Source organism: Furipterus horrens, unplaced genomic scaffold, assembly GCF_987537825.1.
Source record: "Furipterus horrens unplaced genomic scaffold, mFurHor1.1.pri manual_scaffold_5, whole genome shotgun sequence".
Classification (NCBI taxonomy): domain Eukaryota; kingdom Metazoa; phylum Chordata; class Mammalia; order Chiroptera; family Furipteridae; genus Furipterus; species Furipterus horrens.
In genome coordinates, this window is record NW_028327175.1 from 179,448,132 (window position 1) to 179,552,293 (window position 104,162).

Genomic DNA, 104,162 nt, shown 5'->3' on the forward strand with positions numbered 1-104,162 from the left:
ATGCTTTAATCAAAAGACATATGGTGGCTGAATGGATAAGAAAATAAGATTCTTACATATACTGTTTACATGAACTCACTTCAGATGGAAAGATTCTGTTTGAAAGTAAAAGGATGGAAAAAGATATTTAATGACAATGGAAACAAACCTAAAAGCTGAGGTAGCGATACTTGTAGCAGACAACATAGATTCTAAAACAAAGGCTGTATAACAAAAGACGAGGAGGAACCCAGTAATTCCACCTTCGGGTATTTATCCCAGCAATTCTCTTCTGGGTTTTACTCAAAGAAAGTTCATTGCATATTATTTACCATAGCCAAGATATGGGAGCGACCTGTGTGTCCATTAATAGATGACTGGATAAAGAAGAGTGGTGCATATATACAGAGGAATATGACTCAGCCATAAAAAAAGAATGAAATCTTGCCATCTGCAACAACATGGATGAACTTAGAAGGTATTTGCTCAGTTAAATGTCAGACAGACAAAGGCAAGTGTCATATTATTTAACTTATATATGGAAACTAAAAAACAAAATAGATGAACAAACAGACCAGAATCAGACTCTTAGATACAGAGAACATTTTCACAGTTGCCAGATGGAAGGGAGTGTTAGGAGGATGGGTAGAAAATGTGAAGGGAATAAGAGGTACAAATTGGTAGTTAGAAAATAGTCATGTGGATTTAAATGACAACGCAGGGACTAGATTCAACAATATTGCAACAACTATGTATGATGTAAGGTGGGTACTAGATTTATCAGGGTGATTACTTGTTAGTTATATCAATGGGTTGTACATCTGAAACTAATATATATTGTACATCAACTAATTGAAAAATAAAATATTAAAATGAAAAACAAAAAACTAAGTATTTCTTTTTTTAATATGCTTTATTGATTATGCTGTTAGTTGTCCCAACTTCTTTTCCCTTTGTTCCCCTCCACCAAGTGACCCCCCTCCCTCCAGTTGTGCGCCCCCCCTTAGTCGATCCCCTTTGGTTGTGCATATAGTTCTTCTCAATGTCTTCCTATCTACTCCACTCCCTCCTACTGTGCTTTTTAATTCCTGTACCATCTCCCTCTCTTTCCCTCCTTTCCCCACTCTGCTGACCTCCCCCCAAAATGTTCCCCATACCTAAAATTATTTTCCCACTCTCATTGCCTACTTAGTTTGCCTTTGTTTCGATTCCCTAGCTTCTGTTGTTGGTTGTTGTGATACAGTTTTCATTTTAATGTTCATAGTTTTGATCCTCTTTCTCCTAAACAAGTCTCTTTAACATTTCATATATCAGTGGTTTGGATCTGATGAACTCCTTTTACTTTTTCCTGGAAGCACTTTCTCTGCCCTTCTATTCTGAATGACAGCTTCGCTGGATAGAGTAATCGTGGTTGTAGGTTTTTGCTTTTCATCACTTTGAATATTTCTTGCCAGTCCCTTCTTGCCTGCAGAGTTTCTTTCGAGAAATCAGCTGATAGTCTTATTGGGACCCTGTCGTAGCTCTCTTCTTCTCTCTTGCTGCTTTTAGGATTCTCTCTTTATCCTTAATTTTTGACATTTTGATTATAATGTGTCTTGGTGTGGTTCTCCCTGCATCCAATTTATTTGGAGCTCTCTGTGCTTCCTGGACCTATAAGTCTATTTTTTCCCCCAAGTTAGGGAAGTTCTGCTTCATTATTTTTTTACGGAATTTTTCAATTTTTAGTTGTTCTTCTTCACCTTCTGTCAAGCCTATGATTTGGATGTTGGCCCACTTATAGCTGTCCCATAGGTTTCTGAGCCTCTCCTCATTTTCCTCACTTTTCGTTTCCTCTTTCTGCACTGGTTGACTGTTTGTTCCTTCCCTATGTTCCGATTTGTTGATTTGATCCCTGGTTTTCTTTCCCTCACCACTTGTTTCGTATGTGTTTTTGTTCATTTCATCAGGACTAGCCTTCATTCCTTCCCCGTCTTGTTTAAGATCTGCTGTTAGGTCAGTAAGCATTCTTACAACCAAAGCTCTGAACTGTGCTTCAGAAAGATTTCCTATCTGCTGATCCATTAGATCAAATATTTGCTGGCTGGTCAACTGTGTCACTGGGATCTGTATCATGATCTCTGCCATCCTGACTGTTTTGTGTTTGTTTACCTTTGTTTCCTGGGTGGGGCTATCACACCTCCTACACTATAGGGGCAGAGCCCCTTGCACTCATCAATTCCAGGCGACCCTTCTCAGCATGCTGTGGCGTTCTATGTGGGTATGGGGGTCCAAGATGGATTCTTGACTTTTGCTCTCTGCTGAGAGACTTGGAGCTTCTTCCTCCATCCCCACCCCTCTGTCCTTCACAGTCCGAGGCAATAGGGGTCTGCCTTCCCCGGCCTTGGAATCGCGAGCTGATGGGTCTGGTTTGCAGCCGGGGTGCTCCCCTGGTGTTTCTTGCCTCTTTTTAAATACGGGTGTCTGTGCGTACCACCATCCCGCCACCATCGCCATAGCTGCCGCTGCCAGCAAAACTTGACCTCTCCGCCTGACTTCACCCCTCCTACCTGACCGGATGAGCACCACTTCTTTATAACTTTATACATTGGACTTCCATGTAGCTTTACTTTCTGGAACTTCTGGTTATTTCTGGTTTTGTGGTAGTTGTATTCCTTCTTAGTTGTGGAGGGAGATGCAGCGTGTCAGTCTAGGCCTCCATCTTGGCTGGAAGTCTAAATCAATATTTCTTATAGACACAAAAATTCTCAAAAATGCTAACAAACCAAATCTAGCAACACACAGGTGTGGGCAAAAGTAGGCTTACAGTTATAGATATGTGAAACAATTATTCTTGTATTATTTATTAATTATTATATTGTTTATTATATTAACTTCTGTCTACCCCTGTATATAAAGGATTATTCACCATATAAAATGGAATTTATCCTAGGAATACAATGTTTGTTCAGCATCAATATGATATACCTTATTAATAGAATAAGAGACAAAATCGAAATGATCATCTCAACAGACTCTGGAAAGAAAAGCATTTGTCAAAATCCATACCCCTTGTGGTTAAACAAACAAACACCTAAGCACTTGATAAAGGTTATATATGAAAACCCCATAGCTAAAAATCATACCTTATGATGAAGGACTAAATAAATGATTTTGCTCAATCAGGAAGAATATAAGAATGCTCTCACCATTTATTTTCAGCTTTATATTGGAGATTCTTGGCAATTAGGTAAGAAAAGGAAATCAAGTGCCTCCATATTAGAAAGGAAGAAGTAAAAATCTCTATTTGTAGATCACATGATCTTGTTTGTAGAAAGTCATAATGAATCCACTAATAAATGAAATAAATGTTTTCAGCAAGGTTGCAGTGTATGTTTTCAATATATTAAAACAATTTTATTTTTATACACTAGCAATGAACAATTTGAATGTGAAACCAAAACACTTTTACTTAAATAGCTTCAGAAAGAATAAAATCCTTAGGGATACATTTTTTTCAACTTAAAACTCACACTCTAAAAACATACAACATTGTTGAAAGCTTTGAAGAAGTTATGAATAGACCTCACATGTTCATGGATCAGAATAGAAGACATAATATTGTCAAAATGGTAATATTCTACAAGTTAACCTGAAAACTTAACATAATTCTTGTCAAAATCCCAAGTGGTATTTTTGCTACCACTTGGAATAGCAACTTTCTACAAAGTGAAAAATATAATGGTACTGGCATAAGTATAGGCATATAGATCAATGAAATAAAATTAAGGGACCAGAAGTAAATGTTTACATTTATGGTTAATTAGTTTAACAGGGGGCCAAGACAATTCACTCGAGATAGAATAGTCTCTCCAACAAATGTTGCTGGGACAAGTGGTTATTTACTTGCAAAAGAATAAAGCTGGATCCTATTTGACACCATCCACAAAAATAAATTCAAAATAAACTATAGACAGTAAATATAAGGGCTAAAACTATACAATGCTTAGAAAAATATATATAAGTACATTTGATTTCTTCAACAATGTGGGGAATAGGTGTGCCAACCTCCCCTCCATCCCTGCAAAGTTGAAAATTCATGTGTAACTTTTGACTACCAAAAAATTGTTGACTGAAGCCTTACCAATAACATAAGCAGTTGATTAACACCTATTTTGCTTGCAATGTGTATTATATACTGTATTCTTACAATAATCTAAATAAATGAAAATGTTAAGAAAATCACAAAGAAGAGAAAATACTGCAATGTATTTATCAATACTGTAAGTTTATGTCACCTGTTTTTAAGATAAATTATCTGTCAGTACCTACATCAACATTGTCTTATATGATACAAAACACTATAGATGTTATGCGTATTACTAACACCAGACATCAAAAACGAAAAGATGTGAAAAATTCATATTAATTTACAGATATAAAGATTTATGCTTTGGTAACAAAGATGCAGCAATATGATTGCTTTATGGTTGCCTTGTGTGGTAGATACAATTGCTTCACAACAGCCTAGCCTATACCCTAATAAAGGGAAAGGGAGGGAGAGAGGCACATACTGTATGGTAATGACATTCTTTGAAAGCAGAATTATAAAACAGTAAGAAAACTAGCACATTAATTTTATATTAAATATCATTCACCTAAGCCTATGTAAGGATAGGCTATCCACTTCCATACAAGTCTGGCACAAGTGTTTTACATGATAAAATACTTAGTAACTATGATGATGACACAAAATGACTTGTATAGTTGTTGCCATACTGTCATTAGATTTTTCACACAAACACATGCATACACAGCAGATAAGCTCATTAACTGTACAACATGATGATTATTTACTATTCATTAAGTGGAAGTAGATTATTTTTATCTCCACTGTCTTCACATTGAGTAGGCTAAGGAGAAAGAAGAAGAGAAGGCATTGGTTTTGCTGTCTCAAGGGCAGCAGAGGCGGAAGAGGTGAAGGAGATTGAAGGGAAGGTAGGAGAATCAGGCACACTAATCTAACTATGAAAACACATCGTAATCTCTGTATGACTTTTTTGCCTTTCCATTTCTCTAAAAATGTTTCTATATACTTCCAATCCTTTTATTGTTTTTTTTTTTGTTGTTGTTTGTTTGTTTTGTAGTATTGGTGCCTGTATAATAGATGGGTGCATGTCAAAAACAGTCTTGAATAATCAGAACTTTTCTGCTAAATCACCTAACATCCGTTTCTTTTCTGGCATAGCTTTTTCTACATGTTCTTCCTCATCATCTGGCACTGTTTCAGAAGCACTTATCTCCATCAAGTTATTTTCTGTTAATTTATCTTGTGCGGTGCCTATTAGTTCTTGAGAAAATACATTTTAAGTACTGCAGTGTATTTATCAATACTGTAAGTTTATGTCAACTGTTTTATGTCACATCTTGAACTTCTCTAAGATCTGTATCTTGAAACCTTTCACCAGTGCCCTGCCTTTTTATTTTTATTTTTTAACCATATCCACACACTCTTTCATGGTTTCCTTGATTGTCTGTAATAAATCCTGTGAAGTCATGCACAAAATCTGGACAGTTTTCTCCAGCCGGAATTTATTATTTTGGGCTTGGTGGGTTTGACGGCTTCCTCTGTAACAATGATGGTGTCTTCAATGGTGTCATCCTTCCAGACTTTCATGATCTTGTGTCAGGCTTCTCTTTCATAGTGTTCACAATCCTTTCCATGGGTACTGTGTGTGACGGGCCTCAAAGGTCCTTATGACCCTCTGTTTGAGAGACTGAATTTGAGACATTGTGTTTGGGATCAGGCAGACCACTTTGATGCCTTTGATGTTGAACTCATGGGATTCTGGGTGGCCAGAGTCACTGTCCGATATAAAAAAAAAAAAAACTTAAAAATGGCAGTATCTTACTGGCGGGACACTTTCTTCAGGGAAAGCATCAGTGGAACCAATCCAGAAAAAAGTTCTTATCCAGGCATGTTTGGGCCTTATTTATTTATGTTATTATTGACACTATTACAGATGTACCCTTTGCTCTTCCCCTCCACTCAGTCACCACCCTCCCCTGGCCTTCAGCACGTTGTTATCTGTGTCCATGGGCTATGCATATATGCATATATGCCCTTTGGCTAATCTCTTCCAGTGCCCCCACTCCCCTCCCCACTGAGATTTGTCAGTCTGTTCCATGTATCCATGCCTCTGGTTTTATTTTGTTCCTCAGTTTATTTTGCCCATTATCTTTTCCCTTCAAGGCTTGGTAGTTAGCAGCTTTATAGGTGAGAGCTGTCCTGATCATAAACCTTACTGCATTTGCACAAAACAGAGTTAGCTTATCCCTTTCTGTCTTAAATCCTGCTGTTTGGGTTTGGTTTTCTTCCTTACTAATGAATGTCTTTTTTTGATATCCCCCGGGCTTCCTGAAAAGGGCATGTTTGCATTAAAGACCTGTGAGGTAGGTACCTTTTCTCTTCAATGATTTCCTTTTTCTTTTTGAGAGAGAGAGAGAGAGAGAGAGAGAGAGACATTGATGAAAGAGAAACATTGATCAGTTGCCTCCCATATGCATCCCAAATGGGGATCAAAGCAGCAACCTAGGTATGTGTCCTGACCAGGAATTGAACCCACAATCTTTTGGTACATGGGATGAAGCTGCAACCAACCGAGCCACCCAGCCAGGGCTCAGTGATTTTTCTTAATAGCATCTGGGAACTCCTCTGCTGCTTCTTGGTCAGCAGAAGCTCCTTCTCCTGTTATCTTGACATTTTTTTAAGTCAAACCTCTTTCTAAAATTATCAAACCATCCTCTCCTGTGAGCTTCCTCTTGCTTTGTCATATAATGACTTCACTTTTTCTCAACTCATACTAGAGTCTAGAGGTACTCCTTTCTTACAGCTATCTTGCACCCACATTACAGCTGCATTTTCAATACAAGATAAGCTATTTTGCAAAAAGTGCAAGGTTTTTGAGCTTGCTGATACAGCTGCAGCAATGGGTTCACCAATTTAATTTTTTTTTCTTTCTCTCTCTGTCTCTCTCTCTCTCTCTCTGTCTCTCTCTCTCCCTCTCTCTCTCTCTCTCTCTCTCTCTCTCTCTCTTCTTTCTTTCATCATGGTCCTTATGCTGGATTCATACATCTTGAAATTCTTGAAATGGTAGACAACTGCAACTGCAGCTGCAGACCTCAATCTACAATATCAAACAATTCAAGTTTTTATTGTAGTGTAACTTTTCTCTACTTCTTGGGAACACTTCCAGCATCACTAGTGGCACTTGGTATGGGTCTTATGGTGTTATTCAGGGTTTATGGTATTACACTAACCATGATGAAAAATATGCGAGAACCTTAAAAGATCACTTTTTATTACAATACGCAATTTACTGGAGAGAGGAACTGCTTACATGAAGATGATTAGCATCACATGGTGTTTTAAGTGGATTCTTACAAGACTTGAGCTCACTGCTAATAGAAATAGGAGGTAACTACAAAATTATTATAGTAGTACAGTATCGTCGGCAGCCGTCCGTCTCGAGAGACGATGGTGTAGCTTCTTAAGAGTCTATCTGCACCGCCAAGAATGGCTGTGCAGTCCGACTCGGGAGTGACACGGTATCTGTCTCCTCCCGTGTTGAATTGACATCTTGCGATGACGCTGGAGTGTCCTCTCCAGTGAAGCTGAAGCTACAGAGCCTGGGCAGGGTGATATGGAGGGTCTGCTGTTGCCCATGCAGCAGACCCCCCCTCTCTTCGCAGCTGAAGGATCCAAGGGAAAGACGGAGTCAATACAGCTTGGCTTCAGGTGCGCCGCAGGAGTTGCCGGTGTTGACTACAACGTCAAACCGCCTTAGGGACTCCGGCTCCTGATTTTCTGTCGGGGTTTACTCCCCTAGCCTTTCCCCTGAAGAGGTATGCCGCAAGGCAGCGGAGGTTTTTTGGAGTCAGAGTTTTCCTTCTCTGATGTACCCTGACTGGAAGATCGAACCAGCGACACTTAGCTCGCAGGCCGACGCTCAATCCACTGAGCCAAACCAGCCAGGGACATTAGTACAGTATATACTACAGTTAATTTTATACAATTATGATTTAACATATGTTTCCATTTGTTTACACTTCTCTCAGCTGAATGGTGTCGTGTATGGTTTGTGTGTGTTTACGTTTTGATAAATTTTAACTTCATATAATAGATTTGTATATATTTTGTGGTAGTAAATGGTAAAATAAACTGTTATCTACATATTTTTTTGCATTCATGACATATCAAACATTTTCTTAATTTTTAAAATATTTCAAGGTTACATGGTTCATCTGTGGGTTTTGTCAAATTGTCACAAATTTCCAAAATTTTTTCAATATATTTATTGAAAAATATCTAAGTATAAGTGGACCTGTGCAGTTCAATCCTGTGTTGTTCAAGGGTTCGCTCTTAGGTAAAACTTTATTACCTTGGATTAGCCAGCCACAAAAGATTATGTATACAGGATTCTATTTATGTGAAATGTCCAGAATAGGCAGAATTCTAGAGACAAAAAATAAATTAGTGTTTCCCTAGAGCCAAGAGGAAAAGGAGAATTTGGGAGCGGTGTCTAAGAGTACAGGAGTCCTTTCTGAGGTGATGAAAATGTTCTAAAAATGATTGCAGTGATGGTTGTACAATTCTGTGAACACACTAAAAACCAGTGAGTTTTAGACTTTAAGTGGGTGAATTCTATGGTATGTAAATTATATCTTGGTAAAGCTATTAAAAAGATTTAACTACCTCTCCAGGAAGATGTATAGTATCTGTCCTTTAGTTTAAGTTCAAGACCCTGCCCTTTACTAAGTTTTTGCTGATTAATAGCAATTTATCTATTTGATTATTCCTATTCTAATTATACACTTGTTATTTAGTACTTCTGTTGATCATGTTTGCCTCTTGTATTTATTAGCCAAGGTTTGTTTGTGTGTAGAGATTATGCCTAAAGTCCATTACCAATATTAACCATCTCAATGCTATACTGATAGATAACCTCCAGAAACCCAGATTTTCACTGATTATTTAGTGGTTCCTATTTTTAAGGTAACTATTAAGATGATTGCTAAAAATAAAGATGATTGCTATTCCCTTTCTTCAGAGTGATTCAAATGTATATTGGCTATAAAGTTATGCTTTGTATGAATTAGAAAACTTAATTTACATGTTTTAGAAAAGGTTATGCAAACATTTTTTTAAGTCTTGCAAATATATACGTATGTGTTGAGTTTGTTGGTTTAAATATTATTAATGAAACATTTATTGAGCATGTACTATATATAAGTAACTGTGCTGAGCTGTAGTAAGATACAGAAAATTATTGCAAATATACCCGTTTAAAAATTTTTTTAAAATTCTCACCTAAGGATATGTTTTTGTTGATTTTAGAGAGATGGGGGGTGGGCAGTTAAGACAGACAGAGAGAGAGAGAAAGAGAGGGAGAGACATATCAATGTGAGAAACACTGACTGGTTGCTGCATGCATGCACCCTGACCAGGAGTCAAACCTGCAACCCTCTGGTGCACGGGATGATGCTTCAACCAACTGAGCCACCCAGCCAGGGCAAACATACCTGAGTGAGAGTATGGGGAGAGTAAGTTCAGAGACAAACCTGAGAAGTTTAGTATCAGACAATTAAGCTCCAAAAAATTTTGGGGGCTGTCTGGAAGATAGATATGGGTCAGAATTGTTCAGAAAAATTTTTGAAGGAATGAGACTTTCAGGTAGACTTGTTAAAAAATTATTCTTGTTTTTTAGGTAATAAACTCAAAACATGAAGAGTGATACATGCTACCAATGTTCAAGGCTGATTTGGCTTGAACTGGATATAGTTGCCTGTTACATATTCCAGAGGATTTAGCAAAGTCAAAGTAATGGATAATAGAAAAGATCCTCCATTCTTCAATAAAGATAACATGGAACCACTTTACTACAAAGTTCCTTTCTATGATACCATGGAGCTCTTCATTGAAACATTGACTGGAACATGTTTTGAACTGAGAGTTTCACCCTTGGAAGCTATTATTTCTGTCAAAACAAAAATCCAAAGATTGGAAGGTACTCATCTTTCTTTATTTTTATGAGGATTAAATCTGTTCATCAGGCATGTATAATAACTTTAAGTTTTCTTCCGGAGAAACTTTCAAACATACATGGGATTAGAAAATATAAGATAATGAACCACCTTATAGCCCTTACTCAGCTTCAACAGTTATCAATTAATGAGCTATCTTGTTACCATTTCTGCATTCCCCCTACTTCATTCCCCTTCTACCAGATATTTTGGAAGCAAATCCGTGATATCATGTTAATGGTGTGAAATAATATTTTAAAATAGTTTTTCAACAGGTTATGATGACATGCAAATTCTGCCATAACTACTTTACAGTTACTTTTAATGGCAACTGGTAATTGAATTTCCTTTGAGAATACTTTTTCGTTTTTAATGTAGAGATTTTCTGAGAAGAGTTTTTGGCTTACATTTACATATATTTAAAGTTTCTTCAGTATAGCAGGGATACTGAATATTGTACAACATCTCTTTTGTGGTTTGTTTATTTGTGTAAAGTGTCATAAACTATTGTGTGTAAAATTAGAATCTTTTTCTTTGCATTTTTCAGATTTCTGAAATAAATAATGTGGGAGACTGCTCCTCCTGGTTTAGGAAATTGTAGCCCTGGCCTGAGCATGACTGCTACCGGCATTCTGGTTGTGCTTGTCTTTAAGTCTCAACATAAGGCTGTGTGTGAAACATAACCAAAAGCCACTCAGAGGGTTGCCATGGGAATTAGATTTGAAAAATGTTTATTATGCTTTTATGCTTTAGAACTTGCTCTGCCTTCATTATCTGTAGTATAACATAAACAGTCTCTAGATAGGAATGTATGAAACCTTGCACCTAATGCCAGTGTGGCGTCAAGATGTTTGATAGACCATGATGCAGACTGGTCACTGTGCCCACTGTACTCGTACATGTAATCTGTTATTGTCAACTGTAACCCTAATGCCTCCAAACTATTGATTATTCATGAATCTTGACCTTGTATCTCTCATGTGTATCCTCCTCAATAAAAGGCATGAGGGAAGAAGGTCTAATCACTGTTCTCCACTAGAGAGGCAGCCACCTTCCTTCCCCCAGACATAACAAAGTGTCCTGGATAAAAGTTTGTTCCGCCATGGTCACGAAGCCTCTACTGGACAGAGCAACTTCCAACTGAGCGTAGGTTGTGTGTGGAACCTCCGCCATAAATAATATTTGCCTTTATAGTTGTTAAAACCCAGTACTGACTAGAAAATTAAATTGCTCCATATAACACTAAATGGATCTTTGCTTTTCAAGTCAGCTGGAATTTGCTTGTAAAGGTGGTAACTAGCATTGCTTTCCAGGCAAGTTTAAGTTCAAAATTGTAGAAGGATGGGGAAGGTTGGGATTTTTTGTTTCTAAAATCAAGATTCCTGGTATCTGAGCTTCTGAGTATTTGCTGTTTCACTGGTAACTAGCTTCTTGTCCTCTGTAGGAGGAAGCATTAGCAGGGTAAATCCAGTGGCTTTGAAAGTTATTAGTTGAATCGTAGGTTATACAATTACAAATATAGTTATTGGAAAATTAAATGAGGTAAAATGTAAAATGCCTATTGTCTTAATCTGCTTGGGCTGTCACAACAAAATACCATAGACCAGGTGACTTAAAGAACAGAAATTTATTTTCTCACATTTCTAGAGGCTGAAAGTCTAAGATCAGAATACCAGCATGGTCAGGTTCTGGTGAGGGCTTTCCTGACTTGTAAATGGCTACCTTCTCACTGTGCCCTGACATGGGAGGCAGGCGGAGGGAGAGAAGAGGGAGAAAAATAAAGAGAGAAAGAGGTGGGGATGAAGGGGGCGTGGGGAGGTGAGAAGGAGAGAGAGAGAGAGAGAGAGTCTTCTTACAAGGGCATTGATTCCACCATGAGATCCTCACCTTCATGACTTCATCTAAACCTAATTATCTCCCAAAGGCCCTACCCCCAGATACTGTCACATTGGAAGTTTCAATATATAAGTTTTGGGGAGACATAGTTCAGTCTGTAGCACCTACCACTAGTGGTCAGTGGATGATAATTCCTATTCCCATTCCTTATCCTCATACCTCTCACACCTTCCTTTCCTCTTATTTATTATACTTTCTTGTAACCTCTTGCAGACCATGGTCAGTGACAGTCTTTCTGTTCTTCAGGAGGCTTTAAGAGGGCATCCTTCATAAAAAACCAATTTTAATCCTTTTCTGGGTGATCTTTCCATTTCTATGCAGGAAGATATTTGGGGCTAACATGGTGGATAAGACTCTCCAAGACAGAGGGACACTGGTTTAATCCTTTGGGGAAATGGGTGCTCTGCCAGATGCTTTTTTCCTTTTGGACAGCTTGTGGTATGTTTAGAACTAGAGCCTACCTATTAAGAGATAGGAGGATAAATGCAGGGCGGGGAGCATTGTGGAGAAAGGGTTGAAGAAGTGTAGTGGCTTAGGAATGATGAGGTTGTAGCAAGAAGGAAGCAGTACCCACAGGGAACTTTAAATGGGCCTTGAAGAGATAGAAGCACCGAAGCCAAACTGCCTTTCGAGTCTGCATTTTTTTCACTTATGCATAATACATAATGCATTTGAGATGTAACCCTATCATTACACATATCAATACCTCATTCTATTTATAGTTGAGAAGTGTACCATTGTACAGAAACAGATACATGACACTCATTTTTAAGTCAAGGTTTATTTGGATTATCGGTTTTTGGTGATTATGAATTAAACCCATTATAAATATTCATGTACACTATTTTTATGGGAACATATGTTTTTTATTTCACTTGGGTAAATACCTAGGAGTGAAGTTGCTGAGTGGTGTAGTAAGTGTATATTTAATTTAGTAAGAAACCACCAAACCATTTTTCAGAATGGCTGTATTATATTGTATTCCTATGAGAAATGTCTAGATGCTCTAGTTCAGTGGTTCTCAACCTTCCTAATACAGTGACCCTTTAACACAGTTCCTCATGTTGTGATGACCCCCAACCATAACTAAAGCATAGTGACTAATCACAAAAACAATATGTAATTATATATGTGTTTTCCAATGGTCTTAGGCGACCCCTGTGAAAGAGTCGTTTGACCCCCAAAGGGGTCACAACCCACAGGTTGAGAACTGCTGCTCTAGTTGCTTTGCATCCTTATAGGCATGTGGTGTTATTGTATGGGATACTTATCTTGTTTCTTTGTTGCCTTTATAACAGATACCTGTGGTATCTCTTTGTGGTTTTAATATCTCCCTAATGACTAAATATTGAGCATCTTGAAAAAATATATATTATTTTATTGTTAAATTACAGTTGCCCCAAGTTTTCCCCCATTGCTCTCCTATGCCTTGTCTATCCCCGCTCCCACTTTCACAGTCAATCCCCACCCTGTTGTCCATGTCCATGGGTCCTTTATACTTGTTCCTTGACTAGACCCTTCCCCTTCTCTGTCCCATTATCCCCATGACTTCTCCCTTCTGGTCACTGTCAGTTTGTTCCTTATTTCCATGTCTCTGGTTCTGTTTTGCTCATTTGTTTGTTTTTTCATTAGGTTCCACTTATAGGTGTGATTGCATGGTGTTTATCTTTCACTGCCTGGCTTATTTCACTTAACATAATTTCTCCATTTCCATGCATGCTTTTGTGAAGGGTAGGAGTTCCTTCTTTCTTTCTACTGCACAGTATTCCACTGTGTAAATGTATCTCAGTGTTTTGATCTATTCATTTACTGATGGGCACTTAGTCTGTTTCCAAATCTTGGCTATTATAAATAACACTGCTGTTAACATTGGGGTGCATAGGTTCTTTTGAATTGTGTTTCAGGATTCTTTGGGTATAATTCCAGCAGTGGAATCACTGGATCAAATGGTGGTTCCCTTTATAGTTTCATAAGGAAATTCTATACTGTTTTCCAGAGTGGCTGCACCAGCCTGCATACCCACCAACAGTGCAGTAGGGTTCCCTTTTCTCCACATCCTCGCCAGCATTTACTGTTTGTTGATTTGTTAATGAAATATTGGCAAAAATATTGCTACATGGGATATCTGAAATTTGCCTGCCTATGTTTTCCTCTAAAACTTCTATGGTGTCACGACTTATATTTAAGTCTTTTGTTTATTTTGGTGTGTATTATAAATTGGTGTTCTAGTTTTTTTGCATGTACCTGTCCAGATCTCCGAATACCATTTATTGAAGAGACTATTTTTACTCCATTTTATGCTCCTGCCCCCTTTGTTAAATGGTAATTGACCATAGAGACACGGGTTTATTTTTGGGCTCTCTAATTGTTCCATTCATGTATGTGTCTGTTCTTATGCCAGTACTAGACTGTTTTGATTACAGTGACCTTGTAATACAGTTTGATATCAGGTATTGTGATCCCTCCTATTTTGTTCTTCTTTCTCAAAATTGCTTAGGTTATTCAAGGTTGTTAATGGTTTCATATAAATTTTTGAAATATTTGTTCTATAACTGTAAAATAGGTCATTGGTATTTTAATAGGGATTGCATTGAATCTGTAGATTGCTTTGGGTAGCATGGACATCTTAATGATGTTAATTCTTCCAATTCATGAACATGGTATATGCTTCCATTTATTTGTATCTTCCTTAATTTCTTTCTTCAGTGTTCTGTAGTTTTCTGAAAACAGGTCTTTCACCTCCTTGGTGAAGTTTATTTCTAGGTACTTTATTTTTCTTGTTGTTATAATAAATGGGATTTTCCTCTAGTTTATGTTTCTGATATTTCATGTTGGTGTACAAAAACACCTTCGATTTCTGAATGTTGACTTTGTATCCTGCTGTTTAACCATATTAGGTTGGATAGTTTTTTGGTGGAGCCTATAGAGTTTTCTGTACACAGTATCATGTCATCTGCAAACAATGACTGTTTCACTTCCTTCTTTCCAATTTCGATGCCTTTTATTTAGTTCTCTTGTCCAATCACTGTGGCTAGAACTTCTAATAATATGTTGAATAGGAATGGTGAAAGCGGACACCCTTCTCTTGTACCTGATCTTAGGGGGAATGCTTTCAGTTTGCAGGTTTCTTGTATATGGCCTTTGTTATATTGGAGTATGCTCCTTCTATTCCCATTTCGCTGAATGTTTTCATCATAAATGGGTGTTTTACTTTATTAAATGCTTTTTCAGCATCTATTGATATGATCACGTGATTTTTGTCTTTCATTTGTTTATGTGGTGTGTTACATTTATTGATTTGAGAATATTAAGCCATACTTGCATCCCTGGGATGAATCCCACTTGATCGTGGTGTATGATATTTTTAATGTGTTGCTGGATCCGGTTTGTCAATATTTTGTCGAGGATTTTAGCATCTATATTCCTTAGCGATATTGGCCTGTAGTTTTCTTTTCTTGTTGTGTCTTGACCTGGTTTTGGAATTAGGGTAATACTGGTTTCATAGAAAGAGTTTCGGAGTCTTCCCTCTTCTTGGAGTTTTTGGAATAGTTTGAGAAGGATAGGAGTTAGTTCTTTCCTAAATGTTTTTTAAAATTTGCCTGTGAAGCCATCTGGTCCAGAGCTTTTGTGTGCTGGGAGACTTTTTATTACTGCTTCAATTTCACTAGTAGTTACCCATCTATTCTGGCCTTCTGCTTCTGCTGGATTTAATTTTGGAGGTCTGTGTTTTCAGAAATTTGTCCATTTCATCCAGGTTGTCAAATTTTTTTGTCATACAGTTGTTCATAGTAATTTTTTACAATCCTTTGTATTTCTGTGGTATCAGTTGCTATTTATCCTTTTTCATTTCTAATTTTGTCTATTTGGGTCCTCTCTCTTTTTTTCTTGATGAGCCTGGCTAAAGGCTTGTCAATTTTGTTTATCTTTTCAAAGAACCACCTTCTACTTTTGTTGATCTTTTGAACTGTTTGTTTAGTCTCTATGTCATTTAATTCTGCTCTGATCTTGACGATTTCCTTCCTTCTACTCGCTCTGGGCTTTGGTTTTTGTTTTTCCTCTAGTTCTTGTAAATTCAGGATTAGACTTTTTATTTGAGAGTCTTCTGTCCTTTTTAGGTAGGCCTGTATTGCTATGAACTTCCCTCTCAGGACTGCTTTTACTGTGTCCCGTAGGTTTTGGGTTGTTGTGTGTTCATTATCATGTGTTACCAGGAATTTTTGATGTCTTCTTTGATGTCATTGTTAACCTATTCATTATTACTTTTTAAGTATATTTTATTGATTATATTGTTACAATAGTTCCAACCTTCTCCCCTTTGCTTTCCTCTGCCCAGCACCCCCCCTACCCCAGCAATCCCATCCCCCCCAGTTCATGCCCATGGGTCGTGCATACAAGTTCTCTGGCTTTTCTGTTTCCTACATTATTATTATTTTTTTAAATTAATTAATTAATTAATTTTTTATAACCATAAAAAATAATTCCCCCCTCTCAGTCTTAAGACCCTTTATAATCTTATAGAGGACAATGGGCGATGGTCTCATGCTCCTCTAGCTGCTTCAAGCTGGGCATGGTCGTTGTCCTACCTACCCTTGGGTCTGGAAAACCCATTCATTATTTAATAGAATGTTATTTATTCTCCATGAGTTTGAATGTTTTTGAGTTTTTTCCTTGAGGTTGATTTCCAGTGTCAAGCCATTATGATCTGAGAAGATGTTTGATATAATTTCAATTTCCTTGAATTTGTTGAGGCTTGTTTTGTGTCCTACCATGTGGTCTCTCTTTGAAACTGTTCCACGTGCACTTGAAAAGAATGTATATATTTGCCTCTTTGGAGTGAAAATTCTGTATAAATCAATTAAGGCCATTTGATCTAGAGTGTTGTTCAATGCCACAATATTCTTGTTGTTTCTGTCCATTGTTGACTATGGGTGTTAAGCTCTTCTACTATGGGTATTTTGCTGTCAATATTTTTTTTGAAATCCTCCAAGATTTTTCTTATATATTTGGTTGCTCCTATGTTTGGTGCATGTATGTTTATAAGGGATATATCTTCTTGATGGAAAGTTCCCTTAAGTATTATGAAATGACCTTCTTTGTCTCCACTTATGGCCTTTGTTTTGAAATCTATTTTGTCTGATACAAGTATTTCTACTTCTGCTTTTTTTAATGTTCATTTGCTTGAAATACTTTTTCCATCCCTTCACTTTCAGTCTCTGTAGATCTTTTGTTCTGAGGTAGGTCTCTTGTAGACCTACTTCATATATATGGGTCATGTTTTCTCATCCATTCAGCTACCCTGTGTCTTTGATTGGAGCATTTAATCCATATACCTTTAAGGTTATTATTTTTTTAAGAATAAAAAATATTTTTAATGACATCATGAAGGTAATTTCAACATCTGTAAATTAAGGATAACTCTAAATTAGTCACTTATTCTAGGGCTTCTAGACTGTTCCTGTTTTTCAGTAAGAATTAAATCACTTTAACTGACTCCATTTTGAGAATCACAAATATTATCTAGGGGCAGATAATTTTATTTTTACTTTCCTAATGATTGATAGTGTCTAACTGACTAGCTGTTATGTATCTTTTTTTTTTAATGGATCATTGGCCTTTATTGATACCTGAGGATTTTATATTGATTATTTCTTGGATTAAAGCCTATTTAAATTTAAGAATGTTTTATTCTAATCATATCTTTTTTAAAAAAATGTGCTTTATTGTTTATGCTATTACAGTTGTCCCAATTTCTTTTTCCTTTGCTTCCCTCTACCCAGTGACCCCCCTCCCTCCAGTTGTGCCACCCCCTTAGTCCATGCCCATTGGTTGTGCATATAGTTCTTCTCAGCATCTTCCTGTCTACTCCACTCCTTCCTACTATGCTTCTTAATTCCTGTACCATCTCCCTCCCTTTCCACCCTTCCCCCTCCCCGCTGACCTCCCCGCAAAATGTTCCCCATACCTACAATTCTTTTCCCACTCTTGTTGCCTACTTAGTCTGCCTTTGTTTCAATTCCCTAGCTTCTGTTGTCGGGTATTGTGATACAGTTTTAATTTAATGTTCATAGTTTTGATCCTCTTTCTCCTAAAGAAGTCCCTTTAACATTTCATATAACAGTGGTTTGGACATGATGAACTCTTTCAGTTTTACTTTGTCCTTGAAGCACTTTCTCTGCCCTTCTATTCTGAATGACAGCTTCGTTGGGTAGAGTAATAGTGGTCGTAGGTCTTTGCTTTTTATTCCTTTGAATATTTCTTGCCAGTCCCTTCTTCCGTGCAGAGTTTCTTTTGAGAAATCAGCTCTTAGTCTTATTGGGACCCCTTTGTATGTAATTCTCTTCTTCTCTCTTGCTTTTAAGATTCTCTCTTTATCCTTAATTTTTGACATTTTGATTATAATGTGTCTTGATGTGGTTTTCCCTGGGTCCAGTTGTTTTGGAACTCTCTGTGCTTCCTGGACGTATAAGTCTATTTTTCCCCCCAAGTTAGGGAAGTTCTGCTTCATAAATTTTTACGTAATTTTTCCATTTCTAGTTCTTCTTCTTCACCTTTTGGTAGCCCTATGATTTGGATGTTGACCCACTTATAGCTGTCCAATAAGTGTCTGAGCCTCTCCTCATTTTCCTCACTTCTCGTTTCCTCCTTCTGCACTGGTTGACTGTTTGTTCCTTCCCTATGTTCCGATTTGTTGATTTGATCCCTGGTTTTCTTTCCCTCACCATTATTTTCATAAGTGTTTTGTTCGTTTCAGCAGGACTAACCTTCACTTCTTCCCCATCTTGTTTAAGATCTGCTGTTAGGTCTATAAGCATTTTTATAACCAAGCTTTGAACTGAGCCTCAGAAAGATTTCCTATCTACTGCTTCATTAGATTAGATATTTGCTGTCTGGTCAGCTGCATCACTGGGATCTCTATCATGATCTGTGCCATCCTGACTGTTTTGTGTTTACCTTTGCTTCCTGGGCAGGGCTGTCACACCTCCTATGCTATACGGGGCAGAGCCCCGTGCACTCATCACAACTGGGCAACCCTTATCACCACGCTGTGGCGTTTTCTGTGGGGGGTGGAGGTCCAAGATGGATTCCTGCCATTCACTCTTTGCTGAGAGACTGGGAGCCTCCTCCTCCTTCCTTACCCCCTCCAGGCCTCACAGTCCAAGGCAATGGAGGTCTGCCTTCCCCGGCTTTGGAATTGCAAGCTGACGGGTCTGGTCTGCAGCTGGGTGTGCTCCCCATGCACTTCTTGCCTCCCCTTAAATACGGGTGTCTGTGCTTACCGCTGTCCTGCTTCCATCACTGCTGTTGCCATGGACAGCACAACTTGAATTCTCCTCCCTGTCTTCACCCGTTCTGCCTGTCCGAATGAGCACCACTCCTTTATAACTTCATATGTAGGACTTCCATTTATTTTCTGGTACCTCTGGTTATTTCTGGTTTTGCGGTAGTTGTATTCCTTCTTATTTGTGGAGAGAGACAGTGCGTGTCACTCTAGGCCTCCATCTTGGCCAGAAGTCTCCTGTGTTTGTTTGCTTCCATGTCTCAGGGAGAGCTGTCGCTCCTACTATGTTGTAAGGGGCAGAGCCTTATGTATTCGTCAGTAATGGGCAACCTGTTTCACCACATTGTGGCACTGTATGCAGGGAAGGGGTCCAAGAGGGAACAATAATGCTTGCCCAGCACTTGCCCCTTTTCCAGGCACTTCTCCCACTTCTGGAACAGACTAGCGCCCTCTAGCTGCTGTCAAAAACAATGAGGCTTGATTTTCCCCGGTGCTGGGACACTGAGCTCTGCAGTCTGGTGTGGAACTGGGAACGCTCCCCAGGTGTCCCTCCTGACTTTAAAACGTGTAACTGTGCTTTCTGCTGGCCTGTTGCTGTTGCTGTTGCTGCTGCTGTCACCACCATACCATGTCCTCTCTGCCCTGGCTCCACTCCTCCTACCTGTCTAGATGAGTATTTCTTCTTTATATCTTTCTTTGCTGGACTTCCATGCAGTTTGATTTTCTGGAACTTCTGGTTGTTTTTAGTTTGGAGGTAGTTGTATTCCTTCCTTGTTGTGGAGGGAGATGCAGCGTGTTGGTCTATGCCTTCTTCTTGGCCAGAAGTCCCTGAAGTTATTATTGATAGGTTCTTATTCATTGTCACTTTCCCCTTTTGTACCTGTCTTCCTCCTCTTTTTCTTCACCTTCTTAAAGCAGTCCCTTTAACATGTCTTGCAATGCTGCCTTGGTTGAAATGTATTCTTTTAGCCTTCTTTTTTCTGGGAAACTCCTTATTTCACCTTCCATTGTGAATGGAAGCCTTGCCGGGTAAAGTAGTCTTGTTGTAGACCTTTGCTTTTCATTGCTTGGCTTATTTTTTGCCATTCTTTTCTGGCTTGTAGTGTTTCTGTTGAGAATTCTGATGATAGCCTTATCGGAGCTCCCTTGTATGTTATTAGCTGTTTCTCTCTTGCTGATTTTAGGATTCTCTCTTTGTCTTTGAGTTTTGCCATTTTAATTATGATGTGTCTTGGAGTGGGTCTGTTTGGGTTCATCTTCACTTGGACCCTCTGTGCTTCCTGGACTTACGTGACTTTTTCTCTCATCAAGTTAGGGAAGTTTTCTGCCATTACTTTTTCAAACAGCTTTTCTATCTCTTGCTCCTTTTCTTGTTCTTCTGGATGCTATCTGGTTTCCTCTCAGTTCTGATGTTGTAGGCTTAGCCCTGCTTGGGGTTTAGATCTCACATTTCTCAAGGGGAACCGTCAGTCCACTAAAATATTTCTCTGTACCTTCAGCTGCCGCCTGTGGGAGCCCAGCCAGCCTTCTCATACCTCATCTGCACTCTGTACCAGACACATTGTGATGAAAAGGTTTCTTCTGTTTTCCCATGGTTATAAGGCTTCTCTCCAGCTAGTGTTCTGTTGGTTTTATGAGATGATTTCTCCACAATTAAGTTGTAATTCCAGATTAGTCCTGGGAGTAGGTTAGTATGGCTTCCACGTACTGCTCTGCTATCTTGGATCCCTGACTCTGAATGAGTTTACTATTAGTATTATTATCTGTCTTAAGTAAAATCTAAGCTTCAGCAACATAGGGTCTTTTTTTCTTATTCACTAGTATAATTTAAGCTCTGAATAATGCCTGATATAGAATAGGCATTGAGAGCCGTCCACTGTAAGTAAACACGGTGCTTGCCTCCTTCTACAACCAGATAAAAATAAAACTAAACTACAGAACTATCATCATTCAGAACTGCCAGAAACCAAGCTGAATGGATTTTCTACAACTACAGAATTAAAGAAAACACATCGAGACTGGTAGGAGCAGCAGCGATGTGGAAAGGGCTGGTCTCACACCCATTGGTGGATAAAAATTGGAAGTGATATCTTGACTTTGGAGGATCCCCTGAGGAACAAGGAGTTTCAGCCCCACACCAGGCCCCCCAGCCCTGGGTTCCAATGCCAGGAAGAGAAGTTCCCATAACTTCTGGTTGTAAAAACCAGCAGGGATTGAGTCTGAGAAAGACAAAAACTTCTGGCGTCCCAGGAATTCCCTCTTAAAGGACCTGAACACAGACTTACTTGAAATCACTCCCTTTGAGCTCCAGCACAAGGACATCTCCTTGAAAAACACCAGAGATATACAGGGAGGAACTGAATTGTTTGGCATAAGGGCAAGAGGTGGATGGTGTCTTTCTCTTCCAATGGTGGAGGCCATAGTTTCCATTGCTGAGCCCTCCTCCCACAGAGCCAGCAGATGGGCACCATATCTGAGACTCCGTCAACCTGTCTCACATTGTTTGCCCCACCCTGGTGATTCCCTCAGGCCCCATTCCACCCAACTTTCAGGGCCACTCAAGCTGTTTCCAGTGGCTTTTCCGTATAAATGACTTTTCTTGGCTCGTGCTTCAAATTTTCCTAAATTATCTTAAATGAGCAGCATCTGGCCTCATTGAGCCTCATACTTCTCACTAAGTGGCACCTGGCTCGGCACTAGCAACAGCTGTGTTTGGTTCACGCTTGACCTCTCCTGGTCACCTCCAAGCACAGCATAAGTAGCAGCTTTGGGCAGATCACTTTATAGACTATGGAAGGTGTCCCTGGGTAAAATAAGTGGTGGCTGACCTTGGTCTGCACCTTCTAGGAGGCCCTAGAGCCAGCGTACCCAGTGAGAAGCTGCAGGCCACATGAAACACTACCACCCAATCACCTCCACAAGTGACACACTTGTCAAAGGGCTGACTTATCAGGCACCAGAATCCTGCTTAAGTTACTCCTGCTCGGTGGAAGAAGAACTGGTAGAGCTGATCCTCCACAGTGGTTGGTTGTCAGTGCTCTGTGATTGCAGCCAGTCCTTGCAGCTGATTTATCTAGGTAGATCCCTCCCACTGATGTGCCAACAGCAATCAAAGCTTGACTGCAGGAAGAGGGTGTACAGTCCACATGGGGACACACCTCATGTGCTCAGCTTGGGTGATTGGAGAGGCTGTGCCACTGGACCCTACAGGACACCTACTAATTAAGTCACTCTACCATTCCTGGGATACATAGAAGTTTTACATAAAACATAGAAACAAACACAGGGAGGCTGCCAAAATGAGGAGACAAAGACACGTGGTCAAAATGAAAGAACAGGACAATTCCAGAAAAAGAACTAAATAAAATGGAGATAAGCAATCTATCAGATACAGAATTCAAAACACTTCTTAAAAGGATGCTCAGTGAACTTAGTGAGAACCTCAACAACATAAAAAAGAACCAGTCAGAAATGATGGCTACACTAATTGAAATAAAGAATAGTTACAAGGAATCTTCAGTAGAGGGGATGAAACCAAGAATCAAATCAGCAATTTGGAATATAAGGAAGCAAAAAGAAAACAAAATCAAAAAGAAAAATAAGGATAGTGTAAGGAGCCTCAGGGACAACTTTAAGCATACCAACGTTTGCATCATAGGGGTACCAGAAGGAGAAGAGAAAGAGCAAGAAATGGAAAACCTATTTGAAAAAATAATGAGAGAATACTTCCCTAACTTGGTGAAGAAAATAAACATACAGGTCCAGGAAGCACACAGAGTTCCAAACAAGATGAACCCAAAGAGTCCCACACCAAGACACATCATAATTAAAATGCCAAAGGTTAAAAACAAAGAGAGAATCTTAAAAGCATCAAGAGAAAAGCAGTTAGTTACCTACAAGGGAGCTCCCTTAAGACTGTCAAGCTGATTTCTCAAAATAAATTTTGCTGGCCAGAAAGGATTGGCCAGGAATATTTAAAATGATGAACAACAAGGGCCTACAACCAAGATTAATCTATCCAGGAAAGTTATCATTTAGAGTTAAAGGACAGATAGCTTCCCAGATAGGAAAAGGAGTTCATTATTACCAAACCAGTATTATATGAAATTTTAAAGAGTCTTCTTTAAAAAGATAAACAACAAAAATATGAACAATAAAATGGCCATGAATACTATCTATCAACAGTTGAATCTAAAAGACAAAATAAGCAAGTAAGCAGAATAGGAAAGTAAAGATACAGAGAACATTTTGATGGTTGCCAGATGGGAGGGTGTCTGGGGGATGGGCTAAAAAAGATGAAGGGATTGATAAATTCAAATTGGTTGTTACAGATTAATCATGGGGATGTAAAGGATAGCATGGGAAATATAGTCAATAATAGTCTAATAACTATGTACAGTGTCAGATGGGTATGAGATTTATCAGGATGATCACTTAAGTTATGTGACATCAAACCACTGGGGTGTACGCTGAAACTAATATAATAATGTATGTCAACTGTAATTGAAAATAAAAAATTTTTAAAAGATAGTTATTGAAATATTTGATGAATGAATGATGAAGGAAATCAGAATGATGTTTAATAGTTCTTTATTACCTATACCTAATTGAAAGATGGTCTTCTGGTGTAGATTATTTCTCTACTTGTAAGTTTAAAATAGGTCATCTTCTTTATGTATATACCATGTCTTCTCTAGTTCATTCTTATAACCCTTTTTTTTACAATCACTTTTTTTCTTTTTGTTTTTTCCTGAAGTGACTGTATTCCTACAGCATTATCAGAAGTACTTTCAAGGTCTTTGTTTTAAAATTTTGTATGCAATATGTGTAGTTTTCACATAACGTAACCTTAATAATTAAAGTTATAATTGGCATTGTTAAGTAGAAACATGCACATTCAGTATAACAAGAGACCAGGAATGGAAATGATTTTCAGTACATTGATTTTCTCAATTTGTTTTTTATTCCATTTGTTTTTTTAAATATGCTCTTAATAAACTTTATATGTTAGAGCAATTTTAGTTTCACAGAAAAATTGAGCAAAAAGTAGTTTTTCCATTATTCCATATACCATGCTTCTTCACCCACAACCTCCCCCACTATCAACATCCCACACCAGAGTGATTCATTTGTTACAATTGATCAACCTGTTGACACATCATTTTCACCTAAAACCTGCAGATTGTTTAGGCTTCACTGTTGATGTTGTACATTCAATGGATTTTTCACAAATGTATAATGACATATATCCATCATTATAATAATATACAAAATAGTTTCATTGCCGCCCAAATCTTCTCTACTCTGTCTTCCTTCCTCCCTGCAACCCCTGGCAACCAGTCTTTTTGCCATCTATTTTAAAGATTTTTCTTTTCCAGAATGTCATATAGTTGGAATTATACAATATATGACCTTTTCAGATTAGCTTCTTTCCCCCCAAAATGTTTATTTACATTTCTTCCATGTCCTTTCAAGGCTTGATAGTTTATTTCTTTATAGCTCTGAATATTCTGTCTTTATAGACCATAGTTTAGTTATTCATTAACTTACTGATGGACTTCTTGGTTGCAATCAAGTTTTGGTCATTATGAATAAGGATGCTAGTAGCATCTGTGTGCAGGTTTTTGTGTGGGTATAAGGTTTTTAAAAAAACTCATTTGGGCAAATACCAAGGGTCATGATTGCTGGGTCATATAGTAAGATCATCTTTAGTTTTATAAGAACTTCCAAATTGGCTGTACCATTTTGCATTCCCACCAGCAGATAATGAAGTTTCCTGTTGTTCCACATCCTCATTCACATTTGATAATGTTGAAGTTTTGGATTTTGGCCATTCCAATAGGTGTTGAATGGTATCTCACTGATGTTTTAATTTCCATTTCCCTAATGATATGTGATGTTGAACATCTTTTCAAATGCTTACTTGCTATCTGTGCATCTTTTTTGGTGAAGTTTCTGTTTAGGTCTTTACCCCATTTTTTAATTGGTTTGTTTGCTTATTGTGGAATTTAAAACGTCCTTTATATATTTTGGACAATAATCCTTTGTCAGATATGTCCCTGAAAATATTTTCTCCCAGTCTGTTCCTTGTCTTCTCATTCTCTTGACATTGTCTTTCACAGAGCAGAAATCCTTAATTTTAACCAAGTCTACTTTATCAGTTATTTCTTTCAAAGATCATAGTTTTGGTAACATATCTAAAAAGTCATCACCATACCCAAGGTCATCTAGGTTTTATTGCATGTTATCATCTAGGAGTTTTTAGTTTGCAGTTTTCATTTAGGTTTATGATCCACTTTGAGTTAATTTTTGTGAAGGGTATAAAATCTGTGTGGAGATTCTTTTTTTTTTTTTTAAATGTGGGTGTTCAGTTGTTCCAGCACCATTTATTGAAGAGACATTGTATTGTGAGTATGTTGAATAGGCTGCATATGCTTACCTAGGGTTCAAGTAAGATATCTAGGCCAGGGAGAACAATTTGAAAATCTGATATTAAGCTGGTATGATGAGCTCTAGAAGAAATTAGGTCTACATTGAGAAAGAGAAGCGATCCAATGGTACTGCAAAAATTAAGAAATTAGGGAGTTGAGGCTGAGCAACCAAGGAGATTAAGATGGACTGGCCAAGAAGTAATAATAAAACCAAGAGAATATGATATCTTGGAAATAAAATGTTTCCAGGAAAAGGGAGTGATTAGCTCTTTTGATAGGCCCAATTGGAAGAAAGTTGAGAATTCAACTTTGGATTTAGCAAATAGAATTTAGTTGCTAAGTTTGATTGCATGACTAAGTTGTTATTGGCCAGATTTCTACACTGTAAGGTTACTATTTTTATCTTTGTAATTAATAAATATCTTGGGAAGTGTTACCTTGATATCATGTTGGTCAATAATTTTAGTATTATTGATAGCTTTGGCAGAAACAGTTGTTACTGTAGTATTTGCCTGGTGATGATTTTTCTATTTCCTTTACTGTTTCTGCATTTATTGGCATTCTACTCTAAGAAAATGCTGTCCCTTAGCCCTTATTATTTATTTATCCAATTATTTACATCAGCTTGTACTCATAGATATTTATTTTATTCTATAGGCTATAAGCTATTACTGTTGTTATTTTATTGCTGAAATTGTTCCAAATTTAACTATAAGGAGTACCTTCAAATTTATTCATATGTTCTTTTGAAACGTCCCTATCACTTTTTAGGCAAATTCTTGCTTTGCATGGTACCACAACATATTTCAGGTCTATTTTATATTTCACCTGCCTCAGTCCTGGCTCAGTTATTCCTCTGTGGTTACTTTTATTGTAATTCTAAGGTTACTGTATTGGAAAAAACATATTTAGAAACCAAGATCCAATACTAAGTGTGCTCATTGCTATTCGTGTGCCATTGCTTTGGAAAGAGATAAGAAATAATGTATATTTACTGCACACATATACTCATACATCTGTATGTATCCAAATTTTATATAATAGTAAAAACCAGGATTTTATATAGACCTGTTTGTTCATTCTAGCCTTTTCTCTTTCTTCATTTATAACCTCTTTTACAGTGAGAAATTTGGTTCACATTACCCACAATGTATCTCCTAATTTGCTCAAGCTTACTCTACACATACAGAGAAGGAAAACTCTGACTCCAAAAAACCTCCGCTGCCTTGCGGCATACCTCTTCAGGGGAAAGGCTAAGGGAGTAAACCCCGACAGAAAATCCGGAGCCGGAGTCCCTAAGGCGGTTTGACGTTGTAGTCAACACCGGCAACTCCTGCGGCGCACCTGAAGCCAAGCTGTATTGACTCCGTCTTTCCCTTGGATCCTTCAGCTGCGAAGAGAGGGGGGGTCTGCTGCATGGGCAACAGCAGACCCTCCATATCACCCTGCCCAGGCTCTGTAGCTTCAGCTTCACTGGAGAGGACACTCCAGCGTCATCGCAAGATGTCGATTCAGCACGGGAGGAGACAGATACCGTGTCACTCCCGAGTCGGACTGCACAGCCATTCTCGGCGGTGCAGATAGACTCTTAAGAAGCTACACCATCGTCTCTCGAGACGGACGGCTGCCGACGACTCTACACATAAATTAGTTTAGAATCACCAACTCCTGTGTCTGTAAGAAACAAATTTACTAACTAGAGTATTATATTTGTGTCCAGTACTTAGCCTGCATTATACAGTTAAAACACCACATTTTCTTTATTCATTTATTTGTCAATAAGCATTTAGGTTGCTTCTATTGCTTGACTCTTATGGATAATGCTGCAGTGAACATGGGTATGCAAGTATGTCTTCCAGATCCTGTTTTTGTTTTTTTTTGATATATATTCAGAAGTGGAATTGCTGGAGCATATGGTAATTCTAATTTTAATGTTTTGAAGAGCCTTCCTACCGTTTTTCACTGTGGCTGCATAACTTTTATATTCCCACTGATAGTGTACAAGGATTCTGATTTCTTCACATTTTTGCCAACATTTGTGATTTTTTGAGGGTTTTTTTTTTTGGCTAGTGGACATCCCAATGGATGTGATATTTTATAGTGGCTTTAATTTGCATTTCCCTGATGATTAGTGATGTTGACTATCTTTTCATATGTATAATACATTGGCCATCTGTATGTCTTCTTCTTCAGAGAAATGTTTACTCAAATTCTTTGCTCATTTTAAAATTATATTTTTTGTTGTTGTTGAGTCCTGTGTAATTCGTTTGCCTTATAAGTTATTGTGTGTGTGCCCATACATGCATGTATGTAACTGTTGAGGATTTTATCTTTATCACCAAAATCAAATAGTTCTGGGTGAATTTTCCCAGGTATGTAGTAGGCACTTCCAATTTGTAAATTCAGGTCTTTTGGTCTCTTTCTATTTCTGGATGTTTTCTAGGATTAGAGTTTTAAATATTCATTCTATTTCACTGTTTTCTTTTTCAAAGACTTTGATACTATGAATATAATTCCTTCTTGGCCTATCTTTTATTGCCACTACTTTATCTCTACCCTCTTTCTTTATGTAATTTTCATTCTCTTGGTTGTTTCTTGGCTTGTCCCTTACTAAATATATATTTGACTGTTATCTCTTTGCATCTTGTAATTTATTTTTTATTTTGAAGGTAATTTTGTCTTTTCCTTCATTTCTTTTCTGAGTTTAGGTAGCTCTCTTTTTCATTTATCCCTTTAAAAGATATTTTCTGTTCTTAATTTTTGAATTTCTAATTCAAGACATTAAAAAAAAATCTTCAAGTGCTTGAGTAAGTTTGGGGTGTGGCTCTATAGTTTTCTTCTTCATAGTTATTTTTCTGTGTAAAATTTATCATGGTTGATAGGTATGGAATTTTATTTGCTAGTTTTTACTATTAACTCTATGTGGATTTGTTAATTTTTATCTTGTTGATTTTTTTGTGGTATAGGGGTGCTTTACAGATTTTGTTTAATGGTGTTCTCCCTATAATTACAGCTGTGTGAAGATATTTTAGTATATGTTTTATGTTTTGTGGTGATGGGAAGAGTTGTGAGTCCTCCAGTTTGTGGTTCTCTTTTGTCTTTTAGAACTCTTGAGTTTTCACCCCTTGTTCTTTTTCCCATGGACTACTGGATTATTAAAGGATGCTCTTCCTCTTTTGTTTTTTTCCCTCCCTCCACATCCCCTCCTCCAAGCTTCTTCAAATTGCTTGGCTTTAAAATCCTTTTCTTATAGTCAGTGCTCTAATCTACCTGAGTCTTTTTTGTAGACTTTTCAGACTTATAATAGCCTTCTTCTCCCTTGTGGTGGTTTTATGTTGAACTTATATACTGTCACTTGCTTCCCTCTGTATTCTCCAATTTTTTTTTTCAGTGAGCCCTGTGGGGGCAGGAGCATAGGACTTCCCACACTGGGAATGGGTGAGTGCCCTTTTTATTCCCAGTTATTTTAGAAGTTTGGACATTCTCTTACTTCAAGACATGAGGGCTAAGGGCATGGTTTCTTTGTATTCTTTTTCCTTATTTTTATTCTGTATTGATTTGAGAGGAAATATTGGGAGATGAGAAGTGTTTCAGCATTGTCTTTAATTATTCATAAGTCCTACTGGTTCTGATTTAATTTCTGAATGCAGATATGAACATGTTCTCAACATAAACATATCTGCATAAAAACTTTAAAAAAGACAAAGCAAACATGATTGAGTCATTATTAAGATTAGATGAGGTCATGAGGGTGGGACGCTCTTATGGGATTAGTGCCCTTTTAAGAAGAGACACCAGAAAACTCCCTTTCTCTATGTGTACACTTGGAAAGAAGTCATGTGAACACACAGGAAAATGTCAGATGACTATAAGTGAAGAGAAGAGGCCTCACAATGAAACCTACTTTGCTAGAACTTTGATCTTGGTCTTTCCAGCCTCTATATCTATAGAATCTCTTCATAACATTTTGGACATATTTCCTTTTAACACATTTTTGTGTGTGTGTTTAATGAATGGATGGTGCTTCAATATGTATATTTCTGTCATAACTTATTTTTACCCAATTTTCTATGAAAATATACTTTCACCTGTCCAGTTATTCACTATTACAAACAAAGCTGTGACAAGTTACATATGAGTGTCGGTATATTTGTGAATAGCACTTACTATTCTAGTCAACTAATTTTATAGTATAGTATCATAAGCAAAAGTAATTATAGAAGGCAGTATGTGAAATGTTTGAAAATTATTTTCATCAATATCAGTATCCATTAAGTGTTCTGTGTGTAGATAATGTGCACTCTCTGGCTAGTATAGTGCATATATTTTTTCGACATTCAAATATGCAATTTGCCACACACAAAAAAGATTAATTATGCTGGAGTATTGTATATGCCTTGATATTCCTTTGACATAAAAAAAATGTAAAGAAACTATAATTTTCAGCATTGAAAACTGTTCATAATATACTCCCCTCCAAGATTGAATTAGTCTGTAATTAGTGTTCAGGCACTACAAAAAAGCTTGTTAACATACAATTGTAACTATAATCATATACAAGGAATTTTCTAATATATTAATTTTTTTGAAATTGTATTTTCTGCTGCCCCTTTTCAAAATTATTGCCCTTTCCATTCACAAGAGATGTGAAAGATGCCATCTTAATCCTTCAATAAACTCATATATATGTATATATACATATACATACACACATATATTTATGTATGTATATATACATAATTTTTATTCCATGTGGGCATCTTACTCTGGGAACAGATTTTTAAAGCACAAACCCCTAAGGACTGAAAACTAAATGTTCCATATTTTTTATTTAGATATGATTGACATATTATTTTAATTTCAGGTGTATAGCATAACAATTTAATATTTGTATATATTGCAAAATGATCTCCACAATAAGTCTAGTTAACATCCATCAACATACAGTTACAAAAGTTTTTTTCTTGTGATGAAAACTTTTAAGATATCTCTTAAGCAACTTCTATATATACAACACAATATTATTAATTATAGTCCCCATGTTGGATGTTACAGCCACATGACTTATTTTATAGCTGGGAGTTTGTACATTTTAACCCCCTTTACCCATTTCTCCTATTCCCACTTATACTTTTAACCTTGAATATAACTGAATGAGACTCTACTTTGCAGCCTTTAGAATTGGCTTCTAGGCTTTAAATCTTAAATTCCTCAGGATTGATTCATGGTATCTTGTCTTTTAAAGGGGTCTTTAATGTTGTTTCAAGGCCAGAGAGTTACTGAAATATACTGTTCTTTTCTAAAGTGAGTGGATTGGACTACATCAATGTTTAGGCATGCCTTTTAAAAACCTCTCATTCTCTAAATTTTAGCTAAATACCTTGCATTCAATTTAGAAGTATTTTTAATTTCTCCTTCTTCTTCTCCTTCTTCTTCTCCTTTTCCTTCTCCTCCTCCACCTCCTTCACCTCCTCCACCTCCTCTTCTTCTCCTTCTCCTTCATTTTTTTAATGACATAGCTTTGTATCATACTCTTCTAAGGATTCGATTGAATTTTTAACCATTTTTTTATAACCTTTCCTTAAGGAATTCCTATCTGTCAGCAGCACTTAATTTGGAATAACGTGGAACTTGAAGATGATTATTGCTTGAATGATTACAAGTGAGTGTAATTTCATCTTAGCTGTTTTATAGATGCTCAGTATTACAACTTCACATACCGTTGTTTTTCTTCTGAATTCTTGGGTCATGTCTCTTCTTCTGAATAGTTCTGTTTTCTAGATTTCAGTGTAAATTTTGAACTTTAAAATATGTTGGCTCAGTACCCCTTATTACCTGACCTTTGTCCTCTGAATTTTTGTTTTGCCTTATCATCATTCACTCTATGCTACTTACCTCCTTCCTTTTTAGATCTTTCTCTTCTTATGTTGCATTCTTTGCTTCTTTCTTTGAATATTGACCCCATTTCCACCTGGCTAGGTTCCTTTCCTTTCCATTTTCACAAGTATTGGGTAAGAGATTGTTGCTCTTCACCAAATCTTTTTATTAAGTCCTTTGGTTACTAAGTGACACTGTGCATCAGTGATTGCAGATAATACTATCTGACACTTTGTCTTTTTTTCCCCCTTCTCTTACATACATGTTCACTCTTAAGAAAAGAATGAAAAGGTCAGAGGCTATATGGAATAGCTGGAAGAGCACTGGGAGACCTTGTAGATTTGCTGTTTTCCTGTTTCCTGTTTTATTAAATATATCTGCTATTTTCTAACACTTTTGTCACTTTTGTTCTTGAAAAGGCTTCTTTTCTTCTTAGGGCCTCTTTTTTCTTACATGTGAAATAGAGAGGTTAAACTACATGATCACAGAGGTCCTTTCCAGTACTTTATGGAGATTTCATGTCATTTTTAAGGATTTTGAAAACTTCATCACTTTTTCATTGTTTATATAAGTAAATAAGTTAACATTTCATATTTATGCACATTGCTATATTATTTTTATATTTTAGAGGATAGGCACTATGCCTGTTAAAGAAACACATAATCGTATGTATATATTTAACAGTGAATGCATTTTGATGATTGTAGTTAATTTTTGTGTTAACTATCTACAGCATTTCAGAAGGCTGTACCTTGAAGCTGGTATTGACTATGCGTGGTGGACCTATAAATACTAGAAGAGGTAGGCATATGTTAAAATATATATTAAAGCAATTTAACAATATCAATCTTCAAGCCAGTTGGTGTTTTTATGTTTTGTAGTATGGTTCTTTTTCTGCTATTAGGTTTTAAAAGAACTACATTTGTTTTTCTAGGCATTGTTCTTTAATGCCTAAATGAACAGAGACAGGAACTTATATTCCAGAAAGTCTCAGTCCAGTGAGATTTAAAAATAAACCTCATCAATATAGGGAAGGGAAATGGGATGGCATAGTATAAATATAGTTGTCATTGTGTTTAGTTAGGTTTGTTCCAGTATTGCTGCTTTTATTATCCACTGATTCTTTAATTCTTGGGGTAATGGTTTTTATAGAAACTTCCAGGATGTCTTCTGTTAGCCTGGTCTGTGAATTATTTGGATTTTATGGATATTATCATGGCCCTGTTGAATCCTTTTTCAGAATGTGGGCAGTCTCTGGGAATTCATTCATTCATTCATCAAATACATTTTGAGCATCTACTAGATATGGAGTGCAATGTTTTATGGGAGAAAATGGCCCTACTTCATGAAAGTGCCCACAATAAATGCGTAAAGATTGATATCATTTTAAGCAGTTGTAAATGCTTGGGAGGAAATAGGGTAGTGTGATAGGGCCTGTGGAAGCAGAGTAGTAGGAAGATGATTGTGGAAGGGCCTTGTGAGATGATGTGAGCAGAGACTTTATTAACAAGAAAGTCCTAAGCAGGGGAAGAACCAGGAATGTTTACATTGGTCCTTGAATCAGGTATGTCACATGAATCCCCACCAAACAGAGGCACCTTAGATTGCTCAGAGCAGTCCTCATTTGGGGGAAGGACTTCATATTTGTTTGAGCCTTCTTTAAACAGAAAACTGAAGGTTAAGTATTGATTCCACTGCTAGCTTTTTTCTCCCACAAGTCAAATTTTATCTCCATGCTTCAAATTTTAGTTAGAAATAAAGTTATCAATATTACTATCTTTTCCTAACTACTTCAAGAAGATTTTGTGAGATGTTACTTTGGCTGTTTAACTATTTTGGATAGGTTAGAAAAGATAAAGATAATAATGTTAGGGCTGATTAATTAGCACTCTTAATATCTGAGACTGTCTATTAATTGGACTTATGAGATTGTCCTATTTGACATAAGGTGATGTTTATAGTACTGATTCTGAAAGTAGTACAAGAACCCTAAAACATTTACTGAGTCATTAATGTAAGGTAGAATTTTATAGTGTTTAATGACATGTGAACTTCATTGTATTATATTTGAAAGTTGGTTATTTGTATATAGTATTTTCTTTAAACCAGGGTTTTTAATCAGAATACCTATTTTTCTTACTAGGACTAAGATTACTTTATGTATATGAGGAGAAGTATAAGTATTACAGATTCTTAGTTAAAAATACAGGTATTTTTAAAACTTAAACAAAATGAAAGACATCATACCCTTTGATAGCTGAAGCTTTGTATTATTATTTTTTTCTACAACTTTTTTTGCCTTACCTGTAAATTTAAAAATCAGCACTTAGAACTTGTCTGTTTTTTATATTTTAAATTGTTTTTAGTAATTTTACCTTTACTGAATCAACTTTTTTAAGATTAAAAGCTTGATGTTGTCTACTTTACATATTGAAAACTTTGTGAAAAACTGAACCCAGATCTCCATATGGTATTTAAGAAACCATATATTTATATATACTTATGTATATAAATATAAAAAATATATATATTTATATATATATTTTAGATATTTAGTCTTACTTGAAAGTTACGGTTAAGAAAGTACCTTTATCATCTGAGTTCCAGTAATATTTAGCTTTTAAAAATGTGTTTTGAATTAACCATTATGAAAACAGCATAGAAAAGAATTTCCTTTCTAAAACTAAATTTTATCTTTAAACTATACATACAATGTTTTGTACCTGATGAAATCTAAATGGTTTTTCTGCTATGAAAATGTGTGTGTGTGTGCATACGCATATGTGCATACACATATTCAATCCCAATGCCTCCCTAAGTAAGGCAAACTGTTGATTTAAGTAAGACTTTCACATGGTGTTAGAAATGGCAAAAGCATAGTTTTTTATTTCTCATGAACATAATGTGGAAAATACAGCATTAACTTAAAACTGGTAGGAACTTGTTTTAAAAATGTCTTTTAATATTTATTCATTTTGTGCCTATGAAAGAGTCAATCAAACCATTCATAAAATAAGCTAAATCTTATTTCAAAAGTATTTTGTATTTTAGTAGTGGTGGTATTGAATTTAGGTTATGGGAACATCTTTAATGTTTTAAACTTGCTACATCCAGGCTTTAATATTTCTTACACTGGGGAACACAATTTTCATTGAGTTAGATCTGACACTTGTTTTTGACTAATTTTTGGCATCTGAATCCAAAAATGATGCAATTTTTCTCTCTCACGTCAACTTTTTAAGATACAGGATACCCTCCCTTTGTCCCAAAAATCATACAAAATATACATACAGAGGAAAATAAAGAAAAAATTACCTGAATATACTGTTTATTTAGAGTTACTTTATTCATATAAAGGCTATATATTGTTACTGTAAGTCAAATTGTGTATGAGTAGTAAAGTTCTGCTAGCAAACATATATATTAAGGTATTTTATCTTTTCAAACAACAGGCTAGGAAATTCCAAAATGAGATACTTGAAACAGTCCCCTTCAGTTGGCAAAGCTTTAACAAATTGCTTCATGAGATCCAGTTTTATGTGCAGAGGTGGGAATATAATGTTCTTTTTGTCAACAAGTGGCTCATTTAGAATGTTTGGACCACCAGGTTTCAGGTCAGATCTTGGAGGCCAATTTGACTCCACCCAATGCTTCTCATGAGCTCTGCTGTCCCACATACACAGAAAACAGGATTACTTGGTATATCTGTGTTGCTGACCAAGAAGAAAGCAGACCATTTTAAGGTCAACACAGATGATCCAATTGTGCTTGTGATATTGCAACAGATCAATGACTCTCTTTATGTCTTCATATTATCCAGGAAAACAAACTGAATGGCCAATTGGGACTTCACCAAATAAATTGCCATTGTGGAGGAGGACACACTTCAAGCTCCACTTTGAGTTATTGATGAACAGTTGCCATTCAGTTATGTTCTAGATTGGCATTCCCAATTTCTCCATTAAACCGTGAATGTTATGGCAATTCACAAAGCCACCATCACTTCGAAAGTACTGCAGAAATGCACTTTCTCTTGGTCAAAAGTAGGATACCTTCGCTTCTTTTTCAAGAAAGTTTTTCTCATGTAGTCTTGATGGTAGGAGTTTTGAAACCTTTTTGGATAGTCCCAAATCTCTTGCCAAATCATTCAACTCATGCTGATCAAATCCCTTACAAACTGGGTTATCTTCAATTTCAAAATCTTCATCATTGCTGTCACTTAGTTCTTCACCATACTCCCATTTTTCAAAAGAGGGTAGTTCAATGAAAACTGGCACTGGGATCTCGCTGAATGAGGCACCAGGTGTATAGCTGTTGGTAGACTAGGATACTCTATTTTACATTTATTTTTCTTGTTACATCCTGACGTTTTCACTATACAAAAGTAACAGTCACTTGAATGATATCTGGGCTCTCACCAAACCATAAGTATACCAAATGGCAAGTTATCACGTGTTCCCTTCGCCCACATCTGTAAACTCTCGACTCACTGCTTGCACACCTTGTGAGGGGCCCAAGACTTATCTTGATCACCAAGTTTTACTTTAAAATATGCAAAATAGGCTTGCCTGACAAATACACTGATGTTTGTCCTTTGATTGGGAATGGTGAAACTGCCACAGATATAAAAAAAATGAGTCAGGGTTGTTTCGGCACTTATGAGGAGAAATAGCAGAGGCAGACATGATCTGAAGGAAAGGAAATAAGTACGTATGTAAATAAAAAAATAAATTCTGCTAACTCCTTGTATACAGACAAGAACTTGGACTATACTTCGGAGTGCGATTCACTATATAGAGCGGCACACTACCTCTCACCACACTGTCTCATGTGTAACTGAATAGCCTAGACAAGTATGAACCTGTTGATAGTCTCCAAGGTCATCCCCCATCCCTCCCCACTCGAGGGAGGTTTGCTCTCAGCCAATAAGAGAGCACTAGTGCATCCCTTGATCCAGGCTCGATCCAGCCTAGAGTGGTCGCATTAAGATAAGCTGTGCAGAAAATACTTGACGTGTTAGAAGAAAACTAACTGCAGTTTTGAAATCAGCATGCCTATTTAAGTCTAAAACAGCTGAAAAAATTGAACTCAGAGGGAATTACGTTAAAAATTGTTCTCCTGTGTTATTGCTGTAACTTTTTAGAGGGGTAGTACAGCATTGATGATTCTGTTAATAATAAACTACTTGATTGATAGTTATGCAGTTTCATAAATTGTTGCCTCTTTTAGGAAAGAGGAAACATTTCTTCAGCTTGACATGAGAATGTCTTTGGGAACAACCTTTTTATCTTCCTGTAACCATTACTTAGACACCCAAGTCTGGGGTTCAGGGCTTTAGAACATTCACCCTACAAGCCGACAATCTGTTTAGGCCCATTTCCACCACAGGAATGGAACCTGTGGGTGCTGTGGACAAGAGTGGGCTGTAATGATGGTTGCAATATCATTCAAACCTGAGGACACCCTTGGACTTCTAGAGCCTACCAGTAGTGAGAATTTTGCTCAAGTCTTGTACTCTGACTCAACACATGTATATATTCTAGAACAGTTGGGGTTCTGGGAAGATGCTTTTAAGAAACAACATTCTGACCATTATACATATTGCAGTTTTAGTACATAAGTGGCCCCCTTTTTCTTATATTTTATATTTTCTATATTTTAATGATCTAACTGCACATCAAAAAATAGCTCAGAGAAGAATAGCCTCTATATAAAACCAGAAAGAAAAAGAGGGATTCATCTACTTCTCATTTCTAATATGTCTCCTAATTATGTGCATTTTTAAAATCTAAAGTAAGTGGAATTTATATTGCTTTTAATTATTGATTGTTGGAACCAACTGGAAAATATAGGGAGCAGAGGTGTCTAGTAAAAATCATAATTATGTCATGGAATCAACAAATATATGGACTCTAGAGGTATAGGAAAAACCTCATGTATCTTTGTACATAACAACATAATAATGCATTCTATTTCATTCATATTAATAGAACATAAGGAGTGGTATTAAAAGACCAGAAAATTCTTTGAAGAATACCATGTATATATTGTATACACAGGGCTGTATACAATTCATCATTTTATGTCTCATCACTGTACAAAGATGCATAAAACTTGATATAAATTGAAAACTTGTTTATCAACTTTTCCATTTGTAGTTCCTATGGAAGATCCACTTAGGGAGATGGCTAAGTGCATGGATTCCAGTCGAGATGAGGTCTGGGAGAAAACCTGCAACAAACAAGTTACATTTCTGGTATACCAAGAAGGAGAGCAATTGAATTTCTTTCGTATAGTAGATAGAGGAGATGGCACTTTAACACCATTATCTGAATCTTTAAGGTAAATAGGTTTTCATTTGCATCTCACTTAGAAAAGGAGAATCTCACATGATATACTCCCTAAACCTTTATGCTTACCTTGTATTGTCAAAATAATCTTATTATATTCACAAGACTAACTCAATTTCATGCATTCTCCTCTACTCCTTCAGCCCCAAGTATGTGATTAATACTTAATTTTTAAAACTGAAATTTCTTTTAAGAATAAGATTTTTGATACAAAAGATTTATTTCTGTAACATTGTAAAACTTTAAGATGCCTACTAGATTATAGAGTCTTTTTATAATAGTGTGTTATTATGCAGCCTTGCCATAATAGAAAGGGTTGAACCTAAGGTTGCTATCTTTATTCAGAATTTAACTCTGCTGCTTAAAGGTGGGTAAATCTTAATTCTCTGGTCTTGTTTTTCTACTCTATAAAAGGGGGAGGAGTTGTAATATTACTTATAAGATCAGAAGGATACAACCTAAAGGTACTTAGCTAGGCAGAACAACAGTTAGGGAATTGGACAAGATAACCTATATGTTTTTGTGCACTCTATCTAACTATGATTCTTTGTTTTTTTCATTTAAAGTTTTTTTTATTTATTTATTTTTTGGTTTTTCAATTACAGTTGTTCCATTTTTCCCCCATTGCTCCCCCCACCCAGCCCATCCCTTCTCCCACAATCATATCCCTCCCCGTTGTCCATGTCCATGAGTCATTCATACACATTCCTTGACTAGACCCTTCCCTTACTTGACTATGATTCTTTATTGTCTTTCACTTAGGTCACTAAACATTTACTGATTTTTGGTTGCCACTCTCTACCCTAGGCACTGGGTTACAAAGATGATTATTTCTCCCTCATGGAGCATGCAATCTGCTATAAATAGTATCTATAATATATTGTTGGCAATTGTTATAAAAAGATATCAATATCTATGGAAAACCAGATGACAGGGCCTTCATTTTCCTGAAAGGTGGGGAGTTAGGGACAACCTCTGAGAAGAAGCAACCGTAAGAGGAGTAGGAGTTTGCCAAGTAGACAAAGGAGCAAGGAACTGTATTACAGGTAGCTAAATTTAATCAACTACATAAAATGCCTAATAGCAAACAATTCATAGAAAAGATGACTTGTAGTCTGGAGAATAGTTTCTGTGGGTCCAGCGTTTAGACCAGTGGTTCTCAACCTTCTTAATGCCGCGACCCTTTGATACAGTTCCTCATGTTGTGGTAACCTGCAACCATAACTAAAGCATAGTGATTAATCACAAAAACAATATGTAATTATATATGTGTTTTCTGGTGGTCTTAGGCGACCCCTGTGAAAGGGTCGTTTGACCCCCAAAGGGGTCATGACCCACAGGTTGAGAACCACTGGTATAGACACAGGGTAGCTGGGTGCTCTGCTCAGGGCCCCATAAGCTGCAATCATGATGTTGGCAAAGGTGCACTCTTATCTGGAAGCTTGATTGGGTAAGAGAATCTGCTTTCAAGTTAATTCGCATTGTTGTTATAATTCATTCCCTGGTGGTTATATGACTTAGGGCTGTGGGTTTTTGCTGGCTATTGGCTAGAGGTGCCCAAAGCTCGCTTGTGATGAATTCAGAGTCAACTGATTTGGGGCCTAAATTACATCTGCAAAATCCTTTTAATTTTGCTCTATTCTGTTGGCTGGATGTAAACTACAGGTTATGCCCATGCTAGTTATTAGTACAGTACACAGGGTGTGAGCATCAGAGACTGGGAATCATCAAAATTCCTTTAGGATTTTGCCCACCACAGAATGTTATGTGGAAGAAAGATTAGATGTCTTTATGGAAGAAAGAGAGCAGACTGTAATAAATGGGTGTTGAGTATATACTTTTTCTCCTTTATTGAATTTATTGAGATGACATTAATTGATAAAATTATATAGGTTTCAGGTATACTGGTAACTCTAATGTATCATGATCTGGTTAGTACTACAAATGTGGCATAAACATTTGGGCTTGAAGTTGAGAAGAAGGAGCAATGGGAGCTGCAACCTCAATCCAGTGTCGCTCACTTGGACCACAAATAGAATTTCTTTATACAGTCCATGTGCTAGCTCACTGCTGTTTTGTTTTCTTTCTTAAGAACATTCTCTTTTGGCTTTCCTAAAGGAGAGAATCTAAGCTCCTTAGCTTAGCATGTTATGCCCTTTATTACCTGTCATCATCAATTATTCAGGTCTCTTTCATTATGCCATGCTTTTGCATATCTATTTCCTTTTGCTTGAAATGCCATTTCCTCCTTTTACTCCATATTTCCTCAGCCAACTTCTATTGTGTTTTAGATATAGCTGTAGATTTTAATTAAATTATTGTTTCTCTCCTGGTAAGTTTTATTCTTCTTTCTTAAGTATATTTTACTGATTATGCTGTTACAGTTGTTCCAGTTCCTTTTCCTTTGCTCCCTTACACCCAGTACCCATCTTCTTCCCAGCAACCCCTCCCTCATGTTCATGTTCATGGTTATGGGTCATGGATGTAAGTTCTTTGACTTCACCCTTTACTATACTGTACTTAACATCCCCCTGTCTATTTTGTTCCTACCAATCATGCTTCTTTTTAAAACTTTTTTAGTTTATTTTTTATCTTTTTTTAATATGCTTCATTGATTATGTTGTTACAGTTGTCCCAATTTATTTTCCCTCTGCTCCCCTCCACCCAGTGACATCCTCCTCCAGTTGTCCCCTCCCCTTAGTCCATGCCCATTGGTTGTGCATATAGTTCTCCTCAACATCTTCCTGTCTACTCCACTCCCTCCTACTATGCTTCTTAATTCCTATACCATCTCCCTCTCTTTCCCCCCTTCCCCCTCCTAGCTGACCTCCCCCCATAATTTTCCCCATACCTATAATTCTTTCCCCACTCTCATTGCCTACTTAGTTTGCCTTGGTTTCGGTTCCCTAGCTTGTGTTGTTGGTTGTTGTGATACAGTTTTCATTTTAATGTTCATAGTTTTGATCCTCTTTCTCCTAAAAACGTCCCTTTAACATTTTGTATAATAGTGGTTTGGATCTGATGAACACCTTCAGTTTTACTTTGTCCTTAAAGCACTTTCTCTGCCCTTCTATTCTGAATGATAGCTTCACTGGATAGAGTCGTCGACTATTATGTCATCTGCATATAATGATAGTTTTACTTCTTCTTTCCCAATTTGGATGCCTTTTATTTCTTTGTCTTGTCTGATTGCTGTGGCTAGGACTTCCAACACTATGTTGAATAGAAGTGGAGAGAGTGGATAGCCTTGTCTAGTTCCTGATTTCAGGGGGAATGCTTTCAGGTTTTTGTCCATTGAGTATGATGTTGGCTTCAGGCTTCTCATATATAGCCTTAATTATGTTAAGGAATGCTCCCTCTGTTCCCGTTTTGCTGAGTGTTTTCATCATAAATGGGTGTTGTACTTTATCAAATGCTTTTTCTGCATCTATTGATATGATCATGTGATTTTTGTCTTTCATTTTGTTTAGGTGATGTATTATATTTATTGATTTGCGAATATTAAACCATCTTTGCATCCCTAGGATGAATCCCACTTGATCGTGGTGTTTGATCTTTTCGATGTACTACTGGATAGAGTAATTGTGGTTGTATGTAGGTTTTTGCTTTTCATTACTTTGAATATTTCTTGCCAGTCCCTTCTTGCCTGCAGAGTTTCTTTCGAGAAATCAGCTCTTAATCTTATTGAGACCCCTTTGTATGTAATTCTCTTCTTCTCTCTTTCTGCTTTTAAGATTCTCTCTTTATCCTTAATTTTTGACATTTTGATTATAATGTGTCTTGCTGTGGTTCTCCCTGGGTCCAGTTGTTTTGGAACTCTCTGAGCTTCCTGGACCTGTAAGTCTGTTTTCTTCCCCAAGTTAGGGAAGTTCTGTTTCATTATTTTTTCACATAATTTTTCCATTTCTAGTTGTTCTTCTTCACCTTCTGGCAACTCTATGATTCAGATGTTGGCCCGCTTATAGCTGTCCGATAAGTTTCTGAGCCTCTCCTCATTTTCCTCACTTCTCGTTTCCTCTTTCTGCACTGGTTAACTTTTTGTTCCTTCCCTATGTTCCAATTTGTTGATTTGATCCCTGGTTTTCTTGCCCTCACCACTAGTTTCGTATGTGTTTTTGTTCATTTCAGCAGGACTAGCCTTCATTCCTTCCTTGTCTTGTCTAAGATCTGCTGTTAGGTCTGTAAACACTTTTATAAGCAAAGCTCTGAACTGTGCCTCAGAAAGATTTCCTATCTTTTGCTTCATTAGATTGGAAATTTGCTGTCTGGTCAGCTGCGTCACTGGGATCTCTATCATGATCTGTGCCATTCTGAACAGTTTTGTTTTTACCTTTGCTTCCTGGGCCAGGCTGTCACACCTCCTATGCTATACGGGGCAGAGCCCTGTGCACTCATCACAACTGGGCGTTTTTTGTGAGGGTAGGGGTCCAAGATGGATTCCTGCTGTTCAAACTCCACTGAGAGACCGGGAGCGTCCCCCTCCGTCCCCACCCCCACCGGGCCTCACAGTCCAAGGCAATGGGGGTCTGCCTTCCTCGGCTTTGGAATCGCAAGCTGATGGGTCTTGTCTGCAGCCAGGGGTGCTCCCCAGGCTCTTGTTGCCTCCTCTTAAATACGGGTGCCTATGCTTACCGCTGTCCTGCCACCATCAATGCTGCTGCTGAAGACAGCACAGCTTGATCTCTCTTCCCCGGCTTCACCCCTCCTACCTGTCTGGATGAACACCACTTCTTTATAACTTCATACATTGGACTTTCATTTATTTTCTGGAACTTTTGGTTATTGCTGGTTTTGCAGTAGTTGTATTCCTTCTTAGTTGTGGATGGAGATGGAGTGTGTCAGTCTAGGCCTCCACCTTGGTCGGAAGTCTCCTATGTTTGTTTGCTTCCATGTCCCGGGCAGAGCTATTGCTCCTGTTACGTTGTAAGGGGCGGAGCCTTAGGTATTCATCAGTAACTGGCAACCTGTTTCACCACGTTGTGGTGCTGTATGCGGGGGAGGGGTGTGAGAAGGAAAAATGATGCTTGCCCAGCACTCGCCCCTTTTCCAGGCACTTCTCCCATTTCTGCGCTGGACTGGCGCCTCTCTAGTTTCTGGTTCCCACTGTGGGTGGGTCTGTGGATGTTCTAGGTCTGTGGGGACCCTTTAAACAAGCAGACTCTGCTGAGAGACCCGCAGTTTCTGCTTCCGTCTCAACCCCCACTGGTTTGCACAGTCAAAAACAATGAGGCTTGATTTTCTCTGGAGCTGGGACAGTAAAGAGTTGGAAACACTGGCCAGGTGTCCCTCCTGACTTTCTAAAACGTGTAACTGTACTTCCTGCCGGCCTGCTGCTGTTGCCACTGCTGCCACCACCACGCTGTGTCCTCTCCGCCCCTCCTACTTGTCTGGATGAGTATTTCTTCTTTGTATCCATGTTTGCTGGACTTCCATGCACTTTGATTTTCTGGAACTTCTGGTTGTTTCTAGTTCTGAGGTAGTTGTATTCCTTCTTAGTTGGGGAGGGAGATGCAGCATGTCTGTCTACGCCTCCATCTTGTCTGGAAGTCCCCAGTTATGCTTCTTGATCCCTGCACCATTTCCCTCTTTCTTCCCCTTCCCACTACCAGCTGATAACCCTCCAAATGATACCCATATCTATGATTCTGTTCATATTCTGCTTGTTTGCTTAGTTTGTTTTTGTTTTTATTTTTAGATTCAGATGTTGATAGTTGTGAACTTGTCATAATTTTGATCTTCTTCTTTTTCTTAAATAAGTCCCTCTAACATTTCATATAATAATGGCATGGTGATGATGATCTCCTTTAGCTTTATCTTGTCTTGGAAGCACTTTATCTTCTCTTCCATTCTAAATGATAGCTTTGCTGGATAGAGTAATCCTGGTTGTAGGTCCTTGTTTTTCATCACTTTGAATACTTCTTGCCAGCCCCTTCTTGCCTGCAAGATTTCTTTTGAAAAATCAGCTGAAAGTCTTATGGGAATGCCTTTATAGACAATTCTCTTTTTTTCTCTTGCTGCTTTTAAGATTCTTTATCTTTAACCCTTGACATTTTAATAATGATGTGCCTTGCTGTGTTCCTCTTTGGATCCAACTTATTTGGGATTCTCTGTGCTTCCTGGACTTGCATGTCTACTTCCTTCATCAAATTAGGGAAGTTTTCCTTCATTATTTTTTCAAATAAGTTTTCGATTTCTTACTCTTCCTCTTCTTCTTCTGATACCCCTATGATTCAGATGTGGGCATGTTTAAAGTTGTCCCGGAGGTTTCTAATCCTCTCCTCACTTTTTCAATTCTTGTTTCTTCTTTCTGTTCCACGTAAATGTTTTTTTCTTCCTTTTGTTCCAGATCATTGATTTTAATTCCAGCTTCCTTCCAATCACTGTTGGTTCCCTGTATATTTTTATTTCACTTCATATAACCTACACTTCTTTCTTTATTTTGTGGTCATACTCAGTCATTCCTCTGATCATCCTAATCACCAGCGTTTTGAACTTTGCATCTGATCCATTGGCTACCTCTGTTTCATTTAGTTACTTTACTGGGGTTTTGTTCTGTTCTCTCATTTGGGCCATATTTCTTTGCCTCCTTAATTTGACAGCCTCCCTGTGTTTGTCTCTGTGTATTGGGTAGAGCTGCTTTGACTCGGTGTCTTGGTAGTATTGCCTAGTATAGTAGGTGTCCTATAGGGTCCAGTGGCACAGCCTTGCCTATCACCCAAGCTGGGTATTTGAGGTGTGCCCTTCGTGGGGACTGAGTATACCCTCCTCTTGTAGGTGAGCTTTCGTTGTTGTTGGAATATCAATGGAAGGTATTTACCTAGGCCAGCTTCAAGGATTGGCTGTGACCACTGAGCACCTTTGTGGAGGATTAGCTGTGCAGGGGCAGGGTGGTGGAGCTCCAAAGTAGTCTGGAGCTGTCCACAGCATGGGCTGGCCCTGGAGTTTCCCGGGTAGTGTAGGCCAAGGTCAGCTCCTACCTGTGTTTTGCCTGGGGCCACCTGGCCTGAGCTATAAAACAACCTGAGACGGCTGCTACTTGTGCTGGGCTTGGAGATTCCCAGTAGAAGCCAAGCTGGAAATCTAAGCTGGCTGCTGGTAGTGTTGGGCCTTGAGCTCACTGAGGCCAGCTGTTGCTTATTTGATAGGGTTTAGGAAGTTGTGAAGCAGCAGCCAAGAGCAACTATTCATATGGAAAAGCAACTTGGATGGGCCTGTAGGTTGTGTGGGATGAAGTCTCTGGGGATCTTCAAGGCTTCTCAAACAGTATTAGCCAGGTTAATGGAGTCTCAGATATGGCACCAGCTTGCCAGCTCCATCTGGGCAGATGTGGTTTCTTTAATTCCATAGTTATGTTACTTCCCTTCAGCTTGATTTCTGATGGTTCTGGCTGATGGTTTGTCTGTATTTTAATTGTAATTTTAATGTGGTTGTGTGAAGAAGTGAGCCATGTCTGCCTATGCCACCTTCTTCTCAAGGTCATCTTAAAATTTTTTCTCCTTTTTTCTACTCACCTACCAGAATTGGATAAGAAATGGAATGGATGAACAAAGGGAATAAAAAAATTGTTCTGGTCACGCTTTAAAGGAAATTTATCTTGCTTATTCTACAACAGGAGGCAGCAAACTTTTCTGTAAAAGGCCAGATAGTTACTATTTTAGGGCTTTCAGGCTAAGAGGTAAAATCAAATGTACCTAATTATATAACAAGAGAAAAAGGTTTTCAGAAGATTTTTACTGGCACATTCAGAATATAAGAATAACAATTGAGTACTTACTTGTGTGTGTCTATGTGTGTATGTGTGTATGACTCAGGTCTATCAAGAATTTTTTTGTTTTTGTGGGAGTGATATTTGGGATGAAAAGTCAGTGATGCCTATCAAATTTGGAAAATCAGTTGCAAAAGTTCATTTGTTTAATATTGATCAGTAATGATATTTTATGTGTTTTATCTTGGAAAATTTCTTTTCACAAATATGGGTACTACCAAATATTAATAGGAGTTCATGAACACATGATATTAATAAATCATATTCATCACTTGGAAGGTGTTTATAGTATTCTATTAGAGTCCTTTTTGACTTTTTACCTTTGATATGCCATTACATTGCAGATTATTTTCAATTGGAAGTAGATGGAGTTCCTCAATTCCATATTTTAATGGATTTATAATATGGAAATTTCTGTCAATTTACAGTGAGCTATAAAAATGCTTCTGGGAGTCTACTTTGAGTTCAGAAAATATCTGCTGCAAATATCTATGGGAATGGAGAGCTCACTTAAGTTTTTAACTTTTGAAAGCATGACATTAAATGTGATTACAATAATGATAGTTGTCAATATGACATCACTGCACTATAAGTTTCTCACAAAAGTACTGTTTTGTCTTGTAATTTTAGGTGAACTTCACTAAAAAACATTATCAAGTCAGGAGCAAAAGCCAGTCTTCAAGGGCATTCATTGTTTGATTTTAGCAGTTGAGATCAGTTCATTTCTTTATTTAAAAAAATATGTTATTTATTATGCTATTGCAGTTGTCCCAATTTTTATCCCTTTTCCCCCCTCCCCCCAGTATTCCCCATTCCTTCTGGCAATCCCTCCCCTTTAGTTCATGTCCAGGGATTACGCACATAAATTCTTTGGCTGCTCCATTTCCTACAGTGTTCTTAACATTCCCCCATCTATTATGTAGCTGCCAATTTTTGCTTCTTAATCCCTGCATCTTTTTCCCCATTCTCCCCTTTCTCCCTCCCAATTGATAACCCTTCAAATGATCTCCATATTTGTGATTGTTCCTGTTCTGTTTGTTTGCTTAGTTTGTTTTTTATTTTTTAATTTTAAATCAAATATTATTTTTAATCATTTTTTATTGTTTTCTATCACAGTTGTCCCAATTTTTTTCCCCTTCCCCCTCCTCCGCGCATTCCATCCCCTTACTCCCAGTCACTTCTTACACTGTCGTCCGTGTCCATGTTCTTTTATTGGAGTTTTGTTCTGTTCTTTCATTTGCACCATATTTCATTGTCTCCTCATTTTGACAGCTTCCCTGTGTTTGTTTCTATGTATTAAGTAGAGCTGCTTTGACTCTTTGTCTTAGTAGCATGGCCTATTATAGAAAAGTGCACCAGTGAGTTGGATGGGGCAGAGCCTTAGGTAATTGCCAGATTGGGGCAACCCGTGTGAACCAGGGTGATGAAGTTTCAGATATGGTTTTGCCACTCTGTGGCTCTGTGTGAGGGAGGGCTCAGAAAAGGGGCAATGGCTGCTGACTGGCCTCTGAAGTTTTGTCTGGGAGGAAGCTGTCCCCCAGCACTTGTCTTGATGCTGGACACTTCAGTTTCTAGCTATTTGCCAAGCTGCCCTTCCAGCTGCTGCCCTAAGTGCTGGGGCCCAGAGGAAGTGAGTCTGTGTAAATCCTAAGACCATTATGTGCCCTTGAAGAGGAGATGCTTGAGAATCCCAGTTTCTTCTGGCACCCTAACTCCCACAGGATTTTACAGCCAGAAGTTATGGGGATTCATCTTCCTGGCACTGGAACCCTAGACTGGGTGGTCTAGTGTGTGGCTAGGATACCTCACTCCTGAGGTATCCCTCCTGATTCTTATCTAAAGTTCATGGGTGTGGGGCCACCTGACCCACATCTCCATGCCTCTGTCCCTCCTAACTGTCTGGATGAATGTGACTTCTTTAATTCCTTGGCTCTCAGACTTCCATATGGCTCAATTTTCTGACAATTCTGGGTGATAGTTGTTTCGTAACTTCATTCTACTTTTTGCTGTGTATGTGTGAGGAGGCGAGCAGTGTTTATCGATACCTCCATCTTCAGGGCTGGGTGATAGTTGTTTCGTAACTTAGTTCTAATTTTTGCTGTGTATGTGTGAGGAGGCGAGCAGTGTTTATTGATGCCTCCATCTTCAGGGCAGTTCTTTTTGTTCAGAATAATTCAGTGTCAACCCTGAGCTAAAAATATCACAATAAAACTACTACTGCCAATACTTCCGACCAAGATGGAGGCCTAGACAGACACACTGTCTCCTTCCACAACTAAGAAGGAATACAACTACCTCAAAACTAGAGACAACCAAAAGTTCCAGGAAACTGAGCTGCATGGAAGTTCAACAAACAAAGACATAAAGAAGAAATACTCATCCAGACAGTTAGAAGGGGTTGAGCTGGGTGAGAGGATGAGGTATGGTGGCAGCAGCAGCTGCAGCAGTGGTGGGAGCAGCAGACCACTGGAAAGCACAGTCACACATTTTAAAAAGTAGGGAGGGACACCACAAGAGCATTCCCAGCACCAGACCAGACTGTGCAGCTATGGCTCCAGCGCCGGGGAAAATAAAGCCTCATTGCTTCTAATTGTGCAAACCAGTGGTGGTTGGGGCAGAGGAAGAAACTGCTGGTCTATCAGCAGAGTCTGCCTATTTAAAGGGCCCCCAGGATCCTAGAATGTCCATAGACCCACCCACTCTGGGAACGATGGCCAGGGCAACAGCTAGAGAGGCACCAATCTTATACAATTGAAAAGATCAACAAAAGTAGGAGTTGGTTCTTTGAAAAGATAAACAAAATGCACAAGCCTTTAGCTAGCCTTATTAAGAAAAAAAGAGAGAGGACTCAAATAAACAAAATCAGAAATGAAAGAGGAGAAATTACGACCAATATTAAAGAAATAAAAAGGATTGTAAGAAATTACTACAAACAACTCTATGGCAAGAAACATGACAACCTAAATGAAATGAACAAATTTCTAGAAACATAATCTTCCAAAGCTGAATCAAGAAAAAGTAGAAAGTCTAAACAGACCAATAACAAAGAGTGAAATTGAAACAGAAATAAAAAAACTCCCAGCACACAAAAGCTCTGGACCGGATGGCTTCATGGGTGAATTTTACAAAATATTTAGGGAAGAACTAATGCCTGCCCTTCTCAAATTATTCCAAAAAATCCAAGAAGAGGGAAAAATCCCAAACTCTTCCTATGAAGCCAGTATTACCCTGATTCCAAAACCAGGTCAAGACACAACGAAGAAAGAAAACTACAGGCCAATATCACTGATGAACATAGATGCTAAAATCCTCAACAAAATATTGGCAAACAGGATCCCGCAACACATCATACACCACGATCAAGTGGGATTCATCCCAGAGATGCAAGGATAGTTTAATGTTCACAAAGCAATAAATGTAATACACCACATAAACAAAATGAAAGACAAAAACCACATGATACTATCAATAGATGCAGAAAAAGCATTTGATAAAGTACAACACCCATTTATGATGAAAACTCTCAGCAAAATGGGAATAAAGGGAGCATACCTCAACATAATAAAGGCTATATATGAGAAATCTGAAGCCAACGTCATACTCAATGAACAAACACGGAAAACATTCCCCATGAGATCTGGAACAAGACTAAAATGTGCACTCTCTCCATTCCTATTCGACATAGTGTTGAAGGTTCTAGCCACAGCAATCAGACAAAATAAATAAATAAAAAGCGTCCAGATTAGAAAAGAGGATGTAGAACTGTCATTATTTGCAGATGACATGTTAATGTACATTGAAGACCCTATAAACTCCACTAATAAACTACTCAACATAATAAGTGAATTTGGCAAAATAACAAGGTACAAAGTCAATATTCAGAAGTTGAAGCCATTTCTGTACACCAACAATAAAATGTCAGAGATAGAAACTAAAAATAAAAAATAAAAAAACATTTACCATAGCAACAAGAAGTATAAAGTACCTAGGAATAAGCATAACCAAAGAAATAAAAGACCTGTACTCGGAAAACTACATATCTGATGAAAGAAATTAAGGAAGGTACAAATAAATGGAAGCGAATTCCATGTTCATGGATGGGAAGAATCAACATCATCAAAATGGTCATACTACCCAAAGCAATACACAGATTCAACGCAATCCCTATTGAAGTACCAGTGATATATTTTACAGACCTAGAACAAATACTCCAAAAATTTATATGGAACCAAAAAAGTCCCTGGATAGCCAGAGCAATCTTGAGACAGAAGAACACAGAAGGAGAATCAAAATGCCTGACATCAAACTATAATACGAAGCCACTGTGATCAAGGCAGCCTGGTACTGGCATAAGAACAGACATATAAATCAATGGAATAGAATAGAGAGCCCTGAAATGAACCCTGGTCTATATGGTCAACTAATATTCAACAAAGGGGGAAGAAACATAAAATGGAGTGAGAAGAGCCTCTTCAACAAATGGTGCTGGGAGAACTGGACAGGGACGTGCAAAAAAATGAAACTAGACCACAATTTACACTACAACCCAGAATAAACTCAAGATGGATCAAAGACTTAAATGTAAACCATGACATCATAAAAGTCCTATAGGAAAACATAGGCAGGAAAGTTTCAGATATCCAACTAGCAATATTTTCACTGATACACCTCCTGAGGCAAGGGAAATAAAGAAAAGAATAAACAAATGGGACTACATCAAACTAAAGAGTTTCTGCTCAGCAAAGAAAACATCAGCATGATGAAAATGGAACCAATCATATGGGAAAATATATTTGCCCATGATACCTCAGACAAGGCATTGATCTCTAAAATATATAAAGAACTTACACATCTCAACACTAAGAAGACAAACAGCCCAATTAAAAAACGGGCAAAGGACCTGGACAAACACTTCTCTGAGGAGGATACACAGAGGGTCCATAGACATATGAAAGAATGCTCAGCATCACTAGCCATCAGAGAGATGCAAATAAAAACCACAATGAGATACCACTTTGCACCAGTCAGAATGGCCATCATCAACAACTCGACAAACAACAAGTGCTGGTGAGGGTGTGGAGAAACGCGAACCCTAGTGCACTGTTGATGGGAATGCAGACTGGTACATCTACTATGGAAAACAGTATGGAATTACCTTAAAAAGCTAAAAATGGAACTGCCTTTTGAACCAGCGATTCTAGTGCTGGCACTATACCCAATGGATCCTGAAACCCCATTTCAAAAGAACTTATGCACCCCTATGTTCATAGCAGCACTGTTTACAATAGCTAAGTGTTGGAAACAGCCTAGGTGCCCATCTGTAGATGAGTGGATTAAAAAACTGTGGTACATTTACACAATGGCATACTATCCATCAGAAAGAAAGAACTACTATTTGCGACAACATGGATGTAACTAGAGAGAGAATTATGCTTAGCGAAATAAGTCAGGCAATGAAAGAAAAATACCATATGATATCACCTAATATGGGAGATTAATGAACAATGCAAGCAAATGAACAAAATTGAACAAGAACCAGAAAAACAGTTATCGGGGCAGGGGGGAGAAGGGGTAAATAGGGGAAGGTTCTAGTAAAGGAACTAGTATAAATATCCCATGGAGAAGGGGTGGGCTGGGTGGGGCAGATGAATGGGGCAAAAATGGGACAACTGTAATAGAAAAACAATAAAATTAAATTTAAAAAACTTTTTTCTGGACACATTTCTTCGATTGCTGTAATCAGACATGGTTCAATTAATTCTGTGTTGGTGGACAGATTTTCTTGCTTGGCTAGTAAATAAACCACTTAGAAACTTATTTTAGTTATTGACTCATTTTCATTTTTTATTTTTGTGAGCCAATTTTACTATAATGAGATGTTCCATTTATTTTTTTAAATTTTGTTTATTTTTTATTGTATTTTTCCCATCACCATTTATCCCCGTTATACTCTCTTCCACTTTCAGTCACCCCCCTCTCCTCCACTATCACCACACTATTGTTTATGTCTGTGAGTACTTTTTCTTTTCTGCTCAGTTCTTTCACCCCGCAGCCCCCTCCTCCCCAGAGCTGTCAGCCTGCTTTCTATCTATGAGACTGTCTGTTTTGCATGTTAGTTCAGTTTGTTCATTAGATGCCATGTATGAATGAAATCATATGGTATTTGTCTTTCTGTACCTGGCTTACTTCACTTAGGATAATGTTCTCTAGGTCCACCATGCTGTTGGAAAGGGTAAAATTTTCTATCTTTTTTATGGCCAAGTAGTATTCCATTGTGAAAACATACCACAGTTGTTTTATCCACTTATCTACTGATGGACACATGGACTGCTTCAAAATCTTGGCTATTATAAATAACAATGCAATGAACATAGGGGTGTTTATATTCTTTTGAATTAGTGTTTTGGGTTTCTTACAATAAATTCCCAGAAGTGGAATCTCTGCGTCATCTGACCATTGCTTTCCTGCAAGCTAAGAATATTGTGATGTGTCCTTAGTCTGATAATGCCCAAATATGTTGTTTTTCTTTAACGTAGCTATAGTGTCATTGCATAATAAACACAATGCTCTGCTGTTAATTGATAACAAAAATAATACACTCTCTACTGTGCCATAAAACTGTAGCATTCAAAGCTCACCCTTCTTGTTTAGACATGTTGGATATATACTGGTAATTTTTAGAAAGTTACTGTATAGTGATACACATGGCAATCCAAGTGCTGTTGAATTATGACTATGCCACTGTGATTTGTAGTGTGTCAAGCCACAGGCAAAACAATGAGAGCCACATAGAATTTCTCTTGCAGTTACTCAACTCTGCCATTATAGTGTAAAGTCAGTCATATGCAATATATGATCAAGTGAGTGTGGCTACTGTATTCCAATAAAACTTTACTTATGGACACAAATTACAATTTCATATAATTTTTATGTTATGGAATATTTTTTCCAACTATTTAAAAATGAAAAAAAACATTCGTGGCACATGGGTCTCACAAAAATAAGTGGTGGTTTGAATTTGACCTGTGGCTGGAGTTTACTGATTCCTGCTCTAAGAAGAAACAGAGAATTGGGTGCTTATTTGATTTATTCCAATACAAAATCTAGTATCAGTCATTTTTAGTCTCAAATCTTTTTAATCATGCCACTTTCTTCTTTTTTAAGTAGAAATAGAACAAGGCATTGTAAGACCTAATTAATTGGTAACTTGTCTGTGAAAGTCACATGAAGACTTGGCTTCATGATGAACAATATTCATATTGAAATAAATATTACATCTGCTTATCTCTTATTCTTTAATCATATTATTAGATTAAAAGATTAAGGAAAAGTTAAAATAGCATTCAAGAAAGTACTTAGGGAATTTATATGCTTGTGTGAGTTCTCTATGTGCATGTATTAAAACTAAATTTTCTCCTATTAAAATATATAGAAATTCAAGAAAATATTTAGAATATTTAAATATAAAGAAGGATTTTTTGGATTAAATTTGTATATTTCTATGTTATTCTAGTGTAGTTATATTTTTCAACTAGAAAACAATTGTGATTAGTTTCTAACTGATCTCATGACTCTGCATTATGAAGGGGCAAAACAATGTGAATAAAAAGTTAGCTGAATTTAAAAGTATTTTAACCCTTTAAAATGTATCCAATGAAATATTTATCATGATTGTACTTTATACATGCACACACATACACACATATACAGGTAAACAGTAAAGGACTAGGTGGTTTTGTTTTTTTTTAGGAATGTTGAGTCAAAAACCTCTTTCAATATTCATTATGTGTAGTTAAAGTTAAAATACCACAGGATATCATAAAGTGCTACTTAAAATTAAAATATTGCAAGGAAATCAAGAATAGAGTATACTGGAGTCATTTCTTCCAACTCCATGAGTGAACAGGCAAAAATTTTTATTCAACCCTCCAGTTCAGGTATAGTTAACCTTAAGACAGGAGCCTTCACATAGTATAAGTTCTGTTCCCTTTTTTGTTACATAAGCATGACACAGGAACGTTTGCTGTTTGGTGCCTGGGGAAGCAACAGTAAATAGTTTATGAAGAGACTTTGGGAACAGATAGATGGGCGATTTGAATCTTAGGTCCACTATTTATTAGCTCTCTGGTCTTCAACAAAATTATGTAACGTCTCTCAACTGCAGTTTTATTTATAAAATGAAATATAACATGTCATGTAGTTTTTGTGAAGTTAAGAAATAATATGTGGAAAGTGCTGGTCAGAGTAAGCATTTAGTAAACGGTGACAATGTTAATTTAGTGTTGTACCTATTGTGTCAATTTTCATACTGTAGTAAGCATCTACAATAGGTAGAAATAATAGTGACAAGACCTACACTAAAGACTGAATTGGTTATGGGATCAATTTCTGCCATTCTTCCTTCTAATAGTCATGTTTGCTATGCATGTAAGCAACCCTCAATTTCAAATGTCGTTTATTTCACCATATAAAGTTTAGAAGTGAGGTTACTCACACTATTTTGCCTTTGTATGGTGGCAGTATGTGCTTCAGAAGTGCTGTGGAATGTGCCTTATTAAGGCTATCCTAAATTGTTTCCATTCTTACAACCGTACAGAACAGGAAATCTTACTAACCCTCATATTCTTTAGCATAGATACACTAGTTTTCCTATGAGTAAACCTTCTACAGTGACTAACACACATTCTTTTTCTGCTCTATTTAAAATCGTAGTCATTCTTCAATATTTTTGTGTTTTTTCAAACCCTTACTGTTTTACTTTTCCCATTGTGGAAAAAAATTGAATTTCAGTAACATTTGCGTTTAGTTCAGCAAACACTTTTGAATATGTGCCTAGCATTGTGCCAGGTACTAATAAAAAAGCCTAATAACTGCTCTCAACTTATACAGATGATAGAGTAAGAGGGGAAGATAGACATGTAAGTCTAAATATGAAGATAGTGTGATAAATACCGTTACATTATGCAGTTAAAGACAAGAGGTCCCAAATAATAATTATATTAAGATGTGAACAAATAGCATCATGATTAATCAATTGAAATGTTTAACATGTTTAATAATTTGTGTCATGACTTGCCTGGGGTGTCTTTTTTCATTTAAAATCTATGCTCCTCTAGGTAGTTACATTTTTAAACACACTGAGAAAAATCTTAAGTTATCTGTATTTTTTTGTTATTATTTTTAAAGAATAAAAAATATTCTGGTGACACCTGTTTATGAGTCCTCCCTCTTTTTTTGTCTGAGAATTCTCTCAGGATGGATAAAAATCAGAATTTCTGTGTCAATTTCTTTTTCATTCTGGTAAATGGAAATTTGATCAGCTTGTGGTCTAGGTTGCCTTGGCTGATAAAATGAAATAAGTTAATTTTTGTGGAAATGGATTTTTGCTTCTGTGGGAATGATATAGCTAAAAGATCTTTACTTATGGTATACTGGCTTCAGAAAAACTCGGCTATACTAGATTTTTCAGTAATGCTAGATTATATTTATCCCCATTTATTTTTTCTCTTAAAATATATTTAAAAAATACATTTGCCTTCAATTTACATTGATAAGATAGATTAATGGTTTATCATTAGCAGCATCTATAGCTTCTATTGCACAAGGAGTATTTTTAGACATTGGGCAGGTGTCAGGCACATAACACTAGTAATTATCTTTTTTTTCTTTTTTTTTTGCAGTGGTGGTTCAGTGTATAATTTGTATACTAATGAGGATGAAGAAATTGAGCCTTCTCCTTCGGGGCAACAGATAATTGAAAATTCAATAACTATGAATAAAATGAAGTTGCTGAAGGCAAAGATGGAGAACATGAATCTTAGCAAAAAGGTGAAGCTGTCAGCAATTGGCCAGGCCTTTCTCTAGTTTATCCCTTCAGTGCTCACAGTATTGAGGTCTTCTGGTAATTGTGAAAAAATTATTTATAAAATATTATTCATCTTAAGTTTCTGGTCTCAGTAATTTATTGAGATATTAAAAGTGATTAATTTTTTTAAAATTAGCAACACATCTAATGTGGTTATGTTACACTGAAAACAACTAATAAACTTAAAAATTTCATAGTTCCAGAACTGAGAATAATAATAGCCTACTCTTAATCTTACATTTTTTATTTTTAATTAATTTTATTGTTGATGCTGTTACAGTTGTCCCAATTTTTCCCCTTTGTCCCCCTTCACTCGGCCTCCCTCACATTCCCTCAGACAAACCACACACCATTGTCCATGTCCATGGATCCTGCATATGTGTTCTTTGGCTACTCTATTCCCTATGCTGTAATTTACATCCCTGTGACTATTCTGTAACTACCAATTTGTACTTTTTAATCCCTTCACCTTTTTTGCCCATCCTCCAGCCCCGCCCCCATCTAGCAGCCATCAAATGTTCCCTGTTTCTATGATTCTGTTTCTGTTCTGCTTGTTTGTTAATTTCGTTTTTTAGATTCAATTGTTGATGGATATGTATTGCCATTTTATTGTTCATATTTTTTATCTTCTTAAAGAAGACGCTTGAACATTTCATATAATACTGGTTTGTTAGTGATGAACTCCTTTAGCTTTTTCTTGTCTAGGAAGGTCTTTATCTGCCCTTTGCTGCTAAGTGAAAGCTTTGCTGGGTAGAGTAGTAATCTTGGTTGTAGGTCCTTGCTTATTATCACTTTGAATATTTCTTGCCAATCCATTCTAGCTCCAAAGCTGCTTCAGGAAATCAGCTGACAGTCTTATGGGAGCTCCTTTACATGTAACTAACTGCTTTTCTCATGCTGCTTTAAAAATTATTTATTTATTTATTTATTTTTAGAGTGGGGGAAGGGAGGGAGAAAGAGAAGGAGAGAAACATCAATGTGCAAGAGATACATTGATTGGTTGTGGTTGCCTCTCGCGCATGCCCAACTGGGAACCTGGCCTGCAAACCATGCATGTGCATCGAATCAGTGACCTCTCAGTTCACAGGCCAGCGCTCTGAGCCATGTTAGCTAGGGCTCTCCTGCTGCTTTTAAGATTCTCTCTTTGTATTTAACCTTTGGCATTTTAATTATGATGTGTTTTGGTGTAGGCCTCTTTTAGTTTATCTTGTTTGGGACTCTCTGTGCTTCCTGGACTTGTATGTCTATTTCCTTCACCAAGTTAGGGAAGGTTTTTGATTAGTTTTTCAAGTAAGTTTCAAATTTCTTGCTCTTTCTCTTCTTCTGACACCCCTATGATACCAATGTTGGGATACTTGAAGTTGTCCCAGAGGCTCCTTACACTATCTTCATTTTTTTGGATTATTTTTCTTTTGCTGTTCTGATTGGTTGTTTTATTTATTGTTTTGTTTGTTTTTTATTTCTTTAATATGAATGAATTAGAGGAAGGCAGATGGAAAACAAGAACCAGCATGGGAGTAATCCCATTACCTTCCTCTCAAGGGGGATAAGAAAAAAAATGTATTCTGAGAAGAGAAATACAGTATGTACAATATAAATATTTCATATGGAGGTAGTAGGGTAGATTACAAAATTATACTGATCTTTGGAGGTTTTTTTTATAGTATTTATTTGTTGTTCTTTTGTTTCAGGAAATAATCATAAAGCTCTGGTTGAGTGCTACAAAAACTGTTGAAATACTCAGGCAGGATATTAAAGCATTCTCCATTTTAAAAATATTATTTGGATACAATATAACTTGGAGATTCACAGATCATTCAGGGCTCTCTTCTGAGCTTGGATTCTTTTGTTAGAGCATATGGTTACATGACAAAGGTGTGCCTCCAGACTCTAGGCTTTATAGCAGCTTTGTAGTGATCAATAAGGAAACAGCCCCATGATATGGAACTAAATACTTTTATGATTTTATGTTTATTTAAAAATGCAGATATTATCAAAATAGTCACAAGATGTTGCCAAATATGTACTTTTTTGTTTAAGTTCATTTAACTGCATGCAAATGCCTGAAAGTGAATATTTCTTGCTACTAACTCAGAATAAGGCAACTTTATTTATTTATTTACATATATTTTATTGATTATGCTGTTATAGTTGTCCCAATTTCTTTTCCCTTTGCTCCCTCAGCCCAGTACTCCCCTTCCTTCTAGAAATTCCACCCCCCCTTAATTCATGTCCATGGGTCGTGCTTATAAGTTCTTTGGCTTCACACTTTCCTATGTTATTCTTAACTTCCCCCTGTCTATTTTGTACCAATCAATTATGCTTCTTAATCCCTGCACCATTTCCTCATTTCTCTCCCTTCCCCCTCCCAGCTGATAAACCTTCAAATGATCCCCATACGTATGATTCTATTCTTATTCTGGTTTGCTTAGTTGGATTTTGTTTTTATTTTTTAGATTTAGTTGTTGATAATTGTGAGTTTGTTGTCATTTTAATGTATATAATTTTGTTCTTTTTCTTAAATAAATCCCTTTAACATTTCATGTAATAATAGCTTGGTGATGATGAACTTTAGATTTACCTTGCCTGGGAAGCACTTCATCTGCCCTTCCATTCTAAATAATAGCTCTGCTACATAGAGTAATCTTGGTTGTAGGTCCTTGCTTTTCATCACCTTGAATACTTGTTGCCAGTCCCTTCTTACCTGCAAAGTTTCTTTTGAGAAATCAGTTGACATTCTTTTAGGCACCCCTATGTAGATAACTCTCTGATTTTCTCTTGCTGCTTTTAAGATTCTCTATCTTTTTAAAAAATATGTTTTATTGATTATGCTGTTATAGTTGTTCCAATTTATTTTCCCTTTGCTCCCCTCCACCCACTGACCCCCCTCCCTCCAGTTGTCCTCCCTTTTAGTCTATGTCCATTGGTTGTGCATATAGTTCTTCTCAACCTCTTCCTGTCTACTCCACTCCCTCCTACTGTGCTTCTTAATTCCTATACCATCTCTCTCTCTTTCCCCCCTTCCCCCTCCTAGCTGACTTCCCCCCATAATTTTCTCCATACCTATAATTCTTTTTCCACTCTCATTGTCTACTTAGTTTGCCTTGGTTTCGATTCCCTAGCTTCTGTTGTTGGTTGTGATACAGTTTTCATTTTAATGTTCATAGTTTTGATCCTCCTTCTTCTAAAGCAGTACCTTTAACATCTCATATAACAGTGGTTTGGATCGAATGAACTCCTTCAGTTTTACTTTGTCCTGGAAACACTTTCTCTGCCCTTCTATTCTGAATGACAGTTTTGCTAGATAGAGTATTTGTGGCTGTAGGGTTTGATTTCCATTACTTTGAATATTACTTGCTAGTCCCTTCTTGCCTGCAGAGTCTCCTTTGAGAAATCAGCTGATAGTCTAATTGGGACCCCTTTGTATGTAATTCTCTTCTTCTCTCTTTATCTTTAATTTTTGACATTTTGATTATAATGTGTCTTGGAGTGGTTCTCCCTGAGTCCAGTTTTTCTGGAACTCTCTGTGCTTCCTCGACCTGTAAGTCTATTTCCTTCCCCAAGTTAGGGGAGTTCTGCTTCATTATTTTTTCACGTAATTTTTCTATTTCTAGTTCTTCTTCTTTGCCCTCTGGCAATCCTATTATTTGAATGTTCATTCACTTATAGCTGTCCCAGAGGTTTCTGAGCCTCTCCTTGTGTTCCTCCCTTTTTGTTTCCTCTTTCTGTACTGGTTGACTGATTGTTCCTTCCCTATGTTCCAATTTTTTAATTTGATCTCTGGTTTTCATTTCCTCACTACTTGTCTCGTATGTGTTTGTTTGTTTCAGTGTGACTGGCTTTCACTCCTTCCCCATCTTGTTCCAAATCTTTTGTTAATTCTGTAAGTCACCTTATGACTATAGCTCTGAACTGAGCCTCTGAAAGGTTTCTTATTTGTTTGTCTATCAGGTTCTTCATCTGCTGCCTGGTAAGTTGCGTCACCAGGATTTCAATCATGGTCTGTTTCATCCTGTCAGGTTTCTGTTTACCTTTGTTTCCTGGGTGGGCTGTATGGGGCGGCGCCCTGTGTACTCGTCACTACCCGGTGACTGGCGACCTTTTTCACTGTTCTGTGGCGCTTTGTTGGGGGTGGGGGTCCAAGATGGATTCCTGCCGTTACTCTCTGCTGAGCGACTGGGAGGCTCCTTCCCCACGCCCTCACTGTCCAAGGCAATGGGGGGTCTGCCTTCCCCAGCGTTGCAATTGCAAGCTGCTGGGTCTCAACTGCAGCCAGAATTGCTCCCCTGGCGTTTCCCGCAGTCTCGCTGTTATCCCCACTGCTACTGCAGACAGCACAGCCCAACCTTTCCGTCCCGATTCTGATTTCGCCCTTCTTACCCATCCAGATGAGCACCGCTGGTTTATAACTTCATACGTTGGGCTTCCATGTAGTTTTATTTTCTGGAATTTCTGGTTATCTTTGGTTTTGACGTAGTTATATTCCTATTTAGTTGTAGAGGGAGACAGAGCGTGTCAGTCTAAGCCTCCATCTTGACCGGCAGTCAGCTTACATTCCTCTTTGAGCATTTTATAACCATTGTTTTGAACTGTGCATCTGAAAGATTGCTTTTCTCCATTTTGTTTAGTTCTTTTTCTGGTGTTGTGTTCTATTCTTTCATTTGGGTCATGTTTCTTCATCTCCTCTTTTTGGGACCATGTATCAGGTAGAACTACTATGTCTCCCAGGCTTGATAGAGTGGCTTAATGTAGTAGGTGTTCTATAGGGTGAGTGGCACAGTCTCGCTGTCATCCAAGCTGTGTACTCAAGGTGTGCCCACTGTGTGGGCTATGTACACCCTTCTGTTATAGTTGGGCCTTGATTGCTATTGGCACATCTAATGTCAGCCATTGCTTATGTTCTCTCTGGGGTTGCACAGCATAAACTAAAAAGTGATCTGCAGATGCCTGCTACCTGTGCTGTGCTTGGAGGTGCCCAGGAGACGTCAAGCTGTGAACCAAAGTGGCTGCTGCTAGTGCCAGGCCTGGGGCTACTTAGCAAGAGGTATGGAGCTCACTAAAGCCGGTTGCTGCTCGTTTGAGAGAATTTAGGAAAATCTGAAGCATGGGCCAGGACAAGCCATTCATATGGACAAGGCACTGGAAACAGCTTGGGTGGGCCTGAATGTTGGGTGGAGCAGGGCCTTAAAGAATCACCAGTGTGGGGCAGTGTGAGCCAGGTTGATGGAATCTCAGATATGGCACCCACCTGCTAGCTCTGTGGGGGGAGGGCTCAGAGAAGGAACAACGGCTTCTGTCAACACTTCTGTCTGGGAGATATCTGCCCCCCAGCTCTCACATTTTAACCTGCTGCCCTGGTGCTGGAGCTCAGAGGGTTAGTCTAGGTAAATTTGTGTGGGGGCCCTTTAAGAGGAACTGCCGGGGATTCTACCAGTTCCTGTCTTCTACAGCCTCAATCCCCACTGGTTTTTACAGCCAGAAGTTATGGAGGCTTATCTTCCTGGTTTGGAATCCTGGGCTGGGGGGCCAGATGTGGGGCTGGGATTCCTCACTCCTGAGGTATCCCTCCCAATTTTTATCTGCCACATATGGGTGTGGGATCAGCCTATTCAGCACCTCCAGCTGTTCTGCCAGTCTCATGTTGTTGTTCTTTAATTCCATAGTTGCTGGACTTCCATTCAGCTCAATTTCTAACTATTCTGAATGATGGTGGTTCTACAGTTTAGTTGTAATTTTGATGTGGTTGTGCGAGGAGGCAAGTCGTATTTATCTAGCTGCTATCTTGACTGGACGTTTTTACAATTATTTGTAAATTGCTATATTCATATTTACTTATTTTGAACATCTTTGTCTGGATGTTGATAAGGAGTATGCCTATGTTCAGCTTCACTAGATATTGTCAGTTTTCCAGTGTGATTCCAAAGTAATTTAATCAATTTACATTATCTCATAGTGAAAGAGGCTTGCAGTTTTCATGCATTCTTACCAGTATTTGGTATGGTTATTTTTGTCATTCTGGTTGATGTGTAAAGTCATCACATTGTTGTTTTAATTTGTATTTCTCTGACTAATAAAGTAGAGAACCCTTCATATAGTTTTTGGGTATTTGGTTATCCTTTTTATTAAAATGCTTTTCAAATATTACCCATTTTTCTACTGAGTTATGTTTTTTGCTTATTGACTTTTTTGAAATTTTTTACATATTTCTATGTTTAAAGATTTTATTTATTTATTTTTAGAGAGGGGAGATGAGAGGGAAAAAGAGAGTGAGAGAGACATTGATGTGAGAGAGAAACATTAATCGGTTGCCTCTTGTACGCTCCCCAACCGGCAATCGAACTTGCCATCCAGGCATGTGCCCTTACTGGGAAACCAACAGGTGACCTTTTGCTTTACGGGACAACAGCCATCCAGCTGAGCCACACCGGTCAGGGCAGAGATCTTTACATATTCTAGATATGTCTTTTGTCTCATATATATATTATATTCATATAAATATACATATGCATATATATACATATACATATACAATCACCCCTCTGCTACTTTGATTTTCACTCTGTTAATAGCTTATCTCCCTTTTTATTAAAATATTATATGTATATAGAATAAAACTTACAGGTGTTTAATGTACAGCTTGTGAGTTTTTACATTAATATATACTCATGTAGGTACACCCCAAATTAAAATGGACCTTTCTTTACAGTTTTTATTATAACCTTTCCCAGCAAATACCTACCTTTCCCAAGTCCCAGAAAAAATTACTGTTCTTATGTTTGTCGCCATAAATTAGTTTTGACATTTTTTTAACTTTGTGTAAATGAAATCATATATTCTTTCTTCCTTTTTTATTTGGTCTGGTTTCTTTTGCTCAACACAATGCTTTTGTGACTCATCATGCCGCTGTATGTATCAGTTCATTCCCTTTTTACTGCTCTATGACTATACTTCAGTTTGTTTCCTCTCATTTTGACATTTGGGCTGTTTCTAGTTTTTGGATTTCAATAATAAAGCTGTTTGAATGTTCTTATACATGTCTTTGGTGGATATGTATACTGTTTTGGGGGGTATATACCTGAGAATTGTCTTGTAGCGTCACAGGGTAGGTGTTGAATATATATGTAGCTTTAGTTGCTGTGCCAGTTCCCTGTCGATGATGGCGGTTTTCCTGGCATCATTGATCCACAGAAGGTCTGCAGTAAGTCCGGGACACATGGTCCTGATGTTCCAGCTAGGGAGGCGAAGAGCTGGAGGCTTCTTTCTTGTTTTTTGCTTGGAATTGCCTAGTGCGAGTGTTTTGTGGCCCACTTTTCGAGAGATGCCTCTCTGATCCCCACGCACCCAGTGGGGCAGGCGAGCCATGGCGAGACGGCACCTAATTGGCTGGGGGCTGCCCAGCTTGAGGTGGGCGGTAGCTGTCCAGTGAGGTGCGATGACCTCTCCCACCATCAGAGGAGACCCCTGGCGCTCGTTTCCTTCGCCAATCGGATGAGCTTATAAACGGTATCTGTCTCCTCCCGTGTTGAGTCGACATCTTGCGATGACGCTGGAGTGTCCTCTCCAGTGAAGCTACAAAGCCTGGGCAGGGTGATATGGAGGGCCAGCTGTTGCCCATGCAGCAGACACCCCGTCTCTTCGCAGCTGAAGGATCCAAGGGGAAAGACAGAGTCAATACAGCTTGGCTTCAGGTGCGCCGCAGGAGTTGCCGGTGTTGACTACAACGTCAAACCGCCTTAGGGACTCCGGCTCCGGATTTTCTGTCGGGGTTTACTCCCTTAGCCTTTCCCCTGAAGAGGTATGCTTCAAGGCAGCGGAGGTTTTTTGGAATCAGAGTTTTCCTTCTCTGATGTGCCCTGACTGGAAGATCGAACCAGCGACACTTAGCTTGCAGGCCGACGCTCAATCCACTGAGCCAAACCAGCCAGGGTAAATTCTATAATATATCATCTGTATATTGCATTGTATATTCCCTCTCACAGAGAAGGAAAACTCTGACTCCAAAAAACCTCCGCTGCCTTGCGGCATACCTCTTCAGGGGAAAGGATAAGGGAGTAAACCCTGACAGAAAATCCGGAGCCGGAGTCCCTAAGGCAGTTTGACGTTGTAGTCAACACCGGCAACTCCTGCGGCGCACCTGAAGCCAAGCTGTATTGACTCCGTCTTTCCCTTGGACCCTTCAGCTGCAAAGAGAGGGGGGGTCTGCTGCATGGGCAACAGCAGACCCTCCATATCACCCTGCCCAGGCTCTGTAGCTTCAGCTTCACTGGAGAGGACACTCCAGCGTCATCACAAGATGTCGATTCAACACGGGAGGAGACAGATACCGTGTCACTCCCGAGTTGGACTGCACAGCCATTCTCGGAGGTGCAGATAGACTCTTAGGAAGCTACACCCTCGTCTCTCAAGACGGACGGCTGCCGACGACGACGATTGCATTGTGTGCCCACCACCTAAAGTCAAATCTTCTGTCACCATATATTTGACCCCCTTTACCCTTTACTACCCTCCACCTCCCTGATGTTCTTGCAGAATAAGCAGAGAGTGCTGTATTCTTGTTACAGAACCCCACCAGAGTCGCCAAATTGTTACAGAACCCCTGGGCTGCTCCAATTGAAAACAAACCCACGGGCTCTTTAGTTAGAGGTCTGATTGCCCGCCACCAGAATTACAACTCTTAATATTTTAGTTGAGTGAAAAGAAAATTAGTTCTACCTAATACACAGAAACAAACACAGGGAGGCTGCTAATCTGAGGAGGCAAAGAAATATGGCCCAAATGAAATAACAGAACAAAACCCTAGAAAAAGAAGTAAGTGAAATGGAGATAGCCAACCTATCAGATGCAGAGTTCAAAACACTGGTTGTCAGGATGTTCAAAGAAATCCTTGAGTATGAGGGGAAAAAAAAGGAAAAATGAAGGTTATAGTCAGGGAAATAAAGAACAACCCACAGGAAACTAAGAGACAAGGGAATGAAGCCAGAATTCAAACAAAAAATTTGGAACATAAGGAAGAAATAAACATTCCACCAGAACAAAAAGAAGAAACAAGAATTCAAAAAAGCATGGAGAGGCTTAGGAACCTTGGGGATATCTCCAAACATGCCAACGTCTGAACCATAGGGATGCCAGAAGAAGAGGAAGAGCGAGAAATTGAAAACTTATTTGAAAAAATAATGAAACAAAACTTCCCTAATTTGGAGAAGGAAAGAGACATACAAATCCAGAAGCACGGAGAGTCTCAAACAAGCTAGAACCAAAGAGGACCACAGCAAGTGTGGGCAACCACTCCTAATGGTTTAAGGAATTGTAGACCCAGCCTGAGCATGACAAGCTGCCAGTGTCCTGGCTGTGCTTGTCTCTAAGTCTCAACATAAGGCTGTGTATGGAACATAACTGTCAACCACTCAGAGGGTTGCCAATGGGAATTAGATCAAAGAGCGCTTATTAAGCTCATTGTGCTTTAGAACTTGCTCTGCTTTCCTTATCAGCAATGTAGTGTAAGCTATCTTCAGCAGGGAGTATACAGAACCCTGCACCTGGTCCGAATGTTTCATAGACCTTGACTCTAATCAGTCAGTGTGACTCTCGAATTAGTGTATGTTATCTGTTACTGTCAAATGCCTGAATACAATAGACGATTTATGAATTTTAACCTTCTATCTCTCGTATGTATCCTCCTCAATAAAAGACATGAGGGATGAAGGTTTGGCTGCTGGTCTCCACTAGAGAGGCGGTCACCTTCCTTTCCCCAAACATAACAAAGTGTCCTGGGTAAAAGTTTGTTCCGCCGTGGTCATGAAGCCTCTGCTGGACAGAGCAACTTCCAACTGAGCCTAGGGTGTGTGTGGCACCACTGCCATAAGCAAGACACATCATAATTAAAATGCTAAAAGTTAAAAATAAAGACGGAATCTTAAAAGCAGCAAGAGAAAAGCAGAGAGTTACCTACAAAGGAGTTCCTATGAGACTGTCAGCTGATTTCTAAACATCGACATTGCGGCTCTACAGGAGACCCGGTTGGCCGACAACGGAACTATCAGAGAAACCAACTACACCTTCTACTGGCAAGGGAAGTCTCCAGACCAACCAAGACAGCACAGTGTTGGGTTCGCTGTGAAGAAAACGCTTGTTAACTCCATAGAGCCACCCACAGGAGGCACAGAGAGATTACTTACCCTCCGATTGTCAACAACTTTCGGCCCAGTCAGCATTCTTAGCGCATACGCCCCAACCCTCTGCGCCACCACTGAAGAGAAAGAACAGTTCTACCATGCACTGGACGAAGCGTTATCCAAGATCCCCAGAAGTAACGCTCTTTATCTCCTTGGAGACTTCAATGCAAGAGTAGGAGCCAAACACATGGCCTGGCCCACCTGCCTCGGAAACTGTGGGAGAGGAAAGATCAATGAGAATGGTCAGCGACTGCTTGAGCTTTCGTGTCACCACGGCCTGTGCGTGACAAACACATTCTTCAAGTGCAGAGATCCACCAGGTGTCATGGAGGCACCCCCGCTCCCGCCACTGGCACCAGCTTGACCTCGTCATCATCAGAAGAACGGATATTGGCAGCACCCTCCTCACCTGCAGCTACCACAGTGCAGACTGCGACACGGACCATGCCCTCGTGGTAAGCAAGGTGCGCATAATGCCGAAGAGGTTGCACCACTCCAAGATGAAGGGTCGCCCACGCATCAACACCAGTTGTGCCAGCAACCCAGTTAAGACCCAGCAATTCATCAACAGGATGGAAGATGCACTCGGCGAGGGAATGGCGGCAGATGACATTATCGAATCCAATTGGTCACGTCTCCGCGACGCCATATACAACTCCGCCATTATTGCTTACGGGAAGAAAGAGCGGAAGAACGCTGACTGGTACGAGGCTCACTGGGAAGAAATGGAACCCGTGATCGAGGCTAAGAGGAAGGCCCTACTGGCTTACAAGGCCACGCCCACTCCCAGTACACTTCAAGCTCTACGGGCTGCCAGGAACAAAGTCCAGAAGACCGCCCGCCACTGTGCCAACACCTATTGGCTAAACCTGTGCAGAACCATCCAAGAAGCCGCCGATATAGGCAACGCACGAGGAATGTATGAGGGTATCAAGAAGGCAACAGGCCCAATCCCCTCCAAGATCGCCCCCCTTAAGTCCAAGACAGGTGAGGTCATCACTGACCAGGAACAGCAAATGCGGCGGTGGACCGAGCACTACCTCGAGCTGTACGCGACGAGGAACACCGTAACAGACACTGCTCTTAACACCATCCCAGACCTACCAGTCATGGAGGAGCTAGACACCCCACCTACTGCGGCAGAGCTCGGCAAAGCCATCGACCGCCTCGCTTGCGGGAAAGCACCAGGAAGCGACGGAATCCCTCCAGAAATCCTAAAGAGCGGGAAACCAGTCCTGCTACAGCCGCTCCACCATCTACTCTGTCTCTGCTGGAAGGAGGGTTACATCCCCCAGGATATGAGAGACGCCAGCATTATCACCATGTACAAGAACAAAGGAGACCGCAGCAACTGCAACAACTACCGGGGCATCTCTCTCCTCAGCGTCGTCGGCAAAGTATTCGCCCGGGTCGCTCTTGCCCGCCTGCAGACCCTTGCTTCCCGCGTCTACCCAGAGTCCCAGTGTGACTTCAGAGCTGGCCGATCAACAGTGGACATGATCTTCTCCCTACGCCAGCTGCAGGAGAAGTGTCACGAGCAGCATAAACCACTCTACCTCGCCTTTATCGACCTCACGAAGGCGTTTGATCTGGTCAGTCGAAGCGGACTCTTCAGCTTGCTACGGAAGATTGACTGTCCACCACATCTGCTTGCTGTGGTCATGTCCTTTCACGACAACATGCACAGCACGGTGTCCTACAACGGCGCAACCTCTGAGGCCTTCCCAGTCAGCAGCGGAGTAAAGCAGGGCTGCGTCCTTGCGCCTACGCTGTTCGGAATCTTCTTCTCCGTGCTCCTCCAATACGCCTTTAAGGACTGCAGCGAGGGTGTCTTCATTCACACCAGATCCGATGGCAAGCTCTACAACCTGGCCCATCTACGAGCCAAGACCAAAGTCAAAGAGGTGCTCATCCGTGAGATGCTCTTCGCCGACGACGCCTTGACATCACACTCCGAAGAGGGACTCCAGCAGTTAGTCACTTGCCTTTCCCACGCATGCAAGGAGTTCGGACTAGCCATCAGCCTGACGAAGACGAACGTTATGGCTCAAGGTACGGGGACTCCCCCATGCATCACCATCGACGGATACACCCTGGAGGTTGTCAACGATTTCACTTACCTCGGGTCCACCATCTCGAGCTCTCTGTCAGTCGACTTGGAGGTCAATCGGAGAATCGCCAGGGCAGCCACAGTTATGGCCAAACTGAACCGGCGAGCGTGGAACAATTCCAGCCTCACTGAGAAAACCAGACTGCGCATCTACCAAGCCTGCGTACTCAGCACTCTCCTCTATGGCAGCGAGACGTGGACCACCTACGCAAGGCACGAAAGGAAACTCAACAGCTTCCACATGAGGTGCCTGCGACGCGTCCTGCATGTCGCCTGGCAGGATAAGGTCCCCAACACCGAGGTGCTGAAGCGAGCCAACATGAGCAGTTTGCATGCAGTTCTTAGTGAGAGACGCCTCAGGTGGCTCAGCCATGTCAAAAGAATGGATGCAGTCCGTATTCCCAAAGACCTCCTCTACGGCGAGCTAGCAGAAGGCCAGAGGATGACAGGGCGCCCAAAACTGCGGTTCAAAGACATCTGCAAAAAGGACATGACACAATGCTCCATCAATCTCAACACATGGGAAGTTCAAGAAGACGACCGCCTAGCCTGGAGGCTCGCGATCAGGCAAGGTACATCACGCGCAGAGGCTGCGCGCAACGAGGAGGCGGTCCAGAAAAGATCGAGGCGGAAGCAGCGTCAACAGCAGCAACAACAGCCATCTGCCTTCACCTGTAACAAGTGCGGCAGGGATTGTCACTCCCGAGTCGGACTGCACAGCCATTCTCAGTGGTGCAGATAGACTCTCAAGAAGCTACGCCATCATCTCTCGAGACGGACGGCTGCCGACGACGAGTTGCTGTGCCAAACAATTTTGCCAACTGTCTGAACCAGTTGACACTCTCATCAGCAACATGAGAGTTCTAGTTTGTGTCACATCCTCATCAACACTTGATATTTTCAGTCTTTTTCATTTTAACCATTCTGGTGGGTGTGTGGTTGTTTTCATTTATATTTCTCTGATGAAGAATAATGATAAGTTTTTCATAGACTTATTGGCCATTACAATATTGGCTTTTGTGACAACTTTTTATATCATGTGTTTAAATACATCAGATTTTAAAATAATTCTTGAATTGTAACTGCCTGTTTAAGTCTTTTGCTTATTTTTTTATTAGGGAATCTGCCTTTTGCTTATTGTTTTATAGGCATTTTCATACTATGGATAACAGTTATTTCTGAGATATGTGATTTATACATAGCTTACTCTTTCTCTTATTCTTTTAATAAATATTCTTTTTTAAAGTATGTTTTATTGATTATGTTTTTACTATATAGCAATTTTTCCTCTTTTCCTCCCCTCTGCCCAGTACCCCCCTTCCCTCCAGCAATCCCATCCACCTTAGTTCATGTCCATGGGTTGTGCATATAAGTTATTTGGCTTCACCCTTTTCTATATTATTCATAACTTCCCTATGTCTATTTTGTACCAACCAATTATGCTTCTTAGTTCCTGCACCATTTCCCCATTTATCCCTCTTCCTCCTCCTAGCTGATAACCCTCCAAATGATCCCCAAACCTGATTCTGTTCCTATTCTGGTTGTTTGCTTAGTTTATTTTTGCTTTTATTTTTTAGATTTAGTTGTTGATAGTTGTGAGCTTGTTGTCATTTTAATGCTCATAGTTTTTATCTTCTTTTTCTTAAATAAGTCCCTTTAACATTTCATATAATAATGGCATAGTGATAATGAACTCCTTTAGCTTTACCTTGTCTGGGAAGAACTTTATTGGCCCTCCCATTCTAAATAATAGCTTTGCTGGATAGAGTAGTCTCGGTTGTAGGTCCTTGTTTTCCATCACTTTGAATACTTGCCAGTCCCTTCTTGCCTGCAAAGTTTGAGAAATCAACTGATAGTCTTATAGGCACCCCTTTCTAGGTAAGTCTCTGATTTTCTCTTGCTGCTTTTAAGATTCTCTCTTTATCTTTAACCTTTGGCATTTTAATTATGATGTATCTTGGTGTGGCCCTCTTTGGATCTAGCTTGTTTGGGACTCTCTGTGCTTCCTGAACTTGTATGTCTATTTCTTTCACTAAATTTGGGAAGTTTTTCTTCATTATTTTTTCACATAAGTTTTTAATTTCTTCCTCTTCTTCTCCTTACGATATCCCTATGATTTGGATGTTGGCACATTTAAAGTTGTCCCAGAAGTTTCTAAGCCTCTCCTCAGTTTTTTCAATTCTTATTTCTTCATTCTGTACTGGTTGACTCTTTCTTTCTTTCTTTTAAAAGTATATTTTATTGATTATATTGTTACAATAGTTCCAATTTTTTCCCCTTTGCTCCCCTCTGCCCAGCACCCCCCCTCCCCCAACATTTCTTCCCCAAGGCCGTGCCCATGGGTCGTACATACAAGCTCTCCTGCCTCACCCTTTCATGTATTCTTCTTCTTTTTAAAAATAATTAATTAATTAATTAATTTAACAATAAAAAAGAACAATTTCTCCCTCTCAGACTTAAGACCCTTTATAATCTTATAAAGGACAATGGGCAAAGGTCTCGAGCTCTTCTAACTGCTCCAAGCTGGACATGGTCAGCGTCCTACCTACCCTTGGGTCCAGAAATCCCTAATAAGAGTGGGGGTATGGAGTGAAGGGTGGCCTTCCCACATGGGGAAGGATCATGCAGACTCCAGGTCTGTGGCTGTCCCAAGACAACGGCATGCTTGATTTAACAGGCTGGCATCCTTGTTGTATTCTGGAGGCAACAGATTTGGCAACAGGGTTAAAAGACATCATTCAATCCATAACCACTAGATGACAAAAGACAGGTATTAATTTTTCAATGTCCCACATTAGGGAAAAGAAGGGCTTCTTTGGAGGAAGGTGTGCCAGGTACATCTCACCTGTCCAAAACCCTTTTGCCCATTATATTTAGTTTGGGCTGAGGGAAACATTTTAGGTTTCCCCCCTCTCAGACCTCTGGGCTCTTTCTGTCCAATCCATTAGGAGAGAAAAGAGAAACCAGTTTTAAAGCGAAGCCCACAGACCACCCCATACTTCACCAACCCAGCCACTTAGTTCAGCCAAACCATTGAGTCTCAGGAGGCAGCGATGCAGACAGGATTAAGTGAGGCCTATGTGTACAGATAATCACTCTGGTAATGAGATCATAGGCTTATGCCCTTTGAAAACAGAAAACACATGTTAATTTATGTAACATAACCCACATAGAAGTCTCTAAATCTGTAGGACTGTCTTATCAGAAAGACATTCAGTTGCAAGGCATTTGACATTCTTCTTGCCTGTAAATTAAACATCTTCGATAATACCACAGACATAGTTTAACTTTCAAATGAAAACAAATTGTAAATGAAAAGAAACTTTAAAGACGGTTAGCTGCAGTATTTTATAGTCTACTACTGAGCATTGTGATTTTCCTTGAATCACAATTTTTCCCCCTAAGATTACCCTCCTTGTCATTAAAGGGACTGCATTAAGTCCATTTCTAATTTATCCTGTTCATTTGCATAAACACAACAAGAGTAGAAAATGATCACTTATGATCTTTAGTTCTGCTTTGCTGGAACTTACGCAAGGAACATTTAGGGTGACCTCTAGTCTGCCCTTCGGGGCACAGAAGCAGAACCACATACCTGGCATTCAGCCTCGCCTGTAAACACCTGTCTTTTTCAAGTCCTTCTGGTTTTCCAATGTGCCTTAAGGTCCTTTCTAGCCATCTTTCAGGAAAACAACCTTCATTCCTTCCCTGGAAAGATTGCCGTGGACTGCACATTCAACCAAGGTACCAGGCCTTTTATCTCGTGGGCTTTCATTACCTTTGAAAGTCAATCCCAGTTCCTCTGGGCTTTTTTGTAACAACCAGAGCCCAAGCATGTCTGCTTTAGGCATGACATTCCAGTCAAAGTCTTAGTCAAAAAAAAACCTCTATTAACAACTAGTCTTATTAGTTTTATGCAAAGAAACTTATGTCATTACTTACTTGTTTACAATGCCAAACTCTGGAAGGATCAGATAGGGAGAAAAATATACAGTGTGAAGGAAAATCCTTGTCCTTCTAATATTCACTGAACTTGCATTTCCATTCTTTATATTTTCATTTTTTCCCCCACAAAAAATTTTTTTTGTTTTTCCATTACAGTTGTCCCACTTTTTTCCCCCTCTTGCTTCCCTGCACCCTGCCCCCCCATTCTCCCACATTCAGTCCCCACCCAGTTGTCCATGTTCATGGGTCATTTATAATGTTCTTTGACTAGACCCTTCCCCTTCTTACCCCCTTCTCTCCCTCCCATCTCCCCCTTTGTTACTGTTAGTTTATTCCTTGTTTACATAGCTCTGGTTCAATTTTGCTCATTTGTTTGTGTTGTTCATTAGTTTCCCATAATAGGTGATAGCATAAGCTATTTTTCTTTCATTGCCTGGCTTATTTTGCTAAGCATAATTCTCTCTAGTTCCATCCATGTTGTTGCAAATGGTAGAAGTTCCTTCATTCTTTCAGTACTTATTCATTGTCATTTTCCCCCTTTGTACTGGTGTTCCTCTCTGTCTCTCTCTCTGTTTCTTCATCTTCTTAAAGACCCTTTAGCATCTCTTGCAATGCTGGTTTGGTGGAGATGTATTCTTTTAGCCTTCTTTTGTCTTGGAAACTCCTTATTTCACCTTCCATTTTGAATGAGAGTCCTGCTGGGTAGAGTATTCTTGGTTGTAGGCCTTTGTTTTTCATTGCTTGGAATATTTTTTGCCATTCCCTTCTGGCTTGTAGTGTTCCTGCTGAGAAATCTGATGATAGCCTTATTGGAGCACACTTGTATGTTATTAGTTGTTTCTCTCTTGCTGCTTTTAGGATCCTCTCTTTGTTTTTGAATGTTGGCATTTTAATTATGATGTGTCTTGAAGTGGGCCTGTTGGGGTTCATCTTCATTGGGACCCTTTGTGCTTCCTGGACTTGCGTGACTTTCCTCATGTTAGGGAACTTTTCTGTCATTAGTTTTTCAGAAAGGTTTTCCATCCCTTGCTCTTCTTCTCCTTCTGGAATTCCTATGATATGGGTATGATTACGTTTCATGTTGTCCTGCAGCTGTCTTAGAGCCTCTTCAGTCTTGTTCAGTCTTTTTTCATTTTGTTGCACTGTCTGTGAGTTTTTGTCTACATTGTCTTCCAGCTCACTGATCTGATCTTCTGCTTCCTCTAGCCTGCTTTTAATTCCTTCTATTGTGTTCTTCAATTCAGAGATCGTATTCTTCATTTCCTCCTGGCTCTTATTGATAGTTTCTATGTCCTTTTTCATGCTGGTGTAATTCTCAGTAAGTTCCTTTTAGTTTTTCTGGAGTTCCTTGTAGTTTCCCTGGAGTTCTTTGTAGTTTCCGCTGAGCTCATTGAGCTTCTCCATAATTCATGTTTTGAATTTCATATCTGATATTTTGCTCCCCTCTATTTCATTAGCACTCTCTCTGGGGATCCTACCTTTCCTTTCGATGGGGGATTGTTTCTCTGTCTCCCCATTTTTGTGACTCCTATTGTTTGTTGGTGCTTCTTAGAGTTATCTACACTTTCTGGATCTGCCCCTGTAGCGTCAGATCCTGTACCAGTCTGGCCCTAGGCAGCCTGTTGGAGACTTCCAGGGATCTACTGCCTTTGTCTGACTTCTTTAGTTGTTAATCTATTCAATCTGTGATTAGCCATCAGGCTTAAGGACCATGGGTGTGGCAACTTAATTCCTGTAGGCAGGGCTTTTGCTTCCCCTCAGGCTGACGCCAGTTGGAGGGGCGGGGGGGGGGGATGGTCTGCCTGCAGTACTGGGGAAGACCCAGCACTGGGACCTGGTCAACTGCCTCCCCAGTTCTCCCCTCAAAGCCATCACGCCAAACTCTTCCCAAGCGTCTCTAGTCCTCTCTGCCTTCCCTCTGCTCGAGCCCAGGGTAAGTGGGGGCCAAAATATTTATGTATGTGATCTACTTAAGAGCTCCTTTCCTTCTGCTGTTTCTCTCTGGCTAGCAAGAAACCCTGTGGCTTTTTGCTTTTCACAGCTGGATACTATTTTACTTTCCACTCTGTTGTTGTAGGCTGAGAAGCTCAGCTGGGGGTTTAGACCCTACCCTTCCCTGGGGGAACCCCCAGCTGCTGAGCTGTTTCTCAGTCCCTTCAGCTGCCACCCATGGGAGCCCAGCCAGCCCTTATGCGTCTCCGCATGTTGTGATGTAATGGCCTTTTCTGTCTCTCCGTGCTTATAAGACTTCTCTCCAGCCAGTGTTCAGTTGGTTATTCCAGATGATTTCTCCAAAATTAAGTTGTAAATGCAGACTAGTTCTGGAAGGAAGTTAGTGTAGCTTCCACTTACTCTTCCGCCATCTTGTTTCTCCCTGTTTATTTCTTTCTTATGTTCCAAATCATTAATTGGAACCCCACTTCCTTCCCTTCACCATTGGTTTAGTGTGTATTTTTCTTTGTTTCACTTTGCATAGCCTTCACTTCTTTCCTTATGCGTTTGTTATACCCAAGCATATCTGTCAAGTCTGTGAGCATTGTTATCACTAGTATTTTGAACTCTGCATCTGTTAGGTTGGCTACCTCCTGGTTGCTGAGTTCTCCCACTGGAACTTGATCTGCTCCCTCTTTTGAGCCATACTTCTCTGTCTCCTCAACTTTGTTTGCCTCTGTGTCTGAGTTAGAGCTGTTGCACCTGTTACTTTGTAAGGGGTGAAGCCTTAGATATTCGTCAGTGTGGGTGACCCATTTCCCCATTTTGTTGCACTGTTTGTGGGAGGGGCCTGAAAGGGAACAATGCTGCTTGCTCAACACTCTCCACCTTTTGGGGCACTTCTCCCACTTCCTATATGGGACTGGCATCCCTCTAGCTGGTGTCCTGGTTGTGGTGCTTAGGGTGGGTGGGTTTGCAGATGTTATAGGACTGTGGGGGCCCTCTAAACGGACTCTCTGAGAGACTGGCAGTTTCTTCTGCCACTCCAAACCCCACTGGTTTTCACAGTCAGAAGCAATGAGGCTTTATTTTCCCTGATGCTGGGACCATGAGCTGCGCTGTCTGGTGTGGGGCTGGGATCTTTCCGCAGGTGTCCCTCTTGACTTTTATAATGCTGGCTGCGCTTTCCATCAGCCAGCCACAGCCACTGCCTTGCTGCTGCCACGGCAGTTACCACCACCACCACACTGGGTTCTCTCTGCCCCAGCTGTGCCCCTCCTACTTGTTAGGATGGGTATTTCTTCTTTTTATCTTTGTTTGCTGGACTTCCATGCAGTTTGATTTTCTGGTTGTTCTCGTTGTTTCCAGTTTTGAGGTGGTTGTAGTCCTTCTTATGGTTGTTGAGGGAAGTGAAGTGTGTCTACCTATGCCTCCATCTTGGTCGGAAGTCTCATTTGCCCATTTAAAAATTGAATTGTTTTTCTTCTTAGTGTAAGTTCTTTATATATTTTGGAGATTAATCCCTTATCAGATGTATCACTGGCAAATATATTCTCTGATGCAGTGGATTGCCTTTTCACTTTATTGATGGTTTATTTTGCTGTGCAAATGCTTTTTATTTTGATGCAGTCCCAGTGTTTATATATTTTTTTGTTTCCCTTGCCCAAGGAGATATTTCGGCAAAAATATTGCTACAAGAGATGCCTGAGATGTTACTGCCTGTATTTTCTTCTAGGATTTTACTGCTTTTGTAACTTATATTTAAGTATTTAATCAATTTTGAGTTTATTCTTGTGTGTGGTGTAATTTGGTGGACTAGTCTTAATTTTTTTGCATGTACCTGTCCAATATTTTCAACATCTTTATTGAAGAGACTGTCTTACTCCATTGATTGCTCATGCCTCATTTGTTAGATATTAATTGAACATAATGGCACAGGTTTAATTCTGGGTGTTCTGTTCTGTCTCATTCATCTATAGCCTGTTCTTATGCCAGTACCAGGATTTTCTGATTAAAATGGACTTATAGTATAATTTGATAACAAGTATTGTGATACTTCCAACTGTGTTCTACTTTCTCAAGATTGCTGAGGCTATTCAAGGTCTTTTTTTGTTTCACATAAATGTTTGGAATATTTGTTCTAGATCTGTGAAACATGCCATTGGTATTTTAGTAGGTATTGAACTGAATCTATAGATTGCTTTGGGTAGTATGGACATTTTAATGATGTTAATTCTTCAAAACTATGAACGCAGTATATGGTTCCACTTATTTTTATCTTCCCCAGTTTCTTTTTTCAGTATCTTATAATTTTATGAGTACAGGCCTTTTACTTACTAGGTTAAATTTATTTTAGGTCTCTTATTTTTTGTTGTCTTTGTTGCAATAGTAAATGGGATTTTTTCCTTAATTTATCTTTCTGAGAGTTCATTATGGGTGTTTAGAAATGCCACTGATTTCTGAATACTGATTTTGTATCCTCCTATTTTGTGGAATGCATTTACTTAATGCAATGGTTTTATGGTAGAGTCTTTAGGGTTTTCTGTATATAATATAATGCCATCTGTGAATAAGGACAGTTTTACATCTTCCTTTCCTATTTGGAAGTCTTTTATTTCTTCTTAATCTGATTACTGTGGCTAGGACTTACAATATTGTGTTGAACATGAAAGGTGAAAGTGGACTTCCTTGTCTTGTTCCTGAGCTTAAGGAAATACTTTTAGTTTTTGCCTGTTGTGTATGATGTTGACTCTGAGTTTATAATGTTGAGGTATTGATTGTGTCTTATTCTTTTTCTTTTAGGTGTAGGGTTAGATTGTTTACATGAGACATTTCCTGCTTCTTGAGGTAGGCCTATAATGTTATGAATTTCTCTCTCAGGACTGCTTTTGCTGTGTCCTGTAGATTTTGAGTTGTTGTGTGTTTATTTTCATTTGTCTCAAAGTAACTTTAGATTTCTTCCTTGATCTCATTGTTTAATAACATGTTTTTAACCTGTATGTGTTTATGAAATTTTTAAAATTGTAGTTGATTTCTAGTTTCATACCATTATGATCTGAGAAGATGCTTGATATGATATCAGTCTTCTTGAATTTATTAAGTCTTGTTTTGTGTCCTAACATGTGATCTATCTCTGAGAATGTTTCCTGTGTGCTGGGGAAGAATATATATTTTGCTGCTTTGCGATGGAATGTTCTTAAATATCAATTAAATTAATCTGATCTAGCATGTCATTTAGGTGCTGTTGCATTGTTGATTTTTTTTGTCTGGAGGACCCATCCTTTGATATCAATAGGGTGTTAAAATCCCCTACTATGACTGTATTGTTGTTGATTTCTCCCTTAATGTCCACTAAGATTTTTTTTATATATTTAGGTGATCCTGTTATGTTAGGCTGTAGGTCCTTGCTTTTCATCACTTTGATTATTTTATGCCATTTTTTTCTGGCCTGAAGTGTTTCTGTTGAGAAATCAGTTGGCAATCTTAGGCGAACTCCCTTGTAGGTAAATAAGTGTTTATCTCCTGCTGCTTTTTAGATTCTCTCTTCATTTTTAACCTTTGCCGTTTTCATTATTATGTATCTTGGAGTGGGCCTCTTTGGGTTCATCTTGATTGGGACTCTATGCTTTCTGAATTTGTGTGAGGTTTTTCTTCATTCAGGGAAGTTTTCAGCCATTATTTCTTCAAGCTGAGTCTTTATCCCTTGTTTCAGTCTCTTCTCCTTCTGGAACCCCTACGATACAGATGTTGTTGTGCTTGATATTGTCCCAGAGGTCCCTTAGACTTTCCTAATTCTTTTCTTTAATTTTTTAAAATATGCTTTATTGTTTATGCTATTACAGTTGTCCCAATTTCTTTTCCCTTTGTTCCCCTCCACCCAGTGACACCCCATCTCCAGTTGTCCCCCAACTTAGTCCATGCCCATTGGTTGTGCATATAGTTCTTAGACTTTCCTAATTTTTAAAAAAATTTTTCTATGCTCTACTTGGGTGCTTAGTGTTATCCTGTCCTTTAAATCACTGATTTGATCCTTCACTTCATCTGATTCCTTCTAGTGTATTCTTCATTTCCGATATTGTATTCTTTATTTCTGACTAGTTCTTTTTTATGGTTTCTATGTCTTTTTTAATGCTTACTATTTCTTTTAAGTTCTCAAATGGATTGTGCATTCTTCCTTAAGTTCCTTCAGTATTCTTATAACCATTGTTTAAACTCTGCATCTGGTATTTTGGTTGCTTTCATTTCATTTCATTCTTGTGTCTTGAGAGTTTAGATTTTAATGTGATGTGGCTTTCAAAAAATATTTGGGCCATGTCCAGGTGGCTCAGTTGGTTGGAGCGTTGTCCAATACACCAAAAAGTTGTGGATTCAATTTTTGTCAGGACCCATAGCTAGGTTGTGGGTTCCATCCTTGGTTAGGGTGCACATAGGAAGCAAGCAATCAATGCCTCTCTTTCACAATGATGTTTCTCTCCCTCTCTCTCTTTCCCTCTCCCTTCCTCTCTCTCTCAAATAAATAAACATATCTTCATGTGAGGGTAAAAAATATGCAAATACTAGCTTAAATCTGTTAATTCAGGTTGGAGTGTTGTGAATGCAGTGTTCTTCATTTTTTTGCAGGAGATTTTCATCAGCTGAAATGTTCTGATTTTAATTTTCTGTTTTTATTTTATAATAACTCTATGGATTTGGTCTACCTTGTTCTGTTGGTGTATACACTTGTATAATTTTTACTCAAATATTAGCAGTTATGTGTAGACAAAAGTGAGGATTTTGTGTGGCAAAATAAATTACTTATTTCAAGAGCATCCTCTTCTCTATATTGAAATAGTTTGTTTTTATTAATCAATGGCATTCTTGTTGAAGGGTGCGGTTGTTATGTTTTATGACTTAATGATTTCTATTTGTGTTTCTAGGATTCTTACTTTAACTTTCATGATGCCTTTTTTACCTTCACTATCAAGTTCTTAATGGGTGCCTTTTCCTTCCTTCTTACCCTTCCTTTCTACAGATGTGCCACCTTGAAGCTTCTCCTCAGGTCTTAAGTCACTTGCTTTTTATTTCCTAGTAGCTTGTGCTTTAATGTCCTAGATTTTAAACCTGCTGCTTTCAGTATTTATTATAATCAAGTGGGATTTTCTCTTATTGGATTTATTTTATATTTATTCCATCAGCATTAGATTATCCATATTTCTTATTTTTTCCCTCTTCCCTTCCCTTTCCCACCTCCCTTCCCTCCTTCCCCCTTTGCTTCCTTCCTTCCAGTCTTGCCCCATGCTCTTGCTTATTTCTCACCATAGGCATAGACTTTGCAGATAAGTTTCCTGGATTTGAGTATTTTCCTACTTAGAGGTAACTTGAAGTTAATTTTATCTGTCTTTTAGTTTTGATGACAGATTATGGGTGATTTTATTTTTGTTGATTAAAAAAATTTTTTTGGAAAATTCATGGAGAAATTCGGATTTAGACAACTACAGTTGATCTCTATAGCTGAGCAGTCATACCTTCATTTTTGAGGAATATTTTTGCTGAGAATAGAATTGCAGATTGGCAAGACAATGGCTCTAAGATATAAGCAGCTACTGGAGCCAGCATATCTTTCCAACATTCTTATTTCTTTGGATTTTTAGCTCCTCTACTTCTTGCCTCAAATGGTATTTACAGAATTATCTAGCTTTTCTTTTATTTCTAGGTTGGAAATATTGGTATGTTATCATGTATTTTATCCCATCCAGGTGCTTATATTAACTCAGACCTTGAGGATAAGAGCAAAAGCTTCATCTTTAATCTTCAACTTTATCTATAACATCATGAATTTTTGTGATACTTTCATTAAAACCTAAAAAATACTGTATTAGAGACCTGTAGATACTCCCAGGTTTGATGGTTTGCTAGGAATACTCATAGGACTAGCATATAGTTGTATTCATGGCTAAGATTTATTTCAGGAAAAGGATACAAAGTAAAATCAGGAAAGGGAAAAGGGAAACTGGGCATAAGCTTCCAAGAGTCCTTTCCTGGTGCAATTTCATAGGATATGCATAATTACTTTATCAATAACTTGTAGTCAGCACATGTAGAATGTTATCTACTAGGGAGTATCACTAGAGACTCTGTGCTTAGGTGTTTTATTAGAGGCTGTTCATGTAGATATTCTCTGCCTAGCATGTACCAAAATTCTAGACTCCTAGAAGGAAAGGGCGCACTCAGCATAAACTATTGTTTGCATGAACAGGCTAAGCACAATGAGCCATTCTTATCAGTGAGGATGGTGGTAACCCTCTTGAACTATAAGTTCCCATAAGCCAGCCAACATTGCAAGGAGGGCTTTTCAAGGATAGCAGTTTAGTTCTTTTAACTCTTCTCTGCAATACTTACCTTGCCAACCACTTACTCATCTTGCTAGTAAGAGTTCTTTGGGATCTAAAATAGGTCAGCAATGTCATATCTATATAAGCAGTGAGGTTTCTTCTCAGCAAAACTCTTATAGTTAATCAGAAGTGAGGGAAATAAAATTATTCTCAAAAAATTATTTTTAAGGAAGATAGCAAAATTCTTTTCCATCTTAAGCTTAAGATTTTAATCTTTTAAACATTTTTAATTAAGGTAATCAAAATGCCATTGTTTTACATAAAATCACATTTTCTTCCTTTATTAGTTTTTATTAGTGGGAAAAAAATGACTGAAACGACTGTATAAAGGAATTATATATTCCCTCTTTTATTGTAGCCTAAGAAAGCTGTCAAGGCACAACCTCGCCCACCTATAGCTCCTCGATCTTCTACTGGTTCCACAGCAGCTGTTCACAGATTGTTAAGAGTTCTCCCCCACATTGGGCAGTCTTGTTTACCTTCTGGGAATGTACATCTACCAGAAACATCCAGCAATACAATTTCAAGTTTGACAACTCTGTCCCCTGCTGATAAACCCATATCATCTATAACTAGTGATTTTTGTAAGGAAGATGATAACTGGGAGAGTAACACACAACCTCATTTCAATGATAGCATCAAACTACCCTCTCAGATAACCCACGTGGAGTTAAAAAATGACAAAGAGGTTGCTGATTCTATTCTCCATCTTGGATCATCCCAACCTAGGCGGAAAAAATACTTTTCAGAAAAATTGTCACCTAATAATGAGGATTACAATGTTTTATCTCCAACTTCTGAAGAGTGTGTAACTGAAAAATCACTTCTACCTGAAGTGGGTTCATTTGCTTTGTTTAAAGAAGGAAATATTGATGAACAGAGCAATGGCTTGAAAGGCACCGAGAAGGTTAATCCTGATTTCTTATTTACTAATGGTGATAAAAGGTTGAAAGCTACAGAGCAGCATCTTAAACGTGTTGCAAGAGTATTGAGTGGTGAATCAGTAGAGACTACAGTTCTCAGCAATCATGAATTAAGTCCTCACAAGAATAGACTCCTGTCACCTCTTCAGTGTTCTACACCAATGTCACTCCCTAATTCTTTGAAGAAACCACAGAGACAGTCCAAATGTTTTGAATCTGGGAAACTCCAGTCTTCTCCTTCACAAAATATGCTCCAGTCATTGGATGTTCAAAATATAACTGATTCTTATTTCTCTAGGACTACACGCTTTCGAGCTGTTAAAGTTGATTCACCTGGGAAAAGATCCAATATTATTTCTAAAGTTGAGGCTCGGGACATCACAGAAATGGCTAACAAGTCTTCCAAGGAGCCTGTTGGTTGTGTAAATAATATAGGTTTTCTTGCTTTGCTGGCCCGGAGCGCAAGCAGAGAAGGGTTGCCGAGTACATGTGGGGTAGGTAGGCTTCGGACCTCTGGAATTAGGCCATCCACAGACCTCCAGCATTTTCAGGAAGAATGCATTAAGAAAAGTTCTCCCCAGTTAGAATCTACAGATTTTTTTCTAGTAAGTACCTTCTTTTTGATATGTTCTAGTAGTAGTTATCCTTCTAATGATTCAATATATTTAAAGTTTGTTTTTTGTTTACATAAATAAGGAGGCCTAAGGTTAACTTCTTTTAATAGTTTCTCTTAAAATATTTATCTAGTTTGTAGAGAATCTTTTTGTTATGTAAATTTTAAATAATGTTTTAGTTCTAAATTGAGAACTGTAACTTGAAAATAATTTTATTTAAACAACTTATCATAGTAGCCCCCCCCCCTTATCTATGGGAGATACATTTCAATACTTGCAGTGGATATCTGAAACCACAATAATACCAAACTCTATCTATACTATGTTTTTCATATATATATATATATATATATATATATATATATATATATATACACACACACACACACGATAAAGTTTAATTTATATGTGTAAATTAGGTGCAGTAAGAGATTAACAACAACAATAATAAAACAGAGCAATTATAAAAAAACTCTAATTAAAGTTATGTGAATGTGGTTTCTCTCCCTCTCATAATTTCTTATTGTACTGGACTCACCCTCTTCTTCTTGTGATAGTGTGAGATAGTATAATGTTAACATGATGAAATAAGTGAGTTTGTATGCTCTGGACAAAGGGATGATTTATTTCCTGGAGGGATGGAGTGAGATTTTATCATGCAAATCAGAACAGCATGCAATTTAAAACTTATAAATTGTTTATTTCTGGAATTTCCCATTTAATATTTTTTGACAGTGGTTTATGTTGGGTAACTGACACTGCAGAAAGCAATACCATGGATAAAGAGGGAAATGCTGTATTTTTAAATGCTATTTTTATTAATGTTTTTCCCAAATGAGAACTTCTTTTTGAGCCATCAAATTATACTCTCTTAAACATAAGTAATAAGCACAATATTTCTGGATGTGAGAATCAATTTACCAGTTAATTTAATTAAAATTAGATTAAATAATTTTAAATGAAAACCCAACAACATTTTTATAATAAAGTGAAAGTACTCCATGTTCGATGTTTTCTTCTGTTCTCCACTAACTTACCTCCATCATAGATGTTTTGTGTTTTAATTGTAGTCTTCCTGTGGTATTGGAATGAATGAAAATAATACAGCAGCAGGGAAAAGAATAGGTAAGCTACAGATGATTTTTTAAAAAATTTAAAACTAATAATCATATCATTAGGCATGCTATTGAATTTCAAAGGGAAACGAGAAAAACATTCTCTGTAGTATGTGCAGAGTAAACTCACCCTAAACTTTGTTTAATCCACTTAAGAAAATGATTATAAGAACTGACTGTAGGACATATTTGATGAATGAAACTAAAATGAAATTTAGATCTCTTGTCTGGGAAGGGATATGGTCTATGTGAAAAGACAACATGAATGAAAAACTAATTTGTAGTTCCCAATGCTCCCAGTAACTGGCCACTTTAGAGCCATGCTGGGATGCAAGATGGGTTTTGATGAAGTATCCTAGAAAGTTGTTTCTTTTTAAAAACATATATATTATTTTATTCCATCGTTGTTCAATTACAATTGTCCCAATTTTTCCCTCATTGCTTTCTCCCCAACCTGTTGTCCATGTCCATGGGTCATTTTTACTTGCTCCTTTACTTGACCCTTCCTTCACCTTCTTTCTTCCATTATCCCCTTACCCCCTTCCCTCTTGTTGCTGTCAGTTCCTTATTTCCATGTCTCTGGTTCTATTTTGCTCATTTATTTTGTTCACTAGGTTCCATTTACAGGTAAGATCATATGGTATTTGTCTTTCATAACACTCTGTATTTCCATGTATGATGTCACAAAGGGTAGGAGTTCTTTCTTTCTGATGTGGAGTATTCCATTATGTAAATGTACCACAGCTTTTTGATCTACTCATTTAGTGAAGGGCACTTGGCTGTTTCCAGCACTTGGCTATTATAAATAACACTTCTAGGAATATAGGGGTGCATAGGTTCTTTTGAATTGGTGTTTCAGGATTTGTAGGGTATAATCTCAGCAACCAAGGAAGTAAAAGACTTGTACTAAGAAAACTGCAGGACACTGGAAAGAGAAATTAAGGAAGATACAAATAAATGGAAGGATATACCATGTTCATGGATGGGAAGAATTAACATCATTGAAGTGTCCTATACTACCCAAAGCAATCTATAGATTCAATGCACTTTCTATTAAAATACCAATGACACATTTCAAAGATTTAGAATAAATATTTAAAAAATTTATATGGAACCAAAAATGACCCTGAATTGCCTCAGCAATCTTGAGAAAGAAAAACAAAGTAGGAGGGATGACAATACTTGATATCAAACTGTATTGCAAGGCCACTGTAATCAAACCAGTCTGGTATTGGCATAAGAACAGACACATAGGTCAATGGAACAGAATAGAGAGCCCAGAAATAAACCCAAGTCTCTATGGTCAATTCATATTTGACAAAGGGGTCAGGAGCATAAAATGGAGTAAAAATAACCTCTTCAACAAATGGTGTTGGGAGATCTGGACAGGTACATGCAAAAAAATGGAACTAAATCACCAACTTACACCATACACCAGAATAAACTCAAAATAGATAAAAGACTTAAATGTAAGCCATGACACCATAAAAGTCATAGAGGAAAACGTAGGCAATAAAATTTCAGATATTCCACATAGCAATATTTTCACCAATATATCCCCTAGGTCAAGGTATGTAAAGAAAAGAATAAACAAATGGGACCACATCAAACTAAAGAGTTCCTACTCAGCAAAAGAAAATATCAGCAAGATGAAAAGGGAATCAACGGTATGGGAAAACATATTTGCCGATGATACTTCAGACAAGGGTTTGATCTCCAAAATATATAAATAACTTCTATGACTCAACACCAAGAAGACAGACAACTCAATTAAGAAATGGGCAAAGGACCTGAACAGACACTTCTCTAAGGAGAATATACAGAGGGTCCATAGGCATATGAAAGAATGATCAACATCACTAGCCATCAGAGAGATGCAAATAAAAACCACAATGAGATACCACTTTATACCAGTCAGAATGGCCATCATCAACAAATCACAGACAAAAAGTGCTGGCGAGGATGTGGATAAACAGGAACATTAGTGCACTGTTGGTTGGAATGCAGACTGGTGCAGCCACTACGGAAAACAGTATGGAATTACCTCAAAAAACTAAAAATGCAACTGCCTTTTGATCCAGCAATTCTATTGCTAGGATTATACCTGAAGAATCCTGAAACCCTAATTCAAAAGAACCTATGCACCCCTATGTTCATAGCTGCACTATTTATAATAGACAAGTGTTGGAAACAACCTAAGTGCCCATCAGGAGATGAGTGGATCAAAAAAACTGGTACGTTTACACAATGAAACTCTATGCAGCAGGAAGAAAGAAGGAACTCCTACCTTTTGTAACAAGATGGATAGAACTGGAGAACATTTTTAATTTCTTAAGATATTTTTATACTTCTTTCTACAGTGGTTGTACCAGACTGCATTCCCACCAACAGTGCAAAAGGGTTCCCCTTTCTCCACATCCTTACCAGCATTTGTTGTTTGTTGATTCACTGATAATATCCTTTCTGACAGGTGTGAAGTGATATCTCATTGTGGTTTTAACTTACATCACTGTGACATTGAGCATGTTTTCATAGGTTTATTGGCCATCTGTATGTTCTCTTTGAAGAAGTATATTTAATCACTTTGCCAATTTTTTAATTGGATTGTTTGTGGGTTGTTTTTTTGTTTCGTGTTGAGTTTTCTAAGTTCTTTATAGATTTTGGATATTAACCCCTTATTAGCTGTATTGGTGAATATATTCTCCCATTCTATGGGTTGTCCTTTTATTTTTTTGATGGTCTCCTTTGCTGTGCAAAAACTTTTTAGTTTGATGCAGTCCCATTTTTTTTTTTTTTTTTTTTTTTTTGCCGGGGATATATATCAGATAAAATATTGCTATGAGCAATGTCTGCGGTTTCACTGCTTATGTTTTCTTCTAGAATTTTCATGGTTTGGGGTCTAATATTTAAATCATTAATCCATTTTGAATTTATCCTTGTGCATGGTGTTAGAAGGTAGTCTATAGTTTCATTTTTCTGTACATATCTGTCTAATTTTCTCAATACCATTTATTAAATAAACTGTCTTTAGCCCATTGCTGGTGCTTGCTTCTTCTGTTGAATATTAATTAACCATAAAGTGTAGGTTTATTTCTGGGCTCTCTATTCTGTTCCATTGATCTGTGTCTTTTTTTATGCCAGTACCATGATGTTTTGATTACTATGGTGTTATAGTATAGTTTGATATTAGATAGTGTGATTCCTTCAACTTTGCTCTTCTTTTTCACCCTATGTCTTTTGATTGGAGCATTTAATCTATTCACATTTAAAGTGATTATTGATAGGCATGTATTTGGCATTTTATTTTTCATAATATTCTTTTTTCTCTATTTCTTTTTATTGTTTATTGATTTTAGAGAGAGGGAGGAATAGAGAGAGACAAGGGGTTTAGGGAGGGAGAGAGGGATAGAGAGGGGGAGGGAGGGAGAGAGAGAGATCTGTTGTTCCACTTATTTATGCATTCCTGCATTGCTTCTCTTATGTGCCCTTATCAGGGTTTAAACCCACAACCTTGGCATATTGGGACTATGCTCTAACCAACTGAGCTTTCCAGCCAGGGCTTTCTACTTCTTATAGAAGTTTCTTTAACATTTCTTGTAATAGTGGTTTGCTGGTGATGAATTGCTTTAGCTTTTTCTTGTCTGGGAGGCTCTTTATCTGTCTTCAATTCTAAGTGATCATTTGCTTGGAGAGTAGTGTTGGTTACAGGTCCTTGCTTTTGATCACTTTGAATACTTCATCATTCCAAACCCTTCTGCCTGCGAAGTTTCTGTTGGGAAATCAGCTGACAATCTTGTAAGAACTCCCGTGTGGGTAACTTACTATTAGGGTTTTTTATTTATTAATTTATTCTTCTTCTTCTTATTATTATTATTATTTGCTGCTTTTAATAGTCTCTCTTTATCTTTAATTTTTTGACATTTTAATTATGATGTGTCTTGGTGTGGACCTCTTTGTGTTTATCTTGTTTGGAACTCTGTACTTCTTGGGCTTGTATATCTTATTTCCTTCTCCAGATTAGGGAAGTTTTTTGTAATCATTTCTTCAAACAGGTTCTCAATCTCTTGCTCACTCTTTTTCTCCTTCTGGTATCCCTATGATGTGAACATTGTCACACTTGATGTTGTCCCAAAGGTCCTTTAGATTTCTTTTTTTCAGCTCTGCTTTGACTTTTATTTATGTTGTCCTCCAAATTGGTGATTCAATCCTCTGCTTCATGTAACCTGCTATTGATTCTTTCTAATATATTCTCCATTTCAGATATTGCATTATTCGTTTCTGACTTTTTTTTTTTTTTTTTGGTCTCCATGTCCTTTTTAATGCTTACTATCTCTTTGTTTAAGTTCCCACTGAGTTGATACATTCTTCCTTTAAGTTTCTTGAGTTTCCTTATAACCTTTGTTTTGCACTCTGTATCTGGTAGCTTGATGGCCTCCACTTTATTTAGTTCTTTTTCTGGGCATTTCTCTTGTTCTTTCATTTGGGATATGTTTCTTTGCTCTCCATTTTGGCTGCCTCACTGTATTTCTTTCTGTGTATTAGGTAGATGTTCTATGACTCCCCATCTTGGTATGGTAACCTTATATAATAGGTGTCAGTTGGGGCTCAGTGGCATAATCTGCCTGATCACCTGAGCTGGGTGCTCCAGGAATGTTCCTTGTGTGTGTTATGTGAGCCCTCCTATTGTATTTGAGTCTTGATTCCTGTTAGCTTGTCTGTGACTGGAGTTGATCATCAGGCTGATTGACTATGAAGATTGACCCCAACAGCAGTGTTTGAGCTGCTATTGGCAACTGACTCCACAAAGCAGAATTGGCCCCAGCAGTGTCTGCTGTCTGCCAGTATCTCCTTTTGAATGTGCCACTTTTGAAGGTTATTGGGTTGTGCTCTGATGTGGTCTGAGCTCTGGGTGTGTTGGTTCCAAGGTATTTTGGGAGGGACTCCAATACTGGTCAAATGTGAGACACTGCCTTTAACCAGCCTTGAGGTACCAATTGTGGAACTACCAAGTGATCTGCAGTTTGTGTCTGCCTCTACTGTGCCTGGCTACTTGTGGGAGGGGCCAACCTGTGTATTAAGACTGGCTTTCACCAGCTTTGAGTCTGGAGGCTGGTCAGCGAAGGCCCAATGAACCTTGAGATCCATTTTTGTTTGCTGGCTGCCTGTTTGTCTCAGAGACTGGTGGAGCCTCTGGCAGTGTATGAGTTGTGTGAGACAGGTTCTCAGTGAGTCACTAAGTAGGGGCTTTGGTGTTCATTTGGTTGATACAGCTTTCAACTCAGTGTCATTGTTGGGTCTGAGGCAGCTCAGCAAAATCTCAGGATGCACCAGGGCCAGCCACCAGCTATCTGAGATCGATGGCCCTTTGTAGTAGAGTGGGGTCTCAGGGAGTCATCAGGATGAGGCTAGCAGAGTTCATCAGGCAGGTGGGTGGAATCCCCTCTGATTTCACAGCCAGATATTGTGTGGGTCCTTTTTTCTGGCTCTAGGTGCTCTGGGATAGAGAGACTGGCTTGGGGCTGAGGTTTGTCACTACTCTGGGGGAACCTTCTCAGGTAAGATATCTTTCTGAATTCTCTTCCATTTCACATGGTTGTAGGGTTAGCCACTTTTGCATTTTTGCCCTTCCTACCAGTCTTGATGGAAGTTCCTCTGTAAATCCTTAGTTATAAGACTTCTGTTCAGCTTGTCTTCAGATGGATATTCAGGTTGAATTGTTCAGTACCTTAAGCCACTACTCTGATATGGTCTTGGGAGGAGGTGAGCCTCATTCCCACCTACTTTGTCACCATCTTGAACCCCATGATTTAAGCATTTTTCAATTGCCACAGCACCTTAGAATTCACCATTAGGAGTGTGAACTGAGTTTCAGTCTGCACCTGTCTTTCTTACCTTTTCTGTCCATTCAATTTGTACTTCTTAATCCCTTCTCCCAATGCACTCATTCCATCCAACCTTCCTCCCATCTTGCAAACATCAAAATGTTTTCTGTATATATAAGCCTGTTTCTGTTTTGTTTATTTTGTTTTTTAGATTTCATATATAAGTGAAATCATATGGCATTTGTCTTTGTCTGACTTAGTTAACTCAACACCATACCCTCTAGGTCTATCCATGTTGTTTCAGATGGCAAGATTTCATTCTCTTTTGTCATTGAGTGATATTTTATTTATATATGCATGAGTTTTATGTCCATTTATTCACTGATGAATACTTAGGTTGAGCACATAACTTGGCTATTGTAAATAATATTGCAATGAACATATGGATGCATATATCATTTCAATTAGGGTTTTGGGTTTCTTCAGATAAATACCCAGAGGTATAATTGCTGGGTTCTACTTTTCTCCTGTCATAATCTCTGTTTTAAAATCTGTTTTGTCTGATATAAGTAATTGCTGCCCCAACTTCTTTGTTTGTTTTTATGTTCATAAAATATCTTTTTCCATTCCTTTACTTTCAGCCTATCTGAAGCAAGTCTCTCTTTTTTATTGTTGTTCTATTACATTTGTCCCAGTTTTTCCTCCATTGCTCTCCCCTCCCCCGTCCCTCCCTCTGTTCCCACAGTCAATCCTCACCCTGTTATCCATGTCCATGGATCCTTTATACATGTTTCTTGACTCAACCCTTCCCCTTCTTTCTCTTGTCAACAGCATATGTAAGAGTATTATTTTCTTATCCATTCAGCCACCTTATGCCTTTTGATTGTAGCAATTAATTCATTTACATTTAAAGTAATTGTAATGTAGATATGTAGTTAGTACCATTTTATTATTCATATTTTTTATTTTTTTATTTTTAAAGAAGTGTCTTTATAATTTCATATAATACTGGCTTGGTGGTGATGAATTCCTTTAGCCTTTCCTTCTCTGTAAGCTCTTTATTTCTTCTTTGATTCTAACTGATAGCTTTTACTGTGTAGCATAATAGTGGTTGTCCACCATACTGTTTTCCACTGTGGCTATACCATGTTGCATTCCCACCAACAGTGTACAAGTTTCCCAATTTCTCCACATTCTCAGCGATACTTGTTATTTTCGTTCATTTTTCCTCCCTCCCTCACCCCTTCCCTTTCTTTCTCTTTTTGTAGCAGACATCCTAACAGGTATGAGGAGGTATTTCACTGTGGTTTTGGTTTGATGATTAGTGATACTGAGTATCTTATTATGTACTTAGCCATTCATATATCTTCTTTAGAGATATGTCTATTCAAATCTTTTGCCCATTTTTGAATCAGGTTGCTTGTTTTTTATTGTTTATATTTAATTCCTCTTTATACATTATGGATATTAATCCCTATCAAATATATGATTTGCAAATATTTTTTCCCATTTTGTATGTTGCCTTTTTACCCTATTGATAGTGTCTTTTGATGGACATCAGTTTTTAATTTTTATGAAATCTAATTTGTCTATATTTCCTTTGTTGTCTATGCCTTTGGCATCATATCCAATAAATCTTCGCCAAATCAATGTCACGAAGATTTTCACCTATATTTTCTTATGGGAGTTTTATAGACTTTGGTCATATATTTAGGTCTTTGATAAATTTTGAATGAATTTTATATGTGATATAATGTATGGGTCTAATTTTATTTGTTTCCATGTATATATCCACTTTTCCCAGAACCATTTGTTAAAAAGACTATCTTTTCTCCATTGAATGGTTTTGGTACATTTGTCAAAAATCATTTGACCATATACGTGAGGGTTTATTTCTGTATTCCCTAATCGTGTTCTGTTGCTCTGTATGTCTGTCTTTATGCCAGTCCCATGCTGTTTTGATTACTGTAATGTATGAACTTTCAGTGTTACAATTATTTTTTCCTTGACATATATTCAAGTCTATTCTGTCCTAACTCACAGGTTTGTGTTTCACTTATTTCTACTTTCTTAACTCTAATTCAGGCTTCATTGCTTTCTTCACTTCTCTTGTCACTGCTTCTCTGAAATTGCTGTTGTTGAGGTTACCAAAGTCTCCAAAATTTCAAATCCAGGGGATGCTTCTGTATTTTTATGTTACCTGATTATTGTGGCCCTCCTTGAAATAGTTTCTTTCTCTCTCTCAAACACTCTTTCTGGTCTATTACATTGTTGTAAATATATATATTTACAAATTGTTTTAAATATATATATTTTAACCTCAGTTTTCTTTAATACTCATTTACACAGCTCTCTGCTTGTCCTTGAGTATACACTCTTTAGGTTGACTTTATTTAGGTTGGTCAAGTCATCTGCTGCTTCCTGCAGTGGTGACTCCTCAGACTAGAGCTGTGTTAACTTGCTGCCATTTCCTTTCATTAATAACCAAATCATTCTGAATTACCTACAAGAGTCTGAAAATTCTGGTATAAGTTTTATTTAATTGATCTACTGAGTTTTTCCATTGGTCCTCTTTGCTTTTCACTATAGGGTTTCCCAGGAAATTTTATCCAACTTCATAGGGTTGTTTTTTATTTTGTATGTTTTATTCATTATGCTGTTACAGTTGTCCCAATCTCCTTTCCCTTTGTTCTCCTTGACCCAGCAACCCTGCTCCCTCCAGGAGTCCCCCACACTTAGTCCATGTCCATGGGTCGTGCATAAAGCTCTTCTCAACATCCCCCTGTTCATTGCCCACCCTCCTACCATGCTTCTTAATTACTGCACCATTTCCCGCCCTCTCACCCTTCCGCTTCCAAGGTGCCCTCCCCCAACATGCTCCGATACCTATGATTCTGTTCCCACTCTAGTTGTCTGCTTAGTTTACCTTTGTTCCATTCCCTAGATTCTGTTGTTGATAGCTGTGATACTGTATTCATTTTTTTTTTTTTTTTGGTTTTTCAATTTCAGTTGTCCCATTTTTTCCCTATTGCCCACCCACCCAGCCCACCCCTTCTGCCATAATCATATCACTCCCCATTGTCCATGTCCATGAGTCATTTATACATGTTCCTTGACTAAACCCTTTCCTTACTTATCCCCCTTTTCTCCCTGCCCCCTCCCCCGTGTTATTCTGCTCCTTGTCCTATTTCGTTCATTTGTTTATGTCGTTCTTTCGTTTCCTGTATTAGGTGATATCATATGGTATTTTTCTTTCTTTGCCTGGCTTATTTCACTAAGCACAATTCTCTCTAGTTCCATCCATGTTGTCACAAATGGCAGGAGTTCCTTCTTTCTTTCTGCTGCATAGTATTCCATTGATAAATGTACCACAGTTTTTTGATCCACTCATCTACAGATGGGCACTTAGGCTGTTTACAGCACTTAGCTATTATAAACAGTGCTGCTGTGAACATAGGGTGCATAAGTTCTTTTGAATTAGGGTTTTAGGATTTTTCAGGTATCATCCTAGCAGTGGAATCACTGGTTCAAAAGGTAGTTGCATTTTTAGTTTTTAGAGGTAATTCCATACAGTTTTCCATAGTGGCTGCACCAGTCTGCATTCCCACCAACAGTGTAGCAGGGTTCCCGTTTCTCCACATCCTCACCAGCACTTGTTGTTTGTTGATTTGTTGATGATGGCCATTCTGACTGGTGTAAAGTGGTATCTCACTGTGGTTTTTATTTGTATCTATCTCTCTGATGGCTAGTGATGTTGAGCATTTTTTCATGGGTCTATGGACCTTCTGTATGTCCTCTTCGGAGAAGTGTTTGTTCAGTTCCTTTGCCCATTTTTTAATTGGGTTGTCTGTTTTCTTGATGTTAAGTCGTATAAGCTCTTTATATATTTTGGAGATCAGTCCCCTGTCTGAGATATCATTGGCAAATATGATTTCCCATACGGTTCATTCCCTTTTCATCTTGCTGACATTTTCTTTTGCTGAGCAGTAACTCTTTAGTTTGATGTAGTCCCATTTGTTTATTTTTTCCTTTATTTCTCTTGCCTTAGGAGATGTGTCTGTGAAAATATTGTTATGTGGGACATCTGAAATTTTCCTGCCTGTGTTTTCCTCTAGGCCTTTTATGGTGTCACGGCTCACATTGAAGTCTTTGATCCGTCTTGAGTTTATTCTTGTATGTGGTGTAAGTTGGTGGTCTAGTTTCATTTTTTTGCATGTCCCTGTCCAGTTCTCCCAGCACCATTTGTTGAAGAGACTCTTCTCACTCCATTTTATGTTCCTTCTTCCTTTATCAAATATTAGTTGACTGTATAGTCCTGGATTGATTTCTGGACTCTCTATTCTGTTCCATTGATCTGTATGTCTGTTCTTATGCCAGTACCAGACTGTTGATCACAGTGGCTTTGTAGTATTGTTTGATGTCTGGTATTGTGATTCCTCCTGCTGTGTTCTTCTGTCTCAAGATTGCTTTGACTATTTGGGGTCTTTTTTGGTTTCATATGAATTTTTGGAGTATTTGTTGTAGGTCTGTGAAATATGTCATTGGTATTTTAATAGGGATTGCATTGAATCTTTAAATTGCTTTGGGTAGTATGGCCATTTTGATGATGTTGATTCTTCCCATCCAAGAACATGGTATTTGCTTCCATTTATTTGTATCTTCCTTAATTTCTTTCTTCAATGTTATCTAATTTTCAGAGTACAGGTCTTTTATCCCTTTGATTAAGTTTATTCCTAGGTACTTTATTTTTCTTGTTGCTATAGTAAATGGTGGGTTTTTTTTGTTTGTTTGTTTCTGTCTCTGATATTTTATTGTTGGTGTACAGAAATGCCTTAGATTTATGTATATTTATTTTGTACCCTGCTATTTTGCCAAATTTACTTATTATATTGAGTAGCCTTTTAGTGGAGTTTATAGGGCTTTCTATGTATACTATCATGTCATCTGCATATAATGATAATTTTACTTCTTCTTTCCCAATTTGGATGCCTTTTATTTCTTTTTCTTGTCTGAGTGCTGTGGCTAGGACTTCCAACACTATGTTGAATAGGAGTGGAGAGAATGGACATCCTTGTCTAGTTCCTGATTTCAGGGAGAATGCTTTCAGTTTTTGTCCATTCATTATGATGTTGGCTTCAGGTTTCTCATATATAGTCTTAACTATGTTAAGGTATGCTCCCTCTATTCCCATTTTGCTTAGTGTTTTCATCATAAATGGGTGTTGTACTTTATCAAATGCTTTTTCTGCATCTATTGATATGATCATGTGATTTTTGTCTTTCATTTTGTTTAAGTGATGTATTATATTTATTGATTTGCAAATATTAAACCATCTTTGCATCCCTGGGATGAATCTCACTTGATCGTGGTGTATGATCTTATTAATGTGTTGCTGGATCCTGTTTGCTGATATTTTGTTGAGGATTTTAGCATCTATGTTCATCAGTGATATTGGCCTGTAGTTTTCTTTCTTCATTGTGTCTTGACCTGGTTTTGGAATTAGGGTCATACTGGCTTCATAGGAAGAGTTTGGGATTTTTCCCTCTTCTTGGATATTTTGGAATAGTCTGAGGAGGGTAGGAGTTAGTTCTTCCCTAAATGTTTTGTAAAATTTGCCTGTGAAGCCATCCGGTCCAGTGTTTTTGTGTGCTGGGAGACTCTAGATTACTGTTTCAATTTCCTTCTTTGTTACTGGTCTGTTGAGACGTTCTGCTTCTTTTTGATTCAGTTTTGGAAGGTTATATATTTCGAAAAATTTGTCCATTTCTTCCAGGTTGTCAAATTTCTTGCCATACAGTTGTTTGTAGTAATTTCTTACAATCATTTGTATTTCTGTGGTATCAGTCGTGATTTCCCTCTTTTTTTTTGTTTTTGTTTCTGATTTTGTTTATTTGGGTCTTCTCTCTTTTTTTCTTGATGAGCCTGGTTAAAGGCTTGTCGATTTTGTTTATTTTTTCAAAGAACCAGCTCCTAGTTTCGTTGATCTTTTGAATTGTTTGTTCAGTCTGTTTTATTTACTGCTCTGATGTTGATGATTTCCTTCCTTCTTCTTGCCCTAGACTTTGTCTGTTGTTGCTGTGCAATTTTTGTAGCTTTAGGGTTAGATTTTTTTATTTGAGATTATTCTATTCTTTTCAGCTATGCCTATATTGCTATGAACTTCCTTCTTAGGACTGCTTTTGCTGTGTCCCATAGGTTTTGGGCTGTTGTGTGTTCATTATCATTAGTTTCCAGAAACTTCTTGATTTCTTCTTTGATGTCATTGTTAACCCATTCATTAATTATTTAATAGCATGTTATTCATTCTCCATGAGTTTGGATGTCTTTGATTTTTTTCTCTGGGGTTGATTTTTAGTTTCAAGGCATTGTGGTCTGAATAGATGCTTGATATAATTTCAATTTTCTTGAATTTGTTGAGGCTTGTTTTGTGTCTTATCATGTTGTCTATCTTTGAAAATATCTCATGTGCATTTGAAAAGAATGTATAGTTTGCTCCTTTGCGGTGAAAAGTTTTGTATATATCAGTTAAGTCCATGTGGTTTAGTGTGTTGTTCAATGTTTGTATATCCTTGGTGTTTCTTTGCTTCGATGATCTGTCTGTTGTTGATAATGGAGTGTTAAATTCCCCTACTATGAGTGTGTTGCTGTTAATATCCTTCTTGTGGTCTTCTAGTATTTTCTTTATGTATTTGGGTGCTCCTATATTGGGTGCATATATGTTTATCAGTGTTATATCTTCTTGATGGATTGTTCCCTTAAGTATTATGAAATGTCCTTCTTTTTCTCTTTTTATTGCCCTTGCTCTGAAATCCGTTTTGTCTGATATGAGTACTGCTACCCCAGCTTTTCTTTTATGTCCGTTTGTTTGGAATACTTTTTTTGTATAACTTCGCTTTCAGTCTATGTCTTTTGTTTTGAGGTGTGTTTCTTGTAGACAGCAAATATGTGGGTCCTGTTTTCGTACCCATTCCGTTACCCTATGTCTTTTAATTGGAGCATTTAATCCATTTACATTTAAGGTTATTATTGACATGTATTTATTCATTTCGCTTTGTACCTGTGTTTCTCTCCTCTCTTTTTCTTCTTTTTCTTAAAACATTGCCTTTAGCATCTCCTGCAATGCTGGTTTGATGGATATGTATTCTTTTAGTCTTCCTTTGTCTGGGAAACTCCTTATTTCACCTTCCATTTTGACTGAGAGCCTTGCTGGGTAGAGTATTCTTGGTTGTAGGCCTTTGTTTTTCATTGCTTGAAATATTTTTGACCATTCCCATCTGGCTTGTATTGTTTCTGTTGAGAAATCGGTTGATAGCCTTATCAGAGCTCCCTTGTATGTTATTTGTTGTTTTTCTCTTGCTGCTTTTAGTATTCTCTCTTTGTCTTTGAATGTTGCCATTTTAATTATGATGTCCCTTGGAGTGTGTTTTTTTGGGTTCCTTTTTATTGGGACTCTCTGTGCTTTCTGAACTTGCATAACTTTTTCTCTCATCAGGTTGGGAAAATTTTCTGTCAATATTTTTTTATCAGCTTTTCTAGTCCTCATTCTTCTTCTTTCTCTTTTATTCTGATGATTCAGATATTATTTTTCCTCATGCTATCCTGTAAATCACTTACATCTTCTTCATACTTTTTCAGTCTTTTTTCATTTTGTTGTATTGTCTGGGAATTTTTTTCTACATTGTCTTCTAACTCACTGATTCGATCCTCTGCTTTGTTTAGCCTGCTTTTGATTGATTCTACTGTGTTTTTCAGTTCAGAGATTGTATTCTTCATTCTTCCTGGTTCTTGCTAATAGTTTCTATGTCTTTTTTTATGCTGGTGTAGTTCTCTGTAAGTTTCCTGTAATTTTCTTGGAACTGTTGGTAACTTCCTTGGAGGTTGTTGTAATTGTTTTTGAGGTTGTCGAGTATATTGAGTTTCTTCACCATCATTGTTTTGAATTCCATGTCTGACATTTGGGCTATGTCTATACCATCTACCTCTCTTTCTGGGGATTTCTCTTTTCTTTTCATTGAGAGTTTGTTTCTTCATCTTCCCATGTTGGATTTTTTTTGTTTGTTTTTGTTTTTTGGATTTTTCTGCTTTGACTTCCCACCTTTGTGGTATGAGATTCTTTATAGGAAATCTGGAGATTTCAGTGGTGCAGTCAATTTGATGTCCTGAACCTGATGTTCTTGGGGTACCCTTTATGTCATTTGTTTATGCTGTCTGGTTATATTTCAGATGCTCTTTGGTGGAATTTTCCCTTTGCCTAGTTGATTGAGAGTCACTCTATCTCCTTTGTCTTGAGTTCTTTTGTGGAGATGCTGTTAAAAACATAAACACACAGCCCAGGCAGGAAACCCACACCCTCAAAAATATCCTCCACCCTTTATCTTGCTATTGTCAGCCAATGAGCCAGTATTAATATAAATGTAGAGAGATTAGGGCTTTTATACTATAGGAAAAATAGATCAGAGTTGTTTTTAAGGAGGAAAAATATGATTTTTGAGTGAGGGGATGATAGATTAGTAATAGTGGCAAGTAGTGTCGAGACTATGCAGGACAGTAGGTAATATTTACATTGTATGTTAATAATAATAAAAGAAAAAGAGGGAAGAATGCAGAATATAGTAAGAAAGTGTAATTGTATAGTATTAGATTTATAAAGTAGTTATATTCTGTTTATTTAGTGTGAAAGGGAGACTAAACAAAACAGACAAACAAATAAAAATTAAAGGGGAAGGATGAGAAGGAGAGATGGTATGAAACAAATTAGAGATAGTTTAAAAATTTTTTAAATAAAAGTAAAAATTAAAATTAAAATTAAAAATAAGAAATTAAAAAAATTAAAATAAAATACAAATAAAAAAACTAAAACAAATAAAAATTAAAAATATATATATACAAAAGGCAAGTTTTTACTCAGTTCAGCCTTTGTGTGTCATCTTCTTTTTCTGGATCCACAGCTGGTTTAATGAAGCAGGCCAGAGGTTCCTGATCCTTGCAACAGCGGTGTGCGCCTGCGTGTAGACTTGGTCGCCCACCCAGGTTACTTCCTCGCGCCCGCAGTGGCCAGTGCGTTCGTTTGTCACCTGTTTGAAGCCGGCCGGGGTGCTTGTTCGCGTGCACACGTGCGCGGACAAGGTGACCTGCATGCTAGCCTCAGGCCTGCCAAGCTGCGCCCCGGGAGTTGGTCTCTCTCCCCTTGGGGCGGGGCCCTGGACACTTGTGCACGGCGGAAGTGAGCATCTGTGAGTCACCACTGCCCGCTGTTCCCACACCCGCCTGGGCAGCCACGAGCAGAGCCCATGCAAGTGGGCTGTGCTCACACCTGGCGCCCACTAGGGCTGGCCAGGGGTTTCTGTGCACGGTCTTCTGCATGCCCAGCGGGCCTTCCCTGTGCCCATTGGGGCACTGACCTTATGTCTGTTGGGGTGTGTTCGAGGGGCACCTGGACGCGCGGCTGGCAACCTGGCTGCGCGCCTGCGCCAGTGTATGAGGGCACTTCCCTGTGTGTGCCTGCATGACCCAAGGGGAGGGTTCGGGAGTGGGCGAGCGCACTTCTGTGTCTGCACTCCTCAAGAATGTCCTATCATCCCCAACCTTTCCTCCCCTCTCCACAGTACACAAGAGAAAAAAAAAAGAAAAAAGAAAAATCACGTTCACACATGCACAGCAGTATGCTGTTTCTTGTCTTTCAGTGCCAGATGCCACCTGGCCCACTCCTGGCTATGCCAGCAGGCAAAGATCAGCTCTCCTCCTGATTCCTTTCTGGGGAAGACTGTAGTCACTAAAAAGTCTTTGTGTACTTCCAGCCGCAGCTCAGGGAGCAACCCTAGTTAGAAATCTTGTCTTGTCCCTTTTTCCTCCGCTATCCTCACCAAATATGTTGCTCCTAGATGGTTTTGTCTAATCCAGCATTGGCAAGGCTCAACTCCTGCCAGTGTCCAGCTTCTCACCGAGATGTTCTGTCTGCAATTAGTCCAAACTACAGACGGGTCTCGAGAACCAGAAAGCGCAGCCTTGCCTCGCTCCTCCGCCATCTTCTCTGGTCTCTGTTTTCATTTTAAAGTTCATAGTTTTGATATCCTTTTTCTTAAATAAGTCCCTTTAACATTTCATATACTAATGGCTTGGTGATGATGAACTCCTTCAGCTTTAGTTTGTCTGGGAAGCACTTTCTGTGCCCTTCCATTCTGAATGATATCTTTGCTGGATAGAGTAATCTTGGTTATAGGGCCTTGCTTTTCATCACATTGAATACTTCTTGCCAGTCTCTTATTACCTGCAAAGTTTCTTTTGAGAAATCAGCTGACAGTCTTATAGGTACTCCTTTGTAAGTAATTTTCCTCCTCTCTCTTGCTGATTTTAAGATTCTCTCTTTATCCTTAACCTTTGGCATTTTGATTATGATGTGTCTTGGTGTGGTCCTCTCTGGGTCTAGTTTGTTTGGGACTCTCTGCTTCCTGGACTCATATGTCTATTTCCTTCCTTAAATCGGGGAAGTTTTCCTTCATTATTTTTTTACATAATTTTTCAATTTATTGCTCTCCCTCTTCACCTTCTGGCAACCCTATGATTCGGATGTTGGCATGTTTATAGCTGTCCCAGAGGTTTCTAAGCCTCTTCTCATTTTTTAAAATTCTCATTTCCTCCTTCTGTACTGGTTGATGGTTTGTTTCTTTATTATGTTCCAATTTGTTGATTTGAACCCTGGTTTCCTTTCCTTCCCCACTTGTTTTATATAAATTTTTCTTCATTTCAGCCAGGATAGCCTTCATTCTTTCCCCATTCTATTTAATCTTTGTTGTCAGAGTTGTGAGCATCCTAATCACCAATGCCTTAAACTGTGCATCTGTTAAGTTGCCTATCTCCTCATTCATTAGGCGTGCTATCTGCTCATTGCTTAGTTGTGCCACTGGGACCTTGATCTACCCCCACTTCTAGGTCATACTTCTCTGTTTCCTCTTCTTTCTGTGTTTGCCTCTGTGATTTGGGCAAGGGCTGTCGCACCTATTAGGGGTCAGAGAGGGAAAAGTGCCAGTTGCTGCAGTTTTTCCAGGCACTCCTTCCCCTTTCCATACTAAACGAGCTGCCTCCTTTTCAAGACATGCAGCTTCTTTCTGCGCCCCTGCGCCCACTTGCTTTCACAGTCAGAAATAATGAGGCTCTATTTTCCCAAACTCTTGAACTGCAAGCTGTGTGGTCTAGTTTGGGGCTTGAATCATTTCTAGGGTTTAATCAGCACTTATTAACTGAGTAGGTTCTCAGCATTATTTGGAGTAGTTCAGTTGTTTCAAATTTTGTTTCCAGTTTGGGGCAAGATCTGGGAATATACTTTAAACTTATAATAGAGTAGACGTAATTATGCTGGACTGGTATATCCAGCATTTAAGATATACTGTAATTCCAATTTTTTGAACTCTTGAAGAGTTTTTAGAGAATTTTAACTGCCAGATGAACATTAAGTCCAGGCCTCCCAAACCTTTATGAGTAGTGGAGAATAGAAAACCATACCACTGACCCTCAATAGTTTTTCTTCTCATTCCATCTTGCTTTTATTTTCTTTTCCTCTTGCTTCTTGGACTTTGAATACCACCAAACATGGTATACTTGCATTGTTTTTGTAACAACTGTGGACAGTTACTTTGAGCTTCTCTACTTATGAGAGGTTTGTTGGAAATTTGCTCAGTACTAAAAGCATTTCACTTAGTAATTAAAGAAAGAGATTTATTCTTTCTTATACCAAATATGTTATTATTTTTAAGGTGAAAAATCAAGTTGTTACAATCATACAGCATTTAGTAAATGATTTTCTGAATGGTAGCACAGTGAAATCAACCTTATTAGTCATTATTGATAATATATTTTATATAATTATAACATTTAAAATTTTCAAAATGCTTTTTATATGTGAGAACTGTGTTGACCTTAAAACACTTAGAAATCTAGGGAGAAAAATACTTGTCCTGTTATCTTAAAAATTAAAAAATTGAAGTTCTGAAAGAATAATAACTTTCTTGTGGTTTGATGAATTTAATTTCTATGGTGTAATTACGATTAGAAGACCAATTTCATGATACTGTGGTACTCCTTGGTGTGAAAAAAATAGGATGATTATATTGTATGTTATGTTGTTTCTCAGAGGTATCATGAATATAATTTTGAATCAGACATTTTTCTTGATTCACTGTCAAGTTTGATTCACTTTCTATATACTGATTGCCCTTAGAAATAATCAGAAATGTGTTGGTGTGTACAAAACTTCTAAAAATATGAGTCACAGTTAGTTGAAACCTACCACATTTTAAAAATATAACAGTTCTACTGCATCTTCACTTGCAGACACTGTAAATATTTTTAGATACAAAAATAATACAGATTAATTTTTATGAAATAGAAGTTTGCTTGTGTTTTATGTTTCTGCTTAATAGTATTTCACATTTAGAATTTTATGCATGTATTAATCAAGGTGTCCTTTCTCTAAACAGGAGAATATACCCATCACCTTCCACCTGTGCAAGCCCCTATTCAAACAAAAAAGAAAATAAAGCACTGTTTTCATTGTGGGAAGAAAACTGGACTGGCCACTAGCTACGAATGCAGGCATGTTGGCTAGCTGGAAAAGTTGAGATGCTTTCTTTGTGGGGATCCAACTTGGGGATACAATATAGAATGTTCTCAAAGTTGGTTCTTTGTAACATCATTAAATGATGTTCATATAACAGCCCTTATTTTAACCCCTCCTAATTGGCTGAAAGGATAGCTTGTGAATTTCCAAATTCACGAGAACCTTCCCTGCTCTTTAAATTAGGAGATTTAAACCAATGGGAGAGTACATTTTTTTGTCTTAGGATAGATATTTTTGTTTTTGTTTGAGTATAGCTTGAAAGAAAACCTCCTCTGAGATTCTATTTTAAATTTAATGAAAGAGGACTAAAATTAACGTAGCATAAATTTTAACAATTATATGGTGTGCTTTTATCTCAAAACAGATAAATAATATATTTACAAAAAATAATAATTTTTTTCTACCCATAATTTTTTTCATTAGCATTGATTAATATGCTTCAAGGATGGTATCTACTCTTAGACTGAAGCCAGACATTAAAAATAACTGCCATTTTTTAGAGAGTATTCTATTCAAATAGAAACAGCTTATCTTGTTACTAGAAAAAGTTTTTAAGTCCTTCATGGCTTAGTTAGGTTTTATTTAATTTTTAAATGAGATTAATTTCTCAGAAATCCATAGTTCTCCCAGTTTTAAATAGTTAGCATGTTTATCAGCTTTTGCAATTTTACTACTTCATAAAGGTCTATACCCCATTTCATTCCATACTGTGTTCTTTATTATAAATGCATATTCATAGACAATTAACTTGTTCTTTTGGGGGATGCTTGTGCTTCTTTATGAGTGGAGGAGAAATGTCAGTGCTGAAATTGCTAAAGAGAACCAAAGGGGTCCTGTTGAACTACCTGAAGTCAAGCTCTGATCTTCCAAAGAGATGAGTCTCCAATGAAAATGTGACTATTTATATAAACTTTCTTTGTGCTTTAGATGTGGAAACAACTTCTGTGCATCTCATCGCTATGCAGAAACTCATGGCTGCACCTATGATTACAAGAGTGCAGGGAGGAGATACATACAGGAGGCAAATCCTGTGATTAATGCACCAAAGCTCCCCAAAATTTAACTCTTGCTCTGCACCTGGCTGTTCTCACCAAGGAATCGTATTACAATGACAAATAAAAGAAATATTGTTTAGACTGCATTAATTTTGTTCTACTCCAAAGTATTTGCCAAATAACAAAAGCATACAATGCATACTGTTGGTGAATGAGAATGCTACTATATTTGACATCTTTATTCTTTGGTTAATCAAAAGTTTTAAAAGTAGTTTTAAAAACTTTAAACTATAATGATTTTGCTTTGTTATTGCATGTCTTGTGTTAAATATTTTATATATTTGATATTGCAATTTTACTAGACAAGTCTTCAAAAAATACACTTTATGAAGTCACTGTTGACTATGTAATCATCTTCCACATTGTACTGAAATGACCTGTCATATAATGGCACTATTCAAACCTACCACTTTTTTTGTGGGGGTGGGGAGGGTGGAGATTTTTAAAACAAAAATTCCATGTGTGAAAGTTTATTGAGTTTAATTGCAAGTTCCTTATTATTTCATGCTACTTTTTATAAAAAAAAGAGAACATTGGTTTTCCAGTGTGGTTTTAATCAATGTAATTCTTACATATTCACATTGGCATTCAGATATGTATCCATTCTATAAAACAAATCATGTTAATTATGGCACATATTTCTTAAAATACTACTTTTTAAATGGTAATTTTAAAGTGGATATCCCAACTTGTTGCCATTAAATACAGAAACTGACTTTTCACTTTTTGAAAAACAAAATCTCACACAGCTTGGTTTGTTTTTCTTATATGTTGAGTGCCAGAAGAAATTCAAATAAATATTACATTTTATTATAAATTTGGTTATTTGATTATTTAAAATAATTTTATGAGGGTTTTTAAATTTTTCTTGCTTAATCCCTTCATCTTTATCATCCAGTCCCCCTACCTGCCTCCGCTCTAACAGCTGTCAGTCAGTTCTGTGTTATCTATGAGTTTGGTTCTCTTTTGTTTATTAGTTTATTTTGTTCATTAGATTCCACATATAAGTGAAATCATGATACTTGTATTTCTCTGACTGGTCTATTTCACTTAGCATAATACTCTGCAGGTCCATCTGTGCAGCGGCAAAGGGTAAGGTTTCCTTCTCTTTTCACGGATGAGTAGTATAGCATTGTGTAAATGTACCACGACTTTTTTTATCCACTCATCTACTGAGGGGCACTTGGGTTGCTTCCAAATCTTGGCTATTGTAAATAACGCTGCAGTAAACATAGGCATACATATATTCTTTTGAATTAATGTTTTGCATTTCTTTGGATATATTCCCAGAGTGGAATCTCTGGGTCATAAGGCAGTAGTATTTTTAATTTTTTAATGTGACTTCATACTGCTTTCCACAGTTACTATTCCAATCTGAATTCCCACTAACAGTGCATGAGGGTTCCGTTTTCTCTGCATCCTTACCAACACTTGTTTGTTGATACATTGATGACAGCTTTCCAAACAGGTGCGAGGTGATATCTCATTGTGGTTTTAATTTACATTTTTCTTATGATTAATGACATTGAGCATTTTTTCATATGTCTACTGATTATCCATATGTCCTCTTTGTGAAAAGTCTATTCTGTCCCTTTTCCCACTTCTCAATTGGATTGTTTGAATTTTTGGTGTTGAGTTTTATAAGTTGTTTGTAAATTTTGGATATTAACCCTTTGCCAAGTGAATCATTGGCAAATACATTCTCTCATTCCATGGGTTGTCTTTTCATTTTATTGATGATTTCCTTTGCTGTGCAAAAACATTTTAGTTTGATGTAGTCCCATTTGTTTATTTTTTCTTTTGTTTCCTTTTCCTGAAGAGATAGATCAGGAAAAAATATTGCTATGAAAAATGTCTGCTATTTTATTGTCTATGTTTTTTTTCTTAGATTTTTATGGTTTTCAATCTTAAGATTAAAGTCTTCAATCCATTTGAGTTTATACTTGTGTATGGTGTAAGAGGGTGGTCTAGTTTAATTTTTTTAACATA

The 104,162-nt window shown here is 38.1% G+C and overlaps 1 protein-coding gene across 1 annotated transcript; it reads left to right on the forward strand.

Moving 5' to 3' along the window:
* Positions 1–9,823: 9,823 nt before the first annotated feature.
* Positions 9,824–102,272, forward strand: ZFAND4 (zinc finger AN1-type containing 4). Its single transcript, XM_090279526.1, has 9 exons — positions 9,824–10,022; positions 31,231–31,306; positions 32,255–32,322; positions 37,680–37,863; positions 55,317–55,464; positions 80,390–81,559; positions 82,639–82,693; positions 100,979–101,093; positions 102,046–102,272. Exons 1-9 carry the CDS (start codon positions 9,839–9,841, stop codon positions 102,179–102,181), a joined length of 2,136 nt encoding a protein of 711 aa, XP_090135652.1. The 5' UTR covers positions 9,824–9,838; the 3' UTR covers positions 102,182–102,272.
* The last annotated feature ends 1,890 nt before the right edge of the window (positions 102,273–104,162 follow it).

Bases quoted from the DNA above. Each gene is read 5' to 3' on its own strand.
- ZFAND4 (XM_090279526.1), top strand. From the start codon at position 9,839: ATGGATAATAGAAAAGATCCTCCATTCTTCAATAAAGATAACATGGAA. The intron at 32,323-37,679 runs GTAGGCATATGT...TTCCATTTGTAG, and splicing joins ACCTATAAATACTAGAAGAG to TTCCTATGGAAGATCCACTT. The intron at 55,465-80,389 runs GTGAAGCTGTCA...CTTTTATTGTAG, and splicing joins ACATGAATCTTAGCAAAAAG to CCTAAGAAAGCTGTCAAGGC.